This window comes from Oncorhynchus tshawytscha, linkage group LG01 (assembly GCF_018296145.1).
Source record: "Oncorhynchus tshawytscha isolate Ot180627B linkage group LG01, Otsh_v2.0, whole genome shotgun sequence".
NCBI classification, from domain to species: Eukaryota; Metazoa; Chordata; class Actinopteri; order Salmoniformes; family Salmonidae; genus Oncorhynchus; species Oncorhynchus tshawytscha.
In genome coordinates this window covers 14,487,496-14,631,674 of record NC_056429.1, presented here as the reverse complement: position 1 = coordinate 14,631,674, position 144,179 = coordinate 14,487,496, and the positions used below count along the sequence as shown (strand labels likewise).

At 42.1% G+C, this 144,179-nt stretch overlaps 5 protein-coding genes across 13 annotated transcripts; 3 read left to right on the top strand and 2 right to left on the bottom strand.

Annotated features, from left to right (window-relative positions):
- Window positions 1-59,165: 59,165 nt before the first annotated feature.
- LOC112224143 (ferritin, heavy subunit) lies at window positions 59,166-72,638 on the top strand. Of its 2 annotated transcripts, XM_024387612.2 has the most exons (4): window positions 59,166-59,261; window positions 59,512-59,620; window positions 60,411-60,557; window positions 71,477-72,638. In XM_024387612.2, the coding sequence occupies exons 2-4, from the start codon at window positions 59,585-59,587 to the stop codon at window positions 71,777-71,779; spliced, it is 486 nt and encodes a 161-aa protein (XP_024243380.1). In that variant the 5' UTR covers window positions 59,166-59,261; window positions 59,512-59,584; the 3' UTR covers window positions 71,780-72,638. The 2 variants fall into 2 exon arrangements, with proteins under 2 accessions (XP_024243380.1, XP_024243297.1); XM_024387529.2 differs by having other exon boundaries at window positions 59,177-59,620.
- A 1,124-nt stretch (window positions 72,639-73,762) lies between these two features.
- On the top strand, window positions 73,763-75,889 carry LOC112224075 (myoblast determination protein 1 homolog 2). Its single transcript, XM_024387410.2, has 3 exons — window positions 73,763-74,477; window positions 74,838-74,916; window positions 75,098-75,889. The coding sequence occupies exons 1-3, from the start codon at window positions 73,965-73,967 to the stop codon at window positions 75,334-75,336; spliced, it is 831 nt and encodes a 276-aa protein (XP_024243178.1). The 5' UTR covers window positions 73,763-73,964; the 3' UTR covers window positions 75,337-75,889.
- A 6,889-nt stretch (window positions 75,890-82,778) lies between these two features.
- Window positions 82,779-94,288, bottom strand: tnnt3a (troponin T type 3a (skeletal, fast)). Of its 2 annotated transcripts, XM_024387248.2 has the most exons (13): window positions 94,185-94,288; window positions 91,955-91,994; window positions 91,833-91,837; window positions 91,004-91,015; window positions 87,692-87,710; window positions 87,081-87,120; window positions 85,842-85,958; window positions 85,528-85,605; window positions 85,289-85,402; window positions 85,030-85,142; window positions 84,653-84,743; window positions 84,059-84,099; window positions 82,779-83,066 (listed from the first exon to the last, which is right to left on the bottom strand). In XM_024387248.2, exons 2-13 carry the CDS (start codon window positions 91,972-91,974, stop codon window positions 83,033-83,035), a joined length of 684 nt encoding a protein of 227 aa, XP_024243016.1. In that variant the 5' UTR covers window positions 91,975-91,994; window positions 94,185-94,288; the 3' UTR covers window positions 82,779-83,032. The 2 variants fall into 2 exon arrangements, with proteins under 2 accessions (XP_024243016.1, XP_024243076.1); XM_024387308.2 differs by lacking the exon at window positions 91,004-91,015 and having other exon boundaries at window positions 94,185-94,285.
- An 820-nt stretch (window positions 94,289-95,108) lies between these two features.
- Window positions 95,109-102,508, top strand: LOC112223547 (proline-rich extensin-like protein EPR1). The gene is made up of 4 exons (XM_042298711.1): window positions 95,109-95,361; window positions 95,844-95,892; window positions 98,684-100,248; window positions 100,367-102,508. Exons 3-4 carry the CDS (start codon window positions 98,699-98,701, stop codon window positions 102,132-102,134), a joined length of 3,318 nt encoding a protein of 1,105 aa, XP_042154645.1. The 5' UTR covers window positions 95,109-95,361; window positions 95,844-95,892; window positions 98,684-98,698; the 3' UTR covers window positions 102,135-102,508.
- On the bottom strand, window positions 97,043-141,765 carry LOC112223636 (non-muscle caldesmon). 7 transcript variants are annotated; one of them, XM_024386769.2, is made up of 14 exons: window positions 141,366-141,761; window positions 132,416-132,568; window positions 117,136-117,568; window positions 116,835-116,980; window positions 115,136-115,388; window positions 113,812-113,949; window positions 112,885-112,920; window positions 110,053-110,096; window positions 108,184-108,265; window positions 106,482-106,619; window positions 104,896-104,997; window positions 104,061-104,150; window positions 103,795-103,918; window positions 97,043-98,438 (listed from the first exon to the last, which is right to left on the bottom strand). In XM_024386769.2, the coding sequence occupies exons 1-14, from the start codon at window positions 141,422-141,424 to the stop codon at window positions 98,416-98,418; spliced, it is 1,821 nt and encodes a 606-aa protein (XP_024242537.1). In that variant the 5' UTR covers window positions 141,425-141,761; the 3' UTR covers window positions 97,043-98,415. The 7 variants fall into 7 exon arrangements, 4 of the variants coding, with proteins under 4 accessions (XP_024242537.1, XP_024242705.1, XP_024242623.1 ...); XM_024386937.2 differs by having other exon boundaries at window positions 112,885-112,917; XM_024386855.2 differs by having other exon boundaries at window positions 104,896-104,994; window positions 141,366-141,760.
- Between the last annotated feature and the right edge of the window lie 2,414 nt (window positions 141,766-144,179).

The window sequence follows — 144,179 nt, the reverse complement described above, 5'->3', positions numbered from 1 at the left end:
CCTCCTTGCAAAACAGCTCGAGCTCAGTGAGGTTGGATGGAGAGCATTTGTGAACAGCAGTTTTCAGTTCTTTCCACAGATTCTCGATTGGATTCAGGCCTGGACTTTGACTTGGTCATTCTAACACCTGGATATGTTTATTTTTGAACCATTCCATTGTAGATTTTGCTTTATGTTTTGGATCATTGTCTTGTTGGAAGACAAATCTCCGTCCCAGTCTCAGGTCTTTTGCAGACTCCATCAGGTTTTCTTCCAGAATGGTCCTGTATTTGGCTCCATCCATCTTCCCATCAATTTTAACCATCTTCCCTGTCCCTGCTGAAGAAAAGCAGGCCCAAACCATGATGCTGCCACCACCATGTTTGACAGTGGGGATGATGTGTTCAGGGTGATGAGCTGTGTTGCTTTTACGCCAAACATAACATTTTGCATTGTTGCCAAAAAGTTCAATTTTGGTTTCATCTGACCAGAGCACCTTCTTCCACATGTTTGGTGTGTCTCCCAGGTGGCTTGTGGCAAACTTTAAACAACACTTTTTATGGATATCTTTAAGAAATGGCTTTCTTCTTGCCACTCTTCCATAAAGGCCAGATTTGTGCAATATACGACTGATTGTTGTCCTATGGACAGAGTCTCCCACCTCAGCTGTAGATCTCTGCAGTTCATCCAGAGTGATCATGGGCCTCTTGGCTGCATCTCTGATCAGTCTTCTCCTTGTATGAGCTGAAAGTTTAGAGGGACGGCCAGGTCTTGGTAGATTTGCAGTGGTCTGATACTCCTTCCATTTCAATATTATCGCTTGCACAGTGCTCCTTGGGATGTTTAAAGCTTGGGAAATCTTTTTGTATCCAAATCCGGCTTTAAACTTCTTCACAACAGTATCTCGGACCTGCCTGGTGTGTTCCTTGTTCTTCATGATGCTCTCTGTGCTTTTAACGGACCTCTGAGACTATCACAGTGCAGGTGCATTTATACGGAGACTTGATTACACACAGGTGGATTGTATTTATCATCATTAGTCATTTAGGTCAACATTGGATCATTTAGAGATCCTCACTGAACTTCTGGAGAGAGTTTGCTGCACTGAAAGTAAAGGGGCTGAATAATTTTGCACGCCCAATTTTTCAGTTTTTGATTTGTTAAAAAAGTTTGAAATATCCAATAAATGTCGTTCCACTTCATGATTGTGTCCCACTTGTTGTTGATTCTTCACAAAAAAATACAGTTTTATATCTTTATGTTTGAAGCCTGAAATGTGGCAAAAGGTCGCAAAGTTCAAGGGGGCCGAATACTTTCGCAAGGCACTGTATATTTATTTTTTTATTCACATTTTCAAACAGTTCATTTATATTTTCCAACGGGGCTATACATTTGGGTGAGTTTTTTTCTCACTGTCACGGTCGTCCTCCTCTTCATCTGAAGAGGAGAGGCGAGATGGATCGGAGGACCAAAATGCGGCGTGGTATGTGTTCATCATTCATTTTAATACAGAAAACACTGAACACTGAAACCCTATACAAAAAACAATAAACGAAAGAACAACCGTGAAGCTAATGCAAACTGCGCTGAAACAAGCAATCAACATAGACAATCACCCACAAACAAACAGTGCAACCCAGGCTACCTAAGTATGATTCTCAATCAGAGACAACTAATGACACCTGCCTCTGATTGAGAACCATACTAGGCCGAAACATAGAAATCCCAAATCATAGAAAATCAAACATAGACTGCCCACCCAACTCACGCCCTGACCAACTAAATAAATACAAAACAAAGGAAATAAAGGTCAGAACGTGACAGTACCCCCCCCCAAAGGTGCGGACTCCGGCCACAAAACCTTAACCTATAGGGGAGGGTCTGGGTGGGCGTCTGTCCGCGGTGGCGGCTCTGGTGCGGGACGCGGACCCCACTTCACCATTGTCTTAGTCCGCCTCATTGTCCGCCTCCGTGGCTTCCTAACCATGTTAACTCTTCTCAATGGACAGAGGGGCAGCTCGGGACAGAGGGGCGGAAGCTCGGGACAGAGGGGCGGGGGCTCTGGCGCCTCTGGGCTGAGGGGCTCTGGCGCCTCTGGGCTGAGGGGCTCCGGCAGCAGCGCCGGACAGGCGGGAGACTCCGGCAGCAGCGCCGGACAGGCGGGAGACTCCGGCAGCAGTGCCGGACAGGCAGGAGACTGCAGCAGCAGCGCCGGACAGACAGGACCACCTGCAGGGAGGAGACAGAGAGACAGCCTGGTGCGTGGGGCTGCCACAGGAACCACCAGGCTGGGGAGACCTTCAGGAGGCTTGGTGTTAGGAGGAGGCACCTGAAGGACCGGGCTGTGGGGGAGCACTGGAGCTCTGGTGCGCAGCCTTGGCACCACTTCCCCAGGCTGGATCACTGCTCTGGCTCGGACCCTCCAGAGTGCAGGCACAGGTTGAACCGGGCTGTGGGTAAGCACGGGAGATCTAGTGCTTACTACACGCACCTCTCCCTTAGGCTCCACTCCCACATTTGCCCGGCACGAGCGGAGCGCAGGCAGAGGACGCACTGCACCCTCCCAGCGCCCCGGAGACACAGCACACAGAGCCGGCGCAGGATACCCTGGACCAAAACTGCGTACCGGCGACCAGACCCGCTGAGCAGGCACCATACGCCCTGGCTCGATGCCCACACTCGCATGGCACTTTCGGGGGGCTGCCCTATAGCGCACCACGCTACGGGCATGTACTGGCGACACCGTGCGCTTAACCGCATAACACGGTGCCTGACCAGTAATGCGCTGCTTATAATAAGCACGAGGAGTGAGCTCAGGTCTGCTACCTGGCTTAGCACCACACCTCGTCTGCCCCCCAAAAAATGTTTTGGGGGGCTGCCTCTCGTACCTGTCGCACTGCCGTGCTGCCTCCTCATATCGCCGCCGCTCAGCTTTCGCTGCCTCCAGCTCTGCTTTGGGGCGGCGATATTCCCCAGTCTGTGCCCAGGGTCCCTATCCGTTCAGTATCTCCTCCCATGTCCAGGAGTCCTGTGATGCTGGCCGCTGTTGTCACGGTCGTCCTCCTCTTCATCTGAAGAGGAGAGGCGAGATGGATCGGAGGACCAAAATGCGGCGTGGTATGTGTTCATCATTCATTTTAATACAGAAAACACTGAACACTGAAACCCTATACAAAAAACATTAAACGAAAGAACAACCGTGAAGCTAATGCAAACTGCGCTGAAACAAGCAATCAACATAGACAATCACCCACAAACAAACAGTGCAACCCAGGCTACCTAAGTATGATTCTCAATCAGAGACAACTAATGACATCTGCCTCTGATTGAGAACCATACTAGGCCGAAACATTGAAATCCCAAATCATAGAAAATCAAACATAGACTGCCCACCCAACTCACGCCCTGACCAACTAAATAAATACAAAACAAAGGAAATAAAGGTCAGAACGTGACACTCGCTGAGTAGCATTTTTTAACTGCCAAAAATAAAATTAAACCATCTAGTGTTCATTGAAAAAAACAACACAAATGGCCTGGTCAAATAATTAACATCCAATCACATTAACCGTTACTCTCTCACGGGAATTCCACTAACAGTCCCTATGTAGTCAAACGTAGCTGCTGCTCATTCTGTTTGCTTGAAAATTGATAAATGGTTAAAAAAAAGTAAGGCCTGCATCCATAGAAACACTTACCACCTCTACTGGTAGTACTGCTACAACCAGTAGTACTACACCTACACCTGTCGATGACACAAGTTGTTCTGCTTCCACGAGCACATCCAATGCTAGCATCAGTAATTCTACATTTGTTGCTAGCCCAGCTAGCATGGTCACTGACAGTTGTGAATCTGATGCAGCCGAAGAGCTACTGCCTCCTTACCCGGGAAAGCACCGAACAACAGACAGGGATGTTGGACCATCGAAGAGGTGCAAATATGATGAGAACTACGTTTATTTGGGGTTCACGTATATTGGGAGTAGTGCCTTTCCTCAGCCACAGTGTGTTATATGTGCAAAAGTCCTATCTCACAACTTGATGAAACCTTCACTCTGTGCAGACATTTAGAAACAAAACATGACAATTTGAAAAATAAGCCACAGGAGTTTTTTGAGCGATAATTCAGACGTCTTTTGAGTAGTAATACGTGTATACAAGCAACAGATACCATTAATAAGAAGGGGCTAGACATGTCTTATATGGTGAGCCACTCAGTGGCTAGGACAGGCAAGCCTCATACTATTGTGGAGGACTTAATTCTTCCTGCTGCCACGGATATGGCTGGGACAGTGCTGGGGGAAAAGGCCAAAAAAACTATACAGACAATGCCTTCATCAAACAACACTGTTTCACAAAGCATCAGTGACATGGCTGGAGATGTTTGAAACAATTACTGCTTCGCACACAAGCCAGTGAATTCTATGCGTTACAGCTACATGAGTCAACAGACATGGCAGCCTGACACAGTTCAGCCTGACACAGCCTCCAGTCCACTTACCGTTATCTGAACAAGCACAGACTGTGTGTGCAAACTAATTTAAGACTGAGACTCTCTCCAATACAACCCAACATTGCAGAGTTATGTGCATCCTTTCAAGCATACCCTTCTCATTAACATGTGGTGAGTTATTCACATTCTTATGTTTAATAAACTATATTATAGTGTGTGTGTGGCAGGCTTACAATGATAGCAAAAAACAACATTTGAGAGTGCGCTGACCCTGGTGGTACGCAGCTGGAGGTTAAAAGTTTGAAGGGATACGGTACTATAAAAAGTTTGGGAACCACTGTACTAGACTATCCGCACATATATCCTAAAAGTTACCGACCAGTACCATGTGAGTTCCTATTTGTACCTCTGAAGGCGCATTATGTGCACCTTTGATTCCGGGCAACTTTTAGAAAAGTGCAGAAATGTATTCTTGCAAATAAATTTGTCACCAATCTCTATCATGGTCACAGACCTGGTGTTGAAGCAGGAAATTCAGGTTGCTGGCATCCAAAAGGTTGTGAGTTCAAATCCTAGGTGTGGTTGTGTCTCAAGTCTACTGACCAATGTTGAGTTAATTCCATTTAAGTTCCAGGAAATTCAGAAAGTGAACCTAATTCCACATTTTCCAGTATTGAAAATAAATTAGAATTTCTGTGTACTGCCTGAATATATACTGTACTGTATATTTAAAGTAAAAATATAGTTCAGCTGTAGCATTACATTAAAAAGTTGTTTCCACTATTTTCACCTCAACTCAGTAGCCGACACCTTACTATAATATGACAGGATGAAAAAAAAGTGTTTGTGTCATAAGCACATCTAAACAAGTATCATATAAGTTGAAATGAAATTGCAAGTGAAGCATGCCAAGTTAAATTGCTGATTGTAGAAATGAACCGTAAACTGATTGTAACGCTAAAATCACATCTTGAACCACATGATTTCACATGGGAAAAATAACATGATTTCACACAATGTGAAAAAGTGCTTTTGGAACACGAAAACATGTAAATACACAATACACCTGTGATATTTCACATGTGAAAACATGTGTTTTTAGAAAACTTCATGCAACACATGCAATTGCATGTGCTACCGCAGTTCAGCTAAATTATAACCCAATATGTGATTTGAACTCACAAACTCTGAAGTACACAGACATTTCACGTGTGTGCAGAGTGCGTGTGCTAGTTCTTCTTCTGTGCACATGCGTGTGTCTGTACCTTTGTGTGTGTCTCTTCACAATCTACGCTGTTCCATAAGTTGCATTTTTACCTGTGTTTTAAATCTGAATCTTCTGCTTGCATCAGTTACCTGATGTGGAATAGAGTTCCATGTAATCATCTATGTCCTACTGTGTGCCTCCCATAGTCTGTTCTGGGGATTGTAAAGAGACCTCTGGTGGCATGTCTTGTGGGGTATGAATGGGTCTCCGGACTGTGTGCTAGTAGTTTAAACAGACAGCTCGGTACATTCAGTTTGTCAACACATCTTACAAAAAAAAGTAGTGATGAAGTCAATCTCTCCTCTACTTTGAGCCATGAGAAATTGAAATGCATATCATTAATGTTAGCTTCCCATGCACTTTTAAGGGCCCACCGTGCTGCCCTGTTCTGAGCCAAGTCCATCTTTGTGAACAGTACTCCAGGTGCGACAATACTAGGGCCTGTAGGACCGGCCTTGTTGATAGTGTTGTTGAGAAGGCAGAGCAGTGCTTTATTTATTTTATGGACAGACTTCTCCCCATCTTAGCTACTGTTGTATCAATATGTTTTGAACATGACAGTTTACAATCCAGGGTTACTCCAAGCAGTTTAGTCACCTCAACGTGTTCAATTTCCACATTATTCATTACAAGATTTAGTTGAGGTTAAGGATTTAGTGAATGATTTGTCCCAAATACAATGCTTTTTGTTTTTGAAATATTTAGGACTAACGTATTCCTTGCCACCCGTTCTGAAAGTAACTGCAGCTCTTTGTTAAGTGTTGCAGTAATTTCAGTCGCTGTAGTAGCTGACGTGTTTACTGTTGAGTCATCTGCATACATAGACACACTGGCTTTACTCAATACCAGTGGCATGTCGTTAGTAAAGATTGAAAAAAGTAAGAGATCTATACTGCTGCCCTGGGGAATTCCTGATTCTACCTGGATTACTTTGGAGAGGCTTCTATTAAAGAACACCCTCTGTGTTCTGTTAGACAGGTAACTCTTTATCCACAATATAGCAGGGGGTGTAAAGCCATAACACACATGTTTTTCCAGCAGCAGTATATGATCGATAATGTCAAAAGCCACACTGAAGACTAACAGAATAGCTTCCAGGCCTGAGGGCACACACTTTCTAGTAGGCTTAAATTGAAGATATGGCAAATAGGAGTGGCAATATCATCCACTATTATCCTCAGTAATTTTCCATCCATGGTGTCAGACCCCGGTGGTTTGTCATTGTTGATAGACAACAACAAAACATTTCACCACTTCCACACTCATTTTACAGAATTCAAAAGTACAATGCTTGTCTTTCATAATTTGGTCAGATATACTTGGATGTGTAGTGTCAGCCTTTGTTGCTGGCATGTGATGCCTAAGTTTGCTAATCTTACCAATAAAAAACTATTAAATTATGTGGCAATATCAGTGGGCTTTGTGATGAATGAGCCATCGGATTCAATAAATGATGGTGCCGAGTTTGCCTTTTTGCCCAAAATTGTATTTAAGGTGCTCCAAAACTTTATCATTCTTTGTATCATTTATTTTTGTTTCATATTATAGTTTCTTCTTCTTTTTATTCAGTTTAGTCACATGATTTCTCAATTTGCAGTATGTTTGTCAGTTGGTTGTGCTGCCAGACTTATTTGCCATACCTTTTGCCTCATCCCTCTCAATCATAAAATGTTTCAATTCCTCATCAATCCAAGGGGATTTAACTGTTTTTGCAGTCATTTTATTAATGGCTGCATGCTTATTAGTAACTGGAATAAGCAATTTCATAAATCTGTCAACTGCAGCGTCTGGTTGCTCCTCATTACACACCACAGACCAGCAAATATTATTTACATCATCAACATAAGAATCCCTATAAAACTTCCTGTATGAATTCTAATACACTATATTAGGCCCAGCCATTGGAACTTCGGTTTTCCTAGATATGGCTAATATATTGTGATCACTACATCCTATGGATTTGGATACTGCTTTTAGGCATATTTCTGCAGCTTTAGGAAAGATGTGATCAATAAATGTTGATGATTTCATTCATGTGCTGTTTGTAACTATCCTGGTAGGTTGACTGACAACCTGACACTGGTTACAGTTTGACGTTTTTTCTTGAGTGGGCAGCTTGATGAAAGCCAGTTAATAGTTAAAACACACAGAAAATATACTTCTCTGTTGATATCACAAACATTATCAAGCATTTCACACATATTATCCAGACACTGACTGTTAGCACTTGGTGGTCTATAGCAGCTTCCCACAAGAAGGGCTTTAGGTGAGGCAGAGGAACCTGTAGCCATATCACTTCAACAGTATTTAACATGAGCTACTCTCTAAGCTTTACAGGAATGTGGTTCTGAATATAGACCGCAACACCTCCCCCATTGGCATTTCTGTATTTTTGGTAGATGTTGTAACCACGTATTGCTACCACTGTATTATCAAATGTAATATCTAAGTGAGCTTCAGAGATAGTCTGAATATGAAAGACATCTGTTACAAGCAAGTTATTGACTTCATGAACCTTGTTTCTTATGTTGCTTATGTTAATTAGGGCTATTTTAGGGCTATTTTGAGCATTTTTATGGGTTGCTTGATTGTTTTTAATGCTTTGCTGGGAAACTTATCAGAAGTAGACTAACTCATGTTATTTATATTGGAGCTAATAGTGAACTGCATACAGTGGACTTCCTACTAGGTTACACAGCCTCAGTACTAACAGTGAAACTCTGGTTCATAGGCACGTGTTTACTGCTCACAATAGCTGTAGGATCAACAGAGGTATTCAGGGCAGTTAGGGGGACATACATTAAGTTATTACATCGTGTCTCCCAACTCCTATGTGATAATGTATATTTGATGCAGCATTGTGACAACTCAGCATTACAATTGTAGGGATTAACTGAGCTGGTCTTGGGCCATTGATAAGTAATTGTCCCAATGCAGCCTTGAAATGCGTGGACAGAGTCCAGGAGTCCAGATACATTATAAAAAATGGGCCTCACAATGGGCCTCAGGATCTCGCCATGGTGTTTCTGTGCATTCAAAATGCCATCGCTAATATGCAGTTATGTTCATTGTCCTTGGCTTATACCTGCCCACATCAACTAAAGTGTAGTTGCTTAATGTTTTTGCAGCATATTATTCTGTTTTAATGTTGCTCCTGAATCACTATGATGAATATAATCGTTTTTCTTGAGTGTTTTTCTAACAAAGCTGAAATTTACTTTGAAGTCCAAAGTGTAGATATAGAAGTGTAATCAGTGGTGGTGTAGCAGGATGATTGGAATGCAGTGAATCAAGCGGTTGTGAGTTCAAATCCCAGACAACGACATGTTGAATAAAAACTACTGTATAAGCACACAATGTAGTCAGGTGTGTCAGATATGTAAGTTGAGAACATTTTGTTAAATGCACTGTGTGTAAATTATGGAGACATTTTTTTGCAGGGCATCACCTGTGAATTATCATGTGAATATCTGAATCCACATGTGAAAGGTTATGCAATCACGGGAAATATAATCACATGGGAAGTGTTCCAAAAACACTTTGTTTCACATTGTCACGTGCAAAACGTGGAAATGTAATGTGTGATTTTCCACAATAGAAATCATATGCTATTTCCATAATACCAGACATAGTTTTTTCTCAGACAAATCTACTGATTGATAGTAGCCCTTGGCTAAGGATATTTACCTCAAAACATTAGAAAACAAATCCTTTTAGCGTATGAGTTTTACTAAAGTGGAGAATGATGATAGTGTTATGCTCTAACATGTGAATAAAATGTTGAGAAAGCATTTGTCAAAACACCTCTTTGGCAGATCTGAGATTTTATTTTTCTGAAGCAGTGGAATTTTAACTAGCTGAGGGTTGGCTTTGTATTGATAGATTCAGCAAAAACCAACGATTTGAGAAATTTGAGGAAGTCGACTACTGACAGATTAACCTACTATAACGGGTGTCGTCTTCTGAAGAGGAGGAATCGGACCAAAGTGCAGCGTGGTAAGTGTTCATGACTTTTTATTAAACAGAACACTGAAACAAAATTGACAAAGTGAATAAACTAACCCGAAACAGTCCTGTCAGGTGCAAAACACTAAACAGAAAACAACTACCCACAAAAACCATGTGGGAAAAAGCTACCTAAGTATGGTTCCCAATCAGAAACAATGATAGACAGCTGTCCCTGATTGAGAACCATACCCGGCCAAAACAAAGAAATACAAAAACATAGAAAAAAGAACATAGAATGCCCACCCAAATCACATCCTGACTAAACCAAAATAGAGACATAAAAAGCTCTAAGGTCAGGGCGTGACACCTACCCATTGTACAGTATTTTATACTCCTACGTTGAAAAAACCGCAGCACCAATGTCTATCATACACAATGTTCAAAGTGGACAGAAATGTTCTCAAGCAGTAGAACATTTGAGGTGTCGTTTCTCCCTACTGGTGAGCACCTGCCCAACTTAAGAACTGATCATAGATGTCTTCATATTTTCTTCACCCACAGACAGCAGACTTTTTCTTTCCTTCACGGTACGATTACACACATCCCTCTGCCCCCAGAGGCCTCCCTGCTGTGTCTTCCATTTCCTGGTCAGAAAGTCATTTGTCAGTATTAACTTGGATCATGTAGAGAGCCACCAATAGGTACTAAGGTTAGGACACAGCAGTTGAGTAAATAATGGTCCCAATCCTCCTGGGGTATCGGTTTCATGCTTAAGTCACCGGGCGGGCTACCACACTTACCTCAGGGTAAACATTCAGTGTCCACATACAGACCAGACACACTCAGGTATCAGACCGGCCATTCTCATTTCTACTGGGCCCGTCCCTGGATCATACTTATGAAGTATATACCTATTACATTTATTGTGCTGTGAGAGTGACAAGCTGATGCATTGAACAGCAGGGAATCCTAATGCATTGATAGGTCAGGGATGCCCTGGTCCTCTTTCTCCCTTCACACTGGGTTAATAATGCTGTCCTATCCAATTCCTTCTCTCAGTGCAGGCATACCCTGACCGACCTTGGACTTGAGAGGTTTTTGATACGGAGCTATTTACCGACAGATTGTGGGGATAGTCGGCCTTCACCCCTGTCTGCAGCCTGATGGACAACCTGACCTCTCAGTGGATCCCTGATCTCACCTCCTTGATCTCAGCCTTCACTGGCAAACGCTCCTCTGCTTACTGATATCTGTGTTATGTGAGGACTCTCAGGATGACTGTTAGGTGCCATTGTTATTTTAGCGCAACACTATTAATCAAACCTATGGATGGGAGGGTTGACCTGAGACTGGCAGTGTGGCAGGACAGGTAACCTGAAGTCATGTTACCTCCACCATCTCTGACCAACTGAAAACACACACATGCCTTGAGATGATCATGAACTGGTCTCTAGGAGATACTGGTGAACAACTGATATGTTTTTTCTTCTAGGCTCCCTGCTCAGTTCCTCTAAATCTAAAGAGATCATTTTACTTAACCGTGGTGATGGCTGGTCAGAACTCAGATCTAAGTAACCTCAAAGTGAGTGACTTAAAGATAATAAGATGAAATGGGAAAGAAACCAAACCAAGACAATGATACGGACCATAGGCTACACTCTTACAAAAAAAAGCTTCTGTCTAGAACCTAAAACAGTTCTTCGGCTGTTCCCAAAGGAGAACCCTTTGAATAACTATTTTTGGTTGCAGGTAGAACCCTTTTTGTTCCAGGTAGAACCCTTTTGGCTTTCATGTAAAGCCCTTTCCACAGAGGTTTCTACATGGAACCCAAAAGAGTTCTAACTGTAACCAAAAAGGAACCAATAGTGTTCTCCTTGGGTTCTCTTATGGGAACAGCTGAAAACCCCTTTTGGATCCCTTTTTCTAAGAGTGTAGTTAAACACTTGGTAACTTAGCTATGCTTTCCCAAACAATTGTGACTTGCTGTGTGGCTGATAAAACGTTCAATGATGATTGGGTTACAGCTACCCCTTCCACCCTCTAGAGAACCTGTATTCTGTGGACCACACTCTTACCCCCTGGGTTTACCCCCATAGGGGCCCGAACCGTCTTGGTAGTTCCAGTTTGGACTTAATCACTCCTGAGTGTGCCCTTGGGACCTATTTAGAACATGTCGCCTACACTCTGAAGGTAACTTTTCTTTGACACCTCTCCGCCCCAAGTGTTAAAAGAGTGCATCTTCAAAATGGGAGTTGCCATATGTACCGGGCTGGCAGTTTCAAATGGGCTTTCCATCAAGTGCCAGTGTATTTTACTCCTCTTACAGCCAGGGCACACTCAGAGCCAAGGACATGTCCTCTGTTGAAAGCTCTGCCATCTTTGGGGAAGTGTTTAAGTGGGTTTGGAGATTGAGAGGACTTGGAGGAATGTCCTGGCTGGGGAAAGTCTGGTAAATTAGACTGAAGGCAGGGTAATATCACAGACCTAGGAGCACTTAAAGAAAGAGAGGGTGATCTGATGGGCCATGTGTTGAGGGTTGGGCAGATGCTGAAGGTAACAGGGTTCATGGATACATCTGGTGTAGAGGTAATCTGGTATATACAAACTTGAAAATAAAAGTGGTTCTTCAAAGCTCACCAATAATGCTAATGATCTCATTTCAATATGTACTGGATGAGAATTAATCAGGCATTCAGTCATGTGGACTTTTATTCTGTTTCTCTATTAACTGCTCATATTATTACAGATTACTGCTGATTTTCTTTCTCTCTCTTTTGATCTTCACCAGCTAAAAGGCTGTACCTATTGTATCACAGTATTTCATCCATAGCAAAAAAGAGAAAACACAAAGCACAACTCTTGGGTCCCATAACAACCTGCTGTATGTAAAATATTGTGTGCTATAGCTTGGAAAATAAATACATGCGAATGGATGACAACATGTTTATTTCCAACATTAGAGCAGTTTAATCTGCTTCGTGTTTTGTTTCCTTGCCACGATACTAACGCAACCAAAAAAATAATAATTTGATTTCATACTGGCATTGTCCCGGCCCTAGTATCTAGAGAGGAAAGCTCTAGTCTTGGGTGTGGTTTAATTCATAGGGGATCCATGATCACCTATCACTATATCATGTGCAGGTTCATTAAGATCATAGAAATAAAGATGAAACAGCCCCCTCCATAATGAAAATAGTATATTTTTCAAAGAAAATAGTATATTAGACTAATATGTAGCAGTATTTCTTCATTAATTGTCTACAATCTATTTTTGTGATGACAATAGCATGACGGCTTCATGAGAGCACAGCCGAAGAGAATGACCCGTCTTTCCTGACAGGGTGAACACAGTCAGAGATTATTATGAACGGGGCTGTTACAACATTATGGAGGGGGCTGTTACAGAATTATGGAGGGGGCTGTTACAGCTGTTACATAATTATGGAGGGAGCATTTACAACTGTTACAACATTATGGAGGGGCTGTTACAACATTATGGAGGGGGCTGTTACAACATTATGGAGGGGGCTGTTACAACTGTTACAACATTATGGGGGCTGTTACAACTGTTAGATCATTATGGAGGGGGCTGTTACAACATTATGGAGGGGGCTGTTACAACTGTTACAACATTATGGAGGGGCTGTTACAACTGTTAGATCATTATGGAGGGGGCTGTTACAACATTATGGAGGGGCTGTTACAACATGGAGGGGCTGTTACATCATTATGGAGGGGGCTGTTACAACATTATGGAGGGGGCTGTTACAACTATTACAACATTATGGAGGGGCTGTTACAACTGTTAGATCATTATGGAGGGGGCTGTTACAACATTATGGAGGGGCTGTTACAACATGGAGGGGCTGTTACATCATTATGGAGGGGCTGTTACAACATTATGGAGGGGGCTGTTACAACATTATGGAGGGGGCTGTTACAACTGTTACATCATTATGGAGGGGGCTGTTACAGAATTATGGAGGGGCTGTTACAACATTATGGAGGGGGCTGTTACAACATTAGGGGGCTGTAACAACTGTTACATCATTATGGAGGTGTATGTTACAACATTATAGAGGGGGCTGTTACAACATTATGGAGGGGCTGTTACAACATTATGGGGGCTGTTACAACATTATGGAGGGGCTGTTACAACGGTTACATCATTATGGAGGGGGCTGTTACAACATTATGGAGGGGCTGTTACAGCTGTTACATCATTATGGAGGGGGCTGTTACAACATTATGGAGGGGGATGTTACAACATTATGGAGGGGCTGTTAAAACTGTTACATCATTATGGGAGGGCTGTTACAACTTACATCATTATGGGGGGCTGTTACAACTGTTACATCATTATGGGGGGCTGTTACAACTTACATCATTATGGGGGGGTTGTTACAACATTATGTAGGGGCTGTTACAACTGTTACATCATTATGGGCAGGGGGCTGTTACATCATTATGGGGGCTGTTACATCATTATGGGGGGCTGTTAAAACTTACATCATTAAGGGGGCTGTTACAACATTATGGAGGGGCTGTTACAGCTGTTACATCATTATGGGCGGGGGCTGTTACAACGGTTACAACATTATGGAGGGGGCTGTTACAACATTATGGAGGGGGATGTTACAACATTATGGAGGGGGCTGTTACAACTGTTACATCATTATGGGGGCTGTTACAACTTACATCATTATGGGAGGGCTGTTACAACATTATGGAGGGGGCTGTTACAACTGTTACATCATTATGGGGTGTCTGTTACAACATTATGGAGGGGGCTGTTACAACATTATGGAGGGGGCTGTTACAACTGTTACATCATTATGGGAGGGCTGTTACAACTTACATCATTATGGGGGGCTGTTACAACTGTTACATCATTATGGGGGCTGTTACAACTTACATCAATATGGGGGTTGTTACAACATTATGTAGGGGGCTGTTACAACTGTTACATCATTATGGGCAGGGGCTGTTACATCATTATGGGGGGCTGTTACATCATTATGGAGGGGGATGTTACAACTTACATCATTAAGGGGGCTGTTACAACATTATGGGGGGGCTGTTACATCATTATGGGCGGGGGCTGTTACAACGGTTACAACATTATGGAGGGGCTGTTACAACTGTTACAACATAATGGGAGGGCTGTTACAACTGTTACATCATTATGGGGGTTTGCTGTTACAACATTATGGAGGGGCTGTTACAACTGATACATCATTATGGATGGGGCTGTTACAACATTATGGAGGGGGCTGTTACAACTGTTACAACATTATGGAGGGGCTGTTACAACTGTTAGATCATTATGGAGGGGCTGTTACAACATTATGGAGGGGCTGTTACAACATGGAGGGGCTGTTACATCATTATGGAGAGGGCTGTTACAACATTATGGAGGGGGCTGTTACAACTGTTACAACATTATGGAGGGGACTGTTACAACTGTTAGATCATTATGGGGGGGCTGTTACAACATTATGGAGGGGCTGTTACAACATGGAGGGGGCTGTTACATCATTATGGAGGGGGCTGTTACAACATTATGGAGGGGGCTGTTACAACATTATGGAGGGGGCTGTTACAACTGTTACATCATTATGGAGGGGCTGTTACAGCATTATGGAGGGGCTGTTACAACATTATGGAGGGGCTGTTACAACATTATGGGGGGCTGTAACAACTGTTACATCATTATGGGAGGGCTGTTACAACTTACATCATTATGGGGGGCTGTTACAACTGTTACATCATTATGGGGGGCTGTTACAACTTACATCATTATGGGGGTTGTTACAACATTATGTAGGGGGCTGTTACAACTGTTACATCATTATGGGCAGGGGCTGTTACATCATTATGGGGGGCTGTTACATCATTATGGGGGGCTGTTACAACTTACATCACTAAGGGGGGCTGTTACAACATTATGGAGGGGGCTGTTACAGCTGTTACACCATTATGGGCGGGGGCTGTTACAACGGTTACAACATTATGGAGGGGCTGTTACAACATTATGGAGGGGGCTGTTACAACATTATGGGGGGGCTGTAACAACATTATGGGGGCTGTTACAACATTATGGAGGGGGCTGTTACAACTTACATCATTATGGGGGGCTGTTACAACTGTTACATCATTATGGGGGGCTGTTACAACTTACATCATTATGGGGGTTGTTACAACATTATGTAGGGGGCTGTTACAACTGTTACATCATTATGGGCAGGGGGCTGTTACATCATTATGGGGGGGGCTGTTACATCATTATGGGGGCTGTTACAACTTACATCACTAAGGGGGCTGTTACAACATTATGGAGGGGGCTGTTACAGCTGTTACATCATTATGGGGGGGCTGTTACAACGGTTACAACATTATGGAGGGGGCTGTTACAACATTATGGAGGGGCTGTTACAACATTATGGGGGCTGTAACAACATTATGGGGGCTGTTACAACATTATGGAGGGGCTGTTACAACGGTTACATCATTATGGAGGGGGCTGTTACAACATTATGGAGGGGCTGTTACAGCTGTTACATCATTATGGGGCTGTTACAACATTATGGAGGGGGATGTTACAACATTATGGAGGGGGCTGTTACAACTGTTACATAATTATGGGAGGGCTGTTACAACATTATGGAGGGGCTGTTACAACTGTTACATCATTATGGGGTGTCTGTTACAACATTATGGAGGGGGCTGTTACAACATTATGGGGGGGGCTGTTACAACTGTTACATCATTATGGGGGGCTGTTACAACTGTTACATCATTATGGGGGCTGTTACAACTGTTACATCATTATGGGGTGTCTGTTACAACATTATGGGGGGTTGTTACAACATTATGTAGGGGGCTGTTACAACTGTTACATCATTATGGGCAGGGGCTGTTACATCATTATGGGGGGCTGTTACATCATTTGGGGGGCTGTTACAACTTACATCATTAAGGGGGGCTGTTACAACATTATGGAGGGGGCTGTTACAGCTGTTACATCATTATGGGCGGGGGGCTGTTACAACGGTTACAACATTATGGAGGGGCTGTTACAACATTATGGAGGGGGATGTTACAACATTATGGAGGGGCTGTTACAACTGTTACATCATTATGGGGGGCTGTTACAACTTACATCATTATGGGAGGGCTGTTACAACATTATGGAGGGGCTGTTACAACTGTTACATCATTATGGGGTGTCTGTTACAACATTATGGAGGGGGCTGTTACAACATTATGGAGGGGGCTGTTACAACTGTTACATCATTATGGGAGGGCTGTTACAACTTACATCATTATGGGGGGCTGTTACAACTGTTACATCATTATGGGGGGCTGTTACAACTTACATCATTATGGGGGGTTGTTACAACATTATGTAGGGGGCTGTTACAACTGTTACATCATTATGGGCAGGGGGCTGTTACATCATTATGGGGGGCTGTTACATCATTATGGAGGGGATGTTACAACTTACATCATTAAGGGGGCTGTTACAACATTATGGAGGGGCTGTTACAGCTGTTACATCATTATGGGCGGGGGCTGTTACAACGGTTACAACATTATGGAGGGGCTGTTACAACGGTTACAACATAATGGGAGGGCTGTTACAACTGTTACATCATTATGGGCGGTTTGCTGTTACAACATTATGGAGGGGCTGTTACAACTGATACATCATTATGGATGGGGCTGTTACAACATTATGGAGGGGCTGTTACAACTGTTACAACATTATGGAGGGGGCTGTTACAACGGTTACAACATAATGGGAGGGCTGTTACAACTGTTACATCATTATGGGCGGTTTGCTGTTACAACATTATGGAGGGGCTGTTACAACTGATACATCATTATGGAGGGGGCTGTTACAACATTATGGAGTGGGCTGTTGCAACATTATGGAGGGGCTGTTACATCATTATGGAGGCAGCTGGTACAGCTGTTACATCATTATGGAGGGGGCTGTTACAACATTATGGAGGGGGCTGTTACATCATTATGGAGGGGCTGTTACAACATTAAGGAGGGGGCTGTTACAACATTATGGAGGGGGCTGTTACAACATTATGGAGGGGCTGTTACAACATTATGGAGGGGGCTGTTACATCATTATGGAGGCGGCTGTTACAGCTGTTACAACATTATGGAGGGGCTGTTACAACTGCTACATCATTATGGAGGGGGCTGTTACAACTGTTACATCATTATGGAGGGGCTGTTACAGCTGTTACAACATTATGGAGGGGCTGTTACAGATTTTACATCATTATGGAGGGGGCTTTTACAGCTGTTACATCATTATGGGGGGGCTTTTACAGCTGTTACATCATTATGGAGGGGCTGTTACAACATTATGGAGGGGGCTGTTACAACATTATGGAGGGGGCTGTTACAACATTATGGAGGGAGCTGTTACAGCTGTTACAACATTATGGAGGGGCTGTTACAACATTATGGAGGGGGCTGTTACAACATTATGGAGGGGGCTGTTACAACATTATGGAGGGAGCTGTTACAGCTGTTACAACATTATGCAGGGGGCTGTTACATCATTATGGAGGGTACTGTACATCATTATGGAGGGGCTGTTACATCATTATGGAGGGGGCTGTTACGGCTGTTACAACATTATGGAGGGGCTGTTACAGCTGTTACATCATTATGGAGGGGCTGTTACAACATTATGGAGGGTACTGTTACATCATTATGGAGGGTTGCTGTTACAACATTATGGAGGGTACTGTTACATCATTATGGAGGGTTGCTGTTACAACATTATGGAGGGGGCTGTTACATCATTATGGAGGGTTGCTGTTACATCATTATGGAGGGGGCTGTTACATCATTATGGAGGGTTGCTGTTACATCATTATGGAGGGTACTGTTACAACATTATGGAGGGGCTGTAGCTACTGTAAGAGTGGTAGAGCTTCAGGGTCCCCTGGGTTGTATTCATTGGGGTGAAACGTTCCGAACATTACAGATAGAAATGTAGTGAATAGAGCTGACACAGTGCCCAATTCTACATGACAGAAAATCATACCTGTTCTAGAAAATGCATTTCTGTCTGATTGTTTCCCCCCTGAACAGAGGCCTGGTAACAGAACCTGTGGTGCAGTTGGACGGCGCAGCGTGATAATTGGGGAATTACAGCTGTTAGTCTCATGAAATACACTGCAGTTGTGGGTTCGGGGACCTAAGGGTCGGGTCACAGGAAGCAAATGTGTAATTTAGCGGTGGTGAGCGCCAATTTCAACCCCCCCCCACCACTCACACACCATACCTCTCGGTTAACACTCCTGTTAGTGAAGTGAGTACTCCTGAAAAAGAGCACAGACGAAACATAATCAATAAATTATTTATAATGATCGATTTGTCTGTCAAGGACAGAGTTCCGGGTTGGGTCTCTCTACCTTCCAATAGAGATGAATGTGCACAGAGTACCTCATGGTGCAGGTGGGGTTAGGCATAAGCTACAGACAGCAAACACAATTGCATTTTATCTATGGTAGTTTGAATGCACAAAGATACTGTGACGAGATCCTGAGGCCCATTGTCGTGTCGTTCATCGGCAGCTATCACCTCATGTTTCAGCATGATAATGCACAGCCCCATGTCACAAGGATCTGTACACAACTCCTGAAAGCTGAAAATTTCCCAGTTCTTCCATGGCCTGCATACTTAGCAGACATGACACCCATTGAGAACGTTTTGGATGCTCTGGATCGACATGTACGACAGTGTGTTCCAATTCCCACCAATCAATATCCAGCAACTTCACACAGCCATTGAAGATGAGTGGGACATCATTCCACAGGCCACAATCAAAAGCCTGATCAACTCTATGCGAGGGAGATGTGTCGCGCTGCATGATGCAAATAATGGTCACACCAGATACGGACTGGTTTTCTGATCCATGCCCCTAACTTTTATTTTATCCTTGACCAACAGATGTGTATCTGTATTCCCAGTCTTGTGAAATCCATAGATCAGGGCCAAATTAATTGATTTCAATTTACTGATTTCCTTATATGATCTGTAACTCAGTGAAATCTTTGAAATTGTTGCACATTGTGTTCATATTTTTGTTCAGTGTAATTTTGTTATTTGAGAGTGAACTATCCCTTTAATAAAAGGTCTTCTGTGGGTTGGCATCCCTCCATTCCACTACGGTGTACCATCACTGCTCATGCAGTATGAGCTTCCCAGATGGGCCATCAGCAGGGCGGACACCTGTCTTGTCTCTCTCCCCTGGCCTTGGAAAGGCCTGTCCAGGAAGGTCACTGTGCTACCGGGCTAACTAGGACAAAGAACACTGTCAGCAGGTCAAGGGTGAAACGATTAGCTGTAATGGACAGTGGGGCATTGTGAGAATCCATCCAAAGAAAAATCTAAACTAATTTGAAATTTGAAAAAACCCTGAAATAAACATTTATATTACAACAATGTAAACACACGTTAAAAAGCTATGGTGAGAGAAAGAGAAAGAGAAAGAGAAAGAGAAAGAGAAAGAGAAAGAGAAAGAGAAAGAGAAAGAGAAAGAGAGGGGGGTAACCCCAATCTCATCTGGAAACCATATCCACTACTATACCACCCCTAAACGCCCTCCCTAACCCACTACCCCCACCACTAACCCCTAACCCCTAACCCACTACCACCTCCCCTACCCCCTGCCCCTTCCCCTCCCCTAACCCACTACCCCCACCACTAACCCCTAAGCCCTAACCCACTACCACCTCCCCTACCCCCTGCCCCCTCCCCTCCCCTAACCCACTACCTCTTGGTGTGAATGGCCAGGGTGGGACAGTCAGTATGATCGAGATCAGCATATCAGTACATACCTGCTCCGCTCCTCTGTCCCTTCCCTACTGTTGTCATGGGGAAGAAGCTACAGATAGCTTAAACGAGCCTCCATGCTACCATCTGGAGGTGGCCTGGATGGGATGTTTCTATACAGTACCTTGCAAAAGTATTCACACACTTGGCGTTTTTCCTATTTTGCTGAATTACAAGCTGTAATTTAAATTTATTTTAATTTTAATTTCATGTAATGGACATACACAAAATAGTCCAAATTGGTGAAGTGAAATTTAAAAAATTACTTGTTTAAAAAAATTCTAAACGGAAAAGTGGTGCGTGCATATGTGTTCACCCCCCTTTGCTTTGAAGCACCTAAATATAAGATAAATAAAGATCTGATGCAACCAATTACCTTCAGAAGTCACATTATTAGTTAAATAAAGTCCACCTGTGTGCAATCTCAGTATATATACACCTGTTCTGAAAGGCCCCAGAGTCTGCAACACCAATAAGCAAGGGGCACCACCAAGCAAGTGGCACTATGTGTCAAGGTATGTGTGAAGGGCTGTAGGAAGTCAGGCACAGGAGAGCAGATAGTTGGTAGTAACACGGAGTCTTTTATTTGGCGAACCAAAAACGGCACAACGAACACGAACTACAATACGGGTTGACACAACCCAGCGCAGCCAGACATACGTGCGCTTACATGAAACAGATAAACAATACCACACCAAGACATGAGGGAAACAGAGGGTTAAATACACAACACATGATGAGGGAAATGAGAACCAGGTGTGTAGAAAAACGAGACAAAACAAATGGGAAAGGAAAAATATATTGGCGATGGCTAGAAGACCTGCGACATCGACCGCCGAACACCGCCCGAACAAGGAGAGGCATCGACTTCAGCAGAAGTCGTGACACTATGAAGACCAAGGAGCGCTCCAAACAGGTCAGGGACAAAGTTGTGGAGAAGTACAGATCAGGGTTGGGTTATTAAAAAAGCACCATTAAATGCATTATTAAAAAATGGAAAGAATATGGCACTACAACAAACCTGCCAAAAGAGGGCCCCCCACCAAAACGCATCATGCTGTGGGTATGTTTTTCATCAGCAGGGACTGGGAAACTGGTCAGAATTGAAGGAATGATGGATGGCACTAAATACAGCAAATTCTTGAGGGAAACCAGTTTCAATCTTCAAGAGACTTGAGACTGGAACGGAGGTTCACCTTCCAGCAGGACAATGACTGTAAGCATACTGCTAAAGCAACACTCGAGTGGTTTAAGGGGAAACATTTAAATGTCTTGGAATGGCCTAGTCAAAGCCCAGACCACAATCCAATTGAGAATCTGTGGTATGACTTAATGATTGCTGTACACCAGCGGAACCCATCCAACTTGAAGGAGCTGGAGCAGTTTTGCCTTGAAGAATGGGCTAGATGTGCTAAGCTTATAGAGATATACCCCAAGAGACCTGCAGCTGTAATTGCTGCAAAAGGTGGCTCTACAAAGTATTGACTTTGGGTGGGGGGGCGGGGGTGAATAGTTATGTATGCTCAAGTTTTCCGTTTTTTTGTCTTATTTCTTGTTTGTTTCACAATAAAAAATATTTTGCATCTTCAAAGTGGTAGGCATGTTGTTTAAATCAAATGATACAACCCCCCAAAAAATATATATTTTAATTCCAGGTTGTAAGGCAACAAAATCCAAAAAATGCCAAGGGGGGGTGAATAATTTCATAAGCCACTGTAGGGGGTGGCAGGGTAGCCTAGTGGATAGAGTGTTGGACTAGTAACCGGAAGGTTGCAAGTTCAAATCCCTGAGCTGACAAGGAACAAATCTGTCGTTCTGCCCCTGAACAGGCAATTAACCCACTGTTCCTAGGCTGTCATTGAAAATAAGAATTTGTTCTTAACTGCCTAGTTAAATAAAGGTAAGAAAAAAAGAAATAAAAATTCAGTCAAACCTTTCTGTTTGATTTCATGGGAAAATAAGATGAGAAAAGGGCTCTTAGAGTGTTGGTTCAGAAGCAGTTTTGACTGAGATGCAATGAAACATAAGAAAATAAACAACAGAGAGGCATGATAATCTTTTAGAAAAATCTGCAAAGTACTTAATACATTTGACTCGATTCACACATCAAACCACAAACAAAATCAAAAATCAAATCAATTTGTATTTGTCACATGCGCCGAATACAACAGGTGCAGACCTTACAGTGAAATGCTTACTTACAAGCCATTAACCAAGTTTTAGGAAAATACCCCCCAAAAAGTAAGATATAAGAATAACAAATGATTAAAAAGCAGCAGTAAGTAACAATAGCGGGGCTATATAGAGGGGGTACCAGTACAGAGTCAATGTTCAGGGCCACCGGTGTCGAGGTAATTATTCAGTACAAAATAATAGAATTCCTTCAAGAAAACCTTACAAATGTAATATACGTGTTGCTAAAAAAAACATATTGCAAGCAAAAAAGAATACTCAGATGTTTAACTTTTTTATGCTATTTAACTTGACCTAATCAAGATTATCCCAACAGTCGGAAATTACTGGTACCAACATTACACTACGTGGCCACAGAATTGTAAAGCCAAACCTCTTCAAGCAGCCATATTTACGACCCTGCCTAGCCCAGCCTGCCACCCAGACTAAACATGCCTGGGTGTGAGGCAATTATTCACAGTCACTCAGGTTCCCTCTGGCCTGGTCTGAAGGCTGGCTTACTAAGCCCCCTAGGTGCTATGAACGTGCACTTCAGCAGGTCGATATTAAACATGATACCCACTGGATGGACAAACAGTGTTTACCAAGCATGACAAGGCTATCCAGACCTGCAAAATCCATTGTGGGGTTTAAATACGAGTACCCATTGTTTTCCAACATCCACCTGTTTACATGGGTATCTTTGAAATCTGTGTGTTTGTAGTACAGTACTTTGCGATCTATCTTTCCATGCCTCCAGCCAATCCACTGTTGACACTGTTGAACTTTAGCTGCACTTTTACCACCATCGTCTACACGGAAATGTGTGTGTGTGCAATGTTTCAGAATAACACTGGACATTCACAAGTTAACACAATGCATACCATAACACAACCATTCATAGTGGAGAAGACGGAGACTAACAGAAGTGGAGAGTTTGCTGCTCTATGCAATGGGGATGATTAAGTGAGTCAGTGATACCATAACTTCTTCAGCAATACCATAGTTGGGTGGTGCCTCCACAGTGGAGTGTGGTGATGATCACACATGTTAATGGAGCATGTGAAAGCAGCGTGGCCGAAGGGATTTGGCATGGACACGTTGGACAGGACCCTCTGAGGACTACTTCCACTGTCAACGCCTCACAGCTCCCATTGGTGTCTCCCAGACACCAAGAGGAACAAGGAACAAGATCATCCACATGTATCGATCACATTTTTACAAGTACCGTAGAACTTTGATCTAAAGCTGCTACCTTACCCATTGGATGCAGTGATCCCAATAGAGTGGCTATATTCAGGAAGCCAAAGTTCCAACAGCTGGGCCTAAAATAGCATATAAAAGATCATACAAAATATTTTGCTGTGACTCTTATCTGGATGATATTAAAAATATTTGTTGGTCTGATGTGATTAATGAGGAGCATACAGACACTGCACTTGGTGAATTTATGAAATTGCTTCTTCAATAATTGATAAACATGCACCTGTTAAGAAACTGACTGTTAAAACTGTTAAGGCTCCATGGATTGATGAGGAATTGAAAAACTGTATGGTTGAAAGATATGCCTAATGGCTAATACGTCTGGCTGCACATCCGACTGGCTGACTTACTGCAAATTGAGAAAGTATGTGATTAAACTCAAAAAAAGAAGAAGAAACTATATTATGAAGCTAAGATCAATTATATAAAGACTGATGGAAAAAACTTTAGTACCCTCCAAGCTCGTCATCAAGCTCGAGACCCTGGGTCTCGACCCCGCCCTGTGCAACTGGGTACTGGACTTCCTGACGGGCCGCCCCCAGGTGGTGAGGTTAGGCAACAACATCTCCTCCCCGCTGATCCTCAACACTGGGGCCCCACAAGGGTGCGTTCTGAGCCCTCTCCTGTACTCCCTGTTCACCCACGACTGCGTGGCCACGCACGCCTCCAACTCAATCATCAAGTTTGCGGACGACACAACAGTGGTAGGCTTGATTACCAACAACGACGAGACGGCCTACAGGGAGGAGGTGAGGGCCCTCGGAGTGTGGTGTCAGGAAAATAACCTCACACTCAACGTCAACAAAACTAAGGAGATGATTGTGGACTTCAGGAAACAGCAGAGGGAACACCCCCATCCACATCGATGGAACAGTAGTGGAGAGGGTAGCAAGTTTTAAGTTCCTCGGCATACACATCACAGACAAACTGAATTGGTCCACTCACACAGACAGCATCGTGAGGAAGGCGCAGCAGCGCCTCTTCAACCTCAGGAGGCTGAAGAAATTCGGCTTGTCACCAAAAGCACTCACAAACTTCTACAGATGCACAATCGAGAGCATCCTGGCGGGCTGTATCACCGCCTGGTATGGCAACTGCACCGCCCTCAACCGTAAGGCTCTCCAGAGGGTAGTGAGGTCTGCACAACGCATCACCGGGGGCAAACTACCTGCCCTCCAGGACACCTACACCACCCGATGCTACAGGAAGGCCATAAAGATCATCAAGGACATCAACCACCCGAGCCACTGCCTGTTCACCCTGCTGTCATCCAGAAGGCGAGGTCAGTACAGGTGCATCAAAGCTGGGACCGAGAGACTGAAAAACAGCTTCTATCTCAAGGCCATCAGACTGTTAAACAGCCACCACTAACATTGAGTGGCTACTGCCAACACACTGTCAATGACACTGACTCTACTCCAGCCACTTTAATAATGGGAATTGATGGGAAATGATGTAAATATATCACTAGCCACTTTAAACAATGCTACCTTATATAATGTTACTTACCCTACATTATTCATCTCATATGCATACGTAGATACTGTACTCTATATCATCGACTGCATCCTTATGTAATACATGTATCACTAGCCACTTTAACTATGCCACTTGGTTTACATACTCATCTCATATGTATATACTGTACTCGATATCATCTACTGTATCTTGCCTATGCTGCTCTGTACCATCACTCATTCATATATCCTTATGTACATATTCTTTATCCCCTTACACTGTGTATAAGACAGTAGTTTTTTGGAATTGTTAGTTAGATTACTTGTTCGTTATTACTGCATTGTCGGAACTAGAAGCACAAGCATTTCGCTACACTCGCATTAACATCTGCTAACCATGTGTATGTGACAAATAAAATTATATTTGATTTGATTTGAAAGAAATTATGGGCAGAAAGACAAATTCAACTGCATTTTTAATCGAATCAGATGGCTTATTCATCACAAAACCATTTGATGTTGCCAATTATTTTAATGATTACTTCATTGGCAAAGTGGGCAAACTTAGGCAGGAAATGCCAACAACTAACAGTGAGCCATTGTATTCATGCATAAGACCTTTAACTTCTCTAGGGTAGGGGGCAGCATTCAGAATTTTGGATGAAAAGCATGCCCAAATTAAACCGCCTGCTACTCGGGCCCAAAATATATGATATGCATATAACTGGTCAATTTGGATAGAAAACACTCTAAAGTTTCCAAAACTGTTAAAATAGTGTTTGTGAGTATAACAGAACTGATTTGGCAGGCGAAATCCATTCAGTATGTAGTTTTTTTTTTTTTTGTAGTTTTCTATTCAATGCCATTACAGTATCCATTGACTTAGTTCTCAAATTGCAGTTCCTATGCCTTCCACTAGATGTCAACAGTCTTTAGAAATTGTTTCAGGCTTGTATTCTGATAAATGAGGGAGTAAGACCAGTTTGAATGAGTGGATCCTACCGTGTCACAGAGATTTTTCGTGCGCAATCCCGAGAGTGCCTTTCTTGTTTGCCTTTTATATTGACGACGTTATTGTCCGGCTGAAATATTATAAATCATTTAGGCTAAAAAACAACCTGAGGATTAAATATAAATATCGTTTGACATGTTTCTATGAACTTTACGGATACAATTTAGATTTTTTTGTCTGCCTGTTTTGACTGCGTTTGAGCCTGTGGATTACTGAAAAAAACGCGTGAACAAACTGAGGTTTTTGGATATAAAGAGACTTTATCAAACAAAAGGAACATTTATTTATTTATTTATTTATTTATATGAGTAAATTAATGTCTTCTGAGTGCCACCATATGAAGATCATCAAAGGTGAGGGATTCATTTTATCTCTATTTCTGACTTGTGTAACTCTTCTACTTGGCTGGTTACTGTTTGTAATGATTTGTCTGCTGGGCTATGTTCTCAAATAATCGTAAGGTATGCTTTCGCCGTAAAGCATTTAAAAAATCTGACACCGTGGTTGGATTCACAAGAAGTTAATCTTTAAGCCTATGTAAAATATGATTTGTTTTCTGAATTTTTATAATGAGTATTTCTGTATTTGAATTTGGCGCTCTGCAATCTCACTGAATGTTGGCCAGGTGGGACACTTACGTCCCACATACCCTAGAGAGGTTTTAAACAGGCCAACATTCACAAGGTCGCAGGGCCAGACAGATTACCAGGACGTGTACTCCGAGCATGCACTGACCAACTGGCAAGTGTCTTCACTGACATTTTCAACCTCTCCCTGTCTGAGTCTGTAATACCAACATGTTTCAAGCAGACCACCATAGTCCCTGTGCCCAAGAACCCTAAGGTAACCTGTCTAAATGACTACCGACCTGTAGCACTCACGTCTGTAGCCATGAAGTGCTTTGAAAGGCTGATCATGGCTCACATCAACAGCATTATCCCAGAATCCCTAAACCTACTTCAATTTGCATACTGCCCCAACAGATCCACAGATGATGCAATCTCTATTGTATTCCACACTGCCCTTTCCTACCTGGACAAAAGGAACACCTACTGTATGTGAGAATGCTATTCATTGACTACAGCTCAGCGTTCAACACCATAGTGCCGCAAAGCTCATGACTAAGCTAAGGACCCTGGGACTAAACACCTCCCTCTGCAACTGAATCCTGGACTTCCTTATGGCCGCCCCCAGGTGGTAAGGGTAGGCAACAACACATCCACCACGCTAATCTTCATCACGGGGGCCCCTCAGGGGTGCGTGCTCTGTCCCCTACTGTACTCCCTGTTCATTCATGACTTCACAGCCAGGCAGGACTCCAACACCATCATTAAGTTTGCCAATGACACAACAGTGGTAGGCCTGATCACTGACAGCGATGAAACTGCCTATAAGGAGGAGGTCAGAGAACTGACAGTGTGGTGCCAGGACAACAACTTCTCCCTCAACATGATCAAGACAAACAAGATGATTGTGGACTACAGGAAAAGGAGGACTGAGCACACACCAATTCTCATCGACGGGGCCGTAGTGGAGCAGGCTGAGAGCTTCAAGTTCCTTGACATCCACATCACCAACAAACTAACATGGTCCAAGCACACCAAGACAGTCGTAAAGAGGCCACAACCAAACCTATTCCTTCTCAGGAGACTGAAAATATTTGGCATGGGTCCTCAGATCCTCAAAAGGTTCTACAGTTGCACCTTTCATAGACTGTTCTCTTTGCTACCACATGGCAAGCGGTACCGGAGCGCCAAATCTAGGTCCAGTAGGCTTATAAACAGCTTAATCTAATCAAATGGCTGCCCCCCTCTTTTACACTGCTACTCTCTATTATCTATACATAGTCACCAATAATTCAACCAACAGTTGATGTCGGAAGTTTATATACACCTTAGCCAAATACATTTAAACTCAGTTTTTCACAATTCCTGACATTTAATCATAGGAAAAATTCATAGTAGAGAGTATCATTTATTTCAGCTTTTATTTATTTCATCACATTCCCAGTGGGTCAGAAGTTTACATACACAAAAATAGTATTTGGTAGCATTGCCATGAAATTGGTTAACTTGGGTCAAACGTTTCAGGTAGCCCACACTAAGTTGGGTGAATTTTGGCCTAATCCTCCTGACAGAGCTGGTGTAGCAGTCAGGTTTGTAGGCCTCCTTGCTCACATACACTTTTTCAGTTCTGCACACAAATTTTCTATAGGATTGGTGTCAGGGCTTTGTGATGGCCACTCCAATACCTTGACTTTGTTGTCCTTATGCCATTTTGCCACAACGTTGAAAGTATGCTTGGGGTCATTGTCCATTTGGAAGACCCATTTGTGACCAAGCTTCAGCTTCCTGACTGATGTCTTGAGATGTTGCTTCAATATATCCACATAATTTTCCTTCCTCAATATGCCATCTATTTTGTGAAGTGCACCAGTCCCTCGCAACATGATGCTGTCACCCTCGTGCTTCACGGTTGGGATGGTGTTAATGTGGTGTTTCAGGTTATGTCGACACAGTGAATTATAAGTGAAATAATCTGTCTGTAAACAAATGTTGGAAAAATTACTTGTGTCATGCACAAAGTAGATATAGGACTCGTTTTACTGTGCAAATGATGTCAATTAGCCTATCAGAAGCTTCGAAAGCAATGACACCATTTTCTGGAATTTTCCAAGCTGTTTAAAAGCACAGTCAACTTAGTGTATGTAAACATCTGACTCACTGGAATTGTGATACAGTGAATTATAAGTGAAATAATCTGTCTGCAAAAAATTGTTGGAAAAATTACTTGTGTCATGCACAAACCGACTTGCCAAAACTATAGTTTGTTAACAAGAAATGTGTGGAGTGGTTGAAAAACAAGTTTTATGTATGTAAACTTCCGCCTTCAAATCTACATGTACATATTACCTCAATTACCTTGACTAACTGGTGCCCCAGCACATTGACTCTGTACCGATACCCCCTGCATATAGCCTCGCTATTGTTATTTTACTGCTGCTCTTTAATTATTTGTTTCTTTTATTTCTTAGTTATTATTTTTTTAATTAAGGGCTTGTGAGTAAGCATTTCACTGTAAGGTCTACACCTGTTGTATTCGGCGCATGTGACAAATAACATTTGATTTAATTTTGATTTTATTTGATGAGGAAGATGATCATGAGGAAGATGATGATGAAGAAGATGATTATGTTGATGAGGAAGATGATGATGATGATGAGGTGGATGATGAGGAAGATAATAATGTTGATAAGGAAGATGATGATATGAGAAAGATGATGATAATAATGAGGAAGATGATGATGAGGATGAGGAAGATGATGATGAGGAAGATAATGATGTTGATGAGGAAGAAGATGATGATGATGAGGAGGAGGAGGAAGATGATAATGATGATGAGGAAGTTGATGATGATGATGAAGATGATTATGTAAGGGAGGAAGATGATGATGAGGAAGATAATGACAATGGTGAGAAAGATTATGATAATAATGAGGAAGATGATGACAATAATGAGGAAGATGTTGATGAGGAAGATTATGAAGATGATGATGTTGATGAGGAAGATGATGATGACGAAGATGATGACAATGAGGGAGATGATGACAAGGGTAGATGATTATGTTAATGAGGAAGATGATGATGAGAAAGATGATGATAATAATGAGGAAGATGAGGCTGAGGAAGATGATATTGATGAGGAAGATGATTATGTCGATGTCCCCCCTTGGGAGGGGAAGTTTAGGACAGTGGGGGGAGGTGGTTAGGAAGGTGGTTAGTGTTCCTACAGTCACAGTTCTTTCATCATGAGGACCCCAGACCGCCTCCTCTCTCTCTCTCTCTCTCTCTCTCTCTCTCTCTCTCTCTCTCTCTCTCTCTCTCAGTGGGCAGGTTCCCTGTGTTCCAAGGTTGGTACCAACAGAGACCCCCCATACCCACCCACCTGGCTGCCCTGGCAGTGTGCCCATGCTAAGTGTGGAGTGGGGCAGGACGGCGCCTCCGGTACTTAGGGTCAACATTTTTATGTTTCACATCACTAAATCCGCCTGGAGAAGGAAAAAGCTCAGCCTGTGGGTTTTCTGAAGCGGCCCACTGGCATGGCCGATTACAGGGTGAAACACAAGAAAATATACATTAACCCTGACCTGCTGGCTCACTATACAACTCCACAGCCACACCTGACAAGCATCAAATGACCACTGCAAACCAGAGAAGGGGGGGGGGGGTAATGTAGGTGGAGGCTTTAGTGGAGGGATAGTAAAAGATGACACTGAGTCCAGTCTAGCTCTAGGTATTGGGAATCACTGGGGCTCTGGGAAGTCCCTGTGTGTGATAAAGTCTGTTGAGGCCTTTCGTGACACGGCCCAAATGGGGCTGTCATGGGGAGCCATGGGTCAGCCAAGGGCCCTCACTTCCTCCTCTATTACTTAGGACCAAACAGGGATGTGTTCTTGCACACACACACACACACACACACACACACACACACACACACACACACACACACACACACACACACACACACACACACACACACACACACACACACACACACACACACCTCTTCCCTGTCTACTGTTGAATGTTCCCAGTCAGAGAACACTGGGGCCTAATCACATCATTTTTATTCTCTTTTTCTTACATAATTTTGCTTTGAAAAAACAATGGATCATATTTCCCCTCTCCGAGTACCACCGGTGCTTTTAAAGTCCAATGTCTACATGTATGTGTGTGGAGAGTTTCAGGCTACTGCTACTTAAAGACTGTTGTTTGACTGCTGCGGGCTGAGGGAGATTTGGCAGCTTTGGCAGGTGCTGATAGGGACATAGTCCATAATGTTGAGCATGCATGCGAAAGACTGCACTAATGGCAGCCTGAAAACACAGAGAGAGAGAGAGAGAGAGAGAGAGAGAGAGAGAGAGAGAGAGAGAGAGAGAGGGGGGTTGCTTCACTTCTGTTGGGTTTGCCAGGAGGAAAGACCTCAAGGATGTGATATTTTTCTGAGGAAGAATGATGATCTCAACTCTTCTCATATTTCCATTCTTTTCAATAACAGTAGAAAAGTGTACTGAACGATTGAGAATATCCAGAACTATAAACAGTGGCTTTTCTGGGGTATATGATCATTGTATAAAAACATGTTTGTGCTACATATGCCCCGTGATTATAGTGAGATGGCATTTCTCAGCACCATGTAATGCTCTCATGAGAAGTCTCGTAGTCATTGCCAACTGTATTGCCATATCGCTTAAAATGTTACTGTGAAAGATTCACAACATGTTTGTGCCTCTGTGTTAAGTCAACATAACGTTACTCTCTTTGGTTGCAAACAATTCTATCCAGTCAGTGTTTATTATGGGGTGCCTCTACTCAGTCCTCACACCCGGAGAGACAGACAGGATGTATAATTTGTCCTGGTCATCCAGGTAACCCAATCCTTGGGAGTTACAGGGGCCCCTGGCACCCCGTGTTTATAGCCAGGGTGCTACAATTCCACTGTTACTCCAAGGTAAGGCTCTTCACTGTCGACAGCAAGTGCATTCCACTGCTTTCGTCACAGCCATGCTTGATATTACTTTTAGGAACTCTGGGTAGTAACTGAGAGAAAAGAGGGTAAGAAAAGGCTAAAGCAGGAACTGGAGAAATGCAGAGCTAAAGAAGATGTAGTTTAGGTTTCCATGACAGAATATATATACATATATTTTAAATTAAAGGTAATAAACACTCTCACATGCTTCACTACAATATGTAACATGCATAACAAACTACAACATGTGAAGTGCATAACAAACTACAACATGTGAAGTGCATAACAAACTACAACATGTGAAGTGCATAACAAACTACAACATGTGAAGTGCATAACAAACTACAACATGTGAAGTGCATAACAAACTACAACATGTGAAGTGCATAACAAACTACAACATGTGAAGTGCGTAACAGACTACAACATGTGAAGTGCGTAACAAACTACAACATGTGAAGTGCATAACAAACTACAACATGTGAAGTGCATAACAACTACAACATGTGAAGTGCATAACAAACTACAGCATGTGAAGTGCATAACAAACTACAGCATGTGAAGTGCATAACAAACTACAACATGTGAAGTGCATAACAAACTACAACATGAGACGCGCAAAACAAACTACAACATGAGACGTGCAAAACAAACTACAACATGTGAAGTGCATAACAAACTACAACATGTGAAGTGCATAACAAACTACAACATGTGAAGTGCATAACAAACTACAACATGTGAAGTGCATAACAAACTACAACATGTGAAGTGCATAACAAACTACAGCATGTGAAGTGCATAACAAACTACACCATGTGAAATGCATAACAAACTACAACATGTGAAGTGCATAACAAACTACAACATGTGAAGTGCATAACAAACTACAACATGTGACATGCATAACAAACTACAACATGTGAAGTGCATAACAAACTGCAACATGTGAAGTGCATAACAAACTACAACATGTGAAATGCATAACAAACTGCAACATGTGAAGTGCATAACAAACTGCAACATGTGAAGTGCATAACAAACTACAACATGTGAAATGCATAACAAACTACAGCATGTGAAGTGCATAACAAACTGCAACATGTGAAGTGCATAACAAACTACAACATGTGAAATGCATAACAAACTACAACATGTGAAGTGCATAACAAACTACAACATGTGACATGCATAACAAACTACAACATGTGAAGTGCATAACAAACTACAGCATGTGAAGTGCATAACAAACTACAACATGTGAAGTGCATAACAAACTACAATATGTGAAGTGCATAACAAACTACAACATGTGAGTGCATAACAGACTACAATATGTGAAGTGCATAACAAACTACAACATGTGAAATGCATAACAAACTACAACATGTGAAGTGCATAACAAACTACAACATGTGAAGTGCATAACAAACTACAACATGTGAGTGCATAACAAACTACAACATGTGAAGTGCATAACCAACTACAATATGTGAAATGCATAAAAACTACAACATGTGGTATGCATAACCAAATTATCATCCTAATGTGGAAGACACACACACCAACTGCTTGCTTTTTAAACCAGATCATTGAGGTTGTTGCCCTCAAAATCTTCACTGAACTAACAACACATACTGTATACAGCCCTGCTGTCTCCACACATACCTCTACATAGGCCAAGGGAGGAGGTGTTTTCTACCAACGCTAATTGCTACAATCGAGAATAATCAACACCACATACCTCCTTCACCAACTCTCCTTTCTTCATTACCAGCACATTAGCACACTGGCAGTGCTGTTAGGTTGTAGCCAAGTCATGTAACATGTTCACAATTCTGTGTCAATACAGTACCTACAGTGCCTTGCACCTACAGTGCCTTGCACGGCAGGTAGCCTAGTGGTTAGAGCGTTGGACTAGTAACCGAAAGGTTGTAAGATTGAATCCCTGAGCTAACAAGGTAAAAACCTTTCGTTCTGCCTCTGAACAAGGCAGCTAACCCACTGTTCCTAGGCCGTCATTGAAAATAAGAATTTGTTCTTAACTGACTTGCTTAGTTAAACAAAGGTAAAATTATATATTTTTTTTAATTAAAAAGTATTCACCCCCCTTGGCATTTTTCCTATTTTGTTGCTTTACAACCTGTAATTTAAATGGATTTTTATTTGGATTTCATGTAATGGACATACACAAAATAGTCAAAATTGGTGAAGTGAAATGAACTGAAAAGTTGTGCGTGCATATGTATTCACCCCCTTTGCTTTGAAGCCCCTAAATAAGATCTGGTGCAACCAATTACCTTCAGAAGTCACATAATTAGGTAAATAAAGTCCACCTGTGTGCAATCGAAGTGTCACATGATCTGACACATGAACTCAGTATATATACACCTGTCTGAAAGGCCCCCAGAGTCTGCAACATCACTAAGCAAGGGGCACCACCAAGCAAGCAGCATCATGAAGACCAAGGAGCTCTCCAAACAGGTCAGGGTCAAAGTTGTGGAGAAGTACAGGGTTGGGTTATGACAAAATATTAGAAACTTTGAACATCCCACGGAGCGCCATTTCAAAATTGAAAGAATATGTTACCACAACAAGCCTACCAAGAGAGGGCCGCCCACCAAAACTCACAGACCAGGCAAGGAGGGCATTAATCAGAGAGGCAACAAAGAGACGAAAGGTAACCTTGACGGAGCTGCAAAGCTCCACAGCGGAGATTGGAGTACCTGTGCATAGGACCACTTGAAGCCATACACTCCACAGAGCTGGGCTTTACGGAAGAGGGGCCAGATAAAAAGCCATTGCTTAAAGAAAACAATAAGAAAACATATTTGGTGTTCACTAAAAGGCATGTGGGACACTCCCCAAACATATGGAAGAAGGTACTCTGGTTAGATGAGACTAAAATTGAGGTTTTTGGCCATCAAGGAAAACGGCATGTCTGGCGCAAACCCAACACTTCTCATCACCCCGAGAACAACATCCCCACAGTGAAGCATGGTGGTGGCAGCATCATGCTGTGGGTATGTTTTTCATCGGCAGAGACTGGGAAACTGGTCAGATTTGAAGGAATGATGGATGGCGCTAAATACAGGGAAATTCTTGAGGGAAACCTGTTTCAGAGATTTGAGACTCACTTCCAGCAGGACCGTGACCATAAGCATACTGCTGAAGCAACACTCGAGTGGTTGAAGGGGAAACATTTAAATGTATTGGAATGGCCTAGTCAAAGCCCAGACCTCAATCCAATTGAGAATTTGTGGTATAACTTAAAGATTGCTGTACACCAGTGGAACCCATCCAACTTGAAGGAGCTGGAGCAGTTTTGCCTTGAAGAATGGGCAAAAATCCCAGTGGCTAGATTTGCCAAGTTTATAGAGACATACCCCAAGAGACTTGCAGCTGTAATTGCTGCAAAAGGTGGCTCTACAAAGTATTGACTTTGGGGGGTGACTAGTTACGCACAGTCAAGTTTTCTGTTTTTTGTCTTATTTTTTGTTTATTTCACAATAAAAAAGATTTTGCATCTTCAAAGTGATGGGCATGTTGTGTAAATCAAATGATACAACCCCCCCAAAAAATACATTTTAATTCTAGGTTGTAGGACAACAAAAGAGGAAAAATGCCAAGGGGGGTGAATACTTTCACAAGCCACAGTACACTACATGATTATCATAGAGATGTAGAATCTTACATTGATTACCCAGTTGCAATGCAGTAGTGAATTTGGAGGTTTAAAAAGGCTTGTAATTATAATTTCCATTTCGAAATGTCAAACTTGATTTTACTTGATAATCCACATAATAATTCACGTATCTTATTGCTGCAGGATTCATACCCTGCTGTAGCAAACTAGCTCAAATTAAGATCCAACATATGTAACTGACTCTGATGGGATACCGTGGACAGAATGAATGTCTTCAGGAAAAGTAAAGAGGTTATCCCATGAGACTCTCTTTCACAATATTGACAAAGAACAAGAACATTGTGTCAAATGGAACCCATTTACAGTATGTGTTGGTACAGAGAGGCGATTGTCTTGGCACCGAAAACCAACCTATTGGATGACTTCACTATTTTCATTAAACAAAAATGTAGCAAAGTGGAGTGGACCACAAGGACAGAAAAATAAAGCAAGGAGAGAGACAAAAAGGGGACAGTAACTGCCACTACCACCTCAGTAACTGCCACTACCACCCACTACCACGCATATCGTTAGTAGCCGCCAGGCTTGCCCAAACCAAATATGTATGTCTCTTAGACTATATTTGGCTATAGGGGTTTGGGGTTATGGGTTTGTGTCCTTGTAGTGCTGTTCTCACCTGCCGGCCTCGTCGGCCAGACGAGGCACCGGGTGCCACTGGGCCGTTTTAAGTGTCCTCTTGTCTTGTCACTCCGGCTGGTGCGTCCCTCTGCTCTCTGTGTTTCCCCATCAGAGCCCTGACGAGGATGAGGAGTGACACAGGAGGATCAAACACCAGAGCGTCTTGGGTAAATATTCTGATGCTGTGATCTTAGCTGAGGTCTGCCTGCCTGCCTGCCTGCCTGCCTGCCTGCCTGCCTGCCTGCCTGCCTGCCTGTCTGTATGTCTGCCTGCCTGCCTGCCTGTCTGTCTGTTTGTTTGTCTGTCTGCTCACCAAGGGCCTGATGAGAACAGGGCCACCACTGTTAGAGACTCTGCCTGACGAGGGCCACCACTGTTGGGGTTGGGAACTCTGCCGGCCAGGTGGGACTTCATTGTTGTAAAGTTGAAGCTGCAAATGAACAACATATATGTATCAGGAATGTGGTATAGAATAGGGTTGTATCACCAGATGGAAAATGGGTATTTGTGTCAATAATAGTATGTGACAATGGTTAGATGTTCCTGTTTTGATCATGGATTCACAACATTTCTGAAACATGGCCTGTTATCCAACTGACAGATAGATTATTGGGATATTGTAATAAGCCATTTCATCTTCAAATCTTCATCTTCAAATAGACTTGATCAATAAAAACCAAGTGGGAGAAGAATAACAGGTAGCGTACATCTTCTGTTCTGTTCCATCAGAGCTGATTATCTGGCTAAAGGGGTTAGCAAGGTAGGACCAGACAGGGAGCTCATCATTATCATCACACACACACACACACACACACACACACACACACACACACACACACACACACACACACACACACACACACACACACACACACACACACACACACACACACACACACACACACACACACACACACACACACACACACACACACACACACACACACACACACACACACTCTGTTACATGACCATGTCCCTGAGCTGTGGGGTAATATGACCCTCATTAGGACTGACAATGCAGTCAGTCACACAGAGAACTTTAGGGTAGGGAATGAGTTCTGAGTGTTTATGAGTTAATGTTCAGAATGTTGTCATATTACCATGTCATTAACTGCAAGCGCACACACACACACAAACACACACACACAGAGAGAGAGAGACAGTAGCAGCCTCTGAAGGTCACGTCTGGGTGGGCTGCTGCTACAAAAGGTATGCTGTCATAACGTCCTGTTTTTAGAGGGCTCCTCTTCAAAGAAGGTGTTTACAGTGGGTGTGGCACATGACACCCCAGGGCCTAGAGAACACACACAGGTGCGCACGTGCACTCACACACAAACACACACAGACATACACGCACACACACGCACAGACAGACAGACACACACAGACACACCCACACACACACACACACACAGTCAAGCTGGTGTTTCGGACGGTGCTCAGAGTCCAATGAGACAGCCGCCCACCACTGAGAGAGGAGGGTTTGGTTTCACCATGGTATCTCATAGAGTTACACTGTCCTTTAAATGGCTAAATGCCCACCCCCTGACTCCACTGACACCACTCCCACCGACACAAGCCAGGATACGGTATCCCAATATCACGTTGTCACTGTGGTTCCCTTGTCTCACAGGATATATTCAAATCCTTTTTGAGCTTTGGCAAGGTTTGAAAATACACAATAGAGACCTGGTGTGTATTCCCCAAAACATAAATATCATCGTCAGCACTAAGATCATTGATCATTGATTTTGAGTCTATTGGTAGGCTATGGACACACATTGATCTTAATGCTAAAGATGATCTTTGTATTTTTGGAAAAGTCCGCCCTGGTTGATATATGATCGAACCCCTCATCATTCGATGGCAGTTTTGAATCAAACAGTACTTTGATGTACCAGTGATGAAGGATGTGGATGTAGAAGACCTAATAAATCACTGGTACATGCAGCGACACTGGTACACGCAGCGATACTCAATTAGTATTTGGTAGCATTGCCTTGAAATAGTTTAACTTGGGTCAAACGTTTCGGGTAGCCTTCCACAAGCTTCCGACAATAAGTTGGGTGAATTTTGGCCCATTCCTCCTGACAGAGCTGGTGTAAATGAGTCAGGTTTGTAGGACTCCTTGCTCACACACAATTTTTCAGTTCTGCCCACAAATATTCTATGGGATTGAGGTCGGGGCTTTGTGATGGCCATTCCAAAACTTGACTTTTTTTTATCCTTAAGCCATTTTGCCACAACTTTGCAAGTATGCTTGGGGTCATTGTCCATTTGGAAACCCATTTTTACATTTTTTATTTTACCTTTATTTAACTAGGCAAGTCAGTTAAGAACTAATTCTAATTTTCAATGACGGCCTAGGAACAGTGGGTTGCCTTGTTCAGTGCCTTGTTCAGGGGCAGAACGACAGAATTGTACCTTGTCAGCTCGGGGACGACCAAGCTTTAACTTCCCACGACCAAGCTTTAACTACCTGACTGATGTCTTGAGATGTTGTTTCAATATATCCACATAATTTTCCTTCCCATGATGCCATCTCTTTTGTGAAGTGCACCAGTCCCTCCTGCAGCAAAGCACCCCCACAACATGATGCTGCCACCCCCGTGCTTCATGGTTGGGTTGGTGTTCTTTGGCTTGCAAGCCTCCCCCTATTCCCTCCAAACATAACGATGGTCATTATTGCCAAACAGTTATATTTTTGTTTCATCAGACCAGAGGACATTTCTCCAAAAAGTATGATCTTTGTCCCCATGTGCAGTTGTAAACCATAGTCTGGCTTTTTTATGGTGGTTTTGGAGCAGTGGCTTCTTCCTTGCTGAGTGGCCTTTCAGGTTATGTCGATATAGAACTCGTTTTACTGTGGATATAGATAATTTTGTACCTGTTTTCTCCAGCATCAGTTGTTCTGGGATTGATATGCACTTTTCACACCAGTACATTCATCTCTAGGAGACAGAATGCATCTCCTTCCTGAGCGGTATGACGGCTGCGTGGTCCCATGGTGTTTATACTTGCGTACTATTGTTTATACAGATCAATGTGGTACCTTCAGGCATTTGAACATTTCTCCCAAGGATGAATCAGACTTGTGGAAGTCTACCATTGTTTTTCTGGGGTTTTGGCTGATTTCTTTTGATTTTCCCCTCATGTCTAGCAAAGAGGCACTGAGTTTGAAGGTAGGCCTTGAAATACATCCACAGGTACACCTCCAATTGACTCAAATGATGTCAATTAGCCTATCAGAAGATTCTAAAGCCATGACACCCTTTTCTGGAATTTTCCAAGCTGTTTAAAGGCACAGTCAACTTAGTGTATGTAAACTTAGTGTATGTACCCACTGGAATTGTGATACAGTGAATTATAAGTCAAATAATCTGTCTGTAAACAATTGTTGGAAAAATTACTTGTGTCATGCACACAGTAGATGTCCTAACCGACTTGCCAAAACTATAGTTTGTTAACAAGAAATGTGTGGAGTGGTTGAAAACAAGTTTTAATGACTCCAACCTAAGTGTATGTAAACATCCGACTTCAACTGTAATTAGACCCAACCAAATAATGAGAAAACAACAAAATAATTACTTCACACATTGGAAAGAATTTACCAAAAAGCAGAGCAAATTGGAATGCTATTTGGCCCTAAACAGAGAGTACACAGTGGCAGAATACCTGACCACTGTGACTGACCCCAAATTAAGGAAAGCTTTGACTATGTACAGTCTCAGAGAGCATAGCCTTGCTATTGAGAGAGGCCTATGTAGGCACACCTGGTTCTCAAGAGAAGACAGGATATGTGCTCACTGCCCACAAAATGAGGTGGAAAGTGAGCTGCACCTCCTAACCTCCTGCCAAATGTATGACCATATTAGAGACACATATTTCCCTCAGATTACACAGACCCACAAAGAATTCCAAAACAAATTCAAATTTGATAAACTCCAATATCTACTGGGTGAAATGCCAGTGTGCCATTACAGCAGCAAGATTTGTGGTCTATTGCCACAAGAAAAAGGCACCAGTGAAGAACAAACACCATTGTAAATACAACCCATATTTATGTTTATTTATTTGCCTTTTTGTACTTAAACTATTTGCACATCATTATAACACTGTACATAGCCATAATGTGACATTGAAATGTGTCTATTCTTATGAAGCTTGTGAGTATTATGTTTACTGTTCATTGTTGATTGTTTATTTCACTTTAGTTTATTATCTATTTAACTTGCTTAGGCAATGTAAATATATGTTTCCCATGCTAATAAAGCCCTTTGAATTGAATTGTTAGAGAGAGAGATGAAACCATTTACAGCAGTGGATGGAGGCTGCTGAGGGGAGGATGGCTCATAATAATGTCTGGAACGGAGCAAATGGAATGACATGGAAACCATGTGTTTGATGTATTTGATACTATTACACTCATTCCGCTCCAGCCATTACTACGACCCCGTCCTCCCGATTAAGGTGCCACCAGTCTCCTTTGATCTACAGATGGGGTCTGCCAAATAAAATACCATCACTCTAAAGCTTACTTCAGGCCTCATCAGGTGATGATCATGCAAATCGTTACAACAAATGGCTAAAGGAGGGTTCTTGATAGGCCTCCTTTGATCAAGTAGGCATCTCCTGATCATTTGGCCACTCGACAGGGTTGGGTTAGGTTACTTTCTGAATGTAATCTGTTACATTTTTTAAAATCTTTTTTTTTTAAGAGGGTGGATCAGCTTAATATTGCGGAAAGAATGTTGCTTCCAATGTAATTGTCTGCATCATTTCCAATCCCCCATATTTTTGGGGTAAATATATATATCCATACACGCATGCATACATATACACAAATATACATACAAATACCTATATAGACATACATACTTTTTTAAAGAATATACCTTTATTATTATTCCCCGCAAACCCTTCCGCCGATCCCCCAATTGGAGTAAACTAATTAACACTTCTGCTTTTACCTTCAATTTATACATCTTATACACATTTTACAGACACAGTCTACTTTACAATAGTTCTCTCTTGTTTGTTCTTAGTCCTTCCTCTATTTCTGATGTCCATCCAGTTTGATTTCTATTTGTAACTATGCTATTTCACAAAAGTTCCGATCCTATATACATTTTACAGATCCAGTATGTTTTACATTGTTTATCTTGTTATTTGTTACAGTTTTTGTAACAGTAATCGGTTACAGTTACTAGTTATCTATCCAAAATTGTAATCTGTATGTCACTTTTGGATTACACCTATTCAATAATATAATCTTACTACTTTCAGTTACTTTTGGATTACTTTTCCCTTAAGAGGCATGAGATGAAAATGTAATATAATGCCGTTTAGCTGGAGCTTTGATCCAAAGAGAATTGCAGTCATACGTTTTAAGAAGACTTAAAGGATCCATCAAACACATTTGGTGTGTCATCATAGTGTTCTCTGACTTGTGGTCAGACTCAATCAGGTGGAACAAACTTAAACTTGTACCTTTTTTTGGTCGTTGTCTTTTTGTTCTAAATCTAAACCCCAGTCGTTCGTTCTAAATGTTCCGTTGCCATGATGGTTGGCAACTTCCTTATCCCTTGCATGCTAGCTAGCCAACTTCAAATCAAATCAAATCCAATTTTATTTGTCAGATGCGCCGAATACAACAGGTGTAGACCTTACAGTGAAATGCTTACTTACAAGACCTTAACCAACAATGCAGTTTTAAGAAAATACCAACAACAACAAAAAAGTCAGAGATAAGAGTTACAAATAATTAAAGAGCAGCAGCAAATAACAATCGTGGGGTAATATACAGGGGGTACCGGTACAGGGTCAATGTTAATGTGCGAGGGCACCGGTGTCGAGGTAATTGAGGTAATATGTGCATGTAGGTAGAGTTATTAAAGTGACTATGCATAGATAATAACAGAGAGTAGCAGCAGCGTTCCAGAGGGGGAGGGGGGCAATGATTAGCTGTTCAGGAGTCTTATAGCTTGGGGGTAGAAGCTATTTAGGAGACTCTTGGACCTAGACTTGGCGCTCTGGCACTGTTTTCCGTGCGGTAGCAGAGAGAACAGTCCATTACTATGGTGGCTGAAGTCTTTGACCATTTTTAAGGCCTTTCTCTGACACCACCTATTATATAGGTCCTGGATGGCAGGAAGCTTGGCCCAAGTGATGTGCTGGGCCGTTCGCACTACCCTCTGTAGTGCCTTGCGGTCGGAGGCCGGGCAGCTGCCATACCAGACAGTGATGCAACCAGTCAGGATGCTCTTGATGGTGCAGCTGGAAAACCTTTTGAGGATCAGAGAACCCATGCCAAATCTTTTCAGTCTCCTGAGGGTGAATAGGTTTTGTCGTGCCCTCTTCACAACTGTCTTGGTGTGCTTGGACCATGTTAGTTTGTTGGTGATGTGGACGTCAAGGAACTTGAAGCTCTCACCCTGCTCCACTGTAGCCCCGTCGATGAGAATGGGTGTGTGCTCAGTCCTCCTGTCCCTGTAGTCCACAATCATCTCCTTTGTCTTGATCACGTTGAGGGAGAGGTTGTTGTCCTGGAAGACGTTTAGTCCCAGGATCATTAGATTAGTGATGAGCTTTGAGGGCGTTCTCGATGTACTTATTGATAAAGCCAATGACTGATGTGGTGTACTCCTCAATGCCATCGGAAGAATCCCGGAACATATTCCAGTCTGTGCTAGAAAGCAGTCCTGTAGTTTAGCATCTGCTTCATCTGACCACTTTTTTATAAACCGAGTCACAGTCAATTTAAACAGTGCAGCCAGAATAACAGAAAAAAAGCTGCATTTTAGTTTTGTTTAAGCTGTTTTCTAGTGATTTTTGGGGGGATAAATTCATAACAATGAGATAATGATGTGCGATTTCACCTGGCATAAAACACTTGCTCTCTTGCCAGGACACCGTTCAGAGAATCTTGCCAACTACACAGCTAACACAATCACTTCAAACTGAAGCTGGAATAACACTCTAGCTGCATTTTCTTTGTTTATATCCATAAAAATGATGCTGATTCATGATTTCGACTGTCTGAGAAAATGTTTTCAGCCTGTCTGTCTGGCCCCGACTCCCGACACGTTCATTACTATGGGACAGACTGGAGATTGAATTTCAATATGGAAACAATGTTGCAAATGTCGGAGAGACAGACAGCAAAGTTAATACCTGGACCCTCTCTTCACATTTCAAGGCCGCGTTAAAATATTAACTCAGACAAAGACCAAGCCCCACTCAGGTGATACCTCCCATCCCAGCATCAATTCCCTCCTGAGTGGCGCAGCGGTCTAAGGCACTGCATCTCAGTGCTGGAGGCATGACTACAGACCCTGGTTTGATTCCAGGCTGTATCACAACCAGCCGTGATTTGGAGTCCCATAGGGCGATGCACAATTGGCCCAGCTTCGTCCGGGTTAGGGTTTGGCCGAGGTAGGCCGTCATTGTAAATAAGAATTTGTTCTTAACTGACTTGCCTGGTTAAATGAAAATGATTGTTGTAATGTTCCCTATGTGGACAGGGGTGTTGTCAGTTATAATCTCCGTACCCATTAGTTTGTACTCCACTCTTAGATCTGCTATTGTTAGCTCAAAAGAGAATCCAACTGTGGTCTGCTCACCCAGTGTTTTTTAGTTTGAATTTCCTAAACTTGAACACCTCCTCGGTTTTCAAATCACGTAGAGGGTTTGGGCTGTTGCACAATAGCAACCCATGTAAGTCAATTTATAACATTCCATCATTGGTTACTCTGAGAGTTCCTCATATTGGCATTGGCTGCGGCCTCATGGCCTATGGTGCTAACCTTGGAAAGGTAATTCCAATTTCTACTCCTTCCTTTATTACTAATAGGGATAGACCAAATGGTGCAGTTCTGTGCAATCTCAAATCAAATCAAATGTTATGTCACATGCGCCGAATACAACATGTGTAGACCTACCGTGAAATGCTTACTTACAAGCCCTTAACCAACAATACAGTTCAAGAAATAGTGTTTAAAAAATATTTTCTAAATAAACATAAGTAAAAAATTAAACAAAAAGTTACACGATAAAATAACAATAGCAAGGCTATATACAGCTGGTACCGGTACCGAGTCAATGTGCAGGGGTACAGGTTAGTCGAGGTAATTTGCACATGTAGGTAGGGGTAAAGTGACTACGCATAGATAATAAACAGCGAGTAGCAGCAATGTAAATAGACCAGGCGGCCATTTGATTACTTGCTCAGCAGTCTTATGGCTTGTGGGTAGAAGCTCTTAAGGAGCTGTGCAGTAGCAGAGAGAACAGTCTATGACAGGGGTGACTGGAGTCTTTGACAATTTTTGGGGCCTTCCCCTGACACCTTATTATATCAATATCAACCACCAGACAGGGCCTGCAACCAACTATTGAACGTAGCTTGTTTGAGTTGGATACTCCATGTGACTTTAAAAATCGTAAAGGAATTGGTTTGATGCATCTGAACATTAGGAGCCTGCTTCCTAAACTGGATTACATGTAGATCTGGGCTATGCAACAGAATCCAGACATTCTGGTATTGACTGAAACGTGGATCTCTGGGGACATTTTGGACTCTGATATTAATATTGAGGGTTATGGATTGGCCATTCTTATTTTAAAAAAATCTCTGTCTCTTTAATTAAATCCATTTCCCTTGCCAAAATGTTTTGGATACTATCTTTAAGTCTTTGTCTGGGGAAAATGTTATCCATAATGTCACACCCTGATCTGTTTCACCTGTCTTTGTGCTTGTCTCCACCCCCCTCCAGGTGTCGCCTATCTTCCCCATTACCCCATGTGTATTTATACCTGTGTTCTCTGTTTGTCTGTTGCCAGTAAGTTTTGCTTGTCAAGCCTACCAGCATTTTTCCCCTTGCACTTGTCTGTTTCTAGTTCCTGTTTTCCTGGTTTTGACCATTCTGCCTGCTTGTCACACCACACTGGATTATTGACCTCTGCCTGCCCTGGCCCTGAGATTGCCTGCCGTTCTGTACCTTTTGGACTCTGATCTGGATTACTGACCTCTGCTTGCCCTTGACCTGTCGTTCTGCCTGCCCCCTGTTCTAGTAATAAACTTTTGTGACTTCGACACTGTCTGCATCTGGGTCTTCCTTAAAACGTGATACATAACTGTTATAGGGGGGAGTTAACTCATTTGTTGTCGTCTTTTACTATATCAGTCTATCTAATGAGGGGAAAGAATTCCAGAGTCTTTCTGGGTAATCATAGTGTCAGGCACAAAGGCATCCGTCCGGGTCTTACTAGGCTCTTTGCACCCCTATCTCCTTTCGCAATGTTGGACAACAACATTTTCAAAAGACTGAGCGAAAGCGCATCGGTCTGTTGAGCTGACAAGGTTAAACCTGCAAAAATGACAAAAGCATCATGAAAGTTTGAAGAGTACCCTGAAAAAACAGTTCAAGTGCACATAACAAGAGCTTGTTTGAGGCAGACACTGGTATCAGGTACCGGCAATGAAATGGTGGTTCCAACTAAAGGCTCAGGTTTCCTGTGTTTCATGATCATTAATTCAATCAATTAATCAATCAACTGTTAATCAATCAACTTTATAAAGCCCTTTTTACATCAGCCGATGTCACAAAGTGCTGTACATTAATTGTATTTACATTGTATGTGTCTCCCCTCCGTCTATAGGCCTCAATTAGTAGAGTAGTGACATGAGCTGAGGAGAGGGCTGTTGATGACGATGCCGATTATGGTTATTAGACAGCTGCTGCCCCTGGTAAAAGACAAAGCTCAGTGATCTGTTTCCCAGCTGTGTACTGCCCACCAAACGTAGCTAGAGAGGCCCTCTCTCTTTCTGCCTTACCAATGAGCTGAGTAATTATCATACAGTAGGTGTTTGCAAGACAGCAAAAACAGATATGGGACCAGGCTAGCCCAGCCATACTACCTCTCACAACACGGAGAGAGAAATACCAATGTATGACAAAAGAGTTGGGCATTGATTCAGTTAGATGATTCAGTTAGATGGACCTGCTATAGCAATGTTTCCTGTCTTATTATGAAAACTGCTCTGGAACTACAGTTTCCCTCAGGCATTAGGCAAGTGCTTGGCCATCATTATAGTTTGACTCTTGTGATGAGAGACAGGAATGCAAATGGAATGGCTACATTCCGACACTGGCCGTTGGCACATTGAGACTCACATCAACAAGGTCAAAAATAGTCCATTGGCAGAAATTATTGACCAATAAAAGGACTAAAAAATACCAACACAATTTATGATCATAATAAGCTACAATTATAGGCATTTAGCAAAAATATATCAGGATTTGTTGCTGTTACCTTCACAATGAAGACACAAACAGCTAATTTTTTAATTTTTATTTAACCTTTATTTAACTAGGCAAGTCAGTTAAGGACAAATTCTAATTTATAATGACTGCCAACATCGGCCAAACCCAGATCCAGATGACGCTGGGTCAATTGTGTGTGTGTGGGGGGGGTTGTCTTGCCACACTGAGCCATCCCAGACAATCAATAAGTATTATGGTCAATCCAACCGGGGAAAGACGGGGAACTACATCCTGTGTCAGACTACCAGACAATAGAGTAGAGGTTAGCTAAGACAAACAGAACATAGAGCTGCTCCTGGATGGCACATCTATATATTTGGAGGCGGTTTCGCGGACACAGATTAAGCCTGATCCTAGACTGAATCTCAATTCAACGGCTCAGACGCAAGAGGTATGTGGCAGGGTCTACAGTCAATCACGGACTACAAGAAGAAAACCAGCCCAGTCACGGACCAGAATGTCTTGCTCCCAGGCAGACTAAATAACTTTTTTGCCCGCTTTGAGGACAATACAGTGCCACCGACACGGCCTGCAACAAAAACATGCGGACTCTCCTTCACTGCAGCCGAGGCGAGTAAAACATTTAAGCGTGTTAACCCTCGCAAGGCTGCAGGCCCAGACGGCATCCCCAGCCGCGCCCTCAGAGCATGCGCAGACCAGCTGGCCGGTGTGTTCACGGACATATTCAATCAATCCCTATACCAGTCTGCTGTTCCCACATGCTTCAAGAGGGCCACCATCGTTCCTGTTCCCAAGAAAGCTAAGGTAACTGAGCTAAACGACTACCGCCCCGTAGCACTCACTTCCGTCATCATGAAGTGCTTTGAGAGACTAGTCAAGGACCATATCACCTCCACCCTACCTGACACCCTAGACCCACTCCAATTTGCTTACCGCCCAAATAGGTCCACAGACGATGCAATCTCAACCACACTGCACACTGCCCTAACCCATTTGGACAAGAGGAATACCTATGTGAGAATGCTGTTCATCGACTACAGCTCGGCATTCAACACCATAGTACCCTCCAAGCTCGTCATCAAGCTCGAGACCCTGGGTCTCGACCCCCCCCTGTGCAACTGGGTACTGGACTTCCTGACAGGCCGCCCCCAGGTGGTGAGGGTAGGCAACAACATCTCCACCCCGCTGATCCTCAACACTGGGGCCCCACAAGGGTGCGTTCTGAGCCCTCTCCTGTACTCCCTGTTCACCCACGACTGCGTGGCCACGCACGCCTCCAACTCAATCATCAAGTTTGCGGACGACACAACAGTGGTAGGCTTGATTACCAACAACGATGAGACGGCCTACAGGGAGAAGGTGAGGGCCCTCGGAGTGTGGTGTCAGGAAAATAACCTCACACTCAACGTCAACAAAACTAAAGAGATGATTGTGGACTTCAGGAAACAGCAGAGGGAAACACCCCCCTATCCACATCGATGGAACAGTAGTGGAGAGGGTAGTAAGTTTTAAGTTCCTCGGCATACACATCACAGACAAACTGAATTGGTCCACTCACACAGACAGCATCGTGAAGAAGGCGCAGCAGCGCCTCTTCAACCTCAGGAGGCTGAAGAAATTCGGCTTGTCACCAAAAGCACTCACAAACTTCTACAGATGCACAATCGAGAGCATCCTGGTGGGCTGTATCACCGCCTGGTACGGCAACTGCTCCGCCCACAACCGTAAGGCTCTCCAGAGGGTAGTGAGGTCTGCACAACGCATCACCGGGGGCAAACTACCTGCCCTCCAGGACACCTACACCACCCGATGTTACAGGAAGGCCATAAAGATCATCAAGGACAACAACCACCCAAGCCACTGCCTGTTCACCCCGCTATCATCCAGAAGGCGAGGTCAGTACAGGTGCATCAAAGCTGGGACCGAGAGACTGAAAAACAGCTTCTATCTCAAGGCCATCAGACTGTTAAACAGCCACCACTAACATTGAGTGGCTGCTGCCAACACACTGACTCAACTCCAGCCACTTTAATAATGGGAATTGATGGGAAATGATGTAAAATATATCACTAGCCACTTTAAACAATGCTACCTAATATAATGTTACACACCCTACATTATTCATCTCATATGCATACGTATATACTGTACTCTATATCATCTACTGCATCCTTATGTAATACATGTATCACTAGCCACTTTAACTATGCCACTTTGTTTACATACTCATCTCATATGTATATACGGTACTCGATACCATCTACTGTATCTTGCCTAAGCTGCTCTGTACCATCACTCATTCATATATCTTTATGTACATATTCTTTATCCCCTTACACTGTGTATAAAACAGTAGTTTTTTTTTTGGAATTGTTAGTTAGATTACTTGTTGGATTATTACTGCATTGTCGGAACTAGAAGCACAAGCATTTCGCTACACTCGCATTAACATCTGCTAACCATGTGTATGTGACAAATACAATTTGATTTGATTTGATTTGACTTTTAAACTGGACTAAATTAAATGGTTTCTCTGACATGGTTAAAATAGTCTCAGACCTTCCCTGGTCTAGATTTTAAAAGTGATTTACAGAAAGACAATTAGATGTAGATTTAAGTGAAGGCTTCAATTAAACCTGTCCAGAGGCAGGTTTAACTTCAGATGAATGGATGTTGGCCCCCAGGTTGACCTTGGCACTGACTACCTGGACTACAGTATTTCACTGATGATCAAAAAGCACCACCAAGGCCAGACAGAAGAGAGGTTATAGACAGGAGCAACCAACTGAATGATTTTTATATAAACAGTTTCCTTATGTACAAAAAAATGCAGCTGACATCATTGGTTTGCTTGAGCCAAGGCTTTCATCTGACTCTCTTAGGGGAAGGCTCATCCCTCCTTCCCTACAAGTACCTATCACCTTGAGACAAGGCTTTCATCTGACTCTCTTAGGGGAAGGCTCATCCCTCCTTCCCTACAACTACCTATCACCTTGAGACAAGGCTTTCATCTGACTCTCTTGGGGGAAGGCTCATCCCTCCTTCCCTACAAGTACCTATCACCTTGAGCCAAGGCTTTCATCTGACTCTCTTAGGGGAAGGCTCATCCCTCCTTCCCTACAAGTACCTATCACCTTGAGCCAAGGCTTTCATCTGACTCTCTTAGGGGAAGGCTCATCCCTCCTTCCCTACAAGTACCTATCACCTTGAGCCAAGGTTTTCATCTGACTCTCTTAGGGGAAGGCTCATCCCTCCTTCTCTACAAGTACCTGTCAACTTGTGCCAAGTCTTTCATCTGACTCTCTTAGGGGAAGGCTCATCCCTCCTTCTCTATAAGTACCTGTCACCTTGAGCCAAGGCTTTCATCTGACTCTCTTAGGGGAAGGCTCATCCCTCCTTCTCTATAAGTACCTGTCACCTTGTGCCAAGGCTTTCATCTGACTCTCTTAGGGGAAGGCTCATCCCTCCTTCCCTACAAGTACCTATCACCTTGAGACAAGGCTTTCATCTGACTCTCTTGGGGGAAGGCTCATCCCTCCTTCCCTACAAGTACCTATCACCTTGAGACAAGGCTTTCTTCTGACTCTCTTACGGGAAGGCTCATCCCTCCTTCCCTACAAGTACCTGTCACCTTGAGCCAAGGCTTTCATCTGACTCTCTTAGGGGAAGGCTCATCCCTCCTTCCCTACAAGTACCTATCACCTTGAGCCAAGGCTTTCATCTGACTCTCTTAGGGGAAGGCTCATCCCTCCTTCCATCATGAAACAGGAGATTTGTGTGGTGTAAGTGAACCGACTATATGCAGAAGAGTCCACAATGTCTGCAATGATGTACAGTATGTGAACTGAAAGACGCTGCCTAAGCCAACTACAAGGCAGAGTTCCATGAATATGGGAACTTCCCTGGAGTCATTAGCTGTATAGATGGATGTCATATTCCTATCAAGTGTCCCTCTACAGCAGACGTTGAGGAGTACAGGAAACATAAAAACTGGTTCTCAATAAATGTACAAAGTGTGTGCACTCCCAATAGCAGTTCTCCAACATTGTTGCATGTTGAAAAGGTGCAACTCATCTTTGGATGCCCAGCTTGAAGGAGGACAAAATAGTGGAATCATACTTGGTGACAGTGGTTATGCACCGACCAACTTCTTGTTCACCCCCTATCTTCATGCAATAGCACCTGAGCAACAACGGTACAACCAAGCTCATATCCACACTAGAGGTGTAGTGGAGTGCATGTTTAGTGTTTGGAAGAGTTGTTTCCAGTGTCTCAGAAATCCATTGCGCTTTCAACCAAGAAGATGCTACATTGTCATAATTTCAACAGCAGTGATTCACAATTACCTCAAGCAGCATGGCTGCCCAGATCCTGGCATTGAAGATGAGGATGACCCAGATGTTCCCATGGTTGAGGCAGACTATGACATAAATGGACTACCCTGAAGAGATGTTTTTTCTATTCAGCACTTCTCACAACAAAGATAGTGATTGAGGCAAACAAGAGCCGTGGATTGGTAACAAAAAGGGTTTTAATCACAAACGGAAAGATCGTGACACCTATCTGGTGCTGGTTTGAGAAGAACATTGGTACTGCTGCTGCTTCCTGTTTCTCCTCCTCCTTCATAGACAACTCAACATGAAGGATTTCCGCTCCTGAAATTCCATGGCCAGTTTGTCATGCATGCTCAGCCTCTTTGTCTTTATCCTCTGGCTCAGGTCAGTGACACAATCTTCCCTCCTGTCTGCTGCAGATGTAGCGGGCTGACCTTCGTCCTGTCTTCTCTCCTCCAAGCTATGGTGATCATCTGCCACTAGAAAATTATTACATTGCTGCATTAGAGAACTCTTTAGAGTTCAAGAGTTCATTACATAATTGTTATTAAGGGAGTGCAAGAGATAACTGACAACATTACTTATTTCCTGCAGTCCAGGGATGACACATGTTGAATGAATGTGTCCTACCAAATGAGGATTGGAACAGTCCCCCATCTGAACTGTCCAAATGGTCCTCATCTGGGATATCTTCCAGGGGTTGCTGGCTATCAATGATCCCGGCTAAAAGTCCCCCAGCTCATCTGTCTGTGGTCTTACTGGGGGTCCTCCACCCATCTTGAAATGCTCCCTACCAGCAACAGCATTTGTCTTCTTTAAGTAGGTTTTTATGTTTTTCCACAGGACATTAGAAAGACAATATATAAATTATATTAATAATTATGTATGATATTGTTTGTGTTGCATTTCTGTCACACAAATACATTTAGGCCCCACTGTGTTGTGTTACACAAGAAAACTAAAATTTAAAAGTGACTCTGATTTGTAAAAGTGGGCCAACAATAAATACAGTATCTTACCTGAAGTTGTTGTATCGTCCTTTTGTTTAGTTTTTCATTTGAGTTGAATTAATCAGAAATGGTATCCAGGCATTCTCTTTCTTGTTTCTGTTGAGGAATCATGCTGTTTGTTCTCAATAATTGGCTGGTTTGACACAATTCGCTTCAAGAGGGTTTTTTCAAAGTCACTGAAATTCTTTGAACATTTTCTTTTACCTCCGTCCATTGGTTGGTTTTGGGTGACTTGCTCCACACAATGCTTAGGTATTAGTGTCCCATCCCTGGTCTTTGAAGCATCCTTCACAAAGAATATCTGGTTTGTCCTTACTTACCTTATTCTGGGACTCCCTAGTCTAGAACTAATCAATCTGTCAGAATTGTCATGCCCATAGGGGGCACAGGGGAGGGGGCACGTCCCCCCATACATTTTTTGTTTGTTTGTTTCTCTGTACTTCTACTAGCCACCTAGGAATTTTATGGAATTGTCTTTAGCTAGCCCAGATAGGTTCCTAATCTCCCAAGTAGCTACCAAGAAGCTATTTTCAGGCTAGTTAGAGTAGAGTGTCTAACTATCTTAGCTGGCATGCCTTCTGGCAAGGTTGGTAGACTTTAGAAAAGAAAGCAAAAACTAAATGTACTGAATAAGAGAGAAGTCTATTTAAGAACGACCATGCAGCCATCCTCACATACAGTGGGGAGAACAATTATTTGATACACTGCCGAATTTTCAGGTTTTCCTACTTACAAAGCATGTAGAGGTCTGTCATTTTTATCATAGGTACACTTCAACTGTGAGAGACGGAATCTAAAACAAAAATCCAGAAAATCACATTGTATGATTTTTAAGTAATTAATTTGCATTTTATTGCATGACATAAGTATTTGATCACCTACCAACCAGTAAGAATTCCGGCTCTCACAGACCAGTTTTTCTTTAAGAAGCCCTCCTGTTCTCCAATCATTACCTGTATTAACTGCACCTGTTTGAACTCGTTACTTGTATAAAAGACACCTGTCCACACACTCAATCAAACAGACTCCAACCTCTCCACAATGGCCAAGACCAGAGAGCTGTGTAAGGACATCAGGGATACAATTGTAGACCTGCACAAGGCTGGGATGGGCTACAGGACAATAGGCAAGTTGCTTGGTGAGAAGGCAACAACTGTTGGTGTAATTATTAGAAAATGGAAGAAGTTCAAGATGACGGTCAATCACCCTCGGTCTGGGGCTCCATGCAAGATCTCACCTCGTGGGGCATCAATGATCATGAGGAAGGTGAGGGATCAGCCCAAAACTACACGACAGGACCTGGTCAATGACCTGAAGAGAGCTGGGACCACAGTCTCAAAGAAAACCATTAGTAACACACTACGCTGTCATGGATTAAAATCCTGCAGCGCACGCAAGGTCCCCCCTGTTCAAGCCAGCGCATGTCCAGGCCCGTCTGAAGTTTGCCAATGACCATCTGGATGATCCAGAGAAGGAATGGGAGAAGGTCACGTGGTCTGATGAGACAAAAATAGAGCTTTTTGGTCTAAACTCCACTCGCCGTGTTTGGAGGAAGAAGAAGGATGAGTACAACCCCAAGAACACCATCCCAACCGTGAAGCATGGAGGTGGAAACATCATTCTTTGGGGATGCTTTTCTGCAAAGGGGACAGGACAACTGCACCGTATTGAGGGGAGGATGGATGGGGCCTTGTATCGCGAGATCTTTGCCAACAACCTCCTTCCCTCAGTAAGAGCATTGAAGATGGGTCGTGGCTGGGTCTTCCAGCATGACAACGACCCGAAACACACAGCCAGGGCAACTAAGGAGTGGCTCCGTAAGAAGCATCTCAAGGTCCTGGAGTGGCCTAGCCAGTCTCCAGACCTGACCCCAATAGAAAATCTCTGGAGGTAGCTGAAAGTCCGTATTGCACAGCGACAGCCCCAAAACCTGAAGGATCTGGAGAAGGTCTGTATGGAGTGGGCCAAAATCCCTGCTGCAGTGTGTGCAAACCTGGTCAAGAACTAATATGATCTACTTTGATCTCTGTAATTGCAAACAAAGGTTTCTGTACCAAATATTAAGTTCTGCTTTTCTGATGTATCAAATACTTATGTCATGCAATAAAATGCAAATGAATTACTTAAAAATCATACAATTTTCTGGATTTTAGATTCCGCCTCTCACAGTTGAAGTGTACCTATGATTAAAAAAATTACAGACCCCTACATGCTTTGTAAGTAGGAAAACCTGCAAAATCGGCAGTGTATCAAATACTTGTTCTCCCCACTGTACTCCCCATTGTGTGTGTGTGTGTGTGTGTGTGTGTGTACCCCCCACACCAGCATTGTCCAAGCTGAGGGGGGTTAGGTTGGGTGCCCTGCCTGTAACCTAATGGTAATCTGTGTGTAATGTAATCTGTGGCCAGGGCTCTCCAGGCACAATGCTGCTGTTGTAGTGGTGGTCTGACAGGGTAACTCCGCCCCTCCCCCAACAGTGTTTACAGCAGGCAGCAGGTGTGAGGACAGACACCTTGACTGTCAGTCTAGCCAAACACTACGTCAGCACTCCTGTCCTGACTGTTTATAGTGTGTGTGTGTGTGTGTGTGTGTGTGTGTGTGTGTGTGTGTGTGTGTGTGTGTGTGTGTGTGTGTGTGTGTGTGTGTGTGTGTGTGTGTGTGTGTGTGTGTGTGTGTGTGTGTGTGGCTACATAACTACAACAATGTGCACAAAAACAATGCATTGTATTACTCTTTATGTAACAGTACTTTGAGCTTAGAGTTTCTAACTTAAAACAATCAATAAGAAACATTTAAATTAGATAAGCAGAGATGAATGACAGATTACAAATAGAATGATGAATCGGAATACCCAAACAGCTAATAGACAGATAACTACAAATAGTCAATCTGGTCAGGTATGACATGTGTCACTATGTTTGAGTACCGCCTTTGTACACAGAGTTCAGCTGGACAGGAACGATGACACATGTGTCCACGTTGTGCCCTTGAGTGTCTGTCCACAGCTGTGTTCCAAGCCACTGTGTGTGAGCAGACCAAACTAAAAGAAACAAAGGGGTAGAGGGACCCGGCCTGGGTTGAGTTCCTAGGACAATCCCCAGGGGGGTCTGTAACAACAGTACATTGCCACAGGCATGATTAAGGCAGCAGTTAAAAAAGTTTATTTGAGGTTGTTTTCTCGTTATAAGTCAGTATATCAGGGCATACTGTAAAGCATAATGTACCCTTTAATCCAAATCATGCCAATCAGATTGATATAATTTACACTGATTGAAAGTGTTTCCTGGAGGCCTTGGATATGTCCAAAATGGCACTGCTAACAGTTTCCTCCAGTGTCCCAGTGTCCCAGTGTCCCTGTATCCATATCGGGCTCCAACCTGTGATCCTCTGCTCGCTGACACATGTGACCGCCCTCCTTGACAACCGACCAACTATTTGAGCAAACAAAAGAAGATCTAATTCCAAAGTGCCATTTCTTTCTTCCCTACTGGCCAAGCAGGCCCCTGAGGAGCGGCCAGCCCCACGCGTCACTCATCTGCCCCCGAGAGGCAGCGGTGGCACGGGGCCCTGCTGAAACACGAGAGGGGGGAGAAGAAGAGGGGGAGGAGAAGAGGGGGAGGGGAGAGAAGGGGTAGTCAGAGAGGAGAAGAAAGAAAGGGTACATCCTCCGTGTACAACTTCTGTCTACCATGTACAACCTCTGTGTACATCCTCTTGGACAACGTAAAACACCAAATAATGCATGCAGAACAGAATTACGCCGATACCCACTAATTATCCAAATCCAGAAAAGAGCAGTAAAATTATTCTACTGCCTAAAAGGAAACGATTCCCAAATATTCCATAACAAAGCCATCACCTTCAGAGAGATTAACCTGGAGAAGAGTCCCCTAAGCAAGCTGGTCCTTGACAGAAACACAATTAGACCCAAGCAAATCATGAGAAAACAAAAAGATACACTTTAATTTAACTAGGCAAGTCAGTTAAGAACAAATTCTTATTTATCAATGACGGCCTACCCCGGTGACACTGGACCAATTGTGCGCCACCCTATTGGACTCCCAATCACAGCCAGATGTGATACAGCCTGGATTCAAAGCATGGACTGTAGTGACGCCTCTTGCACTGAGATGCAGTACCTTAGACCGCTGCGCCAATTATGAGCCCTAATTACTTGACACATTGAAAGAATTAACATAAAAACAGCAAATTATAATGCTATTTGGCCCTAAACAAAGAGTACACAGTGGCAGAATACCTGACCACTGTGACTGACCAAAAATTAAGGAAAGCTTTGACTATGTACAGTCTCAGTGAGAATAGCCTTGCTATTGAGAATGGCCGCAGTAGGTAGATCTGGCTCTCAAGAGAAGACAGGCTATGTGCACACTGCCCACAAAATGAGGTGGAACGTTAGCTGCACTTCCTAACCTCCTGCCCAATGTATGACCATATTAGAGACAAATATTTCAGTCAGATTACACAGACCCACAAATAATTAGAAAAGAAACCCAATTTTGATAAACTCCCATAACTATTGGGTGAAATACCCCAGTGTGCTATCACAGCAGCAGGATTTGTGACCTATTGCCACAAGAAAAGGGCAACCAGTGAAGAACAAACACCATTGTAAATACAACCCATATTTATGTTTATTTATTTTCTCTTAAAACATAATATGACATTTGCCATGACTTTATTCTTTGGAACTTTTGTGGGTGTTATGTTTACTGTAAAAACATATATTGTTTATTTCACTTTTGCTTATTATCTATTTCACTTGGTTTGGCATGTTTCCCATGCTAATAAAGACCCTTACATTGAAATTGAGAAAGGGAGAGAAGAGGGAAGGAGAGGAGAGTGAGGGGTGTTAGAGAGGAGTGGCGCGGGGCAGGGGAGGTCCAATATAGAAAATATGATATGAATGCAGTCACTGACACTACTTGTGGATCAACATAAACTCAGCAAAATAAGAAATGTCCTCTCACTGTCAACTGTGTTTATTTTCAGCAAGCTTAACATGTGTAAATATTTGTATGAACATAACAAGATTCAACAACTGAGACATAAACTGAAAAAGTTCCACAGACATGTGACTAACATAAATGGAATAATGTGTCTGAACAAAGGGGAGTCAAAATCAAAAGTAACAGTCAGTATCTGGTGTGGCCACCAGCTGCATAAAGTACTGCAGTGCATCTCCTCCTCATGGACTGCACCAGATTTGCCAGTTCTTGCTGTGAGAGGTTACCCCACTCTTCCACCAAGGCACCTGCAAGATTCAGGACATTTCTGAGGGGAATGGCCCTAGCCCTCACCTTCCGATCCAACAGGTCCCAGACGTGCTCAATGGGATTGAGATCCAGGCTCTTCGCTGGCCATGGCAGAACACTGACATTCCTGTCTTGCAGGAAATCACGCACAGAATGAGCAGTATGGCTGGTGGCATTGTCATCCTGGAGGGTCATGTCAAGATGAGCCTGCAGGAAGGGTACCACATGAGGGAGGAGGATGTCTTCCCTGTCATGCACAGCGTTGAGATTGCCTGCAATGACAACAAGCTCAGTCCGATGATGCTGTGACACACCACCCCAGACCATGACGTACCCTCCACACTCTTCAGTGAAGAGCACTTTTTTCCAGTCCTGTATGGTCCAGCAACAGTGGGTTTGTGCCCATAGGCGACATTGTTGCCAGTGATGGCTGGTGAGGACCTGCCTTTCCAAAATGCCTACAAGCACTCAGTCCAGCCTCTCTCAGCCTATTGCAGACAGTCTGAGCACTGATGGAGGGATTGTGTGTTCCTGGTATAACTCGGGCAGTACCTGTCCCGCTGGTGTGATGTTCGGATGTACCGATCCTGTGCAGGTGTTGTTACATGTGGTCTGCCACTGCGAGGACGATCAGCTGTCCGTCCTGTCTCCCTGTAGCGCTGTCTTAGGCATCTCACAGTACGGACATTGCAATTTCTTGCCCTGGCCACATCTGCCTTCCTCATAACTCCTTGCATCATGCCTAAGGCATGTTCACGCAGAGGAACTGGGACCCTGGGCATCTTTCTTTTGGTGTTATTCAGAGTCAGTAGAAAGGCCTCTTTGGTGTCCTAAGTTTTCATAACTGTGACCTTAATTGCCTACTGTCTGTAAGCTGTTAGTGTCTTAACGATCATTCCACAGGTGCATGTTCATTACTTGTTTATGGTTAATTGAACAAGCATATAAACCGTGTTTAAACCATTTACAATGAAGATTTGTGAAGTTATTTGGATTTTTACAAATTATATTTGAAAGGCAGGGTCCTGAAAAAGGGACATTTTTCCCCCCTGAATTCACATGATTAGTATCCTGTTTAGTATGGTGATAAAATTACAATTTGGCCGGTGTCCAGGGGGTAGGGACCACTGGCCTATGGGGAAGTCCAATTCTGCACTGTTGGTCTAAAAGACATGTCTGGCTGATTATGGGATGCTTATGCCATTGTTCTAAAATCCAGGAACAATACAGTGTAATGAACACGATGGGAGACAGAGAGCTGGTTTCAAGCACAGGGCGCAGCAGGTCTTTATTGTATTGGGCCACAGGAGGAGGCAGGTAGCTGGGTCCAGGGGCAAGCAGGTCATACACAGAGGGTCCAAAAAGCCAACAGTACAGGCAGGGAAAAGGCTAGTAATGTCATCCGAAATAGAAGGTAATAAATTGATAACAGGAAATCCGATAGGCTAAAGTACAGGCAGGGAATAGGCGTCGTTAGTGAGGCAGGCAAAAACGATCATAAACGGGGGGTGCAAATTAGGGGGAAACCCAGAGCTCCAGATAGCAGTGTGTCACAAAACAAACAATACATCACAATGATGGGGTGCAAAAACTGAACTAAATAGTGTGTGATAATGACATAAAGGTTTGTGAACAGGTGATCAGAATTCAGGTGATTAGGATCTGGAGCGTGAGCTGCGTTCAGGGCATCTATGTGTTTGAGAGTGGGAGTTGGAAGCAGACGTTACATTCAGCACTTAAAATATACAAGAACTGTGTTTATTCAAGCAAATACCCCGCTTTCAAAAATAAAGTGATTCTATTTTATTTTGACTAAACCGAACTTATTTTCTGACGCGCAACATGCTATCCCAGCATAATTCGCATGCATTAGCCACTGTTCATGCCCACTTTTTAATTACACAATTTTCACTAATCGTTGTTGAATTTTACTATTTGTAATTGACCTTGCGCTTCACTCTCATTTAGGGCAGTGTCGATCACACGCACCGGATGAACTTGAGAATCTGAACTGGAAACGATTTCTCCATTTCTAAATTATCATTCACTCTCGCAACCAAAGACTGCAACAACACTTATAGTGTATGTAGTTGTTTATATTACGCTATTAATGTAGTATTAAAGGATCAATATTATCACACGTTTATGTGAAGGTATGGGAAGGAGATAGTGTCGTTCAATCGAGATAGTTGTGAGCTAGCCAACTTTCGACTTCATCAGTTGTGCAATAACGGTTGTTGTTACAATCTAATCACCGTCGGGAATTTTTAAACATGGCTGAAATAAGTGTCAAAAGATTAAAGACCAGCCTGCCTATCTGTAAAATTCACAGACCATTTGTCGGGAGCAGGGTGAAACAGAACCTCCCTGCGGTCGTTGAGGAGAGTTTGTGCGGAGTATCTACAATGCTTATGGAGATTGCTTACAGACTTGATGCACTGGTAAGGGCGACCTAACCATCCAGCAATAGGCTATAAGTGCAAGTTACTTGTTTACAAAATGTTCTATGGGAAAATTGGATGTTTATAAATAAAAGCTATTTGAAATTGCATGGATTTTTAAAAATAAAAATAATTTATGGCCTGAATCACTGAAAGGTTTTCAACCCTCTGTCATGTATTTAAGCAATAAGGCACGAGGAGGTGGGTCTACATTATGAACTATGTTAGGTGGTTCGAGCCCTGAATGCTGATTGTCTGACAGCATACCACGGGAATGACAAAACATGTATTTTTACTGCTCTAATTACGTGGGTAATAGCAGTAATATATATGATATATGGCCAATATACCACTTCGTGTCGCGTCGTGCGTAAAAACTACCACTTAGCTTTGCGTCGTGCCTGAGAACAGCCCTTAACCGTGGTATATTGGCCATATACCACATCTCATCGAGCCTTATTGCTTAATTATAAGCTAAGTGGTTCGAGCCCTGAATGCGTGCCTTTTTGCTTAATTGAGAGCTCATCGTGACTGTCATTCCACAACATTGCATAACTAATGTGTACAAGCAATGAATCTTGCAAGTCTTCATCTTATCGTTTATTTCCATTTCCATACTTAGTCATATTTGCACAGGTCTTTGATGAGTTGATGAAATGTACCAAGTTGCTTAAAGTTAGTCACAATATGAATTAAGCTGTATGCCATCCAATACAGCAATATATGTCAATAACCCACTTGTAAATGGATCATTCTCACTGGAGTTACTCTATATGATTCACTCTTCCAGGCCAATATATTTGAGCAGGATGATATTGCCTTGCCAAGGGTGGCAGCGTTCTTCCATGAGCACTCTGCGCAGGAACAGGCGCAGGCTGAGGCCATGCTGGACTACCTGTCAGACAGAGGGGGACAGTACTGTAATAAAGACATACAGGTACACTGTAAGACTTTAATGTCATTTCAACAGTAAAACACTATAGAATGCACAGTAAAATACCTTAAATGTGTTTTACAGCATTAATGCTGTAGATTGTACTACATTATGGATCAAATGCTGAAAAATACTGTTATTAACTGTAATTGTAAGCCTGCTGTAGAAATTACTCTAACTTACTGTATTTCTTTACAGTAGTCCCTGAACACTGCTGTAGTTGAAGGTGCCAAACTCTCTGTGGTGTGTGAAAGAGAGCTGTATCTCATATTTGAAATCAAGACTGTTCTCAGGGCAGGTCTACCGGTTTTACTTTTCTTAGCAGTTACTTTTAGCAGTTACTTTTCTTAGCAGGTTACGTGAATTAACGCAGCATGTTATGATAATTAGGTGAAGGTTAGGAAAGCTAAAATGCTAACAATGTCCCGACTCGAACCTATCTACAACCAGGCCTGCCCTGAGAACAGACTTGATTTCCAATAATGCGATGCTCTGCGCCAAAGGGTCTGTAAGGGAAGACTCATGAGAAAATGATCTTTCTGTTCTACTCAAGCTATTTTGTATTTTCGTGGAAAAGCAGCCTAAATATTTTTGAGCAGCTGCTAGGTATGTACTAATTCCATATACAGTTGTGGCCAAAAGCTTTGAGAATGACACAAATATTAATTTTCACAAAGTCTGCTGCCTCAGTTTGTATGATGGCAATTTCCATATACTCCAGAATGTTATGAAGAGTGATCAGATGAATTGCAATTGATTACAAAGTCACTCTTTGCCATGCAAATGAACTGAATCCCAAAAAACATTTCCACTGCATTTCAGCCCTGCCACGACAGGACCAGCTGACATCATGTCAGTGATTCTCTCGTTAACACAGGTGTGAGTGTTGACGAGGACAAGGCTGGAGATCACTCTGTCATGCTGATTGAGTTTGAATAACAGACTGGAAGCTTCAAAAGGAGGGTGGTGCTTGGAATCATTGTTCGTCCTCTGTCAACCATTGTTAACTGCAAGGAAACACGTGCCGTCATCATTGCTTTGCACAAAAGGGCTTCACAGGCAAGGATATTGCTGCCAGTAAGATTGCACCTAAATCAACCATTTATCGGATCATCAAGAACTTCAAGGAGAGCGGTTCAATTGTTTTGAAGAAGGCTTCAGGGCGCCCAAGAAAGTCCAGCAAGCTCCAGGACCGTCTCCTAAAGTTGATTCAGCTGCGGGATCGGGACACCACCAGTACAGAGCTTGCTCAGGTAGGTGTGAGTGCATCTGCACGCACAGTGAGGCAAAGACTTTTGGAGGATGGCCTGGTGTCAAGATAGGCAGCAAAGAAGCCACTTCTCACCAGGAAAAACATCAGGGACAGACTGATATTCTGCAAAGGTACAGGGATTGGACTGTTGAGGACTGGGGTAAAGTCATTTTCTCTGATGAATCCCCTTTCCGATTGTTTGGGGCATCCGGAAAAAAGCTTGTCCGGAGAAGACAAGGTGAGCACTACCATCAGTCCTGTGTCATGCCAACAGTAAAGCATCCTGAGACCATTCATGTGTAGGGTTGCTTCTCCGCCAAGGGAATGGGCTCACTCACAATTTTGCCTAAGAACACAGCCATGAATAAAGGATGGTACCAACACATCCTCCAAGAGCAACTTCTCCCAACCATCCAGGAACAGTTTGGTGACGAACAATGCCTTTTCCAGCATGATGGAGCACCTTGCCATAAGGCAAAAGTGATAACTAAGTGGCTCGGGGAACAAAACGTCAATATTTTGGGTCCATGGCCAGGAAACTCCCCAGACCTTAATCCCATTGAGAACTTGTGGTCAATCCTCAAGAGGCGGGTGGACAAACAAAACCCCACAAATTCTGACAAACTCCAAGCATTGATTATGCAAGAATGGGCTGCCATCAGTCAGAATGTAGCCCAGAAGTTAATTGACAGCATGCCAGGGCGGATTGCAGAAGTCTTGAAAAAGAAGGGTCAACACTGCAAATATTGACTCTTTGCATCAACTTCATGTAATTGTCAATAAAAGCCTTTGACACTTATGAAATGTGTGTACTTATATTTCACTATTCCATAGTAACATCTGACAAAAATATCTAAAGACACTGAGGCAGCAAACTTTGTGGAAATTAATATTTCTGTCATTCTCAAAACTTTTGGCCAAGACTGTACTATATACTTCTATATACCTGCAGGTTTTCTTAATTAACTACGCTACTAACTATCTCGCTAACGTTAGCTTGTTTGGATTGTGTTAGCTAACAGTATATCCAAGTTGACATGTCGGTCTGTTGCGTTGATCTTTCTTGCTGGTAAAATAATTTGTGATATTGTAGCTATAGAGCAAATCATTTTAGTATTAACAACGTGCAGAAATCCATATGTTTGTTTCTTTGGATAGGCTACTTAACCCGTGGGTGCATGACATGGTGCTAACGCTATGGTATTATTAGTGGCAAAATGGTCATAGGCTTCACCAGACAAAAATACAGTTCGTCTAGGGAGGGAGCGAGAGTTTAGCTATGTCGAATACACCTTTAGTTTGTCAACAGCCACGGACTGACATTTTATTTAGCCTTGTAGTGTATAATTATTTTGTTTAGATTGTGTGGTTGGCATGAGTTGCATAGTAACATATAGCTTGATAGCTCTTGGTGTGTGAATGCCATTTGGTGGCTGGGGGTAGTGTAATTTTCATATTGCAGGATGGCTCGTAGCTGGAAGTAGCTTTATTGGGAATGTGCAGGTGTAAATCCTGCAATTTCTGTTTCCTAAATATTAAAGCATTCATTACTCATGCAAAAAATACATAGAAATGTTGTGAACTACAGTTTTTGCTTGTGGGATAGAGTGCCCTTGCACTGAAGCATCAGTACTTGTTACACTACCCCGACCTCATCCTGCAATTTGGGCGACACAAACGAATGAGGACACTAAGGTTTGAGAGCAAGCACTCCTACTTCAAGGAGTGTGCCTGAAAACTTGTCTGAAAGCCACTCCAGGATTACTTATGCAGTGGCCAATTGTTTCCACATAGCATTGAAGTTGTTGGTGTCATGAATTCATTTGAGGAGCAATTATATAACAACACCATTCAGGGAGCCGGACAGTCAAAAGGGTTCACAAAGCAAAGCACTGCAGAGGTGTTTAAAATTGTATACAAAGCAAAAACATACACTAAAGGCCGTGTTGTAATGGGAGAAAATGATGACGGATACACATTAGGAAAGATCTCACTGATTCTGGTCACAGAATCACAGGTGCATTTAATTGTTGGGTGGTATCAGTCTGTGTCACTGGTTGAGCTCAGGGTTAATTTTATACCAGATTCTCTGATTAATTACAGTCGAAGTCGGAAGTTTACATAAACTTAGGTTGGAGTCATTAAAACTGTTTTTTCAACCACTCCACAAATTTCTTGTTAACAAACTATAGTTTTGCAAAGTCGTTTAGGTACTTTCTACTTTGTGCATCACAGTAGTAGTGGTGATAGTAATAGTAGTAATAGCAGTGATAATAATAGTAGTGGTGATAGTAATAGTAGTAGTGATAGTAATAGTAGTGATAGTAGTAGTAGTAATGATAGTAGTAGTAGTGATAGTAATAGCAGTGGTGATAGTAGTAGTGATAGTAGTAGTAGTAGTAGTAGTAGTAGTAGTGATAGTAATACGAGTGGTGATAGTAATAATAGTGGTGATAGTAGTAGTAGTAGTGATAGTAATAGTAGTGATAGCAGTAGTGATAGTAATATTAGTAGTGATAGTAATAGTAGTAGTGATAGTAATAGTAGTAGTGATAGTAATAGTAGTAGTGATAGTAGTAGTGATAGTAGTAGTAGTAGTGTTGATAGTGATAGTAGTAGTAGTAGTAGTAGTGGTGATAGTAGTAGTAGTGGTGATAGTGGTGGTGATAGCTGTAGTGATAGTAGTAGTAGTGGTGATAGTAGTAGTAGTGATAGTAATAGTAGTTGTAGTAGTGGTGATAGTTGTAGTGGTGATAGTTATAGTAGTAGTAGTGGTAGTAGTAATAGTAGTAGTAGTAGTGGTGATAGTAATGTAGTAGTAGTAGTAGTAGTAGTAGTAGTAGTAGTAGTAGTGGTGATAGTAGCAGTTGTAGTTGTGGTGATAGTAGTAGTGGTGATAGTAGTAGTAGTAGTTGTAATAGTAGCAGTAGTGATAGTAATAGTAGTAGTGGTGATAGTAGTAGTGGTGATAGTAGTAGTAGTAGTTGTAATAGTAGCAGTAGTGATAGTAATAGTAGTAGTGGTGTTAGTAGTAGTGGTGATAGTAGTAGTAGTAGTTGTAATAGTAGCAGTAGTGATAGTAATAGCAGTAGTGGTGATAGTAGTAGTGGTGATAGTAGTAGTAGTAGTAGTTGTAATAGTAGCAGTAGTGATAGTAATAGTAGTAGTGGTGATAGTAGTAGTGGTGATAGTAGTAGTGGTGATAGTAGTAGTAGTAGTTGTAATAGTAGCAGTAGTGATAGTAATAGCAGTAGTGGTGATAGTAGTAGTTGTGATAGTAGTAGTAGTAGTAGTTGTAATAGTAGCAGTAGTGATAGTAATAGTAGTAGTGGTGATAGTAGTAGTGCTGAATGTTATAGTGGTGATAGTAGTAGTAGTAATAGTAGTAGTGATAGTAATAGTAGTGATAGTAGTAGTAGTAATGATAGTAGTAGTAGTGATAGTAATAGAAGTGGTGATAGTAGTAGTGATAGTAGTAGTAGTAGTTGTAGTAGTGATAGTAATATTAGTGGTGATAGTAAAAGTAGTAGTGATAGTAGTAGTAGTAGTGATAGTAATAGTAGTAGTAGTGGTGATAGTAGTAGTAGTAGTTGTAATAGTAGCAGTAGTGATAGTAATATTAGTAGTGGTGATAGTAGTAGTAGTAGTTGTAATAGTAGCAGTAGTGATAGTAATAGCAGTAGTGGTGATAGTAGTAGTAGTAGTTGTAATAGTAGCAGTAGTGATAGTAATAGTAGTAGTGGTGATAGTAGTAGTAGTGATAGTAATAGTAGTGATAGCAGTAGTGATAGTAATATTAGTAGCGATAGTAATAGTAGTAGCGATAGTAATAGTAGTAGTGATAGTAATAGTAGTAGTGATAGTAGTAGTGATAGTAGTAGTGATAGTAATAGTAGTAGTGATAGTAGTAGTAGTAGTAGTGTTGATAGTGATAATAGTAGTAGTAGTAGTAGTGGTGATAGTAGTAGTAGTGGTGATAGTGGTGGTGATAGTTGTAGTGGTGATAGATGTAGTGGTGATAGTTGTAGTGGTGAAAGTTATAGTAGTGATAGTAATAGTAGTGATAGTAATAGTAGTAGTAGTGGTGATAGTAGTAGTAGTGATAGTAATAGTAGTAGTGATGGTGATAATTATAAATCAAATCAAATTTGATTTCAAATCAAATCAAATTTTATTTGTCACATACACGTGGTTAGCAGATGTTAATGCGAGTGTAGCGAAATGCTTGTGCTTCTAGTTCCGACAATGCAGTAATAACGAGCAAGTAATCTAAATAACAATTCCAAAAAAAACTACTGTCATACACAGTGTAAGGGGATAAAGAATATGTACATAAGGATATATGAATGAGTGATGGTACAGAGCAGCATAGGCAAGATACAGTAGATGATATCGAGTACAGTATATACATATGAGATAAGTATGTAAACCAAGTGGCATAGTTAAAGTGGCTAGTGATACATGTATTACATAAGGATGCAGTCGATGATATAGAGTACAGTATCAACGTATGCATATGAGATGAACAATGTAGGGTAAGTAACATTATATAAGGTAGCATTGTTTAAAGTGGCTAGTGATATATTTACATCATTTCCCATCAATTCCCATGATTAAAGTGGCTGGAGTAGAGTCAGTGTCATTGACAGTGTGTTGGCAGTAGCCACTCAATGTTAGTGGTGGCTGTTTAACAGTCTGATGGCCTTGAGATAGAAGCTGTTTTTCAGTCTCTCGGTCCCAGCTTTGATGCACCTGTACTGACCTCGCCTTCTGGATGGCAGCGGGGTGAACAGGCAGTGGCTCGGGTGGTTGGTGTCCTTGATGATCTTTATGGCCTTCCTGTAGCATCGGGTGGTGTAGGTGTCCTGGAGGGCAGGTAGTTTGCCCCGGTGATGCGTTGTGCAGACCTCACTACCCTCTGGAGAGCCTTACGGTTGAGGGCGGTGCAGTTGCCATACCAGGCGGTGATACAGCCCGCCAGGATGCTCTCGATTGTGCATCTGTAGAAGTTTGTGAGTGCTTTTGGTATTTCTTCAGCCTCCTGAGGTTGAAGAGGCGCTGCTGCGCCTTCCTCACGATGCTGTCTGTGTGAGTGGACCAATTCAGTTTGTCTGTGATGTGTATGCCGAGGAACTTAAAACTTGCTACCCTCTCCACTACTGTTCCATCGATGTGGATGGGGGTGTTCCCTCTGCTGTTTCCTGAAGTCCACAATCATCTCCTTAGTTTTGTTGACGGTGAGTGTGAGGTTATTTTCCTGACACCACACTCCGAGGGCCCTCACCTCCTCCCTGTAGGCCGTCTCGTCGTTGTTGGTAATCAAGCCTACCACTGTTGTGTCGTCCGCAAACTTGATGATTGAGTTGGAGGCGTGCATGGCCACGCAGTCGTGGGTGAACAGGGAGTACAGGAGAGGGCTCAGAACGCACCCTTGTGGGGCCCCAGTGTTGAGGATCAGCGGGGAGGAGATGTTGTTGCCTACCCTCACCACCTGGGGCGGCCCGTCAGGAAGTCCAGTACCCAGTTGCACAGGGCGGGGTCGAGACCCAGGGTCTCGAGCTTGATGACGAGCTTGGAGGGTACTATGGTGTTGAATGCCGAGCTGTAGTCGATGAACAGCATTCTCACATAGGTATTCCTCTTGTCCAGATGGGTTAGGGCAGTGTGCAGTGTGGTTGAGATTGCATCGTCTGTGGACCTATTTGGGCGGTAAGCAAATTGGAGTGGGTCTAGGGTGTCAGGTAGGGTGGAGGTGATATGGTCCTTGACTAGTCTCTCAAAGCACTTCATGATGACGGATGTGAGTGCTACGGGCGGTAGTCGTTTAGCTCAGTTACCTTAGCTTTCTTGGGAACAGGAACAATGGTGGCCCTCTTGAAGCATGTGGGAACAGCAGACTGGTATAGGGATTGATTGAAGATAGTAGTTATAGTTATTATAGTAGTAGTAGTGGTGATAGCTGTAGTGATAGTAGTGGTGATAGTAGTTGTAATAGTAGTAGTAGTGATAGTAATAGTAGTTGTAGTAGTGGTGATAGTTGTAGTGGTGATAGTTATAGTAGTAGTAGTGGTAGTAGTAATAGTAGTAGTAGTAGTGGTGATAGTAATGTAGTAGTAGTGGTGGTGATAGTAGCAGTCGTAGTTGTGGTGATAGTAGTAGTAGTAGTTGTAATAGTAGCAGTAGTGATAGTAATAGTAGTAGTAGTGGTGATAGTAGTAGTAGTAGTTGTAATAGTAGCAGTAGTGATAGTAATAGTAGTAGTGGTGATAGTAGTAGTGGTGATAGTAGTAGTAGTAGTAGTTGTAATAGTAGCAGTAGTGATAGTAATAGTAGTAGTGGTGATAGTAGTCGTGGTGATAGTAGTAGTGGTGATAGTAGTAGTAGTAGTTGTAATAGTAGCAGTAGTGATAGTAATAGTAGTAGTGGTGATAGTAGTAGTGGTGAATGTTATAGTGGTGATAGTAGTAGTAGTAGTAGTAGTAGTGGTGATAGTAGTAGTAGTAGTAGTAGTAGTAGTGGTGATAGTAGTAGTAATAGTGGTGATAGTTATAGTAGCATTAGTAGTAGTGGTTATAGTAGTAGTGATGGTGATAGTTATAGTAGTAGTAGTGATAATAGTAGTAGTGATAGTAATAGTGATAGTAGTAGTAGTGATAATTGTAGTAGTGATAGTAATAGTGATAGTAATAGCAATCTCTCTCTTTCTATTCTTTCTATTTCCATGTTTGTCCTAGTTGACATATCTTAGCTAAGGAGGATCAGAGTTTCAAAGATTGGGGTGATAATCTGCATGTCACCGAGATTTATTTGAGACTTGTTTGCATCTCTCAATTCTCTCAGAAATCCTGCCATGCGGGTTGGGTCAGTAAATGATCTGCTTGCTCCATCCCGGAGCCTGTGTTGGCTTGCGGTTGCGCGCTTCTCTGGCTCCAATCTAGCCCTGCTCACTCCTCTCTATCGTCCTTCTCTCTCAGCCCCTTTCTCTCTCGATCTCTCTCTCTCTCATTTCTCTCTCAAAGACAGGCAGGCAAGCAGTTCTTGTTATAGTTTTTTGTAAAAATATCTCCCTGTTAAACTTTTCTTCTTTTTTCATTTTTTTAAATTTAGAGTTAATTTTTTTCTTACATAATCCTGTATTTTTAAGAATGACCTATTCTGATATCTTGGTTTGTGTATGGTGAAGTACATTATTGGCCAGTATTTGTCAATGTTCTTATCACTGTATCTCTCTCTGTCTCTCTCTCTCTTTCTCTCCCCTACTATCTGGAGTTGTAATGTTGCTCTTTTCAAATGTTGTTCTTTGTGGTTGAAGTGCAATTCATGTGTAATTCATGTTTTAAATTTGAATAAATATATATATTTGTACACATTGTTTTTCTTAAAATATTATGTTTCAGGGAGCTGTCCTTCTAAAGACAGCCTGCAATGCTGCTTAGTACTGTAAAATAATTGTATATTACTGTAGGTATTTCCCTGTAAATTTACAGCATTATACTGGCACCACAGTTTCCAGTTTAATACTGTAATTTTGCTTTACAGTAGTGATGCTGTAATATAGTTTACAGTATGAATTTCCTTACTGTAAAACATATTACAGCATCCCTGCTGTAAATGTACCGCATGGATGCTGTAATATGTAACATACTGTATTACAGCATCCTTGCTGTAAATTTAAAGCAAGAATACTGTAATAATTTTTACAGTAAGGAAAATTGTACTGTAAACGATATTACAGCATCACTGCTGTAAAGCAAAATTACAGTATTAAACTGGCAACTGTGGTGCTAGTATAATGCTGTCAATTTACAGTGAAAAGTTTTACAGTGTAGAGCTGCCCGCTTATAGAAATATAATGAACCACCACCCTTTATGGCATAGTTGACCTGAATGGGGATGCCTGTTCTACTCATTCTAATTCTGCGTGCCCACTGCTGGGGGAGAGGGGATGGGTTCCTCCTAACTTTAGGCAGTGCAGTAGGGCATGGGTCATGCATGCATGCCTTTTTCCTTCTGGCTAAATAAATTGGCACACTAGCTTGGTTTCCATTCAATTGGCCACAGATTTTCATGCGGATATCCTAAAATCTGCATAAAAACAATAAGCGCATTTTCCCACCAGATGTGAGTTTCCATCAAACTGACTTGTGGCAGATAAAAGGCTGTGCGTGATGAAGTAGTGCACATAAATTACTTTTGCGGTTAAGTTCCCATGTACGGAATAAAAAACATAAGTTCGATGGTCATCTCAATTTCAACTTTACCAATGGTTTTCACAACAAACTGTTGTGATTAATAGCAAACTTGCACAATCTGGTTAAGGGCAAGATCATTTTATTTGATCATTGGCAGCCAAGCACCGGTCACCAGCATTCAAATAATAGCTTACCCTCAATATTTGGACTATTGGAAATGTGCATGATCACAGTGCATTTACCCACCATGTGAAGTTCATCATAATGTTTTTAATCTGCCTATAAACGTCTCATGCTTTTCCACATCGTGGTGGTAGGCCCATATCGTGTGACTCCAAGTTTACTTTATTTTATCGATATTTGCACATAAAGGCATTTCCAACGTCATGTCTCGCATAATTAATTTTACAGACACATGAAATTGTACCAACATTTGCTGTTTCCATAAGCCCTGTCGTGACTTTTTCTTATGCGTCAGGTAATTATTTTGCATTAAATGGTTGTGTGGAAATCTGGTTACTGTCTATGCTTGGTGCTGGGGATAAGGGGTTGTGAGTGGACAGAATAGGAACGTCTGAGGCCAAGGGGGGTGGGGGGTTAAACCCTAACCCTGGAGCTTTTCCTGGGGCTCAGGCCTATTGCCTGTCAGGGTGTACATTTCCCCTGAGTTCCGGAAAATTGGGGAGATTAATGTGCAGGCGGAAGGACGAGGCATTAATTGTGTTTCCAGATGTACGGGGTGGCGTTGACACTTTAGTGCCGTGTCCTCTTTCTGCCTCCTCCAGTTTTACGAGTCATGTCAAATCGATCCCAAGTGGGACTGCTAAGGGGTCCATCATCAGCAATTTGGGACACCTTGTTATCCATTGATCTGTGAGGGCAAATGATGTGTCCTGAATAAGTCTATTCATCAGTTTTGATATTGTTACGATTTGTATTAAATTCTGCAACCAATTCTTCAACTTTGTTTGAAGTTTGGAAAGAAGTTGTCTGAAAGGCTTTTCGTTGTTTTGTTTATAAATCAGTTTGGATGGATTCATTTTCATAAAGATCATAGTTAAAGTAGGAGAGATATATTCAAGTGTTTTCAGATTTTAAGAAACTACAGTAGTATATTAATGAATTAAAGTAAAAAATATATAGTTATCCTTCAGTAAGGGGGACAATTAAGCGAGCTGTTCTGTTCTAACATCTACATTTTGATTATTAGAACAAGGTTTCCCATAGTCGGTCCTGGGGCCCCCCCTGGGTGCACGTTTTGGTTTTTGCCCTAGCACTACACAGCTGATTCAAATAACCAACTCATCGTCAAGCTTTAATTGTTTGAATCGGCTGTGTAATGCTTGGGCAAAAAAACACAATGTGCACCCGGTGGGGCCCCAGGACCGACTATGGGAATCCCTGATTTAGCAGAGCGACTTACAGTCAGTGCATTCTAATGGCCGTCTCTGTGTGTGTGTGCTGTCATTGTCCCCCAGAGGCCAGGCTGTGAGGAGGTGTGTGCAGTGATCCCAGCCCTCGAGCTGATGCTGGGCCATTGGAAGGAGGAGATGGCTGTGATGGTGGAGCTCAGCCAGCTGTCCAAGGAGCACAGCGACCCGCACTCCGCCAGCGTGGTCAAGAGCCGCTTCCTGGGGCCACTGGTGCCCCGTGTCAAACTGCTGGGAGACCTCCTGACCAACGCCCATAGAGTGGGCTGCACCATTGACCGCTCGGGGGGCTTTGGGGAGTACCTAATCAACCAGCTGCAGGAGGAGTTGACCAATGTCACCAGTGGATGAATCACTCACTCACTAGCGTGTGTTTCCATTAAAGAAGCCTACTTGGTGAGTTAGACTCACAAAACAAGCCTTTCCTGTCATGTCTGTGTTTTTTTTGTCTGGGCACCTATATTGTGTTATTGCTAGTCAGTAAGACCAATGTATTGTAGAAGACACTCCAAAGTCCTCTATGGAAATGATTTCTGAACTGAACAAACAATGGGGGATGGCTTATTTACAACTAGCTTCATTCTAGAATGTAAACTGAACCAAGCTATAGCACTTCTTCCAAATTCCTAAGCTTGAATATCTGCCCTGTTTTGTAAATGTTTGGTTCAACATATTGATGGGGGTGTTGGGTTATGTTAGAGAGGGTGGAAGGTCTTGAATCCAGTATTTTAAGTTCTAGAAACTAACAAAAATGAAGAATACATGTATTATGTACTTGATCTGGGCATTTAAAAGGGCACAGCCTCAGTGTATCATGTATGTATTCCGTAAGCAAAGTTGAGCCTTGATGTCTTAAAGGATGCTGTTGGATGCATTGAGAGGTAACAATGCGACAATCAAAGTTGATACTGTAATATCTGGTATTTGACAATCCTCACGGTATACTATGTTAAGTGGCTTATAATGTGAAGTATTTTTGTATTTACTATGTTACAAAGAGATCACTGATTCGTTAGAAATTCTGGGTTGATGATTAAGAGATATTGTTTGGGAATTGTCTCATCCATACACTTTGTGTCCACAAAATATATTGCCTTTAAATATACTGTTGAAATATTCATTATCCCTCTTCATCACATACAGTACAAAGTTACAACAATGTCTTCCTTTTGAAATAAAGTCTTGAAAAAAACCCTCTAAGCTCTCTTTGTTCTATATGGCTCATATAGTGTTTAATGTAATATAAGTGTTCGTAGTGACTTCAATTTCCTGACTGTCAAAGGATTCTTGATTGTTGCAGGAGTTTTGCATGGGATGTCATCACTGGTTTAATCAACTCACTATCGCCATCTAGCGATCCTAACCCAGACCTAGATATTGTGTGTATGTACTGATATGTACTGTCGACTGTGTGACGTTTTAAATGTATGTATTTCACTCCTTGACTGATCATGTTATGTACTATGTATGATGTCATGTTTCATGTGGAACCCAGGAAGAGTAGATGAGGCTTTTGCAGATGCTGATGGGGATCCCAATAAATACCAATAACAATACATTGAGGTTTTCAAGTAGCAGGCTTATCGTGGGGTATTTTTCTCCAGTAGGCCTGTCTATAAAAAATAAATAAAAATCCCTTCAAATCATAACAGCCATGAGAGCATTTCGTATTTAGAAAAGTATATTTATTTCAAACAAACAGGTCTGCCTGATTAATTATAAAGCAGCCTGCACATTGGATAATGAATATATATTCGAGGGCTATAAATTATAATAATAGGTTGTGCAAGACGACAATTAGCGATATCATTAGGCCAACTTCCATCTTCGAAACCAATTGTATAGGGACACTAGATAAACGTGTGAATAACATAATTAAAGATTAAGACAGGTTATGAGCTATTTGAATTTAAAAGAGCGTTCGAGACTTATTATTCCTTTGAATACAGTCATACTGATATTTTAAGAAGCTCATATTAATGAACAATGAATTACAATCAAATCACTTTCATAAATGTAATATACAGATTCAATTGTAATATGTTGGTGCATAGCTGTATTATTATTATACTTCTATGTAGTCCTATTACTAGAATATTATGCTTTTACTAAAGTTCCTTCTGGAAAAATAAAGTAATCCTATTGCATGTCATTATAGAGACAGTTACGAGAAATTGTACACTAATTAGCATGAAGTTGTAAACCCCTCCCTGTGCACACACTCCGCGCGACCATTGGCCAATCCAGGGAGCTGTCAGAAATGCAGAGCACGCCCCTAACTCACCAGGGATAAAAGCTTGTTTGAGCCACAGCATCAGCAACAGGTACCCAAGGGGTGCACTAGGATACAGGTTGGGAAAGACAACCAAATTCCTACACTAAAAACTAATACTAATTGTACGTTTTTTGGTTGCTCTAAGGATACCTTTACAGTTCAACTTTTTGCCCAAAGTTTCCGGTAACCTCTAACGTTTGTGACAAATACAGAGCCAGGATTACAATCGTTACAAGGCTGGTCTTGGAATTTGACAGTGAGATGGAGTTGTCGGATATTTCGTTCCCTGTCACCTCTGCTGATGACTTTTATGACGACCCGTGCTTCAACACCAGCGACATGCATTTCTTCGAGGACCTGGATCCCCGGTTGGTCCACGTGGGACTCCTCAAGCCAGACGACCACCATTACAACGAAGACGAGCACATCAGGGCACCGAGCGGGCACCACCAAGCCGGGAGGTGCCTCCTCTGGGCATGTAAAGCTTGCAAGAGGAAAACCACAAACTCTGACCGAAGGAAGGCTGCTACTATGCGGGAGAGGAGGAGGCTGGGAAAGGTCAACGACGCCTTCGAGAACCTGAAGAGATGCACGTCGAACAACCCCAATCAGAGGCTTCCCAAGGTGGAGATCTTGAGAAATGCAATCAGCTACATCGAGTCTCTGCAATCTCTGCTCAGGGGCCAGGACGGCGAGAACTACTACCCGGTGTTGGAACACTATAGCGGGGACTCTGATGCATCCAGTCCACAGTCCAACTGCTCTGATGGAATGGTGAGTTGGTGCATCTTGACATCAGTGTATGTGCATGCATGACCCCACTGGAATTCGGTAGTTTTCATTCAATAAAACCTATTTGCAGGTCTATATAAATACATTTAGTAGGCCTATTCGATTTGATTTTCTTATATTATTTTGGAACTACCAATTGGATATCACGAAATTGTGGAGAAAAATGGGTAAATAGTACATCAACAACAACAAAAATGTACATGCTAAGTACAAAAAAGGTGGGATATAGGTATATAGTTTGAAATATTCATGTCATTCAATATCACTCCAAAAGCTGTCAGAACACACAGTGTTATTTAATTGATCGAATTCTTAGATTGCATTTGTTAATGTTTTATCCAGATGGACTATAATGCCCCAACGTGCACGTCCGCAAGACGAAGCAACTATGACAGCTCTTATTTCGCCGAGACTCCAAATGGTAAGTTATTATTTTAAAGTGTTATATTATTGTGACTTGTTAGGCCTAGACCTTTATTATACGGTTTTTAAAATACGTTTTTTTCAGCAGCCTAATGCACAAGACCCAAGGCAGACATTTTTTGACACATGTAGATAACGTTACTTGTCTCTGACTGATGTTTCCTTCACCTCTGTTACAGCTGATTCCAGAAGCAACAAGAACGCAGTAGTCATCTCCAGCCTGGATTGTCTTTCCAACATCGTGGAGAGAATCTCTACAGACACGTCAGCGTGCACTGTGTTATCAGGCCAGGAGGGTTCCGAGGGTAGCCCCTGTTCTCCACAAGAGGGATCTATCCTGAGCGAAACGGGGGCACCCGTGCCGTCACCGACCAACTGCCCACAGCCGTCCCATGACCCCATCTACCAAGTGCTATGAACACAGTGATAGTATTGCTACATTCATGAAAACGAATCGATTCCTGTAAATTGTAGAAAACAACAAACGGACAGAGTTGCAGAATGTTGCTGTGGTAGAATAATATGATGGCAAAGCTGTCATTCCTTCTAATAGAAAGGTTTAAATTCATTGAAGATCAATCATTGGCTTCCCATTGGTCACGTTTTATGAGATATCATTTCCGACTTATTTATGTAGGCCTAAGTGTAATCGTAAATGAAATATTTGACCACTTTCTTAGACTTGTGTGTGTGTGTGTGTGTGTGTGTGTGTGTGTCATCGTCATCTTTTGTTATTTCCTTGCCATTTTTATTGTTTATGACAATAGAGGACCATTTTTGTATATGTGTAAATAAGAGGTGATTTGTTTTTTAAAAAATAAACAAAAAAAAGTGTTTTATGTATTTAATGTAGGCTGAGGCGCTTGGTTTGTTTGTTGTGAGAAATGTTTAACTTTATATTTATACATCTTAAAATGAGTGAAAGGCTTTCGATGTTATTATAAATAAATTACTATGACTATTTATACAAACCATGTTTCATCATTTATTCTATTTTGCCAAGATAACTGTGAATGTGTGTCGTTAATACCTGGCATGTTTAACCTGAGGAACATGGGTAGAAAATATTGAAATTCAAAATTCAAAAACACTGTAGCATATTATACTGTATTAATTAAGCATATTATATAATAATAGTATGCCTATTGTAAATAGGGTAATGTTTAGTTTTGATTTAAATTAATCAATAGACAAGAGTTGTTAGTTTAATGTTCACATACATTTAATAACAAAATTAAACGTAACACAGGACACAATAGCATATTATCGAATGTAAATTATTTCGATTATTACTCCATGTCATAGGCCTATCACATCTAACGTCTCAAAGCATGAACTATGATGGGAAGGTTATAGGCTATGGCCTATATTAAATACATCTTATTCTATTCCTAACTGATTGGTTTGATAAGGTCACAAATTACCCACAAACAAGACAGAAACTGTTGCCATAAAATAATATGTCTAACAAAAATAATATGTCTAACATATTATTGTATAAGATAGGCCTAATATCCCTTAAAATAACCTATCAACGCAGGGCCGGAATACTTTACTTACTAGCGTGCGTGCAGCTCTAATTGTTGCATAAATCATGCATTGATGTCGAATGGAGATTTGCACAAAAATCCATGTCATGCTTTAATACAAAACAAATTTTGTTTAGCCGTAACACACCATTTTAAATGATTACGAAGGTTTCCTCTGTTTCAATTCACACAAATACATTGACAGTATATGCCTAGTCTACAATGTTTTTCTCTCCATTCTATAATGGCATTTCCATTAGTACATCTGTATTCGTGAATTCATTTCCAAAAGAAAACGTTACTTATATTTATGTTAAATATGCACGCAAGGACTACAAGTTATGAACATAGATTTTAGGCCTATAAACCTATAGCCTTTCTTCTTTTTGATGCTATCCCGAAAAAAAAATTTTTATTCCGTGTCTGACTGACATTTAGCAGGCTAGATGTACAAAGAATTGCTATTTATCGTTTCAATCAGTTAAAATGTAGCATATTCAATAAAACCGTTTGGCTATCTATGGTCAAATGCAAAAACAACATTAGGTCCGATTTGACCTATAGCAATGGTCTATATTTGAAATATTATAACCAATTAGAATAAATACACTTTAATGGAAAAGTACTATGAGGTGTGTTAACATTATTGTTTTTGCATTTATTTATTGTCCTGTTCCAAAGTGAATGACAGCAACAACAAACATCTTGAAAAGAAGCGAAAGGAAACATACATCTGTGTTTTTTGGCTGAGAAGTGAGCAAAGTGAGTCGCTGGCCCTTATGGGTCTAACATTTGAGCAGAGACAGCAGTAGCGTCATCACGAGTTCAGATTGTGTACTGCAATGCAAAAGCCCGGAGCAATAATTCAACTAGGCCAATAAGGCTACAGCAAAGATGAGGGCTGTTACAACATTTTCCATGTAGACAGTCTCTACTCTGCGGAAATATAGGCCTATAGTACGGTCCTTATATGACAATGGATCTATAGGCAACTTACTATGGCGGACTTGCTGCAAAATCTCATGGTCTTGTGCTCTTTTGAGAGATGACCACCTAGCTGGCTGTTATCTCGTCACAAAAATAGTTGCGCATGGGCATAACTGTCTGGGCTGTAATGTGTCCCGGGGCGCCGTCGACTTGCTGTAGTAGGCAGGGGAACCACTTTGGTTTTAGAAGTGGGGGGACATAACCTGGCGGGAGACCCCCCCATTTATTGGGCATCTAAAGCTAATTTTCTGCATTTTTACACAAACCAATATGCTGTCTTTATTTAGAACAAAAATTAAGCAAAAATGCCCACAGTCATCAAGCTAAGTATGAGGTCCTTATTAAATATGTTCAACTGATTAACAAGACTGAATTAGATCAAAGGTAATTAAAGTAAAAATATTGTGTTGCACCTTTAACCAATAGCCTAACAAATAAACAACTCTTGATAAAATACAAAGACTTCTGATTGTCTTTATTAAGACATCCTCAAATGTCAAATGTCAGCCTGACTGACCAGCCAGGCCGAGCCCCTGCACGTCCGACCCCCACCAGTCTAGTCAATATCTCAACTCTCTCCCAACACAATTTCCTTCCCAGTTCCCACCTTCATTTTTTTTAAAGGAAAGGTTTGGGAACAACAACAAAAAACACAAAACCCCCCACATACACCTTAAATATACATTAAAACAGCAAATCACAGCAAATCCTCCATATAATGAATTATAATTAATAGGCCTAATAGTACTGTAGAGCCCTTTTTACTTGCACACAATTTAGCTGGGTTGCGGCATCCTGTCCCTAGGAGTCCACCACTCTGCAAAGCCCCAACCCAACACACCACACTCAGCTTTAGGATCTTAGTGAAACATTCAGTATTGGTTTCGGGTGTGTTAAGCCAAGGCCAGAGTGACAACCCACAGGACGGCAGCCCCCAAGGCCAGGACGTAGCAACCCAGCAGCTAGGGACTGCCTAAATAGGTACGGTGGCTTGCGAAAGTATTCACCCTCCTTGGCATTTTTCCTCTTTTGTTGCCTTACAACCTGGAATTAAAATAAACAATTTTGGGGGGGGTTGTATCATTTGATTTACACAAAATGCCTACCCCTTTGAAGATGCAAAAAACTTTTATTGTGAAACAAACAAGAAATAAGACAAAAACATTGAAACCTTGAGCGTGCATAACTAGTCACCCCGCCCAAAGTCAATACTTTGTAGAGCCACCTTTTGCAGCAATTACAGCTGCAAGTCTCTTGCGTATGTCTCTATAAGCTTGGCACATCGAGCCACTGGGATTTTGCCCATTCTTCAAGGTAAAACTGCTCCAGTTCATTCTAGTTGGATGGGTTCTGCTGGTGTACAGCAACCTTTAAGTCATACCACAAATTCTCAATTGGATTGAGGTCTGGGCTTTGACTAGGCCATTCCAAGACATTTAAACGTTTCCTCTTAAACCACTCAAGTGTTGCTTTAGCAGTATGCTTAAGGTCATTGTCCTGCTGGAAGGTGAACCTCCGTCCCAGTCTCAAATCTCTTGAAGATTGAAACAGGTTACCCTCAAGAATTTCCCTGTATTTAGCGCCATCCATCATGCCTTTAATTCTGACCGGTTTCTCAGTCCCTGCCGATGATAAACCTACTCACGGCATGATGCTGCCACCACCATGCTTCACTGTGGGGATGGTATTCTCGGGGTGATGAGAGGTGTTGGGTTTGCGCCAGACATAACGTTTTCCTTGATTTCAAAAAGCTCAATTTTAGTCTCATCTGACCAGAGTACCTTCTTCCGTATGTTAGGGGAGTCTCCCACATGCCTTTTGGCAAACACCAAATGTATTTTCTTATTGTTTTCTTTAAACAATGGCTTTTTTGTCTTGCCATTCTTCCGTAAAGCCCAGCTCTGTGGAGTGTACGGCTTAATAAAGTGGTCCTATGGACAGATACTCCAATCTCCGCTGTGGAGCTTTGCAGCTTTTTCAGCGTTATCTTTGGTCTCTTTGTTGCCTCTCTGATTAATGCCCTCCTTGCCTGGTCTGTGAGTTTTGGTGGGGGGCCCTCTCTTGGCAGGTTTGTTGTTGTGCCATATTCTTTCAATTTTTTAATAATGGATTTAATGGTGCTCCGTGGGATGTTCAAAGTTTCGAATACTTTTTCATAACCCAACCCTGATCTGTACTTCTCCACAACTTTGTCCCTGACCTGTTTGGAGAGCTCCTTGGTCTTCATGAAGCCGCTTGCTTGGTGGTGCCCCTTGCTTAGGGATGTTGCAGACTCTGGGGCCTTATAGAACCGGTGTATATATACACTGAGATCATGTGACAGATCATGTGACACTTAGATTACACAGGTGGACTTTATTTCCCTAATTATGTGACCTCTGAAGGTAATTGGTTCCACCAGATTTTATTTAGTGGCTTTATAACCAAGGGGGTGAATACATATGCACACAGCACTTTTCCATTTTAATTTTTTTTAAATTTTTTGAAACAAGTTATTTATTTCATTTCACTTCAACAATTTGGACTATTTTGTGTGTCCATTACTCGAAATCCGAATAAAAATCAATTTAAATTACAGGTTGTAAAGCAACAAAATAGGAAAAATGCTAATGGGGGTGAAAACATTTGCAAGGCACTGTTTCTCGTCTGACGTGGGCATGTTTTCAAAACAGACTCCTTTAGTCGTACTGCATTGCATATAAGGCATCCAGATCTTATGAAAGTTGCCCAGTAAACCCTTAATCTGGTATTAAATCAAATCTAGTGATACATAACTTCACATTGTGGGAGGATAACCAACCTTGCAAATAATGCCAATGTATTTCTTAGCTACTATAAATGCTTGGTTGCACAGATTCTTCAGATAATAGTCTCCAGTATCAACATTTCCAAGCAAACAAAAACAGGGAGAAGGGAGAACCTTTAGACATGCTGAGATAAAAGTACATGCTCTTTACTAGAATTCAACAAGCCTTCGCAAGACCATAACATATGCAAATATGTGCCCTTTTGTGTTTTACAACTCCAGCAGAGGAATGACATTTCTGAGTGCATGTATTTCAGTGTCACTATGTTCTATGGATGGCCTTAAACTGCAGTAATTTATGTCTGAGAAGATATGAACATGACTGGGCATTCAAACACATCTGTATCCATTCATCATCATCAATAGCTTCTACCAGATCTTGCTCTCATTTTTGTTTTACATGTTTTGTGTCATTGGGAAAAGCCTATATCTTCCCTTGATTGTCACGTTCGTCATAACGAGGAGACCAAGGTGCAGCATGATAAGAATACATTATTTTATTACATGAAGAACACTAAACAAACTAACGTGAAGCTATAAGACACAATTGCTGACATGCAACTACACATAGACAATAACGCACAAAACCAAAATGGAAAATGGTAACCTAAATAGGATCCCAAATCAGAGACAACTATAAACAGCTGTCTCTGATTGGGAACCAATTCAGGCCACCATAGACCTACATATACCTAGACATACCAACACCCCATAGAATTACAAAAAAAACCTAGACAAGACGAAAACACACATACCACCCTCGTCACACCCTGACCTAACCAAAATAATAAAGAAAACAAAGATAACTAAGGTCAGGGCGTGACATTGATACAGTTTTTAAACTACAGAGTGCGACATGGTTCAACAAGCCAACAAATATTCAGATTATACTTTTTTGGTTTTTAAAATGGCCGTCATCATGGAGTTAGAACTGGGATCATCTATACTGTGCTTATGAAGACACAAAAAAGGAGAGCAACAGCGAATTTAGCAAACAAGGCATTTGTGGTAAGTGCATTGGGGCTGCCATATTTTTGCACCTCTGCTACTGAAGTGCGAATATTGAAAATGGTTAATTGAAATTGATGAAACGGTCATCAGAAATTTTAAATAAAATAGTGAATGGTCAACAGTAAATGGCAAATGGTTAACAGAAAATTAACACTAGGCAAAAGTTACTCATGGGCAATTCCACAGTAACAAAATGATGCTGAGACTCAGATTTTTCATTTTAAGTTAAACTTACAAAAACATATTTACTTGAAGAACAGTACAGATACCAAGTTTGGAACCAGATGCCGGCACAAACACCACAAACAATCATTCTGTTACCAAACTACATCTACACTGTTCTTCAAGTAAATCTGTTTTACAATTTTCATGTTTTTATGGTTTATAAAACTTTTTTTAATTTTTATCATTCTGCTACCTTGGAATTGCCCTCATTACATGTGCATGGTCACAGAACCACTTCTTTCTGGTTAGTTGTTCGCATGATGAGTAACCTTGCCTGATACCTGAAAAGTTGCAATGGCTATAGGCTTTTAGTGGACTAATCTGCTCTTCTGATGTGCAGAACACCCTTATTCTAACCCTACCAGTCATATTTGAGCCATGGCTCAGATGGGTCTTTGTGAGGAGGAGATCATAGGATGGTAAATTGTAACTGAGGTGATTCAGTTACCACACATGCATGATGAGTAGGCCTAACCTTGCCTGAGACCTGCAGAGTTGCATTGGCTCCCCGAGGATTCAGCTTAGCAGGTCTATGCTGCGTGTTGGTTACACGAGTCTAAAATCAATGAAAAGAGAGCCGACATGGCTAGGATGTACTACTACATGGGGGTGCAGAGTTACGCTCCTGCTTCACACCTCCAAGAAGAAATTTGAATACAATTCAAATGGAAATTGAAAAGCGAAAATGCTTAATTGGGTAGTTGGGAAATTAAAACAGACACTTGAAATTCCACTTTGCATTTGCGATTCTTTGTTTACCATTTGGCTTTTTCTGTTTACGATTAACATTTTTATTTAGAATTGATTTTTTTTACAATTTCCAACTATTTTCTATTTTCATTTAAACTTTTCAATGTAATTGTGGCCTATTTAATGCGCACTGATACGATAATAAAAATACATTTAACATTTTCACAATCCTATTTAGAGTTTAAGCATTGCTTTTTCAAACTGGCACTCTCCACCCTCCATAGTTACATACCAGATCATTGTTTGCTCCTTTCAATCTAGGTTACAATATAATTCAATCTAATTGTGATGTCAATTCAAGTGTTTGCATTTTCCCTCAGAATGGTGGGGTGGGATGTTGAAGAAACCTTCATTATAATGCAATATTTCTTCTAACGTAGGGCAAACACGTTCCACAAGTTAATCTAGGTCTACTCTTGCAAACACAACAATATTCTGCCTTTTATTAGAGTGGAAATTATTTTTAATATGAACAAATTACTTTAAAGTTACATGGCAAAAAATATTGTTTTTTTATTGAGGGTTTGGTTAATAACACATCTACAGACAAAGTTGAAGAGTCACACTTTATTTACAAAAATACTGAGAACCAAACAGTCCAGGGCGAGAAAGGAAGAAGGATAATTCCTACAACAGCAGCTAATGGCTCCGTGCTGTGGACTGAGGCACGTCTTGGATGAATCAGCAAACAGTAAAACTTAGTTGTCTGAGCCATGACTTTAGCGTAAGTGTGTGTTGTTGCTGCATTAGGCCTGTGTCCGGTAGTACAGTGGCAGTCTGGGCGCCAAGCAGCAGAACGGGACCGCTTACTTTCTGCGGACGGTTTTACCCTTCTTAGAGCTGTAATACATCAGAAACAGAGAGAAACAGAGTAAGACACCCAATGAAGAGACTATCGATGCCCATTTTTATCTACAAATAAAGACTTATGTTGACTTTAGTTGACTAAATTCACTTGAATCTAAATGACTTTACATCAAAGTAAGTCATGCTGTTCCATTGTTAATATGACATTGACACTGACAATCATCAACCACATCACATACAATTACATCAGACCACTCAAAACAAATCATAGAGTTTTCATGCTTATCCTTTGTGCCACACCATGCAGCTGCTGTGTGAGAACATTGATCTTTTGTGTAGGCTTTCTCATCTACTTGTTTTATTATTTTTCTAGTATCATTTTGTTTTACCAAAGAGGGGGGAAATATTTTGAATTAATAAAAGTAGACTATGAGAGATTGGGAATAGTTAGGTTAACTGTCTGTGAGCTGTGTATGTGTTAGTATTGACTCCTCAACTTCCAAGGATAGAGAGTTTAGGAGATGAGGACATGTTGGAGACAATTGGCTATAGTTAGCGAGTTTCTGTCTTCTTTCAGTGTGAATGAACTCTAGACAGAATAACTTACCTGTGGAAACACACCATTTCTAAAGACTTGATTAGTGAACTGGCCTTTAGGACGTTTTCTGTAACTCAATGATTGATCATCAGTCGGGTGTCCTATTCTATAGACAGCAACTTTATATCGCTCTGCAACTCTTTTAAAATGACATGGTGGTGTCAGTATACCAGGTGTATTATCCTGTCTATAGCAGAGAATGTTCTCTTCAACCTGAATGAGTGAGATATAATCAATACTCAATAATATTTCATTTTGTGTCTTCCATGGTGTCTTTTGTTGTGTCCTCGATCCATCATTGAACCTTTTACATTGTTTCCATCACCTCCTGTGTGAATGTGCAACTTTTTCACAAAAGTTTCAGACCATGCACCACAGTGGGCCAGGAGAGCCCCCTGAGCTGTGACAACTGTCCAGCTCTACTTACAATTTACTCAGCTCCTCCACTCTCTTACGCAGGGTTGTGACCTGGAGGAGACATCAAAGCAGAGCTGTGTTCATATCTGAGAGGCCGTAACTAAGGCCACCAGGCGGATGGACAGACTCAGAGGCCCAATGTCATCCCTGATTTTACTCAGGTAAGACTTGGAATTTTACAGTGTATCTTAGAATTATAATATATAACAGGGTGTCTTACATTAGCAATGTCTGTAAAAACCTACACTCTTAGAAAAAAGGCTTGCAATGGAGACAGCCAAATAACGTTTTTAGGTTTTTAGGTTCTAGATAGCATATTTGTTTCTAAGAGTGTCAGGAAAAACAGGTCATATTTTGACTGAGCTTGACCTTTTATGAGGTCATGGCTGATACCAGTACCACCCATTCTGCCACAGTGTAATGTGTCATGTCCAGACATATCTGCTCTAAGAACAGAGCCCGTCATATTATCAACTCAGCTCTTGAGTAGACTTAACATAAACAGCCCATAATTCTTTCAGATGTGCATTGTCCTGTATGTGGTATCACTGGGATAGTGTACAGTATATTTCTATTTTCTTTAACCAGGACATCGAATACATACCTCATACTTCTGCCTCTTCAGCCTCTCCATGTTATCAAACTTCTCAGACTCCAGCGTCTTCATCCATTCATGCAGCTCCTTTGCCTTCTCCCTAGAGCAGAGCATGCAGAATGACTTGATGAGTTAATGTACAAATTCTCTGAGGAGAGTCCATATTCATACCTGTGGTTGAATAGTTCATTCTGATTGGCTGAAGGGTGTTCTTAGAGTGTGCATTCATTTCAGATAACGGGACAGTTGCAAAAATTTTGTACAGCTTGGCTATACCCGCTGTAGGCCCATTTAGCCTTGCAAAAACAACACACTACACACAAAGTATTGTACATAAAGTAAAGCCCAAGTCTGTTACTTGTACTGGGAATTTCCCAGTCTCTTACTTCAGTTTTTCTTCATTCAGATGGTCGATGTTCAGGACCTTGCGTCTGCCTGCCAGGATCTTCTTCTTCTTCTCTCTCTCAGTTTCCTTCTTCCCGCCTCTCTTTGAGTCAGCCTGTTACAAATGAATGGCAGCGGTTACAAGATCGATCCGACATGTACAGAAATAATTTTTTGTGAAATATATGTTATATACTAGTAAATGATCTTTTATAAATTCATCATGTATGGTCCTGTGAAGACCGGTTGGTCACTGGTCACCTTCTGCAGATGGCTGCTGTAGTTGGAGCCCATGCTGGACAGGGCAGACTTCTTCTTCGCATCCTCATCAGCCTTCTTCTTGGCATCTGCCTCCTCCCTCTTCAGCCTCTCCTCCTGTTTTAGAGATCACAGCACAACGTCAGTATATGTGTTGTAAGGACATGTCCTATATTGACAGAACGCTGATAGTTGAGGACAACCCAGAGGGGTAAGTAGTGGTACTGGTGAAGGACACAAACCTCACGTCTGGCTGCACGCTCCTTCTCCTTCTCGCTACGGATCCTGTTCTGCTCAGCCCTCTCAGCCCTACGCTTCTCCTGCAGACACACACACACACACGGTTGGTTGTTATACCTTTGGCCACCAGTGGGCACTGCAATGTCTTATCGTTTTGTCATTGTTTTATTGACTAGGAACTAAATGTAAGCAAACAGGGATGGACTACCTGAACTTGTCCAAAAAGAAAAACTTGTTTTAATTTACGACCTTGTTTATATTTTCAAATACGACCTATGTATATGCAGAGTCATGTAATTTACTAATTCTCACTCACAATTCTTTCTTTGAGGGCGATGAGTTCCTCCTCCTCCTTCTTTCTATGCTCAAAGTGCGCATCGATCAGGGCCTGCAGCTCAACAAGATCCTTGTTCTGACGTTTCTTCTGAATGTCCTGTAAGGTTGGAAAATAGATCCACTTGTTAAGCACATGAAGAGTTCAAATTTGCAATGTGTAACTTTCTGGGGCGACATGACCAAATTCACGTAGAAATATGTGTTGTAGATCTGTCATTCTCATTGAAAGCAAGTCTAAGAAACAATTGGATCTGTTCTGTGTGTGCTATTTCTATGATTCCCGTTCTTAAGTTTCGTTTTTTACTTTCGGTTTTGTACACCAGCTTTAAACAGCTGAAAATACAGTATTTTTGTTTTGGAAAATATATTTCACAGCAGTTTAGATGGTACAATGATTCTCTACACTATACTTAGTGAAATTAGGTGAACTATTAGAATTTTAGTGGTGGAGCAATTTCTGCATAGTGCATCTTTAATTCCAAAACGCTATATATCCATTTTCAGAAATGTTGATAAATCAGCTTTTATTGTTTAAAGAAATGTTGAAAGAGATTGGTGTTTTTTCACTATCTAATCTTGGCATAGGGTTGTTCAATTACAGATATGTATTTGTTTAAAATCTATCACTTTGATGAATTCATTTCAGAGACAAATAATCATGTTTTTTTTGTCAAATGCTATATATGTGCCTCACTGTCAGAGAAATGAGTACTACTGCTAGGTTTTACTCAGTCAAATGTAACAAATAACTACATTTTGCATAAAATGTACAACTTATACTATTGCCACATCAATATATATATTTTTTAAAGATAATAATTCAATACAGAACTGTATGTAAAACATTTACATTTGACATTTTAGTCATTTAGCAGATTCTCTTATCCAGAGTGACTAAAGATAGCTATGTGAGACAACCACATATCACAGTCAAATATGTAGGATACGAACATTCCAATCCAGCTAAACAATGCATATAGCGATTTGCATAAAACCCCATTTTCATCCACATCTAAATCTGAGAACAGTAATATTTTACATACACATGAAGGTATCCATAAGCAAACATTTTTTATGAGAAAAAAAAACACAAATGTGAAAAATTGGCGGATATAGCGTTTTGGAAATAAAATGTCGTCATCTCTGACATTGGCCCTGGTATTTATCAAGCCAGCTGTCTCCAGATAGTCATGATGTATGAAGGACTATAGTTACTTACATCAAAGTCAACTTTCTCGCCATCAGGAATCTTTGGTGCCCTGAGAAGTGTCAATATAAAATAACAGTGAATCTATGGAAAATTTAAAGCATAAACATAAATAACGTTTATTTTTCCGCTTGTAATCAAAGTGTAATAATAATGTGATTTATTAAAAAGGTTATATAATGTAATAATGTTAGGGGTAATGCAACATTGTAAGAGAGCAGAGAACTGAAAGGGAATTTCAAAGTATATATATATTTTTCTGTTTACTGGCGCTAGTTTGTTTTCTGTTGCTTATGTTGTGTTTTATGTTATGTTGTTTCTTGTTTCTATTCAAATGAATGCACATATTTATAATTTGATGTGATGTTGACCTAAAACAAGGACAATGAAATAATAATAAGAAGAAGAAGAAGATATATCTGAATAAATACATTTCTGGTGTGCTAGGCCCATGTAAAATAAGACAGCTGAACGTTTTGACTGTCACAGTTAAGAATATAGTATTTTTTAAGGAGAGATTGAAATGGAATTGGGAATAGGAATGCAGTCTTTCTATGCAGTAATATGTTTCTAGATATAAATGTGTACAATGAAATGAGAGGTTACATGAAAAGATAACTTACTTGAACTGTGGCCTGTGGGCTGTATATTAAGAAATGAAGAGGACAAGTACATGTTATTGGGTTAGAAATGCACACATCAGCAAATACAGCAGATGAGTAATTCTCAGGCACAAAAAGATTCAGGCATTACGTGGATGTTTTTACATTAAATGGAAAATAATGGGTCTGCAGGTAGATATTCCTGATTGTAGCCTGGCTTTTCTTTTGAGGTAGTCAATGTTCGTTAGTGATTTGAAAATCAAAAGAAAAATAACCACAAACTGACAGAAATCTAAATCTCACATATTTACTTAACATAAAAAACTTTGCACACACAGTTGGAGAATATAAACTTGTTTCATATGTGCATGATTTAATTCTAAAGTGTGGTCTTGTTTTAGAATAAGGAAAGTCCACTTGTATATTTAATGACAATAATAAACTGAAAATATAACTCCTTAAAGACAGGCAAAGTGTTTAACTTTAAAATAAAAATGGTTAAACAGTATAGTGTTGACGGCTTGTCCCACACACAATTTCCACAAGCAAGACAACACATATGTCATTGTTAGAAGATGGACTTTGAAGTTATCGACTTGTTATTTCTCTTGTTATGTGTTTGGTGCACACCATGCTAATATCGAGTGGTTATAGCAAGGAAGGTTGAACAGTGGGGTCACTGCAGGGTTAAGCAAATGTTAGCATTTCATATTCTTTCATCCTTTTCTTAACCCCCCAAACTATACCATTTATAATGGATTTTTTTCCCTATCAGTTCTTAATTTTAATTTTGTTTAGAGTCGGCTAATTTTGCAGTGCTCCTTGATCTGACAGACAGGCATGACAACAGACATTCCCCCAATATAGTGAGACCTCAAACCTGGGATATGGACAATATAAAGCCAGTCCTGTATACCGACCAGAGTGACACAGATAATTCATCTTTAATCAACGGACCTTCCTCTTCATTGACCTCTGCATGCAGAAAGCAATGAAAATAAAAGTTAAATAAACAGCAATAAGGGCTGACTAATCAGACTATAGGCTGCATACTGTAATATAGTTTACCTACGCTCAAGCATTTATGTTGTCTCTCTTTCATATTTGAAATATAAATGATACTTTGTCGGGCTAAGCACTATGAATTACTTTAGCTTAACACTTCAACAGTGTGTGGAACAAGAGTTATGGATTTGTAAATGTATCTCACACAGCACCTCAAAGTATCATTCAGTGAGCAAGGAACTGTCACAACAAACACATGTGCATGTATAATAGAGATGGTTCCTTTTCAGGGTCATAGTAGAAGCACAGGGGTACGTTTTCTCCTCTTAGAGAAAGGGGCATAAACACTGATAATGACTTACATCAGGTATCAAAAGTTAGATCAAGTGACATTTTGCACATCCAACCAATTGCCATATATTTAATTAATCAGCAATGGTGTGACTGCCTCTTTGAATGTATAACATGTATTATTACTTAAAAAAATAATATTTGTAAAGTTTGCACTAGAAACACAGCCCTAGCTGTCTGTCTGTCTGTCTGTCTGTCTGTCTGTCTGTCTGTCTGTCTGTCTGTCTGTCTGTCTGTCTGTCTGTCTGTCTGTCTGTCTGTCTGTCTGTCTGTCTGTCTGTCTGTCTGTCTGTCTGTCTGTCTGTCTGTCTGTCTGTCTGTCTGTAACAGGTGGAGTGCACTGCTGCATCTAAAAGGATGATAGAATACCACATGCTAACATACCTTCCTCTGCCTCTGGCTCTGGGGCTGCCTCTGCCTCTGGCTCTGGGGCCACTTCTACCTCTTCCTCTATCACTTCTTCTTCAACTACCTCTTCAACTACCTCTTCAACTACTTCTTCAACTACCTTTTCAACTACCTCTTCAACTACGTCCTCTGCTACGGCTACACAACATGCCTTGAGTAACCAGGGAGAGGAAGGGGCGGATAGGTTAATGAATGGAAGCATGAGAAAGAGGGTGTCTTCTTTAGAGAAAGAGGAAAGAAGTTAATGGTCGTGAACTCCAGGTGGCACTGCATGAGGCATAGACAAAAGCAAGTAGGAGAAAGAGTTAAGTTGTCAATGACTAGATCTGCAGAGGCAATACTAGACATATTATCTTATCCCTCTTCTTCGGGTGGCAGGTAGCATAGCATTGGGCCAGTAACCAAAAGGTTGCTGGTTCGAATACCCGAGCCAACAAGGTGAAAAATCTCCCGATGTGCCCTTGAGCAAGGCACTTAACACTCGTTTTCTCCAGTGGCGCCGTACTACTATGACTGACCCTGTAAAACAACACATTTCACTGCACCCATCCGGTGTATGTGACAATAAAAACATAATCTTATGAACACGGACCTGATGAAGTGAGGCGTTTGAATGAGGAGGTAGCATTAGTCTGATGAAGTGAGGTAGCATTAGTCTGATGAAGTGAGGCGTTTGAATGAGGAGGTAGCATTAGTCTGATGAAGTGAGGTAGCATTAGTCTGATGAAGTGAGGTAGCATTAGTCTGATGAAGTGAGGTAGCATTAGTCTGATGAAGTGAGGCGTTTGAATGAGGAGGTAGCATTAGTCTGATGAAGTGAGGTGTTTGAATGAGGAGGTAGCATTAGTCTGATGAAGTGAGGTAGCATTATTCTGACGAAGTGAGGTAGCATTAGTCTGATGAAGTGAGGTGTTTGAATGAGGAGATAGCATTAGTCTGATGAAGTGAGACGTTTGAATGAGGAGGTAGCATTAGTCTGATGAAGTGAGACGTGTGAATGAGGAGGTAGCATTAGTCTGATGAAGTGAGGTAGCATTAGTCTGATGAAGTGAGATGTTTGAATGAGGAGGTAGCATTAGTCTGATGAAGTGAGGTAGCATTGGTTGGATGAAGTGAGACGTTTGAATGAGGAGGTAGCATTAGTGTGATGAAGTGAGGTAGCATTATTCTGACGAAGTGAGGTAGCATTATTCTGATGAAGTGAGGTAGCATTAGTCTGATGAAGTGAGACGTTTGAATGAGGAGGTAGCATTATTCTGACAAAGTGAGGTAGCATTATTCTGATGAAGTGAGGTAGCATTGGTTTGATGAAGTGAGGTAGCATTATTCTGACGAAGTGAGGTAGCATTATTCTGACGAAGTGAGGTAGCATTATTCTGACGAAGTGAGGTAGCATTATTCTGACGAAGTGAGGTAGAATTAGCGTTATCCAACATGCTACAAGCTACATGAAGATCCAATGAGTTGAACGCACATTCTCAAAAACACTGAAGATCAAGAGCGAAACAATGACAAATTAGTATAGATGACATGACCGTCTTCGTAGTCTGAGCGTCATTGTTTTTTTACCTTCTCCCTCGCCTCCATGGAGAGTTTTGTTTTTTTTTCGGAGAAAGAAAGCAGTAAAACAATAGTGTTACCAAAAGAACCCGGCTGTACCCAATATATCAGTTTATAATATTTAGTATATATAATATACTGTAAAATGGGTACAGTAGGGATCCGTTGTATGCGTACACAATACAGTCCTCCATAGCTAATCAAATGGTATCAAGTTCACAGACTTTTGAGTAGACAAAACATTTCATGGCCTGGTAGTATAATAGGCTTGATTCATCTACCTCAATAATGAGGAGACACATTATGTATTTGTATTCAGACAGAATATAGACAGACTAGGAGGACAGTATTACTGGGAAAGGTCTACAGAGCTGCAGGGACCTGTTGCTAACAGACTAATAATATATGTATGTGGTCTGACATTTAGAAAATAATTTAAAGGTATGCTTTAATTTAATCAAATTTTTAATTTACCGCACGGCCTGTTATCAACATTGGCTTCTGAAACCATCCTGAAACTGGAAGTTCAGCTTTACAGATTGAAAAGATCCCTAAATCACGGCTTTCTCCACATTCACAGTATCATGAATAAAGTCAATATATGCTGTTGTGCTGTAGAGGGCAGTATTGAACACAACTTGAACTCCAAGGAGGGAATCCAAGTTTGTCCATTGCATTGAACTATTCTGCATAGAGGACTGAAATCAGTTAGGCATTGTTTCAAAAACATACAGAACGATTCAGCATACGATTGAACAATTACTGATATAAAATGACTATGATAATGACAAGAGACAATAATGATACGTAGCAATAATAAATGAATAATGTTACTTACCTTCGCTGTGAAAGGATAGAAGAAGATATTGCACGTTTATTCAGGCAGTCAAAACAACATGATGCATGGGAAATCTGGATGAGGTAATCGTGAGGATGAAAACTAATGTTACCAATACTTACACTTCCTCTGTGTCAGACATGTTGACAGTGGACTTTGCACCTGAGGTACAAGGGAAGAAAGAGAGACACTTTCACTAAGACGCCAAGGAGGCCACACTCAAGTCACTAGCAGTATTTACAGCATGGGGTTATGGTCCCAGGCTCTAAAATGTATTATCCCCTTACCAGAACCCAACCCTAATATAATAACATTTCACCAACATTTTTTAAGAAATTGTGTTACAGGAAAAATGTGCAGGATTTATAAAGGCATGCTTTTGAATCACAACCTTTTGAGAACTGTTTAATAATTAGTGTTAGGAAATGGGATAAGACTGAAATTCAACACACACAATTCTGCTTCTCAGACAATAAATGAGACCCCCATACACATATTTATGCCTCCTTCCTCCCCTCCCTCTCCCCTGGCCCTCAAGTTAACTTAATCTCTTGGTCAAATTCCATGCCTCAACATAGGTGCTAGGAAACGCCTATCTTTAGAAACATGATGCCCTAGCTCTTTATCAACATTTTAAAGGCATTCTGTCACTTTCTAGGCCAATTTTAGTAGGCCATTGGCTACCTCCCACTGGGCACACAATTTCAATTCAATTACATTGAACCAACGTGGAATCGATGTTGAATTGACGTCTGTATACAGTGGGCTTTTGCTTCTGATTTAGTTTTTGCGTTGCAACTTATTGCTATCTTGTCAGACAATGTATCATAATCTGATGAAAAATCCCCAAAGTATGCATTTTGAATTGATTAGCATACATTACCAGGATGTTTACATTGCATTAGCCTTTGCTTTTGTAAACCGTCCTCCTATAACTGTTAAGGCCGCCCTGGAGGCCTCCTCGCACATCATGACTATTCCCACAGACAGCTGCAAATGTCTCTGAGAAACATGTCCAGGATCCGATTTCCAAAGCACAGATCAGGTTCTTTGTCTAGGAATAGTATCAGTAATTCTAATTTAATTTCCTTATGCAGGCTACTCCCTCACATAGGCATTTCAGACACTTTTCTCTGATTCCATGGTGACATTAACTTGTTATAGATGAAAAACAAAAATGGGGTAAAGCGGAATAATGAAAGTACATCAAACTGTTTGATAATGTAAAAGAAGGAAAGTCAAAGATTGTTTCTTGAAATCCCAATACTATTCTGATACCTAAACATTTCTGGCTTGATTTCACAAATCACTGTAACGGTAGTAGTGTCTATGTGTTTATCCTAAGTATGGAAGGCTTAATGTACCACACCATGTTATCCTAGTTCACGGGGATCCTGGATAACATAAACTATCAAATGTCACACCTTTCTCTCTATGAGACTATCTCCAACACTGCTGCGACATACACTCAAGCAAACACATCTATTCACCAGATATCTGTCCAGCTATCTGTTTACAGTCTCACAAAAGACCAGTATAGTGCTAGCAATACTGTTCCCAACCCTAACATTGAGGTAGCTTTGAGCATATCTTTAGATTCCCTCCTCTTAGCCTTACCTGTTACTTAAACGGTTGGATCAGCTCCACAACATAGCTACAAGTCTTAGAGGGCCATTTGTAAATCCCAGGTTTAATGATAGCCAGTTGGAGCCAGGCCTCACCCCAAACCCTTTGTAGCACCCATGACCCTTTCACCGCTTATGTCACTTTTACCAGCACATAGTAGATACTACAACAAGAACAACAACAACAACAACATACTTTCACACCTGTTCTAGCATTTCATGACACAAAACATTGACACTTGTCTCAAGTCATTCTACATGTCCAGTGGCTTTCAAGAATGATGTTCTAAGAATCCCACCTATTCAATGTAGCCGACCGTAACTCCAAATGTCAAAGCAAAAAGAGACACCCACCCTCTACTGATCAAGTCAAGATAGAAGCTTTTATAGAAACCTGTATGTTCCCTTCACCTGTCCTTATCCCCCTGGGTGGGTCCTCCTCACCCTTGACCTCAACACGGAGCAGCTGACTGTTTTAAAGCCTGAGTGTTTTAACACAGTGGCAGTGGTTTTGCACGTGTCGATTTAGCTGTTCTTGAAAGGAGACAGCTAGGGGGGCCCTGAGATCTTAAAATTGCACTTGATCTTAATCTTTTTATCTCTCTCTCACTCTCTCCTTCTCTTGTTCTACTCACTCACTCACTCACTCACTAACTCACTCACTCACTCTCTCTCTCTTCCTTCCAACCCCTCTCTCTCTCTCTGTCTCTCTCTCTCTCTCTCTTACCTCAGAAAAGCGTACAGAAGAAATGAGCTCCCTGGTGGCCGAGACTGGCTGTAAGGTTCTGCAGAATTACCACCCTGATTATGTCCTTCTGTTATAGTGACACTTGATCCACGGGGGGTCCCTATTGGCCAAGGAGCCGTAAGAGGCGAGGCCGCGGGATGTCTCGGCGTCTTAGACCCGGCACTCAATAAGGAGATGGATGGATTGTGGGGTAGGGAGGGAGGCCTTAAGTTGGGAGAGGGACAGCTAAAATACCCCTGTTGCTATATTTGCTGTCATGTTAGGCAAGCAAAAATAACTTAAAAGTTAAACAAGACAGGAACGTCAGTGAGGCAATCAGATGGTGGACTTGTTCCTTTTCCACAGGACAGGGAGCTTAGATAGATACATAAACATAATGTATGTCAATGGCCCGATCAAAGGAGGACAGGATCTGTGGACAGTCTGTGTATCTGTTACTGTACTCAACCCTTGACATTATTTGCTGAATCAACGATCAATGTCTTCAGCAGTTTTAAAATAGACTGACCTGTTGGTCTAATTGCACTTCATAAACAGGCTATGATGGTAAGATATGTGTGGCGGTGTCCATTTCTTGTATTAGTGTGAATTAGATTCACACCAGGGCAAGAACTACCTGTCATGCTGAGAATGTGTCTAATTTGCTAGCTTCACCAGCACCTTATAGAATTGCAAAAATGGGTGCTTGATTGGACTGGTTTAGTACTTGCCTCGTTAAATAAATAAATAAATCTAATTAAAAAGTAGGTGGACATTTTTTCTACTCTACCCAGCAGCTTTAATTGGCAGACAATTTGATCAGAATTGGTAAAGCTAAACTTCCTGTGCTTGTTGAGATGGATCGGACTCTCCTGCAGAGGGCGCCACTCTGAAATAGTATTTTTCAGAGGAGCATCTGGTCGCGGTAGTGAGGGGTGGTGATATCTAAAGTGCTGTGGCCACCCCCTGCCTGGCTGACGGTCGCAGCTAGCGCACTGTCACGACGGAGCACATTCTGAGCAAAAGGCTCAGGTTATATTTTTGGACTGCCATGGAGACTGGCCCTTCCATATGTAGGAAGGGTGTATAGTTGTGCTCAACATGAGCCTCCCGCTCTGATAATCCGGGCCGGGACAAGCAGGCAGCAGCCGGCCGATCCCAAGTAGCAGACACACAGGTAAACACACTGCAATTACGATTTTATACTTTTTGAGACAGCTCGTAGTAACGTGTTTATCGTATTGAGAAGGGGGGGGGGGGGGTGGGGGGGGTTCTCTTGATACGGCGTTGGAGCTTTTACAGTCAGCCCCCAGAAGGTTGTACTCTATAATGTAGCCATTGTGGCTAAAGCTATCTGACCAAAGGGATTTTCAATGTATTGTCAAAGCGTCATCAAATTGGGAAGTGGGGCTTAGAGACGGGCATGCACACTGTTGCATGTGTTTTTAATATATTTAGGGTGTTGCGTTCCAGGTATCAAAACTGGATCGAGATATCATAATGCTTAAAACGATAATCGTTTAAGTTCTGATACTCCTGCAAGTATATGTTAACCTATGTACTGATGAAAACACAGGGTGTTAGCATGTTAACAGTTGAATAACAAGCTTGTACAAAGTGTTTTAAGTTGAATGTTTTTTTGTTTTTCTCATGGTAAAGGGACTCCCCTGTCGGGAGTGTGTTGGTCAACGGTAAGAAGAATAACCTGGTAAGCTCAATTATGTTATATTTTTAGATCTTTACTGATTATGTGATTAACTCATAAACTAACTGCATGTGCATGTTTTTTAGGGGTTGGGAGATGGTGGACACCAAAAAGCCATTGTGATGCATGGTTTTCTTGCTAGGCTATTATTACCCTTTCCTCTTTTGAACTTGCATCTTGGAGGTGCTCCAAATGCCTAATCTACAAGAGCCTTAAAAGGATGACCTCCTCTCATGTTGCAGGTCCAGTTTGTCTTACTGTTGCAGAGTGGGCCCTTTAAAACATGATCAGTGGTGGACTGCATTTGAGCTTGACTAGTAGAGGCCAAAAACCTACAAACCTACATGGACAAACCATTTAAGTGAAATAAAGAATGCTGTGAGAGAACTATAATATTCTGATTTGTAGGCCTATCACATTCCTTTAAAATCTAAATACAACTATCAAGGTTTAAACTTTTAAAGGTTTACAGACATCAAGGTTTAAATAGATATGAGTCAAAATCTTCCAATTATAGAATGTGTTTACTGTGCATTAAAAAAACTCACATCACAATGACCACATCACTGGGGTCAAATGCTCAATGTTCACTTTCACTCGTAGTTAATGCTTGAACCTGTAGGTTGCAGGCCAAGTGTGTCTGCCAGTCAGACCTCACAGTGTCAAAGCAAAAGTATCTAACTGCACTGTAGTTTAAAAGTTTGAAAAGGTGGATTTGTATAGGTCACTTAATTACTGCTCATGTTCAGTATACCCACAGGCACAAGTGTCAGATTGTTATGGACAGTACAGTGATTGGACCCATATATGCTCTCAGGTTCTAGATGATATGCATAAGCTGCACCTTAGGTACCTTCTCATCAGTGATTTACTGTCACCGTGATGCACCCTGCCTGTACAGGACAGAACCAAGCCTTATAGAAGGGAGCAGGTGATTGGCTGCCCGTCCTCTCTGCTCTCAACCTAAAATTAGGCCAAGGAACCTTCCAGTATCAGCTGTGAGGCCTTAATTGCAGGGAGTGTTACATTTGACTGCCCTCCTTCGCTTTCCACTTCACTTCGTCTCCAAGTTGTCCCCTTTGTCCACTGCAGATAGCGTTTGTCGGGCTGCTTAAAATTGACAGATAAAATCGCTAATAAAAAACAAACGTCATTGTATACAATACTTTATTTAATGTAAGAGAAAAAAATGAAGGTTTAATAACAAGAAAAGCAGAAATTTTAAGATTAAAATGTTACATTGGTAACATAAATAGGGTGGTGGAAAACTCCAGTGTGCAGCACTGAAAACAGAATCATGGTTAAATAGCAGGATAAAATGTTACTGTGTGTGAGATAAAGGGTTATTAATACAACAGACACAATCAATGTTCTGTAACCAGGTGATTCAGTTACCGCAAAATCATTTGGCATTTCAATGCAGTATTTTATGAATGCACAAAAAAAGATGACTCGCTTAAAAGCTTAGAGAATGTGCAGCACCCAGTGTAGCCTAGCGTTTAAAAGACATTTGACATTTTCCTGTGTTTTATACTGTATATATTTCCACACTATGAGGTTGGAGTAATACTGTGAAAATTATGATAATGCCCTTTTAGTGTAAGAGCGGTTTGAAAAGGCAGTCTGAAATTTCAGCCTGTTTTGGTGGGATGGAGTTTTGGTCTGCCTAGGTGGTAAATTAGTTAATAGACCAATAAGAAAGAGTTCCAAACCTGTCTGCCATTAAGAGCTCCTTTTCAGTTTTCCCCTCCCACTCGGACCCCTCCCAGACAATCCTAGCTAAATTCTTGCTTGAGATATTGCTCTTTGCTAAGAAGCTATTTATTTATTTTTGACCATTTTAATTGACAACAATCACAGTAAGGTACTTAATTGTTACCCAGAAATGATTTGATATTGATATAAAAACAGCCGCATTGTGCCTTTAACACTATATTCAGGAGATGTTTGGATAATCTCAGGGCTCAAACAACAGCCACAAGAAAAATAAAATATAAACATGATATTACAATTAACAGGCTCAGTGATCAAACTTCCCAAATCAGAACATTTTACAAGAGTTACCATTTCAAATTCAAAGCTTAGGTTTTGGTTTCAGGTCACTTTCTGCATAATTTCCAACATACATGTGCGGTACATGTAAATGCATTCACCTAATGTTTGTCAATGGCATAAAATGAAGAGAAAAAAGATCAAGTAAAAGTAAGTAAAAAAAAACATTCATATATACATAAACATATGTGAAAGATACTTTTGACAAGTAAGTCAATACAAGTCTGAAGATTAAATTGAACTGGGGAGTTCAAAGTGAGTACACAGAACAAAACAAAGCAACAACTAACCATTTAAGAAGTTCTCAAAAGTTACCTACTGAATGTGGTAGGAAAGGTATAAACTGTGAATGATATTGCTTTCATAACAAGTGCTACTGGAGGATATCCTCACAGGGTTTGCTGACAAGGTGGCCAAAGTTGTTGAAGTCCGTACCATCTTGAATAGAAAGTCTTTGCCACCAACATTTGTATTTCAATATTCACCATGGTATAGGTCTGAAAAAGAAGAAAAAAAGTAGTCAGATGTGTTTGTTTACCAATTATGTGTTGATGATTTTCTTGATGGTCATTGAATAGTCCAGCCACTGATCATTACCATGGGCCGAGGTGGTGGTGGTGGAGAGCAGCTGTAAGGAGAAGTTGAATTGATTGAACACTACCCCTCTTCCTTTAAAACAATAGGCTACTGTATCATTGATAACCAAATAAATATGCCTCACACTGTCCTGTATTTTTTTCAGGGGGTTAAACTGCTCATGGCTGCCAGTTATAGCAATGTCAATGAACCAGGCCTGCTTTTCCAGCAGTACCCTCCAGCTCTACTGCCCAAGCCTGGCAAGGAAAATGCTAGACTCCAGAAACTACTCAAGAAAACTGAGAAAAAAATCAAGAAAAAAGCCGCTCCTGAGATCGCAAAGACACCTGTCCCTTTCCGCTCAAGCCTCTCTCCTGTGAATGAAGCAAGTCCTGACTTGGAGCACAGTGACCACTCAACCCCTCCCAAAACTCCAGAGGCATCCTTCTACACACAGCACCCCAGATTTTCTGTCAGGCCAGTCTATCGTCATGTGGCATCCCCTTACCCGCAGCAACGAGGAGCCACTTTTGGTGGAACAGCAAGATTCGCCCCACAGCTGTATGCTGCTCCAGCCCCCACCTTCCCCCAATATGTGGCCCCACTCTACACATTTACTCCAACACCCCCGTCAGCCGTTCTAGGGCCAGCCTTGCATGAATTGGCACCCAAAACGCCTGAGCAAACGTCCTCTGTGCCTGACGTGACAACGACAGCTGCTGCTCAAATTGCTCCTCCAGTCACTGCTTCAGTACCTCATCCACTCAGTGCTCCAGTTGCTCTTGTCACAGTCACTCCTGCTGCCACACAACCTACTCTGCGAATAGCCCCAGTAGTAATACACCGCAAAAGTCCAAGTCCACGTTTTAAAGCTACCGAAGCTGCACTAAAAGCACCCAAATCGATGTTTGATGTCCCTCAAATTAGGGTCTATACTGCATCTATGTCCCCCCTCCATGATTATACTGGATCAAAGACATCTACTGCAGACGCATTATCTCTGAGTATAACACCCACATCAGAAATCACAAGAGCTTTTACACCAACTGCTGAAATCAAAAGGAGTGCAACACCTACATCCGGGGTAAAAAGAGGTTTAACACCTACACCTGGACTCCAAAGGAGTGCAACGCCTACATCTGAAGTGAAAAGAGCTAAAACACCAACTCATGATTTTTTAACACCAAGAACTCCTTTAGGTCGCCCTAAGACACCCTCATTTCATGTGTCCCGTGCCAAAACACCTGTTTTTGAAATATCAAGAACCAACCCACTTTTATTCGCTGTATCACCCATTACTACAGAGGAACATATATCTAACACACCAACACCTGGCACTAATGCTGCCAGTCAGTCTTTGTCTGACCCTTCAAAATCACCTTCAACTATTCTAGGTGCAAGAACTCTGAATGGGGAAGTAACGTCAAAAGAGACTCCCACAGCTAAATCACCTCCTCAGAACACTTCAAAACCAGAGGCTCCTCGACACGAAAATCCTGTAGTTGAGTCTGCCAGACCAAAGACCCCGACAGATCTATTAGGCTATCAAAGATCCAAGACTCCAACAGATATCACACCGAAATCTGCTGCACCCTCCTATGGGTACCAAAGACCCAAGACTCCAACAGATATCACACCAAAATCTGCTGCACCCTCCTATGGGTACCAAAGACCCAAGACTCCAACAGATATCACACCAAAATCTGCTGCACCCTCCTATGGGTACCAAAGGCCAAAGACTCCAACAGATATCACACCGAAATCTGCTGCACCCTCCTATGGGTACCAAAGACCCAAGACTCCAACAATTATCACACTAAAGCCTACAGCACCCACAGATGGGCCAAAGACCCAAGACTCCAACAGATATCACACCAAAATCTGCTGCACCCTCCTATGGGTACCAAAGGCCAAAGACTCCAACAGATATCACACCGAAATCTGCTGCACCCTCCTATGGGTACCAAAGACCCAAGACTCCAACAATTGTCACACTAAAGCCTACAGCACCCACAGATGGGTACCAAAGACCCAAGACACCAACAAAAGAAACATCAAAACCTACAGCACCCTCAGATGGGTATCCAAGGCCCAAGACTCCCACCAATGAAGGGCATAAACCTATGACTCCAACAATTGAGTATCAAAAACCACAACCACCAGCAGGGTTTCAAAGGCCAAAGACTCCCACAGCTGGGGTATCATCTATAGGATTTCAAAGGCCCAAGACACCAACATATGTGGATCCTAAACCAACCCATACCTATTATGGGTTGACTCCTGCTGCATATGTTGCCCATGGTGGAATCCAAAGTTTTTCACCTTTATTTGGAATATCCAGGTCTAAGACGCCGACTCAAGAGGAATCTAAAACCCAAGAGCTAGAAGCATCTAAAACACCTACCCAAGAGTTACCTGTAAAATCACATCCTTTGCCCGAGGTGTCAAACCAGGAAGCACCCTTCAAAGAACTGGAAAAAACTATTTCAAGTGAGGCCATAGTATCCACGACAGTAGTTAAGCTTCCGAGTCCAACCATTGTTGTTACACAAGCTGAAGAGGTCTCAGAAACAAGAGTATCCACAGCTGTGACCAGCAAAATATCAACTCCCATTGCTGAAATGCCAAAGGTTAAAACTGTGGCAAACACAAGGCCATGGGCTAAATCTCCAACACCAGAGGTTAAAACCCCAGTGAAGACACCAACTTATGGAGTTTACCCAAAACCCAAGACACCCACCCCAGAAACCCAACGCAAGACAATACCTCCTTTCTCAAAAACAGAACATCCTGTGGCTAAAGCCAGTGTGGTGCAACAGAAAGAGTTGAAGGAATCAACAGAGCCTAAAATGCCAACCAAAGCAACCTCTGAGGCTAAACCAGTAGGGACAAAGCCAACCAATTCTTCTCCACTTGCAAAGACTGCATCTCCTGAGAATCTTTTGTTGCTGGCTAAACCAAAGAATAACCAGGAAGCCAAACCTGAAGAGGTGGTATCAGCTCCAACCACACCATTGACAGAGAAGAAGGAAGAGAGAAAAGACTCTTTCCCAGCAGCTGAACCTCTTCTTAAAGTGATCCAAAAGCCAAAGGGCATGATGAAGTCTAAACTCAGTGGTTGGTCACGGCTCAAGAAGCACATGGTAGTGGAAGAAGAACCACCTATGTTCACAGAATCAGATCCTAAGAAAGAAACCGCCAAGGTGACTGAGCAGGAAGGAGGTGAAGCGAAAAAGGATGAAAAGGTGTTATTCAAAGACATGGTGGCAGCCGTAACAGCTGACGATCCTCCTAAGGCAGCGAAGAAATGGGATTCTCTTCTCTTCGATATGTTCTCCACTAAAGAGAAGATTATGCAGGTGATTGAAGCCAGCAAAAGTGAGGAGGAGAGGAAAGAGCAGCCAAAGGATGCAGGGAAAGAAATCCCATCCTTCGCCCATCGTCTACCTGTTCTCCTTTTCAGCCCAAAGTTTGATGCCAAAAGGCTAAGAGAGGCTGCGTCAAGGCCACTAACTAAAATTTCGACAGTGTTTGAGATGGGTCTCATAGGGCGTAAAAATAAAGACGAGGAACCAAAAGACTTTAACAGAACAGCTAGAGGGTTCACTTGTCCTTAAACCATGTCTTTTTGGACTGGTAAAGATGAAACTGAGAAGAACATTTTGAAAAATTCTATTGTTAAATGTTTTATGTGCACTGGTGTAGAAATGGTAGTCATAATGTACAGTTCCCATCTCTCGGCTTGACACAGGATACAATATTTAAGACAGTCTCATAGAGAATGTGGTCTTAACTTTATACTTGATAAATGCACCATGTTGCATTTTGAGCACTGATTGTTTTGTCGTCTGACTATGTTACACATTTGTGTGAATGTCTCTTTCTCTGATAATATGAAAATATTACCTTGACAATCAGAGGATAAGGGAAAATGTATTGTTGTTTTAAAAGAATTTAGACATCTCGTGAGATTAAAATGTACAAAGATTAAGTTAATCTCTGAGTAATTTTTTTTGTCCACTGTTGAACCCTGATAGGACAATGAGATTATTTTTCAGAAGGGGTCCTGAGACTGTAGTGTAATGTACACCATTTACTAAAAACGATAAACTCTCAGTTATAGTACGTGTCTTGAAATCGCAGGTGAGTGTAGAGCCTATAGACTGTATTGATGCAGGTTTTGGGTATCTGAAGAAACTTGACTCCAGGGCATTTAGAGAAATGTTTCCAAAGATGGATGAAAAAGAGAGGAGAGGATGAAAGTAGTAGTGAAGTAGGACTGTATATTTCCCAAAATGGTGCTATTTAATGGTGCTTTCAAATAGACTAGATATTCAGGTGATACTTTTTTTTAGAATGTTTGAGTAGCCTGCAGATGCTTATACCAGCTTGGTATCCTTCCCTTTTTTTGGACTACAGGTCAGTGAGAGTGTTATTTGAGAAATATGGTTGCTAACTCCTGTGGGGGACAAGTCAGCGCTATGAAGGATGTGTTTGACTGTTGGTGTGGGTGGATAAGAGGTCAGGGGAAGGGGTTGTGGGATATGGAAGGCAGTGACGACAGACGCTAAGACAAATGTATACAGGAAGTCCCTAAGGCCAAATCCTAACTGGAGATCCACAAATCTCCCATCGACATCAATGCAGGATTAACGTGAAAGTAAAATAGACTGAAATATCATGTTTCACACACAGTTTTCAAATACACAACTTTCAAACGAGGGCTCCGGAAGGGTCAAGAACTGAGAGTGACATTTGACCTTGAGTTTCTATAGGTTCCTCAGCTTGTTGTTGGTGCTTTACGTTTTTCTTTCATGCATGTCTATATTAAAAAGATTAAGAACATTGTCTGTTATCGACAGAGTGATGTTCAACTGCTTTGGAATCTGAGATTTTGCTGCATAAGTTTACAGTAAATGTTATTTTCTATATATTTTTGATAAAACAAAAACTAAAAAAGTTTGAATAGAACATTTTTTATGTTGGTTAATGTTTGACATAGAAAGTTCATCTTGAGCTATACAATTAAATAGAGAATTAATTCTGTAGTGAAGATAATGGGCAGATCAAGGGCTATTGCCCTTTGGTGTTTGATAGAAGTCATGCTATTTAATTGTAGCTGGTATTTTGTAGATTTAAATGTTTTATTTTTATCCACAGGACCAGCAGAATAAAAAGGTGTTTTTTTGCCTCAGAAAATACGGGTTATTATTGGACTATTATGGTATTTACACTGTTTTAAAATGTATAATTGTTGTCTAAACCCAGTCATCTCACCTGCTTTTCCATTCGTGTATTCATCCATATTTTCATCATCATCATCATCATCATCAACAGGAATCTTCTCATATTTGCCATGAGCAGTCATCACAAATTTGTACTTTTTACCAGATGCATTGCCCTGAAAAGCATAGACTGATTTAGAACAGTGAGAATTTGCAACAGTATATATTATACACTAAGTTTGAAACAGAATATTCAAATACTGTACGTTTGTATTGATGTGTGTGTGAGCGTGTGTGTGTGTGTGTGAGCACGCTCACCTTTGCCACTGCTCCTGAAATCCCAGGGGATGTTTCTCCAATGATCTCCCACATGTTCTTTTTCTGCATCACGTCACCAGCTTTTACATCCTGGGGAATGAACAGCACCAAACAGCAACTCTTCAAATGCTTTCTTGGAGTTTTATATAAAATGGTTTTTGGAGCCATGCAAGATAAGCAACCTTCGTGGCTTTGGTTCTGAACCACAGGAGGTTGGTGGTACCTTAATTGGGGAGAACGGGCTCATGGTAATGGCTGGAGTATACGTCAAACACATGGTTAATTGCATCTCCATTCGCTCCGTTCCAGCCATTGTTATGAGCCGTCAGCAGCCCCCACTGTTCTGAACCTCCACAATAGAACTCTACGCCCCACTAGATGGCAGCCTTGGATAAGGCCGACTGCACGCACACGTCACTGATTCTCTGCATGCCTGGTGCACAGCTGTACTACAAACACTTACATGTAGAACAGTTCAGAAGGAAAATGGGAAGAAAGGGAAATAGAGCGAAAAGAGCAGTTACTTTAAGGGAAGACGTGAAGACAGTTGAAATAACACGAATGAGGAATGAAAGTAAAGGAAGTAGATACACAGATGCTGTATTTTGATGAAGATGATTCAGTCTCTCTAAAGGGGATGAGACACCCCGTGTGACTTCTTACTACATTGTTGAACCAGAAGCCACTTCTGTGAAGGCGATGCCAGTGCTAGAGAATAGTGACGGAGAAGAGGTTGGCGGTAATGTATGAAACTGGTGAAATGCAGAGCCACATACAGTAAATGTATACCCATATACACTATATACTGTACACAACTGTTCTGAGCGAGACTTACAGCTGGTCTTGAGGGGGAGCTCCTGCTGGTGCCATCTGGGTTCCCCTTCACCCACTGGGTGATCATGTCCGCCACGCCCACCTTCAGACTCTCAGCATCCTGCTGGCACACACACACACACATATTTCCACTCAGGCGCTCAACAAGACAGTTCCATTCCTTAGGCATTCCTTATTTTCTTGTGACAGACTGTTACAGATAAATGTAGCTGTCCAGCACACACACAAGATTTAGGTACAGAGATTAGCCAGCTCTAATTTCATCCATAAGCGTGACTCCCAGGTTATACACCATTAGGCTACAGATGTAGGATCTTAATTTGATCATCCTGTTGCAGGGGAGCTTCCTGCAATGCAGGAAATGTTTAACTTGCAGTGTATTTGAGGTTAAAAAAGGCTTTTGAAGTTTGTAATTTCGAAAAACGTATCAGCCCCTACAATAATGCCCATTAATTATAATCCACATAATAATTCACATTTCCTGTCGCTGCAGGATTATTTTCCTGCTGTAGCAAACTGGCTCAAATTAAGATCCTACATCTGTAGTGCAAGACTGCGACTCTGTGGCTGCATCCTCCAGACTGCCATGAAACTTCTCCTCTGTAATTTACTCTCCATTTTCCTCTCACTCAACTTCTTTCAAACTAGCCTGTCTGGTCCATCAGCCTTTAGGTTTGTTTTCTTTAGTGCTACTCCTGCGGTGAAAGCCGTTAGCATGGTGCTAGAAAGGGGAAGACATACTGTATCTCTGGGGGCAGGTTAGCAGCTACTGCTACAGATGTAGGATCTTAATTTGATCGCCCTGTTGCAGGATAACTTTCCAGCAATGCAGGAAATGTCAAACTTGTAGTATATTTGAGGTTTAAAAATGCTTCTGAAGTTTGTAATTTCTACTTTGAAATTTCAGACTTGATTTTCCCTTATGAAAAAATGTATCAGCCCCTACAATAATGTCCATTAATTTGAATCCACATAATAACTCACATTTCCTGTTGCTGCAAAAAAAAAATCCTGCTGTAGCAACCTGGCTCAAATTAGGATCCAACATCTGTACATGCTATGGAATACCCAGGATGGGGGAAACCACACATTTGTGGTAGAGTTAAAATAAACAACAGCCATAAGGGCCTCAGATCTATACCGCCGTGGCTCGCATGCTGTTTGTTATTCCTCTCGCCCCGGGGTCAAGCTGCCATGCCTTTCTGGTTATTTCAAAGAACCCTGGCCTGCACACGAGGAATGGGATAGAGTAATTAAAAACATCGGGGAGAGAGGGGGCTGTGACAAAGGTGTGAGATCACAACCATACAATAGCATGGAGAGGAGCATTGGGACAGATATAATTAGACATCTGCACAATGTGTAAATGTCTTTTGAAAGAGAGCTAGGTAGATTTCTGTGTCTCTAGTCTACAGTATAACTTCAGGCAGCTACTGAATGTAAAGAACATTCATGTTTTGTATCCGTAAGGTTCTACTTATGTTGTTGGGTAATTAATGTCCAGTCGTTGGTGATGGTGCAAATGACTTAGACTTCTTTGACTTTATTCATTAATGTGTATGTAACGTTATGGGGTTGTTGCCTTGCCTTGGGTGGTGTGCCTTTGGCCAGGCTCTGGTTCCAGGCCTCTCCAGCCTCAAACAAGTTCTTCTTGGAGGACACTGGCTCAGGTGACATGGGGATGTCCGTCAGGCCCTGTTTGGTTGCCTTGACCTCCTGGGAGTACTACACAACAGAACGATACAATATACTTTATTGACCATTTGCATGGAATTTGCATATAACAGAATTCCAGATCAAAAAGCATATTTATTAAGCTTGTTTAAAAAGTCTAAAAGAAATGTGAGATAATGTCTAGATGCTTTTTATAGCGGAGATCAAGTTTGTAAATTCCTTGGCTGGGCTGATGAGACAGTGGAGTGGACAGTCAGATGAAACAGAGTAAATAGGCATTTTAACGTCATGGAGTTAGCCGGTGGTAACTTGTGGAATAGACACCGGCTGGAACGCGGTTTTAACCAATCAGTATTCAGGATTAGACCCACCCTATTGCATAAAGAACAGCATAACACAGTTAGACACAATGAGTAACAAAGTCTAGAAACAAAGTAAACATGGCATGCTAGTGATCTGATGATGCAATGGGGACTTCATGGGAGAGCAGTAGGAGGGCCTCACACACACAACTACTCCCATGTACTTATAGTATGACTCAGGCACCACTCAGGGCATGAGAAAGCAAGCTCAGTCTAGCCTCAAGTGCCCATCAATCCTCTCCCAAATTATAGAGTAGACAGGTGGTTTGACGGACTGGGCCTGACTAAGGCCACGTGACTGACTTTGATGTGTGAACACGGATACCGACAGGTTTCCATACAATTGTTGACCGATTTTCATGCAAATATTCTAAAATCCCACCAGAGGGGTGTATCTGTCAAACTGACACTGCAGATGAAAGGCTGTGTGTGATGACATAGTGCACATGCAAATATTTTTTTGCAGTTTCATTCCCGTGTACCGAATAAAACATACAAGGTAAATAGGTTTCCATCGCATTTTCAACTCTACTGATGGTTTTGTTGGTAGAAACACATATTGAATTAGGTAGCCCACTCTGGTCTACAGTGCGGGTATAGTCTACAGTCAATCATTGATCATCATGTCCCCAGAATAAGACCCTCGATATTGTAGAGGAGCATCAAGCTCATCACTGTGCACTTTCATGACTGTGAAGCTCATCTGACTCTACAGTAGCCCCAAAAAACTGCATGCTTTCCCAACGAGTCAGAGTGGGACGAACACAAAACATATCATCGCGTGACTCCAAGTTTACTTCGATATGATGGTTATTATATCAATATTTGCGCATAAAGGTGTTTCCACAGGCATTTCTCGTATAATTAATTTTACAGACACAAAAAGATCCCACCTTATCTAGCATATTTCGTTTGGTTGACATTTGGAAAGTTTGCAGACAAATTTGCTGTGTCCGTCAGGCCTGTCATGATATGTTTTATCCGACTTACTTTACTCGCATAAAAAGGTTGGATGGAAACCTGGTTACTTTATTGATATGAGTCTGATAAGGTTGATATGAGTCTGAGGCTGAGGTATAATATAATTATGTATGTGTGAGACTGACACAGTGTGTCACCAATAGAGAGGCAGAGAAGGTGGCAGAGAAGTCTGGCTGAATAGTCACCAGATGAAAGCCTTCATCACAGCCCCCACCAATGGGGCCTCTGACTGTCGGGACAGAGGGAGGGGCAGAAACAAGGTGGGAGCTAACCTCGATGGCGGTGGTGTATTGCTCCAGCCTGTCATCGATCTTGGCGAGGAGAACAGGGGGCTGTGTCTTCTTGAAGCTGTTGCTGTATCCAAAATAGAGACGCTCAGTCAGAGGAGAGTGAAATACAACACAGGAGGACAAATGGTTGGGGGAAGAAAAACAATAACGTTTTACTATCTCATCTGACTGGCAACAGGCCTGCAAGTGAGCATGGATCATCCTTTCACTCCCCTATTCAAATAGTCTACTGGGGACAGATGTCAGTTCAATGTCTAGTTTTAATTTACATCTGTTTAAGTTGTCAACTTCTATGAATTTAATGTGAAATCAACAAAAAAATTCCACCATGTTTTTGAATTTAGGTTAAAAGTTGGGTGAAAAACAGACAAAATTCTCTCACGTCGATTACTTTTTCAAATTCAGTCAGTTTTCCACGTTGATTCAACGTCATGGGCTGAAATGATGTGGAAACAAAGTTGATTCAATTCATTTTTTGCCCAGTGTGGGGATACACCCCCTTGGTAAAATGAGCCATTTGAATCTGCACTGCAATTAGACAGGGGATGGGATTGCATGGCCTCTTGCAGGGACTTCTGTCAACACTGTCTATCAGGCCTAATATTAGGCTTGTTCGCTGACCACAGTGGGACCCTGTGTGAAGGACCCCTATACACACACACACACACACACACACACACACACACACACACACACACACACACACACACACACACACACACACACACACACACACACACACACACACACACAGCCAGCCAGCCAGCCAGCCAGCCAGCCAGCCAGCTGCCTAAAATCCACTACACAGAGCTAAAGTCAGACATATACGCTAATAACAAAAACAAATAGGTGGGTCCAAATGATGAGCTTATTCCCTGCATTTCAAAATGGCCCCCAAATCTATTTATATTAGTAAGAGAACTCCCATGAAAGGCATGAGCCATTAGCCTGATAGGGCTGGCTAGTTTGAAAATTAAATAGCTTCTTTAGGCATGGCACGATTGCTTTAACATGATAAACGGCCCACAAATCTTTTGCTCTGCAAAGACGTTCAAATTGGCTTGGCTAAATGACGTCATGCTTTCTAACTGCATGAGAGAAGGCTGTTATAAGTAAAGGGGCGAAGGAAGCCGTCTGTCTGTCACCCATAACTTCTTCTCCAGAATGCTTTGATTTGGTCTAATAGTGTTTTTACACACATCAACACGGGTGCGTAACACCCACATCAAAGGACTGTCACTAGTGATGTCACTAAACTCTCCCTCCGTCCTAGACTAAAACATGTCACACTCAATTCTTCAGATCTCAAACCTGCACCTGGATGATAAAGTCGTTATTACGCCCTGTTTTCATTCACACTCTCCATATTCATTTAACCCGGACCTGGCCTCTACTACTCCAACTGCTCAGAGCTTTTTTACCACTGATAACTGACTACTGTGGTCAGACTGCATGGAGCCACACAGCAGTCCCACAGTCCAGAGATATAGCTCACCAGCCATCAGAGAGAACCCAGCCAGCCCAGGCTCCAGCCCCCACATCTGGTCAGAGTTAACCAAGCCATAAATCACCCAGGTTGACAAAGGTGATGCACTGAGAGAGGTTTAGAGGTCACCACTGGCCCTCTTTTTCTATGTTTACTTTTACACACCAGCCATTTAGCCGGCATAACTGCTGTTCTGCCATAGATAGCACCTCTCCATCCAGGCTTCCTCAGGGGGGCCCAGTGGGACTTTGGTAAACTTCAAGTTGCAACCAAGATTTAGAAAGAAACTGAGAGTACAATTTAAACAACATAGGGTGTGGAATTTGTTTGTTTGCTTAGAGAGATTCATTGTGAAAATGTCTCACCTTTTCTTTAGGGATCGGTTCAAGGATTCCGTTCGCTCTGTGATCTGAAAAATATGAAGAGGATGTTGAAGGGGATTGTTTTGGAATTAGAATAGAACAGTTAAGTGTTCCATGACTTCTAGAATTGTCAGACTGGGGATTCTCATGATCAATGTGATGTTAATCACAGCCCTGGATTTAGCCTGACACAGTAAAGATCTCTTCCAAGTCAAACAGAGCAATGTTCTACTGGTCTTTATCAACTGTCTCCATCTGCCTGTATCTGTCCATTTATATTACCAGAGAGAGATTCAAGCTAACTCTGCCTTAATCCAAGGTTTACTGCAGGCATAGTTATCATGAAATCATGGTGTGGGAAGGCTTCCAAAACCCATTCCTTACCTTGAATCTGTGTATTTACTGCATTACAGACTGAATCATAGTAAAGAAAATGTGTTTGGGATTGCAAGTCTTAGGTTAATCATTAATCAAAACACTAATATTTGTATGAGAGGGGTTCTAGTTTGAGTCAGGGTCATAATGTCCTGTCCTCTACCCTTGCTTGCCAAAGAGGTCATACTTCAAAGGATCCAGCACCAAGCTCTGGTTCCTCCCACACAGAAGGATCCCTTATGTTACTGTTCACTGTTCAGCCCCGAACCTGAATCAAATAGCACAACATGTCGACCCCAACTTACAGAGCATGCATTTTCTCCTGTCAAACTCTATTCATTCTCTCTCTAAAATTACACACACAATCAGAGGGAATCTCATGACAGCACTAAGGACCAAGGCCCAAGGACACCACCACAGCAACCCAGTCAACACATAGCCCTGTACAGTCGGGTTAGAAAGTGAAAATAAGAGATAGTGGATGGAAACGTAATATTAAAGAGATAGTGGATGGAAACGTAATATTAAAGAGATAGTGGATGGAAATGTAATATTAAAGAGATAGTGGATGGAAACATAATATTATCAGTAGTTGAACTTGCTGCCTGTCAAGGAGACAATAAGGAGACTGAATGTTACATGCAGCGAGTGCATTTACGACAGATGAGAGCTACATGATATATGCATCTGGTTGTAAAAATGTAATTAGCTATCTCAATGATCTGACTGATACATTAAAGTCAGAGTTGAGCCAGGCTCATAAAGCAAGCTCATAGGGTTGGGGTGTTAGAAATGACATCCAGCTCTAAAAGGTTATCTAGGGTCCTTACTGGAATCTCCTGGCAGAACACAAAGCCAGTAACTGTGATTAGGCTACATATCCTAATGGGATCGAAGTGGATTATAAATCCTGTGGAATGTATCTGACAGGCAACAAGTCTAATGAAATGATACAAGAAGCAGGAGTACAGTACTGTACTCAACTCTTCACAACATGCCATGCAGTGTAAATGCTAAAATCCAAACAAATGAACCCATGGAAACACATTTTGAATTATTATTAGTTTTAAAATTAATTTAGCCTTTATTTAACTAGGCAAGTCAGTTAAATAACAAATTCTTATTTACAATGACAGCCTACCAGGGAACAGTGGGTTAACTGCCTTGCTCAGGGGCAGAAGGACAGATTTTTACTTTGTCAGCTCGGGGATTCAATCTAACCACTAGGCTCCCTGCCGCCAGTCTATCTGTATCTGTATTAGAGGATGACCAATTATTGGAGGACCAAAAAAGCCGATACTGATTAATCGGCCCATTTATATAAAAAACATGTATTTGTAATAATGACAATTACAACAATACTGAATGAACACTTATTTTAACTTAATATAATACATCAATAAAAATCAATTTAGCCTCAAATAATGAAACATGTTCAATTTGGTTTAAATAATGCAAAAACAAAGTGTTGGAGAAGTAAAAGTGCAATAAGTGCCATGTAAAAAAGCTAATGTTTGAGTTCCTTGCTCAGAACATGAGAACATATGAAAGTTGGTGGTTCCTTTTAACATGAGACTTCAATATTCCTAGGTAAGAGGTTTTAGGTTGTAGTTAATATAGTATTTATTGTACTATTTCTCTCTATACCATTTGTATTTAATTAACCTTTGACTATTGGATGTTCTTATAGGCACTTTAGTATTGCCAGTGTAACAGTATAGCTTCCATCCCTCTCCTCGCTCCTCCCTGGGCTCGAACCGGGAACACATTGACAACAGCCATCCTCGAAGCATCGTGACCCATCGCTCCACAAAAGCTGCGGCCCTTGCAGAGCAAGGGGAATAACTACTCCAAGTCTCAGAGCGAATAACGTTTGAAACGCTATTAGCGCGTATCCCACTAACTAGCTAGCCATTTCACATCGGTTACACCAGCCATCAGGCTGATAGGCTTGAAGTCATAAACAACGCTGTGCTAGCGAAGAGCTGTAGGCAAAATGCAAGAAAGTGCTGTTTGAATGAATGCTTGCGAGCCTGCTGCTGCCTACCATCGCTCAGTCAAACTGCTCTATCAAATATCAAATCATAGACTTAATTACAAACGTAATAATAATTATTAATGAGCCAAGCGGCCCAAACAGTTGCATATATCCTGACTCTGCGTGCAACGAACGCAAGAGAAGTGACACAATTTAACCTGGTTAATATTGCCTGCTAACCTGGATTTATTTTAGCTAAATATGCAGGTTTAACAATATATACAATATATACAGTCGTGCAACGATTGTGCTTTTTTCGCAAATGCACTTTTGTTAAATCATCCCCCAGCGTTGCATCAATTATATGCAACGCAGGACACGCTAGATAAACTAGTAATATCAACCATGTGTAGTTATAACTAGTGATTATGATTGATTAATTGTTTTTTATAAGATAAGTTTAATGCTGGCTAGCAACTTACCTTGGCTTCAACTGCATTCGCGTAACAGGCAGGCTCCTCATGGAGTGCAATGAGAGGCAGGTCGTTAGAGCATTGGACTAGTTAACCGTAAGGTTGCAAGATTGAATCCCAGAGTTGACAAGGTAAAAATCTGTTGTTCTGCCCCCGAACAAGGCAGTTAACCCACCGTTCCTAGGCCGTCATTTTTGGACGCCGATTTTGCCGAATTAAAAAAAATATATTTTTTTTAATTCGGCAAAATCGGCGTCCAAAAATACCGATTTCCGATTGTTATGAAAACTTGAAATCGGCCCTAATTAATCGGCCATTCCGATTAATCGGTCGACCTCTAATCTGTATACAGAATATCTGTATATTAACTAAGTGAATGACTTACTACCCTACTTTTTACAGAGCGAGGTGGAAGGAGTTAAGGACATTAACACAGAACAGTGTAAACACAGGCTGTCACAGTGACCGTTTGGCCTTGGGCTGAAAAACTATGACATAGTATGTATGTAGAGACATGCTGTCAGAGCAAATTAACATCACACAGACAGGGACCTGGTGGTATTGACACAAAACAGTGAATACTGATCGACTTCAAAGCTGCACATCTCACACACACACACAAACACACCCAGTGATCGCAAACCCATATGTAAATGTGTGTGACCTGATCACACTACAAGCATTGTGGTGGAGACTGTGGCAAATTCTGACAATTAAAACACACACATGCAACTTACAGGCTTAAACTGAACACAATGGCTGTAAAGATGGTATAAAGTCACATTTTAGTATTTTTGAGCTATTTATTTTGGGGGGGAAATGCTGAAAACAAAGGTATCATTATCATATCATAAGAACCGTACTTGGCATAGATGACCATGGGCAATGACGACAAACCGTGGCTACATGGACAGAGGAGACAGACAAGTTAGCTACCTTGTAGATGGAGCCTTTGGGACTGAGCGAGCTAAACATCTCATCTCCGTCTACGCTGGAGGTACTGAGGCTCTTCATCCGCTCTGCTGCCTCCATCCTCCTCCTCTCTATGTCCTCCTTCATCCTCCTCTTCTCCTCCTGTACAAGACACAATGGTTCGGTATTGCCCAAGAAGAGAAGACAATTGTCTACACTTAGTTAAAAGGGTTCCAAAAGGGTTTCTTCGGCTGTCCACATAGGAGAAAATGGTTTGGTTCCAGGTAGAACCCTTTATCGTTTCAGGTACCCCTTTTGTGTTCAGTGTAGAACCTTCTGTGGAAAGGTTTCCCAATAGAACCTGAAAGGGATTTACCTGGAACTAAAAGGGTTCTACAAGGAACCAATCAGGGTTATTCAAAAGGTTGTCCTACAGGGACAGCCTGAAAACCCTTTTAGGTTCTAGATAGCACCTTTTTTTCTAAGAGTGTACCACATGTGAAAATAGCTACATTATAATGTATAATAGACTCCTGTTGGAGAGCTTATAAGGCAAAGGGGTGGCTCATTTAGTGAGTGCTACATTCAGCTGCTGTATATCTTATGGCCGTAGGCTTTACAATTTATTTGTATTTTTAATCCCAGCCCCCATCCCCGCAGGCGGCCTTTTGCCTTTGGTAGGCCATTGCAAATAAGAATTTGTTCTTTAACCTACTTGCCTAGTTTAAATAAAGGTTCAATAAAAAATAACACATAAAATAATAATAGCTGCTTAGCTCCTTTTGCATGTGCGATGTATGTGTTTAACATAGTGATGGGTCATTTGTGAATGAACAACTCTTTTTAAACAGATCTTTTGGTGGACTTCAGAAATTAAATCGGTGAAAGAGCCAGACAACGATTAACTATAGATAACTTGTAAAAAATATTCCCTGAAGGACATTCTCACTACAGGAACAATAGATAGTGGGAGAGCACCTCATTCAGGTCCATGCACATTTTTGCAGTACTTTAAAAAATGATTGTCATTTTATTGGCAGGCGATCTAATAATTTGGTCAGGTAAAAATTAATTTGAACTCACATTTCATGATCGGACATAATGGTAGGCAGATTTTACGGTTTACATTCACAATTCCCTACTTTTTCATGCTTCTGAGTACATTTTTAAGCACTACTGAACAAATAGCCATTTGGGAGCTAAATGAAGGGCTCTTTTAGGTGAACTGAGCCAAATGATCCGGCACAATGAAAAGACTCGGAATGCCCATCACAATTTAATCTATTTCTGTGTGTGTATCTTAAGGCCGTGGGCATCATAATATGTCTACAAAGTATTTGACCATCACCTCCTCTTTGGCTAGACGCTGTTGCTCCTCCTCTCTGCTCCTGCGCTCCTCCTCCTTCCTGACCTGGCGTCTCTCCTCCCTCCTCCTCTTCAGCTCCTCTAGCTCCTGCTCGGCCTCAGCCTGCTTGTGTTTGAGCTGCTCAAGCTCCTGGATTTCCTTCTCCGCATGGCTCCGTCGGATCTTCTCCAGCTTGGCCTCTGTCTCCAAGATGGCCTCCTCCTCAGCCTCTGCAGCTGCCATTTGTACCACTGCCCTGGGAGAGATGGAGGGAGATGGAGGATGACTGCATGGAGGAACAAAGGTGGATATACAGTGGGGCAAAAAAGTATTTAGTCAGCCACCAATTGTGCAAGTTCTCCCACTTAAAAAGATGAGAGAGGCCTGTAATTTTCATCATAGGTACACTTCAACTATGACAGACAAAATGAGAATAAAATGAGAATTCATTTATTTGCAAATTATGGTGGAAAATAAGTATTTGGTCACCTACAAACAAGCATGATTTCTGGCTCTCACAGACATGTAACTTCTTCTTTTTAAGAGGCTCCTATGTCCTCCACTTGTTACCTGTATTAATGGCACCTGTTTGAACTTGTTATCAGAATAAAAGACACCTGTCCACAACCTCAAACAGTCACACTCCAAACTCCACTATGGCCAAGACCAAAGAGCTGTCAAAAGACACCAGAAACAAAATTGTAGACCTGCACCAGGCTGGGAAGACTGAATCTGCAATAGGTAAGCAGCGTGGTTTGAAGATATCAACTGTGGGAGCAATTATTAGGAAATGGAAGACATACAAGACCACTGATAATCTCCCTCGATCTGGGGCTCCACGCAAGATCTCACACCGTGGGGTCAAAATGATCACAAGAACAGTGAGCAAAAATCCCAGAACCACACGAGGGGACCTAGTGAATGACCTGCAGAGAGCTGGGACAAAAGTAACAAAGCCTACCATCAGCAAGGGCATTGAAGATGAAATGTGGCTGGGTCTTTCAGCATGACAATGATCCCAAACACACCGCCCGGGCAGCGAAGGAGTGGCTTCGTAAGAAGCATTTCAAGGTCCTGGAGTGGCTTAGGCAGTCTCCAGATCTCAACCCCATAGAAAATCTTTGGAGGGAGTTGAAAGTCCGTGTTGCCCAGCAACAGCCCCAAAACATTACTGCTCTAGAGGAGATCTGCATGGAGGAATGGGCCAAAATACCAGCAACAGTGTGTGAAAACCTTGTGAAGACTTACAGAAAACGTTTGACCTCTGTCATTGCAAACAAAGGGTATATAACAGTATTGAGATAAACTTTTGTTATTGACCAAATACTTATTTTCCACCATAATTTGCAAATAAATTCATTAAAAATCCTACAATGTGATTTTCTGGATTTTTTCCCCTCATTTTGTCTGTCATAGTTGAAGTGTACCTATGATGAAAATTACAGGCCTCTCTTATCTTTTTAAGTGGGAGAACTTGCACAATTGGTGGCTGACTAAATACTTTTTTTGCCCCACTGTATAGAGGAGGAGTATTTGAAGAGATGTCTCCATCTCCTAATAGTTTTCACCATCCTGATGGTTTAGAATGTGAAACATCTAGGAGTTACAATGTGAATTGTGACGTGATTTGCTTGCCATGTAACTGAATTTGGAAGCAGGTCTGGTGAGACACATCCATATACCATAATACGCCATTATTTACCTGGGAGCCCTTAATTTGGTTTTGACCATGTATGATGTCACTTTCTCCCCAGCTGTGTCTCCGTTGACATTGCCATGCTTTGCCTCTGTATGGAGGACGACTTTGGATGTGTATGAGACCTTCACCTCTTTGCGCTTCTCTTTCACCTGGAGTTGCAAAGAACATTTAACATCTCCAAAGTTGACTACTTCAACGACATACATTTTTGAATAATCATATTCATAATTGAAATGTTCTTAATTAATCACATATTTGCCTATAATAGAAATATATTTTTTAAATCAGTAAAGCTAAAGAGTACCTTCTCCCCAGCATCAGATCTTTGGTCCTCCTCTCTCTTCTTCAGCACTCTGATCTGCTCCTGCCTCTGTTTCTCTGCCTCCTCTTCTCTTTCCCTCTCTTCTCTAACCACCTCCTCCTCTTGCTCCCTCCCTTTCCTCTCACTTTCCTTTCTTCCCCACTTCTTCTCCTCTTCATCCTCCACTTCTGCCTTGTGTCTCTGCTGGCGAGAGGTGGATGTGGTGGGGGTGGCTGAGCCAGAGAGGGTATGTGGTGTGGGGGGCTTTGCGGCACCATTCAGGGGCCTCTGGTCCTGCTCCTCTGTGGCCTGACTGAGCTCCTCCATGCGCTGGGCCTGCTGCCTGCGTCTCTCCAGCCGCTGGGTCCAGTCACTGAAGCCCTCGTCCTCCTCCATAGAGGGAGAGCTGCTGCTGGGCTTCAGATCCCTCTCATACCTGGGACACAAAGAGGAGCATGGAGAGATAGAACATGTTAGGTCACCATTCAGATGAGCATCATGAGCTAATCTTGGTTGAGTTTCCAAAACATTTGTAGCACTAAGGTTGTCTTAAGTCCTTTGTTAGGCAATGGACGAAATGGGATCTTAGTACTACCAATGTTTTGGAAACTCACCGCTAGTCTGAGAGGGAAGTAGACTTTGCTAGCTTCAGTTTATAACATGAAAGAACTATAGGGGTATGTGAATGCAAGGATTGCTTAACCAAGGGGTTCCCAAACCTTTTCACTCGGGGACCGCCTTCCAGCATTGGGAAACATCCCGTGCCACCCCTCTGCGCATGCGCACATACCACGTCTATGTCTATGGGCACTGTTCATGACACAAACTGTTCACACCCCTCTTGTTGGTGGAGAGAATATGTTGCAGGTTTAAAGTTTATTTCCTGCTATTCTACACATTCTGTCATGGGTTGCAAAGAACATTTTGCAATTTTAAGCACATTTTCTTGCAATTCTATACATTTTGCCATTTCTAATTTGTATTCATGTGATATTTGAGTGAGAAAAAAATTACAACAATATGGGCTAAAAACCTTAATTTAAAAAAAGTTAGCTGAAATAGGCTAGTAGATCTGGACATTTCTGACAGGTTATAAATAGCTCTCTACGGTACTGTTGAAGTCAAACATTTAAACTCAGTTTTTCACAATTCTTGACATTTAATCCTAGTAAAAATGCCCTGTCTTAGCTCAGTTAGGATCACCACTTGATTTTAAGAATGTGAAATAACAGAATAATAGTAGAGAGAATGATTTATTTCAGCTTTTATTTCTTTCATCACATTCCCAGTGGGTCAGAAGTTTACATACACTCAATTAGTATTTGGTAGAATTGTCTTGAAATTGTTTAACTTGGGTCAAACGTTTCGGGTAGCCTTCCACAAGCTTCCCACAATAAGTTGGGTGAATTTTGGCCCATTCCTCCTGACAGAGCTGGTGTTACTGAGTCAGGTTTGTAGCCCTCCTTGCTCGCACATGCTTTTTCAGTTCTGCCCACAAATGTTCTATGGGATTGAGGTCAGGGCTTTGTGATGGCCTCTCCAATACTTTGACTGTTCCTCCCTCATGATGCCATCTATTTTGTGAAGTGCACCAGTCCCTCCTGCAGCAAAGCACCCCCACAACATGATGCTGCCACCCCCGTGCTTCACGGTTGGGATGGTGTTCTTCAGCTTGCAAGCCTCCCCATTTTTCCTCAAAACATAACGATGGTCATTATGGCCAAACAGTTCTATTTTTGTTTCATCAGACTAGAGGACATTTCTCCAAAAAGTACAATATTTGTCCCTATGTGTAGTTGCAAACAGTAGTCTGGCTTTTTTATGGCGTTTTTGGAGCAGTGGCTTCTTCCTTGCTGAGCGGCCTTTCAGGTTATGTCAATATAGGACTTGTTTAACTGTGGTTATAGATACTTTTCTAACTGTTTCTTCCAGCATCTTCACAAGGTCCTTTGCTGTTGTTCTGGGATTGATGAGCGGTATGACGTCTGCCTGGTCCCATGGTGTTTATACTTGCGTACTATTGTTTGTACAGATGAACGTGGTACCTTCAGGCATTTGGAAATTGCTCCCCAGGATGAACCAGACTTGTGGAGGTCTACAATCTTTTAAAGCTTAACTGAGTCAGATGGTAGAGAGTAGAGGTCGACCGATTATGATTTTTCAACACCGATACCGATTATTGGAGGACCATAACAGCTGATACCGATTAATCGGCCATTTAAAAAATTTGTAATAATGACAATTACAACAATACTGAATGAACACTTATTTTAACTTAATATAATACATCAATAAAATCAATTTAGCCTCAAGTAAATAATGAAGCATGTTCCATTTGGTTTAAATGATGCAAAAACAAAGTGTTGGAGAAGAAAGTAAAAGTGCAATATGTTCCATGTAAAATATGTGCCATGTAAGAAAGCTAACGTTTCAGTTCCTTGCTCAGAACATGAGAACATATGAAAGCTGGTGGTTCCTTTTAACATGAGTCTTCAATATTCCCAGGTAAGAAGTTTTAGGTTGTAGTTATTATAGGAATTATAGGACTATTTCCCTCTATACCATCTGTATTTCATTAACCTTTAACTATTGAATGTTCTTATAGGCACTTTAGTATTGCCAGTGTAACAATATAGCTTCCATCCCTCTCCTCGCTCCTCCCTGGGCTCGAACCAGCAACACAACGACAATTAGCGCGCGCTAACTAGCTAGCCATTTCACTTCGGTTACACAAGCCTCATCTCGGGAGTTATGAACAGCGCAATGCTTGACGCACAACGAAAAGCTGCTGGCAAAACGCACAAATGTGCTGTTTGAATTAATGTTTACGCGCCTGCTTCTGCCTACCGCTCAGTCAGATACTTGTATGCTCAGTCAGATTATATGCAACGCAGGACACGCTAGATAATATCTAGTAATATCATCAACCATGTGTAGTTAATTAGTGATTATGATTGTTTTTATAAGATACGTTTAATGCTAGCTAGCAACTTATCTTGGCTTACTGCATTCGCATAACAGGCAGCCTCCTTGTGGAGTGCAATGAGAAAGAGGCAGGTCATTATTGCGTTGGACTAGTTAAGGTTGCAAGATTGGATCCCCCGAGCTGACAAAGTGAAAATTGAAAATAAGAATGTGTTCTTAACTGACTTGCCTAGTTAAATAAATATTAAATAAAGAAAAAAAATATATATATATACCGATTTCCGATTGTTATGAAAACTTGAAATCGGCCCTAATTAATCGGCAATTCTGATTAATCGGTCGACCTCTAGTAGAGAGAGGACTACAGCTTCCTAATATGACCACCAAAGAGGTGTTTTGGTTGGTGTGAAACATCCCAAAGTGCCAAACAATGGTTCTGTAGTATGGGTCAACATGGGTTCTACAGTATGGGTCATTATGGGTTCTATAATATGGTCAACATGGGTTCTATAGTACAGGTCAACATGGGTTCTATAGTATGGGTCAATGTTGGTTCTATAGTATGGGTCAATGTTGGTTCTATAGTATGGGTCAACATGGGTTCTATAGTATGGGTCAATGTTGGTTCTATAGTATGGGTCAATGTTGGTTCTATAGTATGGGTCAACATGGGTTTTATAGCATCGGTCAACGTTGATACTTCCGGCGCCGACAGAGATGGCCGCCTCGCTTCGCGTTCCTAGGAAACTATGCAGTTTTTTGTTTTTTTACGTGTTATTTCTTACATTAGTACCCCAGGTCATCTTAGGTTTCATTACATACAGTCGAGAAGAACTACTGAATATAAGATCAGCGTCAACTCACCATCAGTACGACCAAGAATATGTTTTTCGGGACGCGGATCCTGTGTTCTGCCTTACAAACAGGACAACGGAGTGGATTCCATGCAGCGACCCAAAAAACGACTCCGAAAAAGAGGGAAACGAGGCGGTCTTCTGGTCAGATACCGGAGATGGGCACACCGTGCACCACTCCCTAGCATTCTTCTTGCCAATGTCCAGTCTCTTGACAACAAGGTTGATGAAATCCGAGCAAGGGTAGCATTCCAGAGGGACATCAGAGACTGTAACGTTCTTTGCTTCACGGAAACATGGCTCACTGGAGAGACGCTATCCGAGGCGGCGCAGCCAACGGGTTTCTCCACGCATCGCGCCGACAGAAACGAACATCTTTCTGGTAAGAAGAGGGGCGGGGGCGTACGCCTTATGGCTAACGTGACATGGTGTGATGAAAGAAACATACAGGAACTCAAATCCTTCTGTTCACCTGATTTAGAATTCCTCACAATCAAATGTAGACCGCATTATCTACCAAGAGAATTCTCTTCGATTATAATCACAGCCGTATATATCTCCCCGCAAGCTGACACATCGATGGCTCTGAACGAACTTTATTTAACTCTCTGCAAACTGGAAATGATTTATCCGGAGGCTGCATTCATTGTAGCTGGGGATTTTAACAAGGCTAATCTGAAAACAAGACTCCCTAAATTTTATCAGCATATCGATTGCGCAACCAGGGGTGGAAAGACCTTGGATCATTGTTACTCTAACTTCCGCGACGCATATAAGGCCCTGCCCCGCCCCCCTTTCGGAAAAGCTGACCACGACTCCATTTTGTTGATCCCTGCCTACAGACAGAAACTAAAGGCTCCCACGCTGAGGTCTGTCCAACGCTGGTCTGACCAAGCTGACTCCACACTCCAAGACTGCCTCCATCACGTGGACTGGGACATGTTTTGTATTGCGTCAGATAACAATATTGACGAATACGCTGATTCGGTGTGCGAGTTCATTAGAACGTGCGTTGAAGATGTCGTTCCCATAGCAACGATTAAAACATTCCCTAACCAGAAACCGTGGATTGATGGCAGCATTCGTGTGAAACTGAAAGCGCGAACCACTGCTTTTAATCAGGGCAAAGTGTCTGGTAACATGACCGAATACAAACAGTGCAGCTATTCCCTCCGCAAGGCTATCAAACAAGCTAAGCGTCAGTACAGAGACAAAGTAGAATCTCAATTCAACGGCTCAGACACAAGAGGCATGTGGCAGGGTCTACAGTCAATCACGGACTACAGGAAGAAATCCAGCCCAGTCACGGACCAGGATGTCTTGCTCCCAGGCAGACTAAATAACTTTTTGCCCGCTTTGAGGACAATACAGTGCCACTGACACGGCCTGCAACGAAAACATGCGGTCTCTCCTTCACTGCAGCCGAGGTGAGTAAGACATTTAAACGTGTTAACCCTCGCAAGGCTGCAGGCCCAGACGGCATCCCCAGCCGCGCCCTCAGAGCATGCGCAGACCAGCTGGCCGGTGTGTTTACGGACATATTCAATCAATCCCTATACCAGTCTGCTGTTGCCACATGCTTCAAGAGGGCCACCATTGTTCCTGTTCCCAAGAAAGCTAAGGTAACTGAGCTAAACGACTACCACCACGTAGCACTCACATCCGTCATCATGAAGTGCTTTGAGAGACTAGTCAAGGACCATATCACCTCCACCCTACCTGACACCCTAGACCCACTCCAATTTGCTTACCGCCCAAATAGGTCCACAGACGATGCAATCTCAACCACACTGCACACTGCCCTAACCCATCTGGACAAGAGGAATACCTATGTGAGAATGCTGTTCATCGACTACAGCTCGGCATTCAACACCATAGTACCCTCCAAGCTCGTCATCAAGCTCGAGACCCTGGGTCTCGACCCCGCCCTGTGCAACTGGGTACTGAACTTCCTGACGGGCCGCCCCCAGGTGGTGAGGGTAGGCAACAACATCTCCTCCCCGCTGATCCTCAACACTGGGGCCCCACAAGGGTGCGTTCTGAGCCCTCTCCTGTACTCCCTGTTCACCCACGACTGCGTGCCACCACGCACGCCTCCAACTCAATCATCAAGTTTGCGGACGACACAACAGTGGTAGGCTTGATTACCAACAACGACGAGATTGCCTACAGGGAGGAGGTGAGGGCCCTCGGAGTGTGGTGTCAGGAAAATAACCTCACACTCAACGTCAACAAAACTAAGGAGATGATTGTGGACTTCAGGAAACAGCAGAGGGAACACCCCCCTATCCACATCGATGGAACAGTAGTGGAGAGGGTAGCAACTTTTAAGTTCCTCGGCATACACATCACAGACAAACTCAATTGGTCCACTCACACAGACAGCATCGTGAAGAAGGCGCAGCAGCGCCTCTTCAACCTCAGGATGCTGAAGAAATTTGGCTTGTCACCAAAAGCACTCACAAACTTCTACAGATGCACAATCGAGAGCATCCTGGCGGGCTGTATCACCGCCTGGTACGGCAACTGCTCCGCCCTCAACCGTAAGGCTCTCCAGAGGGTAGTGAGGTCTGCACAACGCATCACCGGGGGCAAACTACCTTCCCTCCGGGACACCTACACCACCCGATGTTACAGGAAGGCCATAAAGATCATCAAGGACATCAACCACCCGAGCCACTGCCTATCATCCAGAAGGCGAGGTCAGTACAGGTGCATCAAAGCTGGGACCGAGAGACTGAAAAACAGCTTCTATCTCAAGGCCATCAGACTGTTAAACAGCCACCACTAACATTGAGTGGCTGCTGCCAACACACTGACAATGACACTGACTCAACTCCAGCCACTTTAATAATGGGAATTGATGGGAAATGATGTAAATATATCACTAGCCACTTTAAACAATGCTACCTTATATAATGTTACTTACCCTACATTATTCATCTCATATGCATACGTATACACTGTACTCTATATCATCGACTGCATCCTTATGTAATACATGTATCACTAGCCACTTTAACTATTCCACTTTGTTTACATACTCATCTCATATGTATATACTGTACTCAATATCATCTACTGTATCTTGCCTATGCTGCTCTGTACCATCACTCACTCATATATCCTTATGTACATATTCTTTATCCCCTTACACTGTGTATAAGACAGTAGTTTTGGAATTGTTAGTTAGATTACTTGTTGGTTATTACTGCATTGTCAGAACTAGAAGCACAAGCATTTCGCTACACTCGCATTAACATCTGCTAACCATGTGTATGTGACAAATAAAATTGGATTTGATTTGATTTATAGTATGTGTCAAACATTAGTTTTATTAGTTGTATTATTATGTACATGGTATACACTGTCCAACTAAATGCTAACATGGGTTTTATTACACGTGTAAAACATGGGTTCTATAGTAAAGTCTACAGTATATGTCAACTACAGTGTCGGTGAGAGCGGACGTGGCTCACACACAGCTAACAAAGCCATCTCCCAGCAGCCCAGCGAGTGGAGCTGCTGCTGAGCCTGTCTATGAACATCATCAGGCACAGATCGAAACACACACAACACAGGGAAACAGCTGGAACAGCTTGTAGACTGGCTCTGGTGTTGTTGTTTCTCCTCTACAGCCACTGTCGCAAGCTAACATGTGTATGTGTGTGTGCGCGTGTGTGTGGTGAGATGGTAGGCCGTTGACACCTGATTTCACCAAATAAACACTTGGGTTGGGAGAGGAGTGGTGAGGAACTGTAGGCTGAAGTAAGAACAACATTAACTGAGATTAGAGCTGGCAGGAACACTGAATCAGCCCTGGGTTCTTTTAGCAGTAAACAGTAATGTGGTGACCATTGTAGACAGTATTGTGAGGACCATGGTAGACAGTAATCTGGGGACCATGCTAGGCTGTAATGTGGGGACCATGATAAACAGTAATCTGGGGACCATAGTAGACAGTATTGTGAGGAATATGGTAGACAGTAATATGGGGACCATGGTAGATAGTATTGTGAGGAATATGGTAGACAGTCATCTGGGAACATGGTAGACAGTATTGAGGAACATGGTAGACAGTAATCTGGGGACCATGGTAGACAGTAATGTGAGGACCATGGTAGGAATCCTATTTGGTAAAATAGGTGGATAACTGTGAGTTTTACAGTCATCTCCTCTCTCCTATTCTATAACTCAACATCTGAGGCATGTTGAGAAATGCTGTGAGACCAAGGCTGCGTCTGATATTGAACCTTTTCCCTACAATGTACACTCATAGCACTGTGGTCAAAGTAGTGCACTTTATAGGGGATAGGGTGCCATTTTCGGACAGAGCACCAAACTCAAATCAAATGTTATTGTGAAGGTGAAGACCTTAGTGTGAAAGGTTTACTGACAAGCCCTTAAACTACAATGCAGGTTTTTTTGTAAGCAAGATAATATATACAAAACCAATTTAAATAAAACAAATACACTATAATATATCAAATACAAAGTAACACAATCAAATAACAATAACGAGGCAATATACAGGGGGTACCAAATAGGGTGTTAACTTCGGATGGAATGATTATAGATTTTTGTTATTGTATAAGGATATGCTTTCCCATGCATTAAATTAAATTGAAACAGTAAATGACCCCACCAAGGCAAAATACACAAGGTTCAAGATGTGTATTATTACATTTTCAAAGCACCACATCAAAATAAAAATAAAATAATAAACCCCAATGAGTCGTGCACAACCCATGTCCAAATTATTTCAAGCTTGCTTAACACGTTGGCGCGCGTTGGAGCTCAAAAAATCGAGACACACATAAAGTCCAGAAGCTCCCCACCGTTGTGGTTACTCACTACTCGTGGATATTCCCTCAGTGAAGTATGGCAGTTCCTTGCAGGTTTCCTCACAAGATCCACAGCAAGCATAGCTATCAATGCAGACAGTACTCTTTTAGCAGTAACCGATATCCCATGGGAACATGAACTGGTTAATCTTTCCCAAGCAATTCTCATTTGGTTTCACACGATGCTAGGCTAACCTCAAGGCTGTCCAATACCTCCATGATGAGACAGTAGCTTCTGTCTTTACTAAGTCTTTCTTAACAAAATTATAACAACTCTCTTATAAAATCCCTTCAAAACTCAGTAGGTATGGGTTTGGTTCTATTTTTATCATCTTCTTTTATCATTTTTCTTCACCAACGGTCATAATGTAACGTTCATCCTTTTCTCAATGTCTCTCTCCCTCTCTTTTCCCCCAGGCCTCCCATTATATCCAGGTCAACTCTCCCATTGGCCACAGCTTAACAAGCGACTTTATTAGTCAAAACATAAACTTAAAAGTAAACCAACCTATTCACTTATACATTAAAGAAATATTTCTTCAGAAGAAATGCATTAACAACATTATAGTATGGGAGCAATTCAATCACCTTTTAAATCAAATACCAATTAATTATAACAAATAAACTCAATTCTTGTTTCTATCAAGGGTAATACATGTACATGTAGGTAAGGGTAAGGTGACTATGCATAGATAATAAACAGCAAGTAGCAGCAGTGTAAAAAGGAGATCAATGCAAATAGTAGCCATTTGATAAACTGTTCAGCAGTCTTATGGCTTGGAGGTAAAACCTGTTAAGGAGCCTTTTGGTCCCAGATTTGGTACTCCAGTACTGCTTGCCGTGCAGTAGCAAAGAGAACAGTCTATGACTTGGATGGAGTCTTTTTAGGGCCTACCTCTGACACCGCCTGGTATAGAGGTCCTGGATGGCAGGAAGCTTGGCGCCAGTGATGTACTGGGCCATACGCACTACCCTCTGTAGCGCCTTGTGGTCGGATGCCGAGCAGTTGCTATACCAAGCAGTGATGCAACAGGTTAGGATGCTCTTGATGGTGCAGCTGTTGAACATTTGGAGGATTTGAGGACCCAGATGTTTTCAGTCTCCTGAGGGGGAATAGGCGTTGTCCATGCCCTTTTCAAAACTTTTTGGGGGTGTTTGGACCATCACAGTTTGTTGACGATGTGGACACAAAGGAACTTGAAGCTCTCGACCCGTTCCACTACAGCCCCGTCGATGTGAATGGGGGTGTGCTCAGCTCTCCTTTTCCTGTTGTCCACGATCAGCTCCTTTGTCTTGCTCACATTGAGGTAGAGGTTGTTGTCCTGGCACCACACTGCCAGGTCTCTGACCTCCTCCCTGTAGGCTGTCTCATCGTTGTCAGTGATCAGGCCTACCACCGTTGTGTCGTCAGGAAACTTAATGATGGTGTTGGAGTTATGTGTAGCCACGCAGTCATGGGTGAACAAGGAGTACAGGAGGGGATTAAGCAGGCACCCCTGAGGGGCCCTCGTGTTGAGGATCAGCGTGGCAGATGTGGGGTTGCCAACCCTTATCACCTGGGGGCAGCCCGTCAGGAAGTCCAGGATCCATTTGCAGAGGGAGGTGTATAGTCCTTCGCTTAGTGATGAGCTTTGAGGGCACGATGGTGTTGAACGCTGAGCTGTAGTCAACTAACAGCATTCTCATGTAGGTGTTCCTTTTGTCCAGGTGGGAAATCTGTTGATCCTGCAAAGTCTAGTGGGTCTAGCGTTTCTGGGATGATGGTGTTGATGTGAGCCATGACCAGCCTTTCAAAGCACTTCATGTCTACTGACATGAGTGCTACGGGGTGGTAGTGATTTAGACAGGTTACTTTGGCGTTCTTGGGCACAGGGACTATGACGGTCTGCTTGAAACATGTAGGTACTGTATTACTGACTCAGTCACATTACTGAGCGGTAAAGCCCTATGCTGAGTAAACACAGGCCACTAACAGCTCTCCTCTCCTGTGTTTATAGTTTCTCACTGGAATGTTATTAGCGGACAAGTTGACAAAAGGGTGACATATACAGTGCCTTGCGAAAGTATTCGGCCCCCTTGAACTTTGCGACCTTTTGCCACATTTCAGGCTTCAAACATAAAGATATAAAACTGTATTTTTTTGTGAAGAATCAACAACAAGTGGGACACAATCATGAAGTGGAACGACATTTATTGGATATTTCAAACTTTTTTAACAAATCAAAAACTGAAAAATTGGGCGTGCAAAATTATTCAGCCCCTTTACTTTCAGTGCAGCAAACTCTCTCCAGAAGTTCAGTGAGGATCTCTGAATGATCCAATGTTGACCTAAATGACTAATGATGATAAATACAATCCAGTATTAAGTATTAACTTAAGGGGGCTGAATAATCTTGCACGCCCAATTTTTCAGTTTTTGATTTGTTAAAAAAGCCATTACCACGTTTTGAAGTCATTTGCTGGTGGAAAAAGCAGAAAAATCCTCTTGTCCTACCCACATGTTTTGATGACCACATTATTGAAAGTGCAGCAGTGACCACTGTCCTCCCGTTCCCAGAAGTTGGTCAATATTGACGTGGCTGTGGTCCATACAGAACAGAAGACATGTCGAGTGCCCATTCATCACCACACATCCTTTCTGTCCTCACCACAACACCTGCCTCTAGACTAACACAGTGTCGTGCTTTCATACAACATGCTTTCATACAACACGATCACAGGACATTTACTTGTTTACCACAGACTATTTCACTGTTTATGGCTGCATCCCTTGTTCTCAATTTCCACCTGAAGACATACCCTAATCTAACTGCCTGTAGCTCAGCCCCAGAGGCAAGGATATGCATATTCTTGGTATCATTTGAATGGAAACATTCTGAAGTTTGTGGAAATGTTAATTGAATGTAGGAGATTATAACACAGTAGATCTGGTGGAAGAAAAGAGAAAGAAAGAGCATACATTTTCTGTTTTTTATCACAGTCAGATAGGATGCTGGAGATAATTTTGATGGATAACACAAGAGGGCAAATGTAGGTGTGCAAAGTTTCAGACTGATAACTTCAGGAATGGGTGAGCTACATGACATTTAGCATGAAGTCACCCAGGTGTCGCACACAAGTTGCCCAAATGTACCCAAGTGGCCGAATTGGTGAAATGACCTATAACTATGTACAACAGTGCAAATAACTATATACAACATATCAAAAAGAAATTCTAACACACAACAAAAATATATAAACATTTTTAAAAATATATTATTTTTAAAATATTTTTTAAAAACAGGGGTAGACCGTTTGGAAATCCTCTACACAATATTTTGCTGCCTGTGCCATGTCCCATAGCAGTCTCTTTCTGATGTAAAGCAGAGGCAAACTGAACAAGTGGTGCAGGTGATGGGGGACTTCATGCGACACAGAACACAACGACGCCTCCATGCTGTGCCCTTTTGGCCCTGAGGCACAGTCATACCTGCAGTAATGAACTGTGGCATATGAACACCACTGGAGGCAGGAGTAGAGGGGGCATTGCAAATTGCAAAAAATATATTTATTTCATAAAACGGCATTAGCACTTACCCGTCCAGAAGTACGTCCTGTCCTTGCAGAAACAGCTCCTCAATGTTTGAATCATAACACTCAAAGATTCCTCAAACAAAAAATCTGTCTCACTTTCCCGATCAATCTCTTCTATAATCTGGTGCAAATCTGTATACTTAGACTTGGACTTCGCTTTTCCTGATTTATTCGCCATGATGTCTTCAATGAAATCGTTGAAAAAACACTTTCCAAAATACTACTTTCCAAAACGCTGCTGTGCGTAATAAGCGTGACCTGTGGTCAATGGCGAGAATTAAGTTTGTTACACGTGCGTTTACAAACAAGGGATGGTGGTCCAACCCATAACCATCACATACTGGCGTTTTACCTTAGCTCATTGGCTATCTACCCAGCTAGATTTCAAGAAGATCAGTGGTCATTGGGCAGAAATACAGTCAATCAACGAAGCTTCGCTGATATTATTGGTGCGCAATGAAGTCATTGCTCGTTGTCTTCAAATCAGTTCACTTTGGTCAATACTCCAGGCAAAAAAAAACAATCAAGTTTGGCTGTGTTGCAAACATTCAGATGATTGCACTGAAACCAACTATGACTAGATAAACGATTGTTTAGTGTGTGTAATTACGTCAAATTCCATTGATAGAGATGGAATTCACGACACAAACGGTTTACAAAATGTTTTGTTTTAGGCTATAAAAATGGATTTTATCAAAAGAAAACGGCACTTCATTTGATCACTGGGACCCTCAGGAAGAGAAATAAGAGAAAGATATCAGAATGTAAGTCACAATTTTACCTTCACCTTGTTGATCGCTCTTCTCAAACAAAAGCATGGTATTTGTTCTCTGTAATAGATATTTTAAATCGAAAAACGTAGTTTGACTACCAAGATCCTAATCTTTTGAAGGGTGTAAGACACTTGCATTTTCAAGAATGTTTAATGTTATGACGTTGTATTTTTAGTTGTCACTCTGAAATTTCCACTGATGTTGATCCCTGTACGGGGATCGCAGCCATAAGAGGTTTAAACTTCACAGGTTAGTCCGAACATCTGCACCTGGCTGAACAAAACCATGAACCTTCTATCAATTACCAGGTAGAGTAAAGAATTCTATCTTTAACGAAGAACAGATTAGCAGCGCACCTCTCTCTCTCTCTTTGTCTCTCTTTCTCTCTCTCTCTCTCTTTCTCTCTCTCTCTCTCTCTCTTTCTCTCTTTCTCTCTCTCTTTCTCTCTCTCTCTCTCTCTCTTTCTCTCTCTCTTTCTCTTTCTCTCTCTCTTTCTCTCTCTCTCTCTCTCTCCCTCTCTCTCTCTCTCTATTTTCTTAACCCTCCATTCATTAAAACAGTCCTGAAATGAAAGTCTGTTTCATCTTTGCAGGAGCTGGCTGAACGTAATGCTCCCTCCAGGCATTCCAATTATAATTAAGTAGGTTAGCTACTAAAGTAAATTGATGTTTCCAGATGGTAGTTTATATATATATATTAACATATATTTAATGGACAATTAGGAATAATGAGCAGTAATTGTGGTGGTTGGATTCTTCAGGTGTTTAGTCATGAAGATGTTGTTATGAAGTGGTTAGTTCTGACACCAAAAGCTCTCTGGTAACAAACCACAGGCACCTGTTGGAAAGGAATATTTGTGTAATGGCTCTGAAATGTCATGTTACTGTAATGACTTTGAAAACAAAGAGGAAGGAACCTGGTCTGAATCTCGGCTGGCAATTACATTGTTGAGAGAGCAGTACACAGTCAACGACACAGAGATCAAATAACAGCAAACCCCAAACCAGTGTTCACGGTTGTTTTGATGTTTGGTCTTCTGAACTATTATTCGACTGTATCATTTATAATTTATCCCCCTTAGGGATAAAGAGGAAACAGGGAGTCCTTGAAACAGTTTGAAAATGTTACTATGCCTGTTTTATGATCAATCCAAAATGACAGACTACACTGAGTGTAGTGACTTTACCTCATGTCAAGTCACTCATTACGGTTTAAAAACGTGGAGGCATTGTCATGATCTAGGGCTGTTTTTGTTCTTTCTTCTCCCCGTTGGAGAACGTGTGGCAGTTAAAGGCCATGGTAGTAGTAGTTTCCCAAGACGCTCTGTCGTAAACATTCTTCCGAGCTGCTGTAATGAGAAATGCAGCTGTGTGTTCTTCTTTGCATGGAGAGAGTGAATCAACCAGTAAGGTAGAGAGAGAGAGAGAGAGAATAGAGTGAGAGAATGAGCATGTGAGGGAGAGAAAGAGAGAGGGAGAGAGCGAGAGAGATGGCTAAACGAGAGAGCAGGAGAGAGAGAGAGAGAAAATGAGGCATGTGGAGATTAGTGGAAATATTTGTTTTTTTTGTAACCACACATCCTCAGGATAGTGGAGCAAACCCATAAACAACTGAATGTATAGCAAACAAGGGGAAGTAACTATCCCAGTAGAACTCCCATGGTATTATTGCATTTGAGTAATTTAGCAGATACTCTTATCCAGAGCAAATTACATAAGCATTTAGGGTTAAGAGCCTTGCTCAAGGGGTACATTGACAGATTCTTCACCTAGTCAGCTCAGGAATTGAACCACTGACCATTCAATTACTGGCCCAACACTCTTAACCACTACACTACCTGGCTCCACAGCCAGGAAATCTGACAAACAGCCCTTCATATAAATCATTATATCAGCTGCTTCAGCACAAGACAAAACATAATAGAGAAACTGTAGTTTGGATGTGGGAGATGTGACATGAATGAGTGGGTCACAAGGTTGGGCTCCATTCAAATTGAAGGCAGACAATTTATTAAGAAGTGATTTGAATTTAACATTCAGAAATGTAAATAATTTTGACATAAATCATTTCTACTTTTCAGTTTATTGAGAAGACATTGAATATAAATGCAATTTTTTTGATAATTGAATTGTAATTTTAGTTTGTTTCCTGAATTGACTGTCTTCACTTCGAATTCAGCCCAACCCTGGTGGGTCAGTGAGTAATGTTTGGTTGTGGGACAGGGATGATAGGAGATGAGTCATGCCTGATCTACAAGGTTCAATAACACCATTATCATGCTTGATGAGTCATAGTATAGTACTTGGGTACTTACAGGCCATCCTCCGCCAAGGCCCCATTGTCCAGTGAGGGGCCTCCAGGGCCCAAGGTACTGCTGCTGCCCATACTGCGGAAGGATTCCCGGGCCCTCCGCCGACGCTCTCGCTCCACCTCCTCTGCATCCTCCACGCTCCTCTGGGTGGTTATTCTGTGGGGCGAGAGACGGGGTGAAGATATTTGTTTAAAGCTACAGTCTGTGATTTGTAAAATAACAAAATGGGTCACCTCCACTTGAGAGATGAGGCTAAGGAAGAAATATAGTAAGAATTGTAATGACCATTGAACAGCTTTCAAAATCCCAGACTATAGCTTTAGAACCTTACTGAGAAATGCTTTTCACCCCTATGTGTCTTTGAGTTTTTTGTGCCCGACATGGTTGGATCCCATGAGTCATTGTCCTGGGCTCTCCCAAGAAGATGTTTCTAAACAATGGCCTGTTAATTCCTGGAGAAGGGAGAATGCCAGGAGAACATCTGCCTCAGACCTCCTAGCATTCAGCTCGTCACGGATGAGCAATGACATCCCAACAGAACATCGGAAATTCTACTGCATCCCCCTGTGTTTATCTCACTAGTAAACATACACACACATGTGGTTCTACTCATGTTTGCATTTTACTGCAACAACACATTTATCACAACAGTGTAAACCACTTTATCCACGTCAGACCAAACCAAACTCCCCTTGGGATTCAAAAAGGGTTCAGAGTGCATCCTCACTAATGTAGACATTTAAATGTTTCCTGGAAGTGCATGACATCTAGTTTTCTGTATTTATGAAGAGCAGATTCCACAGCACTTATGGACTTGTCGGCTGTACTGTTTATCTGTTTTGTAACGAAGGGGTCATGGTACTAGCCTCAGAGTAAATGTAGGAAGTTCAAGACATCTATTTTTCAATGTAATGACCAGATAGTTTACAGCACTTACAGACTTGTCTGCGGTACGTCTCTGCTGTGTAGCCAGCGAGGGCCATGGTATGAGCCTATAAGGGTGAATGCAGGAGAACTGCCTGGTCAATAGGTTCCATCTGTGTGTCAGGGTGTCAAATGACAACACTCACATGCATTCGGCTTCTGGGTCAATTAAGGCAGTCTCAGGTCACTAATAGGGCCCTAATGTGTCCCAGGCCCCGGGGCGTTTGTGTTACCACCACCTGAGGCCATCTGCTTCAGTGACTCTCCCTTTCACAACACCCCATATAAAGGTCCATGTAGGTGGGATGGTCCGTAAAACCACACCCCCACCGCTAATCACAGGGTTTTTTGTGAAAGGGAAAGGGGGGGGGGGTGAAAGGGTCAGAGCACAGCTGGATCTAGGTTACCCAGATACGTTCCACTATTTTCAATGTTGGTTTCCTTCACAATCAGAACTGGTGGCCAGGGGAAAATGAGCTGATAACCAAGTGCCCAACACCACTGACTGATGGATGAACCAGGAAGTATTGTCATGGTTTCACAAAGGCGACTTCACGGACGGGTTGAAAAACTGATGTATAACTCATTTGATATGTCAATTGAGAAACAAAGGATCATTTTTGACTTTGTCTCCTCAAAAATGTTGACACAACACAACCATTGTGGAGACAAGAACGCAGGCACACCATCCCATTTGGTATGGTTTTAGAGGATGTGGCAGTCGGACTTAACTTCTTATACATATCATTCTTTTTCCTTTCATTTGCATTATGGGATTATCTCATTCTTGGCACTAGTCAAACGTCTTGACTCAGACGATGATGTCATTAATCTGTTGGTGACTGGATTATCGATGGCCTTTCTTTCTTTGTCATCCTCTTTCATTCACTGTCTAAATCTGTCCTTGTTTAAACCTAATCTAAGAGACCCATTTTCCCACCCCGTTTGTCTTCTGGATCTGCAACCGTGGGAGGTGGGGGGGGAATAGCAGTGAGGAAAGACACGCCAAAGAATCTGGTTTACATTGGGGCTTATGTTGCCTTTCCTGACAATTGTAACGACATCTAATCTCGACTTCCTCTAAATAATGTTCAAAAGCCGCAGGGCCAAAGAGACAGATCCCGACAGTTAGACTGTTAAGTGGATTTATTTGGGGCTGTTTTTCCCCTTTGTGAATTCACACTAGAGCAAGCCTGAGCATGCCACTGTTGTCTCCACACAAAACTGAAAACAAACAGACAACTGCCTCTCCAGACCAGATGGGTCGGTGTTGTGTGTCACAGGGGAGTGTGATTAGCAGAGTTCTTGGAGTGGGAACTGCCAGATGCTTCACCTTTCTGACAGACATATTTACTTATCAAATCACATTTTATTTATCACATGCACCGAATACAGTGAAATGCTTACTTACAAGCTCTTTCCCAACAATGCAGAGTTAAGTAAGAAAGTGAAAAACACATGAGAAAACACAGTCACATTTGGCAGTGATTACTTGCTGTGAGTTTTTCTGGAAAGTTTCTGAGAGCTTTGCACACCTGAATTGTACCATATTTGCAAAAATTCTTCAAGCTCTGTCAAATTGGTTGTTGATCATTGCTAGACAGCCATTTTCAAGTCTTGCCATATATTTTCAAGCTGATTTAAGTCAAAACTATAACTAGGTCAGCCAGGAACATTCAATGTCATCTTGGTAAGCAACTCCACTCCAGGGTATATTTGGCCTTGTGTTTTAGGTTGTTGTCCTGCTGGAAGATTCATTTGTCTCCCGGTGTCTGGTGGAAAGCAGACTGAACCAGGTTTTCCTCTAGGATTTTACCTGTGCTTTATTTTTATCCGCCCAAATAAACTTATGACAAGCAGAACCATAGCCTGATGCAGCCACCACGTGTTTGAAAATATGAAGAGGGGTACTCAGTTGTGTGTTCTTTTTGGATTTGCCATAAACAATGCTTTGTATCAGGACATAAAGTTAATTTCTTTGCCACATTTTTTTCAGGTTTACTTTAGGGCTTTACAGTTTTGGAATATATATCCTGTACAAGCTTCCTTCTTTTCAATTAGGTTAGTATTGTGGAGTAACTACAATATTGTTGATCCATCCTCAGTTTTCTCCTATCACAGCCATTAAACTCTGTAACTGTTGTAAAGTCACCATGATGAAATCCCTGAGTACCTTCGTCTCCGGCAACTGAGTTAGGAAGGGCGCCTGTATCTTTGTAGTGACTTGGTGTATTAATACACCATCCAAAGTGTAATGAATCACTTTGCCATGCTCAAAGGGATATTCAATATCTGTTTTGTGTGTAGGTCAGTGACACAAAGTCTCAATTGAATCCATTTGAAAGTCAGGCTGTAACACAACAAAATGTGGACAAAGTCAAAGGGTATGAATACTTTCTGAAGGCTCTGTACTGGGCCATCCCCACCACCCTCTGTAGTCAAGGGCGGTGCAGTTGCCATACCAGGCGGTGATGCAGCCAGTCAAGATGCTCTCGATGGTGCAGCTGTAGAACTTCTTGAGGATCTGAGGGACCATACCAAATCTTACTTACTGAGGGATTTTATTCCTCCTAGAGCATAGGCCACCAACAAACTTAACAGAAAAAGGCCACTCTTGGGTTTCAGACTGGATGTTCAGAAATTGGGAGAAGTTTGACGGTCTAAACAGCGGTCTAAACAGGGATCACAAGCAATAACCATGTTTCATGATAATGTACTGTGTTTGGTTAGCAAAGTGTGGGTTGCAGGCAGCCCGAGTGAATTTTGCTCTGGAAGTTAATGATATGATCTACCCCAGCAATAAAGCCTTCAAATGCACTGAGGGTTGGAATGATTGTGGAACAAAATGTGAACCCCTCTGGTAGTTCATTCTCCATCTCTGACTCCCTTGTTAGGTTTGACACCTGGCTGTTAAAGATGATTGACTGGCCACCCGGAGATCACAAAGATCAATGGAGTACAGGAAGAGAGGTGACCCCTAACATCTCACTGTGACACACTGAGTTTCCTGCCACACTGTGAAAATTTGAGCCAAAATTATGACAGAGCCATATATTCCTTCTGTTGTGTAGCATTTACATGTATACACACACACACACACACACACACCCTTTGCTTGACCATTGTACGTAATATTTGACTAGAGATGCATTAGGTAAGAAAGTAAGTATTTCACAGGAAACCACAGTCATTATTATCTTAAAGTTAGAAAGGTTCAGAACACTTGTTTAGCTCTTCGCTACTCGCTGAACGATTATATAATAACATGCTTTCCTTCCTCTATTAAAAGCCAAACAGACAGACACTGAAGAGAGGGTGCTGTGAAAAATGTCCAGGATGATGTCATGGTTGTCATGAAACAAGTTAGAACAGTTGCTATGTGGACGCCATTACATCAGCCAGACACAATACTATGTTGTTGACGATACTGAGGAGATTACTTTTCCAAGAATCGAGTGAACAAGTCACTAACTGAGAGGAGCTTTTGCCAATTCACACTGCCATGAACTAACTTGAACTACAGATTAAAACCAAGTCAGCTGTAGCCTTATGTGTCTCTACTCAAACGAATGAAAGCCTACTATGAATGCCACATCATCATGACACTTTCCAGTCATTCCAAAATGGCTGGTCATTTTTAGTGAAACGCAACATGTTTATGGCAGACGTTTACACACGGCCACCTGGGGAGGATGAACGATGACCATGGAGGTGACTGCCAGGCAATCTGACTGCATTGCCATCAGAGGAAGCTGGTGAGAGGAGATATAGGAGGACGGGCTCATTGTCATGGCTGGAATTGAATAAATGGAACGGTATCAAACACATAAAACAGGGAAACGAAGTTTTACTGTTCCATTTATTCCATTCCAGCCATTACAATGAGCCTGTCCTCCTACAGCTCATCCCACTAGCCTCCTCTGGCTGCCATGGACACAGGCCTGCCTGGGCTCCCCCTGTAAGCCAGTAGAGTAGAGAGTAATCACTAATCGCCATGTTATGGCTCTCGACTGGCCCCCCGTGCAGAGCCCAAATGGAGCACAGCTCATTTACTACAGTCTGGGAACACCAGGGTCCTTTTGGTTTGTTTACCTACGGGCTTTAGTCAAAGCTCATTACACACAGGTAACTGACAAAATAAAGCAAACCACCAACATAAAGCGTCTTAATGCGGCGTTGGTCTCAACTGCATGGAATACCCTAATACAGCTGTTCAATGAGCAGGTCTGGTGAATCCATTTGCACTTCATCTTATCTCACTGTGTTGGATTTGATGGTTTTAAGTCCATGGTGAGACCGATAGAGATAAAATCCATCCACCACTGAGTCTATCTTATCCTATAGGATCTTAACTGACCAAGGCAGGAGAGATAACCATCAGAAAGCCAGTCTGTCTATCACCTCTTTCCCTTCCTGCTCTAAAGAGAGTGATCTCTGGAGAGGGAAACACCTGGGTGTTTGCTCTCCCCTGTTTCCCTCCAAAAGCCGACAACCTTTGGTAAGGCACACCAGGGCAAGGGCAACGGAGAACCTTGGTCAAACAGTTTACTATATAGGGAACAGGGTGCCATTTGGGACATAGTCAGAGTTCATTGCCTTTTCACTCAACTGGCAAAGCCCACCACATTCCTCTGTCTCTATCGTAAAACAGAGAGAACACCTAGTCCACCGAGGTCACAGGCTGAGGTGGGTGGATCTGTAGTATTAATGTGCCTGTATTGATCAGAATCAGAATTGCCTTTATTCGTCAAGGACATTTTAATATACCCAGAATTTATCTTTGCGAAATAGTACTGCCTGCAATAGACAAAATATACATTTACACATAGTCTACATATAGACAATATAGACGAAGGCTAGCATAGGGGTGAGCAGGCCAAGGTGGGGTGGGTCTGTAGTATGAGTGTGTCTGCTTTAATGCAGGCTAGCAGAAGGGTGCACAAAACAGACAGGCTTCCCCTGCTTGACGCTTCTCTGGATGCCTTGTGAATGATCTCATCACAAACCTCTGAGTGATGGAGGATCAGAGATGAGGAAGACGGAAAAGAGAAAAGCTCTGTCTCTTTCTCTCTTTCTCGCTCTCACTCTCTCACCCTCTCTTTCTCACTCCATCTCTCTCACTCTCTTTCTCTCTCCATGTTTCTCTCTCTCTCTCTGTCTCTATATATGTCTTTCTCTGACTTCATTCAAAACAGATCCACCTCACATTCTTTCCTTGACCCATTCTGATGAATGTCACAACATCAGATAAAACGTGTTTAGAGGCCACTGCTTTTTCTGAGATTGTTTCCATTTGTGTTCTGTTTGCTTTTATTGGTATCGACACAGCGCTCTTGGAGGTTTTAATGTGGTTTTACTGTGAATACCTCCTCTTGGTAGAAGCTGAAGTTTGGGACAGTTTCACTGCTTAGTGTAAGGGTGCTTTTCACCAACAATAAGACTCAAATTTGAGTCTGTTTGGCTTCTAACATCAGTATTTCTGACTCACTTAATAGTAAATCTGAGGCAACATAACATTTAATCAAGAGGATGAAGGATCATGAACTAACTGTAAACCATATTAAACAAGTAATAAATAGTAGTACAAATAACAAATAATAATAATAACAAATAATAATAATAGTACATAGTAAACAAATAATAAACACTTCCAAGGGTTTGGCATTGTCATATACTTTCTAATGATGGGATGGGACTCACTTGATAAAAGATATTGGGCAACAGAACATGTAGACAAGCGTGTGAGAGGTTTGGAATTATCTGACACTAAGGTTGGGATGGAGATGTGTCTGTCTGAAGCTGATGTCATCCATCTCTCCCCACTTTCCCAGTGGGAACATCTGCACTGAGGATTAGCCCAAGTGTCTCGTGGGAACACAGTTTTGATGCTCCCCCCAGGCCTGGCTGTATAGTATTTATGTTCCCTAAAGACATTGGATGAAGTGCCTTCTTCCCACCTCCTAACTTTCCACACCCTCTGAGCAGCCTAAGTGCCTAAGCCTCAACTCTCAGCTGTTTCATAAACCACACCTGCCCTGCTCCACCGGAAATCCTCAAGCCTGTCTTTCTTCTCCCATTGACAAAACTGGAACACTCTGAATAGACAATTCTCAGTGAAGACTGAATTCTGCATTCATTTACTCTCTTTCACTTATTCTTTTGTTAATCATGACAGTTGAAGTGTCTTAAGGTCCCTTTCCCAAACAGTGTTCTGTGTTTGATCAATCAGGGAAGGCTCTGGATCGACTGATCTGCTGTTTGGAAATTAGACTGAAATGGGTCTCGATAGATGGAATCTATGTTATTTCATGTCTCTCGTATTTTAATTGTGTAATTGCCCCCCTTCATGTTATAGTGATATTTCTATTTCTATTGTTTATTACCATTTTCATTATTTTATTTCACTAGTCCTGCGAGTTGAAGCTGGAAGCCTAAGATTTTCACTGTGCCCTGCAATCACACCTGCAACCCTGACCATGTGACTATTAAACCCTCTGAATCTGAATGTTGAGTGATTTCTGGACCTGCACTAAATGGAGGCTATCGATTTACAGACCACCTACACTTTACTTTCACTACTGGCTCTCTCCCTCAGAGTGACACTGGGGGAAAGGAAATGTCAAATAAAGAGAAATACCTAACATGCCACCACCCGTAAGCAGCCCCTTTTCACAAGGGAGTGGCCCATGTCACCCCTGTCACCTTTGACACAGTTCACAGCCCCAATTTGCCTCAGTTTCAGTCAGAAGCGAAAGCCTGGGGCACCAATCTCATCTCTCTTTCTCTCTTTCTCTCTTTCTTTCTTTCTTTCTTTCTTTCTCTCTTTCTCTCTTTCTTTCTTTCTTTCTTTCTTTCTTTCTTTCTTTCTTTCTTTCTTTCTTTCTTTCTTTCTTTCTTTCTTTCTTTCTTTCTTTCTTTCTTTCTTTCTTTCTTTCTTTCTTTCTTTCTTTCTTTCTTTCTTTCTTTCTTTCTTTCTTATTCCCTATCTCTGTCCCTCTCTCTCTTTCTCCCTCCCTGTCACCCAGAGTCTTCGAGAGGAAAAACAACCAAGGAGATCTGATGTAAAGGTCTGTCTGTGGTGTCAGAAGCACTGCTTCAGTCCTAGCTGACAAAACTCCACTCCGTGGTGAAGGAAGTTTCTGATGAACTTCACCAACTTCACTGGAGACGAGACTAGTCTTTGTGAAATCTAGCTCTGACTACATCGATTCGCCCAAGGTCAATACTTCACAAATGTTTTATTAGGAAAATGTTTGTCCTATGTTTGTCCTCTGAAGTTGCTTGCCTTTCTTTGTTTGCTGAAATCCATATTTTTTCAATAAACGTTAATCAAATACAACCACAGACTGCCCATGTGGACATTGAATCTCAAGGAGGAGACAGTCAGGAAACAGTCAGTAGTGGTATTTGATTAACTTCAGTCCCAGTCCCTGTCCAGGTTGTGTTGTCAACAGTGATAAGACCCAGGGCAGTGGACATTGAATTACCCATCCTGTAATCATAGCAACAGGAGAAAGCCCGGGGTCTGTATACATGAAGCGACTCAGAGTAGGAGTGCAGATTTAGGATCAGGTCCCCCCTCTTAGTCATTATGATATAGAAGGCAAAAGTGTGCTGATCCTAGATCAGCACTCCTATTCTGAGAACATTTGTGGAAGCTGCTGTGGGATCTACCTCTGACCAACATCTACAGTACACTGATCCACCTCTCTGGTGCTCGATCTGACAAACATGTTCACTAAAGAGAGGCTGGCTAGCCAGAACTGGGGATATATGGCTACATGGTTTAGCATGGTTTAACATACAGTGGTTCCTCAATTAAAAGTTGCGTTATACCACGGTATAGTGTACGATATGCTGTGCTATGGTACGCAATGGACTCTAGCAGGCTACAAACATAGTGCTGTGACTCAATTTACTAGAGTTGAGCACCTTTTTTCTCGAGCATACCTGAAAAACAGCATACTTAACTATCTTTCTCTATTCAAACTATCTCTACTCCAAAAACGGGTTTCATGTTTTTACTCACTTCAAGAGGTTCTGCAAACCTTGCTTGCTGGAGTTTCTTCTCAGGATAGCATGTGACATGTCTCCTTTCTCCTCTTCTGACCCTCTTTATCGGAATCAAAATATCACAAGTGTAGCTCCTCTTCCTCCGACAGAATGACAGAACCTCTCTGTCTTTTCCAGTCCTGAGCCCAACGGCCAGTGATGAGGTTTCTATAGAACAGATCTCTGTACTCCTCTTTTGTCCCTCAGACGAGAAGGCACATACACTTTCTGACCTAGCCACACAGACACACACCCCCAGGGCTCCCTCGTCTCTTAGATGCTGGCCCCCACGTAGCCTGTTGAAAATGTGAGGAAAGCTCAGAGCAGCACTCTCTTTCCTCTCACAGAGACAGACTTTAGTTACTGCCCCCCTCACCCTCCTCCTCTCTCCCTCTCTCCTCCTCCTCTTCCTCTCTGCTACATGTGGTTCTTATTGAGTGCTCCGACCGTAGCCCAATATCTTTTTTCCTCCGTTACCCGTTCTGCAGGGTCATGTGGCTTTCCCTGGGGGAGATGTAAGATGATACCCCCACCCAACGTCCTCCAATCCAGACCCCTAATACCCCCCTGTCCCTCTGTCTGTCCCCCGGGCCCATCCACTCCCTACATCTCAATCTTCACTCAGATTAGAAAAGATGAAGAAAACAATTGAGATATTTGTGTTTGGAAACAAACAACACTTAATGGTCCTACACATATATTGAATGCTTGTCCTGTGCACACTACCTCAAATTACTAATAATCAGTAAAACAAAATATTGAGTAGGTTCAGTTTTATTTACCAATCATAAAGTAGTAAAAACATTTTGAATGAACACATTTCGTTTATCAAATATGATTTATTTAGAGGCATGTGGCATTTGGAGAAGTACTGTGTGTCACTTTGGTGGTCCTACTGTTTATGTTCCTTTCCAGCCTGTCTGGAAAGTGACACTCTGTGGGACTTGGTGTCAGTAAGGCCAGGTAGAAGATACATGACAAAGTTCAGTTTTCTTGGAAAACTATCAGGGAATATTCTGAACATGCAACAACAGGTCATTGGGGAGTCTCCTGTGTATTCAGTGTGTGTGACAAATGACAAGCATAGCGTCAGCAGACAAGTGGTAGCATAGCGTCAGCAGACAAGTGGTAGCATAGCGTCAGCAGACAAGTGGTAGCATAGCGTCAGCAGACAAGTAGTAGCATAGCGTCAGCAGACAAGTGGTAGCATAGCGTCAGTCTTACACTATTCAAACTTTATAATATGATTTATAGTTCCTATATGGACTTTCCGTATTATGAGAACGTGCACTTTTTTCAGGCCCCAATGGAAGAACAATCACAACCCACTCAACACACACAGACAAACACACTTTCCTTTTCTGTTCAGCCTCTCATGTACCCCCCTGCCAAAGTACACTGTCACCAGGGCGACGGCATAGTCACTGCCGTTACCATGGCGAAGCTGCCCACCACTCACGCCTCCTGTGCTGCTGAGACTCTCTCTGTGACACGTCGGACAAAGGGAGTACTCAGCCTGTCAGAGCCCGACTTAGATTGGCCCTCCCACTGTCCCACCCCCCTCATCAGGAGAAGCTGCTCACAGCAGCAGGGGAACAGCGGTGGAGAACAACCCAAACCAAATAAAATACTTTATGGCCCCCTCACTGACCTGAACACTGGTTGTATCTAAACCTGGGTTTAAATACTATTTGAAATAATAATAATTGTAAGTACTTTATCTCTGCTTGATTAAGTTTCCCTGGCTTAATCAACCAATAGAATAGTCCCAAAATGTGAAACACAGCCCATCTGGCATTGTGGGCACGCTATAGCAAATGTTCAAAGTATTTGAAAGATTTCTGATAATGTTTGAACACAGCTCTGGGCGTATCCCACTGGTCGTATCCCGCTGGTCTTATCCAACTGGTCTTATCCAACTGGTCTTATCCCGGTGGTCTTATCCCGGTGGTCGTATCCCGGTGGTCGTATCCCACTGGTCTTATCCCACTGGTCTTATCCCGCTGGCCGTATCCCGCTGGCCGTATCCCGCTGGTCGTATCCCGCTGGTCGCATTCCGCTGGTCTTATCCAACTGGTCTTATCCAACTGGTCTTATCATGGTGGTCTTATGCCGGTGGTCGTATCCCACTGGTCTTATCCCGCTGGCCGTATCCCGCTGGCCGTATCCCGCTGGTCGTATCCCACTGGTCTTATCCCGGTGGTCGAATCCGACTGGTCGAATCCGACTGGTTGTATACCACTGGTCGTATCCCACTGGTCTTTTTCCACTGGCTGCATCCCACTGGTCTTATCCCACTGGTCTTTTTCCATTGGCTGCATTCCACTGGTCGTATCCCACTGGTCGTATCCCACTGGTCGTATCCCACTGGTCGTATCCCACGGGTCGTATCCCACTGGTCTTCTCCCACTGGTCGTGTCCCACTGGTCGTATCCCTCTGGTCTTATCCCACTGGTCTTCTCCCACTGGTCTTCTCCCAATGGTCATATCCCACTGGTCTTCTCCCAATGGTCATATCCCACTGGTCGTATCCCACGGGTCTTATCCCACCGGTCTTATCCCACGGGTCTTATCCCACTAGTCTTATCCCACTGGTCGTATCCCACTGGTCTTATCCCACTGGTCGTATCCCACTGGTCTTATCCCACTGGTCTTATCCCACTGGTCTTATCCCACTGGTCTTATCCCGCTGGTCGTATCCCGCTGGTCGTATCCCGCTGGTCGTATCCCGCTGGTCGTATCCCGCTGGTCGTATCCCACTGGTCTTATCCCACTGGTCGTATCCCACGGG

Coding starts and splice junctions, on each gene's coding strand:
- LOC112224143 (XM_024387529.2), top strand. CDS start 59,453: ATGGCTGAAATAAGTGTCAAAAGATTAAAGACCAGCCTGCCTATCTGT. Junction 59,621..60,410: donor CTTACAGACTTGATGCACTG/GTAAGGGCGACC, acceptor TCACTCTTCCAG/GCCAATATATTTGAGCAGGA. Junction 60,558..71,476: donor ACTGTAATAAAGACATACAG/GTACACTGTAAG, acceptor ATTGTCCCCCAG/AGGCCAGGCTGTGAGGAGGT.
- LOC112224075 (XM_024387410.2), top strand. CDS start 73,965: ATGGAGTTGTCGGATATTTCGTTCCCTGTCACCTCTGCTGATGACTTT. Junction 74,478..74,837: donor CCAACTGCTCTGATGGAATG/GTGAGTTGGTGC, acceptor TGTTTTATCCAG/ATGGACTATAATGCCCCAAC. Junction 74,917..75,097: donor TTTCGCCGAGACTCCAAATG/GTAAGTTATTAT, acceptor CCTCTGTTACAG/CTGATTCCAGAAGCAACAAG.
- tnnt3a (XM_024387248.2), bottom strand. CDS start 91,974: ATGTCTGACACAGAGGAAGT. Junction 85,606..85,841: donor TCGCCCTCAAAGAAAGAATT/GTGAGTGAGAAT, acceptor GTGTGTCTGCAG/GAGAAGCGTAGGGCTGAGAG. Junction 84,744..85,029: donor CTGAATGAAGAAAAACTGAA/GTAAGAGACTGG, acceptor GCTCTGCTCTAG/GGAGAAGGCAAAGGAGCTGC.
- LOC112223547 (XM_042298711.1), top strand. CDS start 98,699: ATGGCTGCCAGTTATAGCAATGTCAATGAACCAGGCCTGCTTTTCCAG. Junction 100,249..100,366: donor CCCTCCTATGGGTACCAAAG/GCCAAAGACTCC, acceptor GATGGGCCAAAG/ACCCAAGACTCCAACAGATA.
- LOC112223636 (XM_024386769.2), bottom strand. CDS start 141,424: ATGTCACATGCTATCCTGAGAAGAAACTCCAGCAAGCAAGGTTTGCAG. Junction 115,389..116,834: donor ACCAAATTAAGGGCTCCCAG/GTAAATAATGGC, acceptor CATCTCTCCCAG/GGCAGTGGTACAAATGGCAG. Junction 98,439..103,794: donor ATACACGAATGGAAAAGCAG/GTGAGATGACTG, acceptor CTTCTTTTTCAG/ACCTATACCATGGTGAATAT.